Source organism: Pelophylax lessonae (genome assembly GCF_965119305.1).
Source record: "Pelophylax lessonae genome assembly, chromosome: 5".
NCBI classification, from domain to species: Eukaryota; Metazoa; Chordata; class Amphibia; order Anura; family Ranidae; genus Pelophylax; species Pelophylax lessonae.
In genome coordinates, this window is record NC_138772.1 from 517,726,690 (window position 1) to 517,870,868 (window position 144,179).

Consider the following 144,179-nt stretch of genomic DNA (forward strand, 5'->3'; position numbering starts at 1 on the left):
CGGGACTGCGACATTGCGGCGGACAGATCGCACCCTTGACTGACATTTTTGACACTTTTGGGGGTACCAGTGACATTACTACAGTAATCAGTGCTATAAATATCCGCTGTTACTGTAAAAATTACACTGGCAGGGAAGGGGTTAATTTTATTGGAGAGGAAGGGGTTAATGTATGCCTGGTGCTTACTGACATGTGTGGGGGGAGGTGACTGAGTGACACAGGGACAGATTGCAGGTTCAGCTATGTTGAACCCTGAAATCTGTCACTGTTTGTCACTTAGGAGATCCGCCCACTCTGTTTACACAAGCAGGAGGACCTGCAAACTCGATTCCCCGATGATCGGGGAAAAGCAGCGGCGATCGCCACTGCTCCTCCCCTGGCCCGACTCCCGCTGTAACTGAAAACAGCGGGAGCGAGCCTCCGGCGGTGCGCGAGCGCCGCCCACAAGGGGAGGAGTCCAGCGAAGGTCTACATCGCTTTACGGAATCGAGCCACTTTGCCGCAGTACAGTCCCAGTGACTGGTCGGCAAGTGGCTAAACGTTTGATTAATTATACACTTTTATTTTCTGCACACTGAAGTACAGAAGATTACATATGAAAACAAGAAAAACACTTTATAGCCAAAAGTGTGTGGGCTCCTGACCATGACACCTATATGGGCTTGTTAGCATTTCATTACAAAACCATGGGCACTGATATGGGGAGATGGCCACCTTTGGGGGGTTATAACAGCCTCCACACTACTTGGAAGGCTTTCCATAAGATTTTGGCGTGGGGTATGGGGGGGGGGGGGGGGGGTTATACCCATTTAGCCTAAACCAAATTGGTGGGGAAAAAGCAATAATGTAGCGTGAGAAGCCCTGGATCATACAGTGGGAATCGAAAGTTTGGGCACCCCAGGTAAAAAGTTGTATTATAGTGCATAAAGAAGCCAAGGAAAGATGGAATAATCTCCAAAAGGCATCAAATTACAGATTAGACATTCTTATAATATGTCAACAAAAGTTATATTTTTTTCCATCATTTACACTTTCAAAATAACAGAAAACAAAAAAATGGCGTCTGCAAAATTTTGGGCGCCCTGCAGTGTTAATATCTTGTACTGCCCCCTTTGGCAAGTATCACAGCTTGTAAACGCTTTTTGTAGCCAGCCCAGGAGTTTTTTTCTTAATTCTCGTTTTAGGTATCTTTGCCCATTCTTCCTTACAAAAGTCTTCCAGTTCTTTGAGAATTCTGGGCTGTCTGTCACGCACTGTTTTTTTAAGGTCTATCCATAGATTTTCAATTATGTTGAGGTCAGGAGATTGTGAAGGCCATGGCAAAACCTTCAGTTTATGCCTCTTGATGTAATCCCCCGTGGATTTCGAGGTGTGTTTAGGATCATTATCCATTTGTAGAAGCCATCCTCTCTTTAACTTCAGCTTTTTCACAGATGGCATCAAGTTACCATCCAAAATTTGCTGAAATTTTATTGAATCCATTTTTCCTTCTATTCGTGAGATGTTCCCTGTGCCACTGGCTGCAATACAACCCCAAAGCATGATTCATCCACCCCCATGCTTAACAGTTGGACAGAGGTTCTTTTCATTAAATTCTGTGCCCCTTCTTTTCCAAATGTACCTTTGCTCATTCCGGCCAAAAAGTTCAATTTTAACCTCATCGGTCCACAGAACTTGTTTCCAAAATGCATCAGGCTTGTCTATATGTTCATTTGCAAAGTTCAAACGCTGATTTTTGTGGTGAGGACGTAGAAGAGGTTTTCTTCTGATGACTCTTCCATGAAGACCATATTTGTACAAGTATCTCTTTATAGTGGAATAGTGTACCACAACTCCAGTGTCTGCCAGATCTTTCTGGAGGGATCGTGCAGTCAAACGTGGGTTTTGAATTGTTTTTCTCACAATCCTTGGTCTTCCAGATCTTGCTTTAACTTCCACTGTTCCTGATGACTGCCATTTCTTAATTACATTCCAAACAGAGGATATTGACATCTGAAAACGCTCTGCTATCTTCTTATACTGTAGCCTTCTCCAGCTTTGTGAGCGTCAACTATTTTCTGTTTCAGTCTAAAGAAGGATATACTGAAAACCAACCTCCCAGCAGGTTTTCAGAAGGGGGAAGGAAAATGGGGAAGGGGAAGGGGGGGATTAGTTGGTGGGACTTTACTGGTACGGTATGTAGTTAATAGTCAGAAATATAAAAATCTTTATTATATATCAATATTAAAATCAATTCCAGTACATAAAGGACAAGAAATACAAGCAATACAATGAACAATACATAGCAGAAGGCTATGAGCGAGCCAAAATACAATAGGTGAGCTTTTAACTTATGGCGATCCAGACAGATGGATTTCCAAAAGCACTGGAGGTATATCTACCTCAACCTCAACATGTTTCGTGGCGAACCACTTCATCAGGAGGATTTACTGTACATGGATAATACTCATTCTGATAGATGACAAAAGACATTTGATCAGTAATTCAATTACAAAAAACTGTAGAGTCTGTAGTCAATATATATACATACATGTAAGCACAGTTGTACATATCATTATGGGAGGGTTGCTTTTACCTTGTCGGATAGGCTCAAACGGGTCACCAGTAGGGGCACGCAACCATCAAATCCTCTCGCCGGCGAACACGGGCGACACTGAATTTTAAAGGTAAGACTCAGTTTGTATTGTGGTTAAGAAGGAAGAATGGTTGAGGTAGTGGTGGGGAAACCCGTGATATCAAGCACACCCGCGAGAAGAACAGTGTCTCCAAAAGTGTGGACATGGGGGAAGAAAACCCCCCAAAAGACATAGAAGCCAGAAAAAGAAATAGAGAGGAAAAGAGGGAGAAGAGGCTAGAGGCAAGAGTGGAGACCACCACATAAGGGGGAAAAGAGAGTGTATAGAATAGAGGCCCACTGTGTCATGCGTGGCCTGGGATATGTGATTGCCCAGGTCCCTGGAGGGTGGTTAGGGATTAAAGCATATATGAAAAAATACGTCTTGTATTTTGGCTCGCTCATAGCCTTCTGCTATGTATTGTTCATTGTATTGCTTGTATTTCTTGTCCTTTATGTACTGGAATTGATTTTAATATTGATATATAATAAAGATTTTTATATTTTATTTATATTTCTGACTATTAACTACATACCGTACCAGTAAAGTCCCACCAACTAATCCCCCCCTTCCCCATTTCCCTTCCCCCTTCTGAAAACCTGCTGGGAGGTTGGTTTTCAGTATATCCTTCTTTAGACTTACAATTTAGGGATGTAGGTACTTCCAAACCTTGTACTAATCCTTCCAGGCACCATTATATATTTGTTCATTGGGTGGACAACACACCCTTGCAGTTGGGGCTTTTGCCACTTAAGTACACTAGTTGTCCTGAGGTGACACATTCCCCAACGGAGATTAGCCCCCTCCCTGTAGCTCTTAGCCTGGCAAACTAGTCTTTCAATAGTAATCTACAACATTCTAAGGTGTGGGCCCATAACCTAGTGCCCCCTCCCCCTGTTTACATGGCCGGATTAAGAGCATCATGGGCTTGGTGCTGAGGATTTTGAAGGGCCTTAAGGGCCGTGCCTTGGCATGCACCCAGAGGAGGAAGGGTGCAGCCATGCATGCCTAATTCAACATGGGATGCTGTCTCTGAAGCCCATAAACACATCCATGCATCGGCAACTGTCCCTCCTTGTCCGGCCTTTGTGCTGTGTGGGTAGGTTCTGAGGGAGCTGCCTGGGGAAGCGAGCATAGAAGCCAGACTTCTGTGTTTACAAGTGACAGAAGAGCGGTAACAGTAAATATGGCCAACCCGGGGCCTATATAAAGGTAGGGGCCTGGAGCTGCAGCTCCAATAGCCCCTACGTTAATCTGGCCCTGCCTGTTTACTCCCCATTCTATATAGTATTGGGATTTTTTACTCTAGAATTCCCCCTACCTCACCTATCCCCTTCCATCCCATTTTTCCCCCCACATTTCCCTTCCCGGTCACTCTTTTTTCCTCCCCCTTGTGTTCACTTTTTTTGTCTCCCTCTTCTTTTTCCTTTCCTTTCTCCTTTCAATATCCTTTCTTTGGCGCTTAGTCTTTTGGATCATTGTAGGTGTTCATCACCCCTGCCATTTCTTGATTCTTTCATACTTGACTTTTTCCACAATGGATGTATTGGGGACAGCATGGGCTGGTTTAATGTCTAATATACAAAACACATGCCTGGCGGACCGCCAGACTGACGATGACTTAAAACGCTTTTTTGACAAAATGTATGGTCTCCTAAAAAGGAAGTCACATTTACATTGGCATCTTGAGTACTTCAAACAATATGTCATGGAAGAGGTCTGTCCCATCGGCCTTAGGGTACAGATTTTCCCCACCATTAAAGAACCTATAGCCCACTTTAAACAGAATTGGGAAAAGCGCTTAACTGAGTGCAGTTTGGACTTAATGAATCTTCTTATCGGACAGTACACTGAGGATCTAATTGCCCTAGAAAGGGACATTGATAAAATCAGCGATCAATACAAACACCTGACTGAACTCCCAGACTTTCCAGCCAAGTGGAAAGAGATGCGGGACCGTCTTGAGACACTTAACAAGGAAATTATTTCTAATAAAGAAGGCAAACTCATCAGAGACAAAATGGCGTTCTCTGATGGATTCGCCTATAAGTGGACAGGAACCTCTTTGGGAAGAAAGGGACCTGCACGCCCTAGAACCCAGGACCTACACATAGAACCTTCTGTGAATGACAACAACTCTTCTTTGTTTCCAAGTTCTTCCCAACAGGCTAATTCTGAACCTGGTGCAGTAGCTATGAGGGGGTTCGCTCCGTAAAAGATCTCGCATTGCAGGTAATACTCCACCCATTGAGAACAAGAAAGGTAAGAAGAATTTCAAACCAATCAAACCCCCACGACCCCACAAAACACCCACTTCTCACCCCACTATCCAACCTCACACATCCCTAGCCACTCCCAACACAACTTCAACTACCTTACACGATGTCATCCCTAAAGTACTCAACACCATCAACACAACACCCAACACCACTTTACCGCCAAACCAGAGAGGTTTTTTATGGTTACCCCCACCAGCAGACAAGAGACTTCAGAGCAATCTGGACACCTTTGTCTTCAAAGCTCCCAACCTACTCCCATCACTAACACCAACACCTCCTCCAAATTAAATATCATTAATCTCACTCCCTACACACTATCTACTGATGAGATTTCAATCCTACAGCTTGGTTTAGGTTTTTGCCCATCTGACACAATTGATGTCACTGACACAATAAAAGATCTATACCTTTTTGCAAGGAATTTAACCTTTAAATTTATGTTTGATAAAAGTCAAAGAGACTTGGCACTTGAAAAAGAGCTGGTGGAACGCACCAAGCACTTTTCTACTGCCGAATATAGAGCCTTAAAGGACCTGATGCTCCTATATGAAGAGGGGTCCACAGGGGATCTATCACAGCAAGAAGGCGCGGATCTATCGACACCACCACATGGTGGCTCGGAGACCCAAGCCTTGCTTAGCTCTCGACCAGCAATGGCCTTTAAACCTCGCTCTACCAATTTTCCTGATCTGATGACCTGTCCGATTATTTGGTCCTTCCTGCAAAATACAGTTAGGGACCTCAAAAAACAAATTTGGCATGAAACCCCTTCTAACCTAACCCCATCTCAAAAATCAGCTCTTAAAAGACTTCGCACCAACAAAAATGTAATAATCAAACCGTCCGACAAGGGGGGTAACACAGTTGTTATGACCTATGAACAATATCAGAGGATGTGTTACAATGTTCTGTGCAATGACGCCTGGTACCGTGCAATACCTGCCTCTACCGTACAACAATACATATGTGAATTCCATCGTTTAATTGCTGAAGCATGGTGGCAAGGCGTGATTGACAAAGACACACACGACTTCCTACACACCAAATTTCCTCGCGTCCCTACATTTTATACCCTACCCAAGACCCACAAAAACCTCTCCTCCCCCCCAGGTAGACCAATCGTTTCTGGGATCGGATCTCTTACCGACAATGCCAGTCGATTTGTTGATGCACACCTTGCTCCCCATGTCCACGCCCTACCCTCATACATTAAAGACACTACCGACCTACTGATACACATCGAGGACGTCCGTCTCCCCCCCGGTGCCCTGCTCGTGGCCATAGATGTGGAAGCCTTGTATTCCAGCATCCCCCAAGAGCTGGGCATCGGGGTGGTAAGGACCTTCTTGATGGAGCAGGATTGCTCTTCATGGTCATTAAATGTATTCATTCTAAGACTCCTACAATTTATCCTTACCAGGAATTATTTTACCTTTCTGAATGACATTTATTTGTAGGTTCAGGGCGTGGCCATGGGGACCACGTGTGCACCATCTTATGCCAACTTATACCTGGGGGGGTGGGAGAGGATGATTTTTTCTAGTGGTAATTGCACACCATATTTACAGTATGTGCCCTTTTGGCACAGATTTATAGATGATTTGTTCCTTGCCTGGACTGGCACTGAGCAACTCCTAAGTGAATTCCTGGACAAACTCAACATCAATGAGTGGAACTTGAAATTCACTTATACATACAGTGAATCCCAGATTTCTTTTCTGGACTTAATGATTAAGAAATCTCCAGAGGGTCGCCTATACACTGATCTCTATCGCAAGCCATCAGCTGGCAACACTCTCCTCCATGCCACGAGTTCACATCCTACATCCTTAGTTAGAAGCATTCCATATGCTCAATTTTTACGCCTGAGACGTAACTGTTCCTGTGAGGAAGATTTCCTTGGACAGGCAGACGACCTACGTAAACGCCTTTTGGAGAGAGGTTATATCCATACAACACTCAAAAAGGCATTTAATAAAGCCAAAGCAAGGGATCGCCGTTCTCTGTTACACCCCACCCCTAAACCTCCGGTACAAAACACTGTAAAACTGATCACAAACTTTTCTGCTCATCACCATACAGTACGAACCATCGTCTCCCGCCATTGGCATTCTTTAACCGAACATCATATTTTAAAAAAATACGTCAGAGAAGACCCAGAGTTGGTATTTCGCAGGGCTACCTCCCTACGTGACAGTCTGATACATAGCCATTATGAGATTGATGAACGCCATCACAGGGGAATTAGAGGGACTTATCCATGTGGAGGGTGCCCCAGATGCCCCTGGATTTTGGCAGGATCGACTTATTGTCTCCCTGATGGGAATTTATTCTCACCACGGACACATACCACTTGTGAAACCAAAGGAGTTATCTACTTGATGACTTGCGAATGCAAGGCCTATTACGTGGTTAAAACCAGACGTGAATTAAGACAAAGAATAGGGGAACACCTCTATTGCTCTAACACTGGCCAACTTACGGCGGTAGCCAGACACATCGGCCTACATCACAAATATAAAACTGATGTGGTGAAGTTTTTCGCCCTAGATGTGGTTCCCCCCAACCCCAGGGGTGGGAACTGGGATAGAGATCTTTTGCGGCGCGAAACTCTCTGGATTGAGAAATTAGATGCTGTCATCCCTCCAGGCATCAATGAAACAAACAGTTATAAGCCTTTCCTTTGACCCATACTTGAATGGGACGAAATGTGCCTTCATTTTCATACTCATAAGTTTTATTTCATTTTATTTTATTTTAATCCCCATTTATTCACACACCCTTTTGATTTCTTCTCTCACTAAACCCCACGAGAACTACACTATTTCTTACACACCCCTTCCCTTCTCTTATTTTATTTTATTATCTTTCATCTTTTCCTTTCCCATTTCATTTCATTTTATTCCTTATTCGTCCTCTTTTTTCCTCCCTCCTTTCCCCCCCCTTTTTCCGGTCCCCCCTCCCTTCCTTCAGTCCCCATTTTCCCTTCTCCTATACACTTATTCTAGAATATTTCCCATGAGTAGATTCTATCTGTATAATTACAGGCTAGTGCCTGTAATTACAAATACTGCGGATTAAGGTTGGAAATTGAATATATGGTGATTATATATGTTTATAAATACATGCTAACACTGTTTTTTATTTCTCATTTTTGACCTTGGGCTTTTCATGTAGTGTAAATGTCATATTGTGGTTTTATAATGTTGCTTTTTTCCTTAGAGTTTGGGCTCACATCGGTCACCCTTCGGTTAATGCGACCCGTCTTGACCGGCGGATATGTGACCTCCTTGTTTGTGGCAACGTCTGATGCCGTTGGCCACGATTGGAGTGCCTGATCTGTGCACTCCAACCACGCTCACGCGATCTCTCGCACTTGCGTGGCTCGGAGGTCTGGGCGGCGTGCGGCCGTACGCACTGCATGTGACGTCACGGCGTACCCCGCTCGGCTGACACTTAAACAGCGTTCGCTGCCGTCTATGGCGACGAACGCTGTTTGTTCCTGATCCCCCCGTCCGGGCTCTCCGTTTCAGCATCAGTGGCCGGTAAGTACCATCTGTCCCTCCACCTGTACTTGGTGCGGACCATTCGGCATTTGAAAATCTGACTACCGTCTATCTTCTATTTATCTTTTAGCCTGCGATTACACTGACTTTTATAGTCGGTGGAGCAGATTACAGCAACTCCCCTTTTCTTTGACTAGGAGCTCCGCAACAAATTGCCCCTGGTTCCAACCACCTTCTGGCCCTGGTTTATCCAACCTGTTATATAGCCCCGCGGGGTATATACTGGATCAGCCTATTATATTTTTTACCTCCATGAACAACCTATAAACATCCCTTTGGTAAGACGTATTTTTTCATATATGCTTTAATCCCTAACCACCCTCCAGGGACCTGGGCAATCACATATCCCAGGCCACGCATGACACAGTGGGCCTCTATTCTATACACTCTCTTTTCCCCCTTATGTGGTGGTCTCCACTCTTGCCTCTAGCCCCTTCTCCCTCTTTTCCTCTCTATTTCTTTTTCTGGCTTCTATGTCTTTTGGGGGGCTTTCTTCCCCCATGTCCACACTTTTGGAGACACTGTTCTTCTCGCGGGTGTGCTTGATATCACGGCTTTCCCCACCACTACCTCAACCATTCTTCTTTCTTAACCACAATACAAACTGAGTCTTACCTTTAAAATTCAGTGTCGCCCATGTTTGCCGGCGAGAGGATTTGATGGTTGCGTGCCCCTACTGGTGACCCTTTTGAGCCTATCCGACAAGGTAAAAGCAACCCTCCCATAATGATATGTACAACTGTGCTTACATGTATGTATATATATTGACTACAGACTCTACAGTTTTTTGTAATTGAATTACTGATCAAATGTCTTTTGTCATCTATCAGAATGAGTATTATCCATGTACAGTAAATCCTCCTGATGAAGTGGTTCGCCACGAAACATGTTGAGGTAGATATACCTCCAGTGCTTTTGGAAATCCATCTGTCTGGATTGCCATAAGTTAAAAGCTCACCTATCGTATTTTGGCTCGCTCATAGCCTTCTGCTATGTATTGTTCATTGTATTGCTTGTATTTCTTGTCCTTTATGTACTGGAATTGATTTTAATATTGATATATAATAAAGATTTTTATATTTTATTTATATTTCTGACTATTAACTACATACCATACCAGTAAAGTCCCACCAACTAATCCCCCCCTTCCCCTTCCCCATTTCCCTTCCCCCTTCTGAAAACCTGCTGGGAGGTTGGTTTTCAGTATATCCTTCTTTAGACTTACAATTTAGGGATGTAGGTACTTCCAAACCTTGTACTAATCCTTCCAGGCACCATTATATATTTTCTGTTTCAGTTTTCTAGACAACTGCTTAGAAGATCCCATGGTGCTGATTGTTGGGGCAAGATCAGATGAGTCTGGGCATTTAAAACCGTTGAGATTGACATCACCTGGTCTTCCCAGACGATGATTGAGAACAATCCATGACACTGGCAGGTCTCAGCCTTGCAAAGGGGGCAGTGCATGCTATAAAGGGGGCAGTGCATGCTATAAATTCTGCAGGGTGCCCAAACTTTTGCAGACGCCATTTTTTTGTTTTCTATAATTTTGAAAGTGTCAATGATGGAAATAAAATCTAACTTTTGTCGACATATTATAAGAATGTCTAATCTGTAATTTGATGCCTTTTGGAGATTTTTCCATCTTTCCTTGGCTTCTTTATGCACATTAATACAAATTTTTACCTGGGGTGCCCAAACTTTCGATCTCCACTGTAACTGGTGTTCTAATATATCCCAGAGGTGTTCAGGAAGATTGGGGGTCAGGGCTTCATACAAGCCATTCAAATTCCTCTACACCAAACTCACCAAACCATGTCTTTATGGACCTGGCTCTGTATACAGGTATGCTGGATCAGAAGGACTTTCCACAATGGTTACCACAAGGTTTGAAGTGGACAGTTATACTTTAAGGGTACATCATTCAAAGACATTTTAGATAACTAAAGGCAATGCTTTTATTTCGTTTTGGATAGAGGAGAGAAGGATTAGAATATTTGTCAGTTTTTATTTCTGCCTGTGTCCCCAATAGGAAGATTCACCGCCTCCATTTGTCCTATTTGCCATTATTGAAAATGAAAGTGAAAGAAAATCCCACATTTTGGGTTGTCCCCAGAAAAGTAAGAGGGGAAATCTTCCAATGGGGACACTAATTCTGATAACCTGGGGGTTCCAAAGAGATTCCCTTAATTTGCAGTGATTTCCTCTTACTTCCTATTTGGCTGTGGGACAGAAGGTGAAGGGAAATCTCCCCAATGGGACAAAGATGGCAAAAAACAAACCTTTCAAGGGTTATAATTCTCCTTTACTCTATCCAATATGGAAAAAAAGTTTTGCATATAGTTCTACTTTAAGCAGTTTAAACTTCTGAACTCAGTTATTTCTTCACATACTTTTGGCTATATTGTGAACGTGGCATTTGGTAAGGTAGCCATTGCTGGTCTGTTGGAGTCAGATAACATCCGTAATAATAAACACTGCAAAATAGATGTCTGCCTGTCGTCAAGGACTTTAATATAATAAGAATCTTTCCCTCAAATGAGAATGCTGGGGGGTTCCACTTGACCTCATTTGCAGTTTTTAGCAATTGTTTTCCAGATAGGTTGCGCAGACAAGGACTTACCTGCAGATGCTGGACTTGCGAGACATTGTGGTACTGGGAGAGGATGGAGGGGTCTGATAAGACCAGTTATAGTCTGAGCCCTTCAAATCATGGATCACCTGTTTAAAGAACAGAGATCATAGAGAATGTCAGGCCTAAGGAGAAACAATATCTGTAGGCAGCAGGTGGGTTAATGCAAGATTCCCGAATAATCAAAACCAGAACCTAGAACTCATGTCTGATGACACTTCTGTGGAATGTTTTCACCTCTCATAACTCTCAAGGGATTTGTAGTTCTTTCAGCCAGTCTTCAGATTACTTCTCAGCCTTACAACCATGACTTCACTTTTTACTCTTCTCCTATATTTGGATAGTGAAAGAACAATAGCACATTTTTTTTTTTCTAAAGCCCGTAGCATGTGAAACACACTCAAAAGACTCCACCCAGTGCATAAAAAAATGCACACACGCAAACGTGAGAACACAAAAAGGGCACAGGGTGTGCGAAAACGAATGGTCTTCCCTTCCGAAGAGGTAGGACCCTAACCTCGATCCCCCGAGGCGCAAGACTCCTGACAGGGATTTAAGGTACTTATGGTCAGTCGGCCGAAACCAAACTGACCCCGTTCTTCAGGGGGACTGCCGAAACAGCCCACCCCAAGTACTAAGTGGGGCTCCCCCGAAGGGAGACCCCATGAGAGAGGGCGAACTAAGCCAAAAGGCCATATCCACCCCCTCCCAAGACTCAAGGCAGGGCCCGAGGACCCACACCCTACAAGTCGTGCAAAAAAACTACAAAGAAAAAGAGACAAACAAACAAAGAAGTGGGGGAAGGGGAAGGGGAAGGGGAAGGGGAAGGGGAAGTGGGGAAAGTGCTTTGGTGCCATGTGAGGAACCAAGGCAGGCCTTCCAGCCGGAATAAAATATTCCTCTGGTGCAAGCCAAAAGGCCTGTCCCAAGAGGCAGGTGTGAAAAAGGTGTGCATAGTGCAGTGACCAAGGTGCCGAAAAAACTCAAGGCGAGCTGCCCCTCACCAGTGAGAAATGAAGGCACCCCTGGGCTGCCACCCCAGGGGCACTTACACTGAGGGCTTTTTCAATCTCAGCCCCCGGCCAGACCGAGTGTAGCCTATCCCCACCAGCAGACATTAGAACCTGGACAGCTTAGAGAGAGCTTACCTACCACTGGGGACAGGCCCACAAGCAAGCCAGATCAAAACCCAGGAGAGAAAGCTCTCCCCTCGCCATCCTGTTCCTCAGCCCATTACATCCAGGAGCAGTTCCACCGGCCCCCCTCAGACCGGCTTTCCTTTCAAACTGGTTAGGACAGTTCAACCCATTCGAATCAGAAGGCGGCGGGCCCCACATGCTTTCCCAGATGACCTACACCCCATACCTCAATACTTAGAGCGCTCCGGGTTTCGGTCATACTGGTACTAGCTGAGGCCCATACCAACTGATAAGAACAGATTTTTATTTTTTTTTTCCACTCAGACTGAATCACGAAAAACTCAGCATATACTCTGCATCACCAACCCTGAGCCGTGTTCCGTGCATCATCGTGGCTTTAAATGTACAAAAAACTCATAAAAACATAGGGCCTCAGCCCTTCACAGAAAAAGAGTTAACCTACCCCCTCCCGCCACTCCTTAAAATGCCACGCCTCATTTGCCTCCTCCACCCCCATCCTCTTTCTTTCAAGCAACAACACATAGAATAGCCTGGATATCACCCAGTTTGCACATTCTTCTTCTGACAACACCATCTTTTCCTTCCATAACGCACGTCTCGTCTCCCACACCACCTCCTTAAACACTGTGGAAAACAAAAACATTTTCCTTTGCTCCAACTTTCCTCCACCCACCAAACCAAACATGCCAGCTTTACATGTAATTTCTTTTACACCCACCACCCTTCTGATAAATCCATCCAACAACCTCCACACCTTCTTCACAAACTCGCACTCCCAAAACACATGCCTCACTGTTTCAATTCCTCCACATGTATCTCTAGGGCACCTCTCAGATCTCACCAGGTCTCTTGTTTTGAGAAATGAAAGGGTTAATAAACAATTCTGAAAAGCTAGCCACGCCACCTCCTTTTGCCTATTCGTGTTTCCTTTCAAAGCCAAATTCCTCCAACATACTTCCGTATCCTTCGAATTTAGACCACAGATGTTATTTGGCACCTCCTCCCTCCTTAGCCATTTCCACAACGATTCTTTCTTCACCGCTTCTTCCCCCAATTCTTTCAAACCTTTGTCTTCAAAAAACTTTCTCATACCCCAGTAATACACAGGGGAGACCAGGGACACCGGTTTCCTTAGGTCTTTAGTGCATCACCCCCACTTCAACATAGGCCATCCAACTAGGTATCTCATTAAGGAGGCAACTTTCCCTCCTCCCAAAAAGGCCTTATAGTGCGTTAACCACCACTGAACTTGTATGAATAGCTTTATATTTGGGAAGTTATAACCCCCCATTTGTACACTTTTCAGGACCGCTCCCCTGGCCACTCTCTCCATTTTTGAGCCCCAGAAAAACACGAACAGGCTCCTTGTAATTCTTTGCACCCATTGCTTATTGGGCGGAAAAACCACAGAAAAATAAAGTAATAACGGGAGAATCACAGCTTTTACCACCAAAGTTTTCCCAGTAAAGGTTAGCCTTCTCGTTCTCCAAAGCTGTAATTTCTTTTCCATTTTCTCTACCCCCTTTACTGTATTCACTTGGTTGCTTAAAGTCCTTTCAAAATGAATGCCCAACACCTCCATCCCTTGCACATTCTTCAGATTGCTCTCTGACACATCCATAGAGCCACTAAGTACGCATATGCTACTCTTCCCCCAATTCACTCTTAGGCCAGATGTTGCTCCGAAGATTTTTAACTGAAGTTCCGCTCTTGCGATGTCTCTCGCTGAACTACATAGAAATGTGACATCGTCCATGTAGCAGAGCCCCTTCAGATGAATGTTATCACAACCAGGTACAAATATGCCTTTGAAACCCTTGTCCTCCATCAAATGTCTCAAAAGGGGTTCCATCACACAGATAAAGGCAATGGGAGATAGGGGACAACCCTGCCTCACCCCTGATCTAACTTCCACCTCCTCTGACAATCTTCCATTGATCAAAACTTGACTAGTAATCTCTTGATAAAGGCATTCTATCGTCCCAACAAAGTCCTCCGGCATCCCCATTTTCCTTAGCACCATAAAGAGGAATTTATGCGACACTCGATCATAAGCCTTTTCAAGGTCAATGCCTGCTACCGCCATCGGCATATTCCTACTTTGTGCATAAAACACTAGATCTCTCAGGAGAATGAGGTTGTCTGAAATTCTCCTTCCAGGGACCGCACATACTTGCCACTCACCAATGATCTTGTTTAAAACACCTCCCATCCTTTCTGCCAACAATTTTGCGAGAATTTTATAATCGCAGTTGAGTAGCGTTATCGGCCGCCAATTCCTTACATCTCTAGGATCTCCTTTCTTATACAGTAGTGTGATTACGCCTCTCTTCATAGATTATGACAGTCTTTTTTCTTCCGTACAGGTTCTGATCACCTCAAGCAGCTCCTTCTTCATCACCGGCCAGAACATCTCGTAAAACTCCATAGGTAAGCCGTCCCCTCCCGGGGTCTTGTTCCTCTTCATCTTTTTAATGACTGCCTCTACCTCCAACTCTGTGACCGGGTCTACGAGATATTCCGCTTCCTCCCTGCACAAATTCCCCTCCACCACCTCGCAGTATCTAGACATCTCCTCTTCTGTTGTTCCGCCTTCTCCATTATATAACTTAGTATAAAATGTTGTTATAGATTCCACCATCTTCTCTCCCCTCACCTCCTCCTCCCCTTCCATCACCGACCGAAACGTCTTTTTAGGACCAAAGGCTTTTTTAAAGAAGAAATTTGAACACTGTTCGTCTTCCTCCATTTGCTCCACCTTGGCTCTGAATACTATCCCTTTTCCCCTTTCCTTCAAAAAGGCATTTCGGGCCTCACGTACTTCTTTAATCTCTTTTCCCACCTCTATCCCCATCCTTTTGCAGCGTAACAGGAAGTGCAATTGATCCACCAATCTTCTTTCTTCCTCTTTTTTTTTCCGTGCTTTTTCCACCCCTATTTTTTTGAAAAAAACACCAATTTTCACTTTGGCCCAGTCCCACCAAACTAAAATACTATCAAATTCTCTCTTTTTGAAGGTAAGCCATTCATAAAAGGAAACAAATTTTTCATAAACATCTTTCTCCTTTAACAGGGAACAATTCAATTTCCATAGCCCCCTGCCGGATACCACCCCCTCCTCCAACTTGACCACCCCAGACACAAGGCAATGGTCTGAGAAAGACACTGGCTCAACTTGATATCCCAAAATCCCTAGCGACTGGGACACAAAAATAAAGTCTATTCTAGATTTAACTGACCCCTTATCCGAAAAAAAAGTAAAAGAAACGTTATTTTTTTCCACCCCCACCGCCACATCCAGCAAGTTAAATTCACTTACTATATCATTCAACAAGCCAGTTGTCACATCCGTGCTGTTTTCCAAACTGACACCTTGTCTTTCCTCATTCTTCCGAACACAATTGAAATCACCAACTAACACTGTTGGGATCTTTCCTGGCATCCAAAGTTTTAGTGTGTTAAAGAAAACCACCCGTTCCTTTTTCACAGCCGGAGCGTAACAGTTGATTATCCTCACTCTTGTCCCTTCCACCTCCATTATCGCAACTTGCATCCTCCCAGGGACCACAACATCATGCTGCACACACTTGATACCTGCCCCTTTCACCAAAATACCAACCCCTTCATTTCTGGAGTCACACATGGGGGACCACAACGATATCCCATGCTTCCAATCCTCCCCCGGGGCTTTTTCCACTCCACATTCTTGTATACAAATTATGTTGGACTTCACGCTACTCAAATAATCCAAGACTGCTGCCCTCCGCCACCCAGAACACACACTCCTCACATTAACCGTACTAATTGATAATACCATCATTAAGATGATTTGAAGTATCATACCAGCCATAACACCCATTTAAAGGATCATTGCATCTTCCCAAGCTCTCCCCTCCACTCTTCCTTCACGTAACTCTGCTGTCTCCTCCTCAACAGAGGTGAACTGGCGGACTCTTCTTCTGAGCCCCCATCTATTCCTACAGGTGCAGCAACCGCACCTCCCCCTCCAGGCTCCTCCCTCCGAGCCCTCTTACTAGAAGAGGCCCCCCGGGCTGTGAGCTTCTCTGCAATGATCAATGGCTGAGCACATTCGTCACTGTCCATCTCTGCCTCCTCTGCCTCCTCATTCTCATCCTCCTCCTCGCATGATGACAGTCCACTCATCAGAGCCTCTAGTCCCACCGGGCTAGCCAGCCCGAGACTTGCACGCTCCTCCTCCACTCTCTCCTCCCCATGGCTCGGCGGGGCTCCTAGAAACCGCACGCTCCTCTCCTCTTCGGGGCGCCCAGAAACCACGCCCGATGCCTCGTGGCAGACTCCGCCCACAGACGCCGCTGAGCTCCCGGAGCCGGCACCGACACCCGTCACCGTACCACCAGTAACAAGCGCGGCACCTGCCACCCTGTTCACCGCCTCTGCGCGCTCTGCCGACACCGCCTCACTGGCTTGACAGACCGGGGACGGAACGGGCAAGTCCGCAACAGCGGGTCCCGCACCGCCCATCTCCCGCTCCGCCTTCCTTTGCCTCGGCTGTGTGCTCACTGCCCGATCCTTCTCCAGCCGACTCCGGACCTTCTCCTCCACACTCGCAGCACATTTTGCGGCAAAGTATTCCTCACATTGTTTGGCAAGGTGTCCTGGTCTTTTGCAAATGTCACACATCTTTTTTTCCCTACACTCTTTAGAGGGGTGTCCCTCTCTCCCACAGAACCTGCACCTAGGTCTTTGGTCACAATCTCCACTGGTATGCCCATACACACAGCATTTGCGGCAATAGCTGGGTTGACCTTGATAAAAGAGGAACCCTCTCTCACCCCCTATGTTGAACACAGCCGGGGGCCTCCTCACCCCCCCCCCCCCCCACACAATCTGGGTCCACCTTGAAACGGCCAAAAAACCTATATTTGCCTGTCCATGTACCAAATTTGTTCAAAACTTTATCCCCCCCTCTGAGCTCTTCACAATAGGTATTCAGGAATGCTCTCACCAAATTTGCATCTGAGAAGGGGTTGTACATATGAACAATGATCATTTTCTCTTCCTGCATGAAGAGAGGAGTCACTTCAAATTTCTGAATCAGGTCTACATGTTCCGCACTCCTCATCTTCTCGTATATGTTCCAACACACCTCGGTAGAAGAAAATGTCACGTCATATATACGCTGCTGTGGGAAGTCTTGTAGACAAACAATCTCTCTTACCCCTAGGCCAAGAAATTCCATCAGAACGTCCACCACCACGATACGAAGATCCACCTCGTCCTTATACTCCGGCTTCACCAGGAACCGGATCGAGTCCCGCAAACCTCGGAACGCCATTTTCCTGGTACCAAAAGGCACCTCACTTCCCAAATGCCTCCAGGGGGAGCCCCAAAAGGGGACCCCTGAACGCACGCTCTCTCTGGCAAAGACCAACTACGGAACGCAGATCTTCGCCAAAAGGCCGAGAAGCGAAAGAACAATAGCACATTGGTGGGATCAACCCTGTTGTGTTTTCTCCTATCAGTAAGTTCTCCTTCTTAGACTGACAGCACTGCACAATGCAGTGGAATCTAACTGGCTCATGCTTACCCTGCCTCTTCTGCAGTTGGGGGGGGGGGGGTTACAGGAGGCCGATATAAAGAAAAATCAATGACTATTTCAAATACTTTTAAGGATTACATAATCTAAACCAGCCTTTTTCAACCAGGGTGGTTTGTATGATTGAGTCACATTGTCATGCGACGCACCGCTCGGGATCTCTGCATATAAATAGGGCCGAGTTCAAGCCCTTGTATGGTGGCAGTTCCCCATCCGAGAAAGGTGGAGACACACAGACCAAACGTCCTGCTGGTAAGATTCGCCTTTACAATTCTCTTCCTTTATGACAAGTCCCATGAGCATCTTGATGAGTGGGATACCTGGAGTCCAAACTAACTTATTATCTCTATATTATGCCCCTTTATCTATCTTCATAGGCAGCAATTTAGGCTACATACACTTGCCGATCCCCTCTGCTGGGCTGATTTACCTTATATGTTCTTGTATTGAACAAATATATTGTTTGGTGAGCAATGTTACCACTCATTTTTATTTTTTCTACTTGACTATCAGACTTCTATTATGAATTTATTTCTGCTCTTTCTTGGTTTTCCTGAGCATATTTTGCTATTTTAATGCAGCCTCCTGTCTAACCCATCAGGTGTTTTGGGCTTTATATATATTGATTACTGCATATTGGTGCTCACTTTGTGGTCTCCTATGGTGGCTAGATTCTCCGCTGGCCCAACTTATATGCATGATTTTTCTTTCTACACTCCCAGGAATTGGTAATGGGAACCCCTTTTCCACGGCTTTTGTTACTTCTTACCAATTTTTGGCTACTGAATATAAACGTATTGTCCCTTAATAAATACTATAGGCGGACAATGTGTATGAACACGAATTGTGCCCTCTAATAACTACTACCTCTATGGCGTTCTTGGCTACAGCCTCCACCTTCCCCATTATCATATTATGGCTTTGCCCTTTACCATGCTGATACAACTCTGATATATTCAGGTATGTGGGGAGGGGGGATCATCTCCCTCTCACATCTTTCAAGTAATTTTTCTTTCTATATTGTTATATGTAGACCACCAGCATTTCCATTTTACTATAATTGGTACTATGAATTGATCCCCATATGTGGTTCTTGACTTGTTCCTCTCCCAGTGCCTCCCAGTACTCTGAGCCCTACCACTAGGCTTTGGCAACTATAGACGACAAATATTAATTTAATGTATCCCATGTTTATCTGTATATAATTTTTGTGTTCTCTTTATTGGCCCTTTTAGCACCACCATGCATTGGAAAATTGAACTGTATATGGTCATATATATGTATACTATACTCCAGCTAATGTTAATGTTTTAACTATGCAGAGAAATTGAACCAGTAGCTCCAGAAGAAGCTGTTTCAAGCGAAACATGTTGAGCATTCTGGCTCTATGAAATATCTGCACATCTGATAACTAGTGTTGAGCGAACACGGACTGTATTATTCGTGTTCGTACCGAATAATTGGATTTTTTTTACCCGAACACGGACACGGACACTTTACTGTATATTTGGGTAAAAATCCGTGTTCGGTCGTTTTATTTCCGGGTTTTGCATGCTTTGGCGCGCTTTTCATGGCGGGCTTTCAACAGCCAATCAACAAGCGTTTAACTGGTGTGCCTTAAGCCATCCCAGCCATGCCTGCAAATGTATCAGTAGCTGTGATTGGCCGTCTGAAGCATGTGACCAAGTCTTTATAAGTTTGAGGCAGCGCCGCAGCGGCGTCATTCTGCTGCTTAGATCAGGGAGAGAGCACACATCAACGTGCTGGCTGCTGATTAGGGAAAGACAGGCAGGAAAAAAACCATTTGTGTCAGGATAGAATTGAGGGACAGGTCGGAGTGTTTTAGGCAGGGCGAGTTGTAGGCATTTTAGGGATAGAGTCTGCTGAATTTTAGGGAAAGTGTGTTCTACAAACTACAATCGATATTGCTGTGTGGGGTGGGGTCTGCACTTAGTCCTGATCTACGATCTCTTCTCAATCCTGTTAGGGATAGAGTCTGCTGAATTTTAGGGAAAGTGTGTTCTACAAACTACAATCGATATTGCTGTGTGGGGTCTGCACTTAGTCCTGATCTACGATCTCTTCTCAATCCTGTTAGGGATAGAGTCTGCTGAATTTTAGGGAAAGTGTGTTCTACAAACTACAATCGATATTGCTGTGTGGTGTGGGATAGGAGATAGGCAGGTGTCAGTGATCCACATCCATTTTGCTGTGTGTGGGCTGCAGTGAACACAATCTTTTTGGGGTGCAGTGAACACAATCTTTTTGGGGTGCAGTGAACACAATCTTTTTGGGGTGCAGTGAACGAAATCCTTTTGGGGTGCAGTAAACACAATCTTTGTGGGGTGCAGTGAACACAATTTTTTTGGGGTGCAGTGAACAAAATCCTTTTAGGGTGCAGTGAACACAATCTTTGTGGGGTGCAGTGAACACAATCTTTTTGGGGTGCAGTGAACAAAATCCTTTTGGGATGCAGTGAACACAATCTTTGTGGGGTGCAGTGAACACAATCTTTTTGGGGTACAGTGAACACAATCTTTGTGGGGTGCAGTGAACACAATCTTTGTGGGGTGCAGTGAACAAAATCCTTTTGGGGTGCAGTGAACAAAATCCTTTTGGGGTGCAGTGAACACAATCTTTGTGGGGTGCAGTGAACACAATCTTTTTGGGGTGCAGTGAACAAAATCATTTTGGGGTGCAGTGAACACAATCTTTGTGGGGTGCAGTGAACAAAATCCTTTTGGGGTGCAGTGCACACAATCTTTGTGGGGTGCAGTGAACACAATCTTTGAGGGGTACAGTGAACACAATCTTTGTGGGGTGCAGTGAACAAAATCCTTTTGGGGTGCAGTGAACACAATCTTTGTGGGGTGCAGTGAACACAATCTTTTTGGGGTGCAGTGAACAAAATCCTTTTGGGGTGCAGTGAACACAATCTTTGTGGGGTGCAGTGAACACAATCTTTGTGGGGAACAGTGAACACAATCTTTGTGGGGTGCAGTGAACACAATCTTTGTGGGGTGCAGTGAACAAAATCCTTTGTGGGGTGCAGTGAACACAATCTTTGTGGGGTGCAGTGAACACAATCTTTGTGGGGTGCAGTGAACAAAATCCTTTTGGGGTGCAGTGAACACAATCTTTGTGGGGTACAGTGAACACAATCTTTGTGGGGTGCAGTGAACAAAATCCTTTTGGGGTGCAGTGAACACAATCTTTGTGGGGTGCAGTGAACACAATCCTTTTAGGGTGCATTGAACACAATCTTTGTGGGGTACAGTGAACACAATCTTTTTGGGGTGCAGTGAACAAAATCCTTTTGGGGTGCAGTGAACACAATCTTTGTGGGGTACAGTGAACACAATCTCATACTTCTGAAGATTTGAGGATGCTGCCTGTTCCATACTCCTCCTACTCCTCATCCATCCTTTTAGGGGTACAAACAATAGTAATTGGGGCCTAGTGTGGTTTTGTACGTGTGAGATACATACACTTTTTTTGATCATATTTCCTATTCCGCTATTCAATAAAAACCTTTGGGGATCAATTAAATTGCGGGATAGTCTGTGTCGGTACGTGTGAGATCCACCTTTCCAAGTTTTTGAGGTTCATCTTATACTTCTGAAGATTTGAGGGTGCTGCCTGTTCCATACTCCTTCTACTCCTCATCCATCCTTTTAGGGGTAGAAACAATAGTAATTGGGGCCTAGTGTGGTTGTGTACGTGTGAGATACATACACTTTTTTTGATCATATTTCCTATTCCGCTATTCAATAAAAACCTTTGGGGATCAATTAAATTGCGGGATAGTCTGTGTCGGTACGTGTGAGATCAACCTTTCCAAGTTTTTGAGGTTCATCTCATACTTCTGAAGATTTGAGGGTGCTGCCTGTTCCATACTCCTCCTACTCCTCATCCATCCTTTTAGGGGTACAAACAATAGTAATTGGGGCCTAGTGTGGTTGTGTACGTGTGAGATACATACACTTTTTTTGATCATATTTCCTATCCCGCTATTCAATAAAAACCTTTGGGGATCAATTAAATTGCGGGATAGTCTGTGTCGGTACGTGTGAGATCCACCTTTCCAAGTTTTTGGGGTTCATCTCATACTTCTGAAGATTTGAGGGTGCTGCCTGTTCCATACTCCTCCTACTCCTCATCCATCCTTTTAGGGGTACAAACAATAGTAATTGGGGGCTAGTGTGGTTGTGTACGTGTGAGATACATACACTTTTTTTAATCATATTTCCTATTCCGCTATTCAATAAAAACCTTTGGGGATCAATTAAATTGTGGGATAGTCTGTGTCGGTACGTGTGAGATCAACCTTTCCAAGTTTTTGAGGTTCATCTCATACTTCTGAAGATTTGAGGGTGCTGCCTGTTCCATACTCCTCCTACTCCTCATCCATCCTTTTAGGGGTACAAACAATAGTAATTGGGGCCTAGTGTGGTTGTGTACGTGTGAGATACATACACTTTTTTTGATCATATTTCCTATCCCGCTATTCAATAAAAACCTTTGGGGATCAATTAAATTGCGGGATAGTCTGTGTCGGTACGTGTGAGATCCACCTTTCCAAGTTTTTGGGGTTCATCTCATACTTCTGAAGATTTGAGGGTGCTGCCTGTTCCATACTCCTCCTACTCCTCATCCATCCTTTTAGGGGTAAAAACAATAGTAATTGGGGCCTAGTGTGGTTGTGTACGTGTGAGATACATACAATTTTTTTAATCATATTTCCTATTCCGCTATTCAATAAAAACCTTTGGGGATCAATTAAATTGTGGGATAGTCTGTGTCGGTACGTGTGAGATCAACCTTTCCAAGTTTTTGAGGTTCATCTCATACTTCTGAAGATTTGAGGGTGCTGCCTGTTCCATACTCCTCCTACTCCTCATCCATCCTTTTAGGGGTACAAACAATAGTAATTGGGGCCTAGTGTGGTTGTGTACGTGTGAGATACATACACTTTTTTTTTGATCATATTTTCTATTCCGCTATTTAATTAAAACCTTTGGGTATAAACAATTAAATTGCGTGATAGTCTGTGTCGGTACGTGGGAGATACACCTTTCCAATTTTTGGGGCGCATCTCATACTGCCAAGGTTTTGAGGGTGCTTCAGTCTGCCTCCTGCCTGCTCCTCCTACTCCTCTTCCTCATCCTGCCTTTAGGGTACAAAAAATTGTAATCGGCGGGGCCTAGTCTGTGTTTGTACGTGTGAGATACACCGTATTATAAAATTTTTCCTATTCCGCTATTCAATATACACCCTTTTGGAGTGTAAAAAATTAAATTACGGCATAGTCTGTATCGGTACGTGTGAGATACACCTTTTAAATTAGTTTGGCGCATCTCCTTCCCCCGCCAAGGATTGCAGGGCGCTTCAGTTTGCCTCCTGTTCCCAACTCCTCCTACTCCTCTTCCTCATCCTCCCTTTAGGGTAGAAAAAAATTTAATCTGGCCTAGTCTGTGTTTGTACGTGTGAGATACACAGTTTTTTATCCTATTCCGCTATTCAGCATACACCCTTTTGGTGTAAAAGACATTAAATTGCGGCATAGTTTGCATATTTGACTGTGAGATACACCCGTGCGATACTGTTGTTGTTTTGTTCCGCTATTCAATAAACACCTTTCTAGGGCAAGATCTTAAATTACAGAAATATGAGGAGACCGTCAAATAAGGGCCGTGGCCTGGGTCGTGGTGCTGCTGGTAGAGCTCCTGTTGCAAGGAGAGGACGTGGTCGATCTGTGCCAGCTACACGCACAAGTGAAACACCTTCCTCAAGTGTGAGTAGGCGACAGAACCTGCATCAGTATTTGGTAGGGCATCATACGCCTCTAGAAGTGATGAGGCCAGAACAAGTGGAGGCGATAGTAGATTGGTTTGCTGCTGACAGTGCCTCCAGTTCCTTCACATTGTCTCCCACCCAGTCTACTGCAGAAAGGTCAGAGTTGGCACCTGCAGCCAATGTCCAACCGTCTTTCACCTCACCCCCTTGCAAATCAGGCAAGCAGTCTGAGCCCCAAGCCATACAGCAGTCTCTTATTCTTTTTGAGGACTCTGTCAGCAGGGTTTCCCAGGGCCATCCACCTAGCCCTGCCCCAGAAGTGGAAGAGATTGAGTGCAGCGATGCCCAACCACTTATTTCTCAAGATGAGTACATGGAAGGACCATCACAGCACGTCTCTGATGATGACGAAACGCAGGTGCCAACTGCTGCGGCGTTCAGCATTGTGGAGACCAACAAGGAGGGCAGGGGTGAAGACTGGGTGGAAGATGATGTGGAGGACGATGAGTTCCTCGACCCCACATGGAATGAACGTCATGCAGGTGACCTGAATAGTTTGGAGGAAGAGGCGGTGGTCGCACAGAGCCACCAGCACAGCAGAAGAGGGAGCAGGGTGCAGAAGTGGAGCGGCCGTGCCCTAGACACTACGCCTGCTACTGTCCAACGCAGCAAGGGAACGAGCGCACCAAAGTCAGCTCAAAGGAGTTCTCTAGCGTGGAAGTTCTTTAGAAAATGTGCTGATGACAGGACACAAGTGGTTTGCACCCTGTGCAATCAGAGCCTGAAGCGAGGCATAAACCTTCTCAACCTGAGCACAACCTGCATGATCAGGCATCTAAGTGCAAAGCACGAGCTGCAGTGGAGTACACACCTTCAAAACCAAGAAACGTCTCTGGCTCATCCTGCTTCCTCTTCTGCTGCAGTCTCGGCCGCTCCAGCCACATCTGTAGTCATACCGGCACCTGCCACCCCGCAAACAGACGATCTGTCAGCAACACCACCACCTGGGTCACCAACAACCATCTCCACAATGTCCCGTGGAAGCGTTCAGCTTTCCATCTCCCAAACACTTGAGAGGAAGAGGAAGTACCCCCCTACCCACCCGCGATCCCTGGCCCTGAATGCCAGCATTTCACAATTATTGGCCTTTGAAATGCTGTCATTCCGTCTGGTGGAGACGCACAGTTTTAAAAAGCTTATGTCGGTGGCTGTCCCACAGTACATCGTGCCCAGCCGCCACTACTTTTCCAGGCAAGCCATTCCTTCCCTGCACAACCAAGTGGGGGAAAAAATCAGGTGTGCACTGCGCAACGCCATCTGTGCCAAGGTCCACCTAACTACCGATACGTGGACCAGTAAGCACGGTCAGGGGCGTTATATCTCCCTAACGGCACACTGGGTAAATGCAGTGGCGGATGGGCCTGAGGAGGATAGCAATTTGGCGCACGTCCTTCCACCACCGAGGATTGCAGGGCGCTTCAGTTTGCCTCCTGTTCCTAACTCATCCTACTCCGCTTCCTCATCCTCTACCGCCTCCTCATCCGGACAGCGTAACACCTTCACCACCAACTTCAGCACGGCCAGGGGTAAACGACAGCAGGCAGTTTTACAACTTGCCTGTTTGGGGGACAAACCACACACCGCGCAGGAGTTGTGGAGGAGCATGGAACAGCAGACAAATGAGTGGTTTCTGCCAGCGAGCCTCAAGCCCGGCTTGGTGGTGTGCGATAACGGGCGAAATCTCATAGCAGCTCTGGGCCTAGCCGGTTTGACGCACATCCCTTGCCTGGCGCATGTGCTGAATTTGGTGGTGCAGAGGTTCCTTAAAAACTACCCCGATATGTCAGAGCTGCTGCAGAAAGTGCGGGCCGTCTGTGCGCACTTTTGGCGTTCTCACCCTGCTGCTGCTCGCCTGGGAGTCGCTCTGCGGAACAGCACCACTTCACCACCAATAACTGGGCCTCCATGCGAGACCTGTGTGCCTTGTTGCGCTGTTTTGAGTACTCCACCAACATGGCCAGTGGCGATGATGCCGTTCTCAGCTTAAAGCGGAGTTCCAGCCATTTACTCACCTGTCCAACGGTCCAGCGATGCGGCCGCCCGAAGCCTCGATCCTCTCCCTCGGCACCGGCATCACTGCTGTGGGCGCCCGGCTGTCACAGTTTGTGGCTTCACAGCCGGGTACCCACTGCGCATGCGCGAGTCGCGCTGCGCGCCGTGATTGGCCGGCAATCTTCTGGGACCTCTGACGTGTCCCAGAAGATTGCAGGGAGGGAGGGGGAGAGGAGAACTTCCGTTCAGGGCGCCGCGGCGCTCCGAGCGGAAGTGGGAGCGGGTACCTCTCAAAACTCGGTACCCGCTCCCCCCCCAAAAAAATGACATGCCAAATGTGGCGTGTCAGGGGGTCAGGACTCCCTAAAGCGGAAGTTCCACTTTTGGGTGGAACTCCGCTTTAACTATCCCACTTCTATGCCTCCTTGAAAAAACAATTCGGGCGATGATGGAAGAGGATGTGGCACAGGATGAGGAGGAGGAGGAGGAGGATGAAGAGGTAACATTTCCAAGGCTTTCAGGGCAGTCATTCGCAAGGGGCTCCGAGGGTGGGTTCCTGCACACACAAACGCCAGGGACACAATTGTCCAGCAGGGGCACAGTTCTGGAGGATGAGGAGGATGAGGAGGAGGAGGAGCTGGAGGAGGAGATTGAACCATGTTCAAAGCAGGGTGGCACCCAGGCCAGCTCATGGCCATCACTGGTGCGTGGCTGGGGGGATACAGAGGACACGGACGATACACCTCCCACAGAGGACAGCCTTTCGTTGCCTCTGGGCAGCCTGGCACACATGAGCGATTACATGCTGCAGTGTCTCCACAACGACCGCCGAGTTGCCCACATTCTAACTTGTGCTGATTACTGGGTGGCCACGCTGCTGGATCCCTGTTACAAGGACAATGTACCGTCCTTAATTCACTCACTGGAGCGCGATCGCAAGATGCGTGAGTACAAGCGCACGCTGGTAGACGCCATGCTGCTGGCATTCCCATCTGACAGCGGGGCCACAGTGGAAGCACAAGGCAGAGGAGGAGGAGGTCGCCAACGCAACCAGGGCACCGCCAGCACCTCAGAAGGCAGGGTTAGCATGGCCGAAATGTGGAAAAGCTTTGTCAGCACGCCACAACAAACAGCAGCACCAGCAGCTCAGGTGGAACGTCTTAGCAGGAGGCAGCATTTTACCAACATGGTGGAGCAGTATGTGTGCACACGCCTACATGTAGTGAATGAGGGGTCTGCCCCCTTCAACTTCTGGGTCTCCAAATTGGGCACATGGCCTGAGCTTGCCCTTTACGCCTTGGAGGTGCTGGCGTGCCCTGCAGCCAGTGTATTATCTGAACGGGTATTTAGCACGGCTGGGGGCGTTATAACAGACAAGCGCAGTCGCCTGTCCAGAGACAATGTGGACAAGCTCACGTTCATTAAAATGAACCAGGCATGGATCCCACGGGACTTTTCCGTACCTTATGCAGAATAGCAATGGATACCGACCTTACCCACCCATTGTTCCATTTTTGCTCTTTCTCACTCTTTTGGGGTGTACCCTCATTTAAAATTTGTGAAAAGAAGCAGTGTTGGCTACCTCGTCCTCCTCCTCCTCCACCGCCGCTTCCACCTACACCGCCCATAGGTGTGCGCAGCCTATTGCATTAAGGTGTGCACCCCAAAGTTGAAATACACATGCATGTGTTTGCCTACATGTACATGGCCCCGATACATTACTCTCCCTGCTGGCAAAGAGAAATAGAGCAGAGCAGGTCCGAGGGAGATCTTTCCCATCTCCTCACTGGCAATGCTATGTGCCCTAGGTGATTAGGGTGTGCCCAGGCACACCCTGTGCGCACGCCTTTGACACCGCCACATCCACCACCACCTCAACCTCCCTCCTACTCCATATGGGCCTCGTCCTTCAGAGATGAAGAAGAACATGGTTTTATTTTTCTGTTTTTTTTTTGTTGTTTTAAGTTATTTCCCTATCCACATTTGTTTGCAGAGCACTTGCCATGCTCTTAATTACATTTTGCTGCCATTTGCAGCACTCTAGCCCTTTCCTTTGGTGTTTTAAAGCCATTTTAGTGCCTGAAAGTTCGGGTCCCCATTGACTTCAATGGGGTTCGGTGTCCGGGAAAAGTTTGGTAAAAGTCCGGGACACGGACCCGGACTTTTTTTAAAGTTCGGCCGAACCCGTCGAACACGGATATCTAGGTGTCCGCTCAACCCTACTGATAACACATCAACTGATCTAGATGGACGACAATACACATTTCTACTATTGTCTGTGAGATCCCTTTGATGCGACGTATGCAAATTCTATCGCAGTGATTACTGTTTGTTTGTATTCATATACCAATACCTATTGATGGTGGTTATATGGATCAACGCCTCTGTCGAGGTGAAGAATTTATGTTGTTAATGTCTTTTTAACTGTAAACCAATAAAATCATTATATTTTACTTACCTAGTGCTGTTAAAGTCCATGTCTTTTCCAACAACACAATTTCTAGTTATTTAGGATGTGGCACTTTATTACATGTACTGCGCTCAGTAAACTGCTATCTGTTAGCGCATATCAATGTAAGAACAGAAGAGAATCTCCCATCTGGGGTTCCTATTCTGGTGGCAACTATCCAAGAGAGGCATTCCCCTCCCTTTGAGGAGATCCTCTCACTTCCTATCTACAAGGCAGAAAGTAAAGAGAAATGCATCTGGTGGGACCCTTCTCTACACTAATCTAATATTTTGGCTTTGCATACACTCTAGAGAAATCCTGGATCTACCTTTGTTGACTTATCAAATTGATCCTGGCATCAAGGAAATTTGTCATGGACTGCCAATGGTGACCTTCTGAAGAGTGTTGCTTCTGGCTTCAGCACTTCCGAGTTGCATATTTCCAGGTAGGACGAGAAACACCCCATTCTGTGGATTACCCCACCATGTGTTTATCAGCTACAAGCGTCAAAAGTTACTGCATAAGGTTAAGCCCAGCAATGCATCTGAGCCTGCCAAGGACTAAAGGATCCCAGCCCCCGTGCGACACTTCCTGGGCTTGACAACTGGCCATCATAATTTCTGTGAAAGTCATCTTGCAACCTGCTATAATAATGATTCACTGACTGTCCTCTCCTCCTCTTTCCATAGTGGTCCCCCAAGGCTCTGTCCTTGGACCTCTTATGTTCTCTAGCTACACCTCTCCCTTGGTCAATTGATAGCCTCTATGGCTTCCAATAATATCTCTACACTGATGACATGCCTGCCCATCACTAATTTTCTGACATATCAATATGGGTGTCAAATCATTTCCTGAAAGGAAATCCTTCCAAAACAGAGCTCATAATATTTCCTCCTCCCTCTACCCCCTTCCCCAACATTTCCATCAAAATCATTAGCACAACTGTCAGTCTATACCCCTCATGCCTTCCCTCAATCCTTTTCAGCCTCTTATTTTATGTTTGAGAGCCTGGACTCTAGGCAAGAGATAAAGATGGTCACCAATCCATAATGGATACAATACACCGGTCTCTGGCTGGAGCAGGGGTGATTCACTCCCCCCACCCTGGGAAGACATCGGTTAGGAGTGCGTCCTCAGTTTCTGAACTTCTGTCTGGTTCCCCAGAACACTCGGTTACCAATTTATCACGGCTCCTTTTGTGGACTGCCATTCTAACCTCTGTTGACTGGACATCACCTGAGTGCTGAAGGACCTTCCCCTTCGGGTAGGTGTGGGAACTCTTCTTGCAACAGGTTGAGTGACCCGTTCCCTGTGCAGGACAGTGTTGAGCGTGTTATTTCTGACCGCACGGTCTTCTAGAGATAAGGCACTGCCTTCTGGACCCCTCAACATATGGTCTTTACATTAAAAGGTTCAGCACTTGTGTCTTCTTTCCAGCTTGCAAAGAATTGTCCATTGCTGGATGGCCTTGTACTGTCTGGAAAGTCAGCAGGCAGAACATGCTGGGAACCTGCTGCAGATCTCCCTTATGAGTGGGATGTGGGTCCAGAGGTCAATGTGGGACCTGATAATCAGGAAATCGGTCCCTCTTCTGGAGCTGAACTATGAGTAAGCTGAACTATGCCCTATGAATAAACCCTCTTAGACCTCTCTCTCTCTCTTTGCTGTCCTCAATCAGGTGATTGGTGACAATAGTGTGAATAAAATTCCTTCCCCTCAGTGGAGGATGCTGCACTGATCCTGGGGTAGGCTGGACAATTCTTAGAATCATGACATTGGGAAGTGATTAGGTAAGCTTTCAGATTTCCACCCCTGGGTGTTTGGTTGTAAGATGATCTGCTCATCCTGATTCTGCTGTTCTTGTGCACCAGTCTAGGGTTTGGTAAATGTAACCCTTGCTTACCCTTTGTGCGGGTGCTGCTAGCTCACCCAACCCTCCTTCAGGTGAACTTCAAGGTTTGGACCCTTGGTTTTTCTAACAGTCTCGGGAGTAATTTCTTTCTTATCCTTGGGGTATTATACTGTCAGGATTCTCACTACCATTGCTATGTTTTGCGAGAGAGTCTCATTAGACAACCTCTTTCCTCATCATATATCCTCCTTTCCCTGAATTACAATGGTTAGGAATGCAAGGTTTGAGCCGACTGTTGTTGACTAGCTGGTTATGGACTTGTTTTGTTTTGTTCCAAACTTCCCTCTAGGTCTAGGGATCCTTTTTTTCTGGGGTTTGGCACAGTGAATTTTCCCATTGCCTCATGTTTTGGTCTCATTTCCTTGTGTTCTTGGTGTGTCTAACCCAACCCCCCATCCCGTTTTTTGGTGGGTTGTTGGTGGATCCCCCAGCCTCTCAAGCCTGGATTTGGACATGAAGCTTTGGAACATTTCAGTTGGGTTGTATGGAACACCCTTGCAGTTCATTGACTGGATACTAACATTTATAGGTAAAGTTGATCCAGGGAATATCTGATTGCCTCTCAGGGGGTCAGGGAGGATTTTTTTTCCCCTCCTGAAGCAATTTGGATCATGTTTTTTTGGGGTTGTTTGCCTTCCTCTGGATCAACTGTGGGTATAGGTTTGTGTATATGGGATTGTAAGATTTTTTTCCCCCCTTTTATTGGTTGAACTGGATGGACTTGTGTCTTTTTTCAACCAGAATAACTATGTAACTACAAGCCGTGAGCCGCAATAGATGACAGTATGTGTGGTTCTTTCATTTACAGATCACTGGTAATGAACGACATGACTGTGGGGACAGAGTCCCACACAGCCTTACTATTTTCAGAATGTGACAGCTGGTGCAAGGAAAAGATCCCCCGTCCATTGTCATGGGGGATGGGGGGCAGGTCTGGAGCATGTTTCATGTTACACCCAAATTATAGGTGTAACTTATAACATGCTCTGAATGGTGAACTTATCCTTGAAAACCAGCACACCTTTCCCCATATCTCTTGTTCTGGTGACAATAACATTTAATTTTCCCGTCACCTTCTGTCCCAGTGGGAGAGGTCACCAGAACAAATAGAGGGGTTACTCTTCCCAAAAGACATACAGAGAGCAAATAAAACTTGAAAGGGTTTCTAACCTCCCTATCATTACTGTATTTAAAGCTTTAGAAGTTACACAAAGTACTGAAGCTTTTCGTTCGACATAATGGCCAAGCAACCAGCCTTGTTAAAATGATGCAATAAAAAGCAACAAACTCAGGTAAACACTTCTCCATACAACCCAACTGAAAGTTTCCAAAGCTGCATGCCAGTCCCTCCAATAATGCTTCACCGGTCAGCAGCAAATCCCGAACCCCAGTGTACATAAAGCTGTAACATATACCTAGCTGAACATTCCATGAGACACAAGTGAATGTCTTTATCCAGTTTTTCTTTATTCTTTTTTTTATGTAGGCTGAAGCAATCATTACAATGTAGAGGGAGGCACAATTACAGCAAAAAATGTATTGAAACAATTTGAAAACAACCCGCACAGGGAGAGAGAGTGAGAGATCAACTCTCAATTAGAGATGTATAGAACTGTTCGCCGGCGAACAGTTCCCGGCGAACTTAGCATGTTCGCGTTCGCCGCTGCCGGCGAACATATGCGATGTTCGGTCCGCCCCCCATAAGACATCATTGAGGCAAACTTTGACCCTGAACTTTACAGTCAGCAGACACATTTCCAGCCAATCAGCGTACCTCCCTCCCACACCCTCCCACCTCCTATAAATAAGCAAGGGCAGCATCCATCTTAGATCATTCTGAAGCAGTGTGTGTAGTGAGAGTAGGGAGAGTGCTGCTGCTGCTGCTGTTAAGCTAGGGACAGTTAGTCAGTGTTCCTGGTCTTGCAGTGTTCTTGGTCCACTACTGCTGTAATATCAGCACCTCAAAAAGCCCTTCTAAGGGCTGGTATTTGTGGTTTTTTTATATATATATATATATATATATATATATATACCTAGCGTCCCCAAAAGCCCTTTTAAGGGCTGGTAATTGAGTTGTTTCTTCATATATATATATATCTATATCTATCTAGTGTCCCCAAAAGCCCTTTTAAGGGCTGGTAATTGAGGATTTTTTTATTTATATATATATATATATAGTGTCCCCAAAAGCCCTTTTAAGGGCTGGTAAGGTAATAGATTTTTTTCTTTATATATATATATATATATATATATCTATTGTACACTGCAGTTGCCTGCCCGCTGTGTGTGAGAGGCCACAGACCTACCACAGACTGTACTGTGTGCACACCACACTCATTTCGGGTGGCACAGGCACAGTACCTGGCATTTTAAAAAATATTTTTTTTTCCTCTGTCATAATTGCAGTGAGTGCTGTGTCAGGTCCACAGAGTGCACTGTACCCACTGCAGTGCACTGCCCACCACTGATATATATACGGTGGCACAGCATCTTGTTGCAATAAATTGAAAAAAAAAATATTTTTTATTATTGCAGTTGCCTGGGCTGCCAGTGACTGTCAGGTCCACAGAGTGTACTGTGCCCACTGCAGTGCCACTGTGTGCCCACCCACCACTGATATATAAGGTGGCACAGCAGCTTGCAAAGTAAAAAAAATATATATATTTTTTTAAATTGCAGTTGCCTGGGTGCCAGTGACTGCTGTCAGGTCCACAGAGAGTGTACTGTGCCACTGCCCACCCACCACTGATATATAAGGTGGCACAGCAGCTTGCAAAGTAAAATAAAATATATTTTTTTAAAATTGCAGTTGCCTGGGTGCCAGTGACTGCTGTCAGGTCCACAGAGAGTGTACTGTGCCACTGCCCACCCACCACTGATATATAAGGTGGCACAGCAGCTTGCAAAGTAAAAAAAAATATATTTTTTTTTAAATTGCAGTTGCCTGGGTGCCAGTGACTGCTGTCAGGTCCACAGAGAGTGTACTGTGCCACTGCCCACCCACCACTGATATATAAAGTGGCACAGCAGCTTGCAAAGTAAAAAAATATATATATATTTTTTAAATTGCAGTTGCCTGGGTGCCAGTGACTGCTGTCAGGTCCACAGAGAGTGTACTGTGCCACTGCCCACCCACCACTGATATATAAAGTGGCACAGCAGCTTGCAAAGTAAAAAAAATATATATATATTTTTTAAATTGCAGTTGCCTGGGTGCCAGTGACTGCTGCCAGGTCCACAGAGAGTGTACTGTGCCACTGCCCACCCACCACTGATATATATGCCTGCAAGAGAAAAAGACAGCCGCAGAGAAGCCGTATTCCTGAAAATATAAGAAAAATGCTGTTTTTTAGGGGTTCTGGACATGCTACAGAGCTGAAACTTGACAGGTACACTTTTTAGACCCCCCAGACACTAAATACAAAAAATGACATGCCTGCCTAAAAAAATGCCCGATAAATGCCTGCAAGAGAAAAAGACAGCCGCAGAGAAGCCGTATTCCTGAAAATATAAGAAAAATGCTGTTTTTTAGGGGTTCTGGACATGCTACAGAGCTGAAACTTGACAGGTACACTTTTGTGACCCCCCAGACACTAAATACAAAAAATGACATGCCTGCCTAAAAAAATGCCCGATAAATGCCTGCAAGAGAAAAAGCCAGCCGCAGAGAAGCCGTATTCCTGAAAATATAAGAAAAATGCTGTTTTTTAGGGGTTCTGGACATGCTACAGAGCTGAAACTTGACAGGTACACTTTTGTGACCCCCCAGACACTAAATACAAAAAATGACATGCCTGCCTAAAAAAATGCCCGATAAATGCCTGCAAGAGAAAAAGACAGCCGCAGAGAAGCCGTATTCCTGAAAATATAAGAAAAATGCTGTTTTTTAGGGGTTCTGGACATGCTACAGAGCTGAAACTTGACAGGTACACTTTTTAGACCCCCCAGACACTAAATACAAAAAATGACATGCCTGCCTAAAAAAATGCCCGATAAATGCCTGCAAGAGAAAAAGACAGCCGCAGAGAAGCTGTATTCCTGAAAATATAAGAAAAATGCTGTTTTTTAGGGGTTCTGGACATGCTACAGAGCTGAAACTTGACAGGTACACTTTTGTGACCCCCCAGACACTAAATACAAAAAATGACATGCCTGCCTAAAAAAATGCCCGATAAATGCCTGCAAGAGAAAAAGCCAGCCGCAGAGAAGCCGTATTCCTGAAAATATAAGAAAAATGCTGTTTTTTAGGGGTTCTGGACATGCTACAGAGCTGAAACTTGACAGGTACACTTTTGTGACCCCCCAGACACTAAATACAAAAAATGACATGCCTGCCTAAAAAAATGCCCGATAAATGCCTGCAAGAGAAAAAGCCAGCCGCAGAGAAGCCGTATTCCTGAAAATATAAGAAAAATGCTGTTTTTTAGGGGTTCTGGACATGCTACAGAGCTGAAACTTGACAGGTACACTTTTGTGACCCCCCAGACACTAAATACAAAAAATGACATGCCTGCCTAAAAAAATGCCCGATAAATGCCTGCAAGAGAAAAAGACAGCCGCAGAGAAGCCGTATTCCTGAAAATATAAGAAAAATGCTGTTTTTTAGGGGTTCTGGACATGCTACAGAGCTGAAACTTGACAGGTACACTTTTTAGACCCCCCAGACACTAAATACAAAAAATGACATGCCTGCCTAAAAAAATGCCCGCTAAATGCCTGCAAGAGAAAAAGCCAGCCGCAGAGAAGCCATATTCCTGAAAATATAAGAAAAATGCTGTTTTTTAGGGGTTCTGGACATGCTACAGAGCTGAAACTTGACAGGTACACTTTTGTGACCCCCCAGACACTAAATACAAAAAATGACATGCCTGCCTAAAAAAATGCCCGCTAAATGCCTGCAAGAGAAAAAGCCAGCCGCAGAGAAGCCATATTCCTGAAAATATAAGAAAAATGCTGTTTTTTAGGGGTTCTGGACATGCTACAGAGCTGAAAATTGACAGGTACACTTTTTAGACCCCCCAGACACTAAATACAAAAAATGACATGCCTGCCTAAAAAAATGCCCGCTAAATGCCTGCAAGAGTAAAAGCCAGCCGCAGAGAAGCCATATTCCTGAAAATATAAGAAAAATGCTGTTTTTTAGGGGTTCTGGACATGCTACAGAGCTGAAACTTCACAGGTACACTTTTTAGACCCCCCAGATGCTAAATCCAAAGAAATTTTTTATTTTTATTTTTTTTTAATTTTTCCAATAATTGGCTCTCTATCAAAAAATTATAATTTTTAAGAACTTTTTTTTGCGTGATCCCTCTCCGGCATGCCACAGTCCAGGTGTTAGTCCCCTTGAAACAACTTTTCCATCACTATTGTGGCCAGAAAGAGTCCCTGTGTGTTTTAAAATTCGCCTGCCTATTGAAGTCTATGGCGGTTCGCCCGGTTCGCCGGTTCGCGAACATTTGCCGATGTTCGCGTTCGCCGTTCGCGAACCGCGAATTTTAGGTTCGCGACATCACTACTCTCAATACAAACTATCAACTAAACACACCAACATAGCAGAAGACCTCTTTATTGTCATGTACATAGCTCTTCTGCTAGGACAGTGCTATACAGGATGCAATAGAACACAAAGGAACAGTCCTATGGGAAAAGAGGGCAGAATCCTACAGTGAACGTTGACTCTATTGTGATATATGTATTGCATAAAGTGTACCGATTGCCTAGCACTGTGCAGACAGCCATATTGTAGGGGTGAGCAAAATAACCATTCAACCAGTCTGCCAGGAACTAGCAATATCACGTAGCACCAGAAACCATCATTGTCTGCACTTCCCAATGTGGCTTATGTTTGAACTGAATGGCATTGCCATTGTTAATCATTGCTAATTAATTGATACAATCCTTTCCAAAGTGGCCTTACTAGATGGCAAAGGTTGGCATCGGTTTACTCGGCCTTGTAATAAATTGATAGTGCCATTGATTACTTCTACAAAATGGCTTCTGTGCTGTCAATAGTCTCTGCTCAAATGGTGAGCAAATTTGTCGGATCATAAAAATCACTTTGTATGTTCATTATGAAATGGATCAACTATTTTCAGTTCAATGCGAAAAAGCGACCTTGGTTTTTCCCTTTTTTCCAGTGAACAGATAGGCTAATTGTAAGAGAACCAGTGGCCAAACACTAAAGGGCATATTTCTAAAGCTGTGGGGGTGACATTCACTGGTGTAGATGAACATGAAGCACCACCGTCACTTTTGAACGATGGGGAGTACAGCAGGTAAAAATGCCAACGCGTTTGGCCATAATTAAGGCCTGGTGGCCAAAAACATTGGCATTTTTATCTGCTGTACTCCCCCTCTCTCAGTAAGGGATATCCATTCGTATTGATCTATTTGTGTTCCAGCGTTTCCTTGTGGACTTCACAGTATTGGAGGCTATAAAGGCCCGTACACACGTACTGATTGTTGGCCGTAAATATTCGGCCAACGTCCGATCGGCCGATTGTCAGCATGATGCTTCCGACAACCGACTGCGACTTTTCGGCCGAACAAAATCTGGTGTGCCGGCTATAAAATTTTTGTAGGCCAACAAAGAACGGCCGATTGTTCGTCAGTCAGTACAGATTTTGGCCGACAATAAGCAGATGAGCAAAAAAAAACACACGGAAAGTTAACTATCACATGACATCACTTCTGCAGTCGGTTGTTGTTGGCCGACAAAATTCGTGTGCAGTCTTTAGCACTTTTCAACCTACACGACAGCCCTTGGACAAAAGACGGCAGAACGGGCGGCCGACAACCGGTGCGTGTGTACGAGGCTTAAGAAGCTCTTTTGTCTGAGCACCTGGTACTTGGAGCCATAGATATTGGGGATGTTGTAGCAATGTTTCACATGCTTGTGTAGATGAGCATGAGACCTTAGCTTATGACTAGTAGTCTCGATATGGCTATTGCACACTTATTGGGATAAGGCTTTAGGAGTAGCGGGTGCTGTAGCAAGAACCAGCTGGAACTGGAAACATCACAGATCAAATGTACATATTTAAAAGCTCACCACGGATGGTCAATTACGTCCAATTCTTTTTTGAAGAATGATCACATCACAGAAGACACAGTGCAACATTTTGGAGCCGCGCAGGATCCCTTCGTCAGGCATGCGGTCCCTACGCGGCTCCGAAACCTTGAACTATGTCTTCTGTGATGTGATCATTCTTCAAAAAAGAATTGAACGTAATTGAGGATCTGTGGTGTGCTGGCAAATATGTACATTTGATCCTAGCTCATGACTATTGATAAAATAGTCAAAATTTGCATATCAGTAAAAAGAGTGAGTTTGAAACATCCAAAAGAACAGATTATGCTTACTGTACATTATGTTTACGTGCTTGAAAAACAAATCGCTTCACTTTAAAGATAGGTAAAAGTTTAGTGTAGTTACATACTCCTGGTTAGCAGATGGGTTGAAACCCTATTCACACAACAAAATACTCCTGGTGTTTCCACCGGAGACAGGGAAATGAAGACTTCATTGCTATTCCCTCATTTGGTTTTGCATATGTTCAGCAAAACAAGATGGCTCTGGTGTTGCTACAAGTTCCTGGTTCACTTTAAAACATGGCTGCCCCCACTGAGTACAGGTAAGGGGTACATTTCAAAGAAAAATCTTCCAAAGGCCTAGCTTGCGGACAGTGCCAATGCCATTCTTTGTATTTAAAAAAGTTGGCTTTCCAATACCTTTTTTTCTCCCCTTGTGTGGTCACTGCCCCAACTAACAGTAGCCGAACTTACCATATTGACACCAAAAGGAGGCAAAAAAAATGACATACTTTTGAACCATGCCCTTTAATATTAATGTCATACTGTAACATAACATCTTGAAAGGAGTCACATCGGTGTACATCTTCATATATTAACACGACAACTTCACATACTACTTTACGCCATTAACAACAGCCAACAAGAAATTTGCAGACATCGTTTCTCTGAGACTAGCACCTTTACAGTATGGATATTTTGGCATCAAACAAATTCGGTGGCTGGACAACTCACTTTGCATTTCAGCTAAGCCACAAAAATCATTGTTGTCCAATGAGCGTAGACGGTGACATTAAATATATATATATACTTTAATAGGTTAAACAAATGATATTGCTCTAGAAAAAATATGTATTTGTATGAACATGCCTTCTCTATAAAAGAGCATTCTGTGTGGGAGATTTGTTTCTTTTTACAAAATGATTGTGGAGTGGTTACTGTGCACTATGGATGGAATATAAAGCATTGGCAATGCTTCCTTTATGTGACTAATAAAATGACATATGACATGGTGAACAAAGGGCGATTTAGTTATATTACAAAGCAGGAACTGGCAAAAAAAAAATGATTTTTTTCCATGTTTTTTTCCAATCAGTGTTAAACAAAAAGCAGGAAGCCATTTTGAATCAGCTAGAATAAACAGTATATCATATTACAGCTATCCACGGCCATTTTTTGTGGTGCAATATAATTGGCTATATTAGTAGCTTGGTATATTGCAAAAAATATAACTGGCTATATTTGTAGAAATAACACTGTAGTTTGTTGATCCAGACCAGGGAATATCTGATTGCCTTAGAGCAGTGGTCCTCAACTCCGGTCCTCAGGGCCCACTAACAGGCCAGATTTTAGGTATTACCTTGGGGAGATGCAGACTAGAGTACTGCAATCATTGAGCAGCAAATTATATCACCTGTAATGGATTTCAGTTATCTTGCAAACCTGGCCTGTTAGTGGGCCCTGAGGACCAGGGTTGAGGACCAGGGCCTTAGTGGATCAAGATTTGCATTAGAGTAAACTGGACCATGCTATATAAGCATTTTTGGTATTCTGAGGGTTTAGGGTTCTATTGATGGAAGTATAATTTATTAGGTTGTAATTTAATTGAACTCAAAAGGACAGATTATTGTATGATGCTAACTAGGTAACTCCTTTTCAGCCCACTGACTAGTTTCAAGAAACGCTTGATTCATCTCTGACACCCACTGGTTCCAAAATGGCAGCTTCCATTGGCATGGCCAATGAATGGCTGCCCATTCTGTCTTTCAGAAAAATAATGGTGGCTTTTGCCACTGGTTTACAAACTCTAATTATAGTATTTAAAGGCTTTGTGCATTATTTTACAAGCCAATTATCTTAACTGGTAAACTGTGGAAATTAGGAGGTTTAATAATGTACATATTTGTGTTCACAAGCTCTTCTGTTATTCCAAATGTTGGTATAAAGAGCTAATGACTGTATTCATTGGTAAAGCCTACAAAATGGCTGTAGCCATTTGGTGCATCTTTGGTGGACAATGATACATATCTATCGTCTTTCCCTAGCATTTGTACTTTTGTTTTTAGAGAAATTGATTATTTTCGGAGATAAAAAATTGTGTTTGTAATTTTACCCTCAAATTATTCTTATGGCACAGCTGCCTTGACGTTAAAGTAATGTAATTTCCCTAATTTAGTTTTCTAGACAGTTTATGTGGTATGTCCATCTAGGATTGCAACCCAAACTGAATATTCCTGTACCCTGCGTTTTCTAGACAGTTTATGTGGTATGCTTACTTGCTTATCCATCTGTAGCCTATCCCTCCTATGTTTTCTTACCTTAAATTTACAACCATTATAGCCTTTAACCTTTAGGGGTATCTGCCAGTTATCTTTAAATCTTTGTGAAGTGAAACTGCAGTATATGTCCAGCCCTAATTTATCAATTCCTGATTACTAATTGGATAAGCCCCCACCCCAGGTCTAATAGTATAAAATCAGCACATCACTTGGGGAAGGCACGTGTGCAGGGGGGGGCACGTTTGCTCTCGGGGGGCTCTCTTCTCAAAGTAGGGGCGATTTCTCTAAGTGGGACACACTTCTGAATCTGCACTTCAGAGAATGCACAAAGTGAGGGAACATAGGAAAGGCTGAGATATACACCACATATACTGCAGGTGATCTCCTCTTTTTTTTTTTTTTTTTTAAAACAAACCTTCAGCTCTATCCTGGTAAAATGCACTCTCTGGCACTTCTTCTGACTGCCCTATCCTCCATCCTTAAATTCTCTCTACTTCACCCCTCTTCTCCACCCCACATCTTTTATATATCACCCTCACTTCTGTCCTCACCTTATTACTGCACTCACCATCTCCTGCTACTTCTAAATCCACATGCACACAAATCCTCCAGGAAACTGGGGCATGTCCCCTCATATAAATCCCACTCTCATATTACCACCCTCACCTTTCTGCTTCTCCTGGCCTCTGGAGACATATCCCCAAACCCTGGGCCTTCATCTACCCATGCTCGATACACCACGTACCCTACACCCTCTGGCTGCAGTCGCAGTCAGCACAATCTAGTTCCTATCTCTCTTCTTCCCAAGACTGGACTCCCTTTCTCTTGTGCCCTTTGGAACGCCCGCTCCGTCTGTAATAAACTCACCTCTCTCCATGACCTTTTCATTGCCAACTCATTTAATCTACTCGCCATCACCGAAACCTGGCTGCACGAATCCGACACTGCGTCTTCTGCTGCCCTATCCCAAGGTGGTCTTCTATGGACTCACTCCCCTAGACCCAACGGACGCAAGGGAGGGGGTGTCGGGATCCTTCTAGCCCCACATAGCTCCTTTCAGGTACTTCAGCCGCCTCCCTCTCTGTCACTCTCCTCATTTGAGGTACACTGCATTCGTCTTTTCTCCCCTGTCTCTCTAAGGATAGCTGTGATCTACCGCCCCCCTGGACCAGTATCAACCTTTCTTGATGACTTCTCCGCCTGGCTACCCTACTTTCTCTCTTCTGAAATCCCCACAATCATTCTCGGCGACTTCAACATCCCTGTTAATACTAACACTCCTACCACTTCCAAACTTCTCAATCTAACCTCCTCCTTTGACCTAAAGCAATGGATACACGCTTCTACTCACTCTGAAGGCAATATCCTTGACCTTGTTTTCTCCCACCTATGCACCCCACACAACCTTTCCAACAATCCCTTCCCTCTCTCTGATCACTACCTTATTAGTTTCACTCTCTCCCTCTACTCCACCTCCTCTCCCTCCAGCTACCGTACAGTTACCCGCAGAAACCTACGCCATCTCAACCCTTCTCTTCTCTACTCTGCTACCGGCCACCTCTATGACAATATTGCACCCCTGTCCTGCACCAACCTAGCCACTTCTGTCTACAACACTTCACTCTTAGCCTCCCTGGACACATTGGCCCCCCTCACCACACACCGAATCAGGCCCCGACCCCTTCAACCTTGGCAAACCGATAACACTAGAAGTCTGAAAAAGCATAGCCGTGCTCTTGAGCGCCTATGGCGTAAGACTCGGTCTCAGAAGGATTTCAACCAATATAAATCCGCCCTCCAAAAATACAATTCCAGTCTCCACACTGCCAAACAGACCTATTTTATCACTCTCATTAACAGCCTGTCATCACGCCCCCGGCAACTCTTCGCTACCTTTAACTCTCTACTCCGTCCTCCACTACCCCCTCCCACTGACTCACTCACTGCCCAGGAGATTGCCAACCACTTCAAACAGAAGATTGACACAATTCGTAAGGAGATTGTTGCTGTTCAGATACCTTCCTCCATGCCTTATGCTTCACGCCCACAAGTGCGATCATTACTTCCCTCATTCAACCCCACCACTACAGCCGAGGTTGCTAAACTACTTGCTAACGTCCACTTAACAATCTGCCCTCTGGATCCTGTTCCCTCGCAAATGCTACGTTCACCTTCTGGCTCTATTCTACACTCTCTAACTCACATCTTCAATCTCTCCCTCTCTTCTGGCATCTTCCCCAACTCTCTAAAACATGCACTAGTCAGCCCCATACTTAAAAAGCCCTCACTGGACCCAACCGATCTGAACAAACTACGCCCTATTTCCTTGCTCCCCTTTTCATCCAAACTCCTCGAACGTCTAGTCTACAACCGACTGTGCGACCACCTTGCCGAGAATAGCCTCCTTGATCCTCTTCAGTCTGGATTTCGGCCTCAACACTCCACTGAAACTGCACTCCTAAAGCTGACAAACGATCTGCTAACAGCCAAAACCAATGGACACTATTCTGTACTCCTACTTCTGGATCTTTCTGCTGCCTTTGATACGGTTGACCATCCCCTCCTCCTCAAAAAACTCCATGCCTTTGGTCTCCGTGACTGTACTCTTCACTGGTTATCTTCTTACTTATCCAACCGCACCTTTAGCGTTTCTTACAATTCTACTTCCTCCTCTCCTCTTCCCTTCTCTGTTGGAGTCCCCCAAGGCTCTGTTCTTGGACCCCTCCTATTTTCAATCTACACCTCCTCTCTAGGTCAGTTGATAGCCTCCCACGGCTTCCAATACCACCTCTACGCTGATGATACCCAAATCTACCTATCCACTCCTCAGCTCTCTCCCTCAGTCTCCTCACGCATCACTAATTTACTATCAGATATATCGGTCTGGATGTCTCACCACTTCCTCAAAATAAATCCATCCAAAACCGAACTTATAATTTTTTCTCCACCGCGAGCCCCTTCCCCTGATTTCTCCGTCAATATCAATGGCATTACCATCAGCCCATCCCCACATGCCAAGGTCTTAGGTGTTGTCCTGGACTCTGAACTCTCCTTCAAACCCCACATCCAATCGCTGTCCAAATCTTGCCGCCTCAGCCTCCGCAACATCTCCAAAATACGCGCCTTTCTAACCAAAGACACAACAAAACTCCTAGTTCACTCCCTGGTCATCTCGCGCCTCGACTACTGCAATTCCCTTCTCATTGGCTTACCTCTACACAGGCTATCCCCCCTTCAATCCATCATGAATGCTGCCGCCAGACTCGTCCACCTCACCAATCGCTCAGTGTCCGCCGCTCCTCTCTGTCAAGCCCTCCACTGGCTTCCGCTCACCCAACGAATTAAATTCAAAATACTTACAACATCTTACAAAGCAATCCACAGCCTAGCCCCCAGCTACATCACCAGCCTCATCTCAAAATACCAACCTAATCGCTCTCTTCGTTCTTCTCAAAACCTCCTGCTCTCTAGCTCACTCATCACCTCCTCCCATGCTCGCCTCCAGGACTTTTCCAGAGCCTCTCCAATCCTATGGAACTCCTTACCCCTATCTGTCCGATTATCCCCCACTCTATTAGCTTTTAGGCGATCTCTGAAAACCCTCCTCTTCAGAGAAGCCTACCCTACCAACCCTTAACAAATGTACCTCCTTTTCTCCATCAACCCATCCCCCACAGTTATTGCCTTTTGTTTCACTTGACCCTCCCTTCTAGATTGTAAGCTCTAACGAGCAGGGCCCTCTAGTTCCTCCTGTTTTGAACTGTATTGTAACTGTATTGTCTTCCTTCACATTGTAAAGCGCTGCGCAAACTGTTGGCGCTATATAAATCCTGTATAATAATAATAATAATAATAATAATAATAATTTATAACATAACCCAGCATTGTTCTAGCTTTTTCCACAGAGGAACCCTTAAAATATTTTTTATGTCTTGAGGATTCCCTTCAAAGCCCCATATATTCGAGTCAGTGGGAAAAATTCCCTTTACAGTGGTGTTCGGTAAGAACAAGGTCTCTTACAGTGATGACGTCAGCACGGCCTGACGAAATGTGCGTCGGGAGCGTGAGACCATAGATTTCCGGGTTGGCGGAACGCAGGCGTGGAGCGGCGTTCCATATACCAAACCTGTCGGTATTGTGACTGCTATAGAAGGCGGACTGTATAGTGATATGGAGTAAGTGCAATTTTATTATTAAATTGTTGATTCACTGGCATACTGCACTATTGGTCACATCCATTTGTTGGTGAGAAGATATTGATAAGGATGACCTGTAGTTATTGTGAATACTAATGCTGATTGCGACCCCCTATAATCAAGGGGTCATATCCTTCTGGTAAGGCGTATTTAATAAAGAGCACTGGGTGAAGGTGTGGAGGTGAAGGTTTCACATCACTTCTATCAAGTCCACGCTTCTAAACATTGCTGCGATTAACTATTTAATCACCTTGATTTTAAGCACTTTAAGGACTTTAATTATTCATTAAGGACTTTATTTATATAAGCTGGTATTGTGCTTTTACCTATTTTTGTGGTTTCTGCTACTAATGGTTTTAAGCATTGTGGAATTTTTATACCAGTCTTTATTCATTTTACTACATATTTATGCACAAGCACTTTTTGTGAATATTATTGTTGAGCGCAATATTTATCTTTGTTTCACTCTTACAGTGATGGTCAGAATGCCACTTATATAGACAGTTAAAAAAGGCCATTGGCGTCATGCTGATGGCTCTGCCAAGTGGCACTGCCCTGGAGCTAGGCAGGTACAATCTGATAAAAGTATAAACAAAAACAGGACCCAAGCTCTACTGCTTTGTTAACCTTGTGATGCTGAAAACCAGTGCACTGGGCTGGGATATTCACTCCAAAAACACAAGTCCATGATGAGTACAAGCCAGCTACTTGGTACGTTCTGAATTCTCAATCTTTATTTGCTACATGATACATTTACAGTGGATACAGCTATCAATTATATGATTAAGGCCATCATGGCCAAAACATGTTGGCTGTATCCACTCTAATTGTATCAAATAAAGATTTGGGTTTTCGGAACGTACCGAGTAGCCGATTTGTACTCATCACCTACTGATAGGTTAATTCAAAATCAGCCACAACTCAAGGAATACCTAGTAACCTCTGGAGGAACCCTAAGGTTCCATTGAAATCTTGGTTGAGAATGTCTGGCCCTATTCCTCAGGCCCGTGTTGGCCTAATATTCCATATCTGCCCTTGGTCCCACGAACCAGCCCTGCTTACCGTACATGCCAAGTGCACAATAGACAAAAAATTCCTTTACTATAAAAAAAAAAAATGATTGAAATATTTTCTTCTGCTTATTTTTTTAATAAAATCAGAAATATTCTTGTAAAAATATACCATTTATGCTTGGCACTTCTTCCGCAAATATTCAAGTACAAGAATGCCATCTTGAGTCACCTCACACCTTTGATGCTGGGTACTACCTCTGTAGATAGCTTTAAGTACACCCGGATTTATAATACTTATTTTCCCTTACAGTATTAATTTTATATTTTTATTTTTCTATACAGCTTTTTTTAATTGTTATGCCTAACCGAATTACGAATACAAAAGCACTCAGTTTAACCACATAAATGTAGGCCTCAGTGTGTGAATGAGATTCTCCCTTTCAGTCTCCACAGAGAAATTAAGATGTTGCTTCCTTCAGACACTTGAGCATGCAATTTCTATAATACCAATACTTATGTGATAATAAATCTGACCTGGGAAATAAGAGTTTGAATTTCCAAATAGCCATTTCTGAAGATTTCCTATGACCTCTAAAAGTGGGTATCACAGCAAAAGACAGTGTTAATTATTCACGTCTATTTTAAAAGAAACGAAAAACAAAATCTATACAGTTTTCTTTTCCATCTATGAACAATCCTAAAATACATAGAATACAAAAAAAAAAGGTCATTCGTGAGAACAGACTTCATAAAATTTAATTTTGTCCCTTAAAAACTAGACTGGGATGAAGTTGTGCAGTCCTACCACCCAATCGGGTTTCATCTTGGCCTGCTTGATCCGTTTTCTTCACTCTAGTTTTTAAAAGCCAGCATGGACGTTCCTTCTATCAGCATATGCAAAAAATTCTGTACTACATGTTTCTAACTTGCCAAAAAATAAACAAAGGGTGGTTTTAAAATGACTTACCTCTATGTTAATTTTAACAGTGCAGCGAACGTCTACATTAACGTGTTTAGGGGGGTTCAAATGAGACCCAGCCAGCTAGGTCCTGTGGTGCATATGTAAATTTTTTTAATATACTCCCTGCTACCATAAATATAATTATATAATTGCCTTAGCCTTTTAATGAATTATAATTACCTTTGTTATAACTATCCCTTTATTTAATTAGTGAAGTAATGTGAGCACACAGAAGAGAGAAGCACAAACACAAGAGTGGTTTGAGGATTTAGCATTGAAATAAAAATCAATCCCTTTTAATAGGGGCAGAGACCTAAAGTGCGCTATCGATGTGAGCAGTGGTGTAGCTATTTTGTTGGGTCAAAAATATTGAGAATATGGAATTTCAGCCTATTAAATTGGAGCTGAACTGAAAAAGCTAAGATCCGAGTTGTTATAGAGGACATCTAGAAACGTTTAGAGCTGGTCCACACTAGCGCGACTTGTCAGCCTGACAAGTCGCGCTCCCTCGCGGTCCATTGACCCCTACAGGACCCGTTCTAATAGGAGCGACACAAGTCGCTCCGACTTAGAAAAGGGGTCCTGTACTACTTCGGGGCGACCTCGGAGCGACTTGCATAGACTTCCATTATGTGAAGTCCCTGCAAGTCGCTCCGAAGTCGTGGTGCATGGTAATGCACAAGTCGCCCCCGAAGTAGTAAGGAGTCGTGTCGCCTTAGTGTGAACCGACTCTTATTGTACCTAAGCAGTACCCTGATAAATGTCTCTCTGGTCTTGCATTCCTCCTAAAAAATAGCAGTGCACTTCCTGTGAGTGTGCCTAGGCACTCCTATAGCTGCATATCTGCAGTGTGAGATCTAAGGCACTGCTGCCTCGAACTGCTAGTCTCAGGAGATCTGGGGTGAGGTTTGGTGATCTCAATGAGGAAGAAAAGCCCTGCCTTTGCCAAGGTAGCCACGTCCACACAAAACACAGTGCAGAACAAGGAATACTAAGTCAATAATAGGGAAACATTCCGATGCAGGGAGACCAAAGGAAATACTGGTCATTTGTCCTCTACTTGCCTTTTTTTTTGGGCACAGCTTCCAAAGTTCAGTTCCTCTTTAAGTACTATGATAGAAGTTAGATGTGATGTCACTGGTTTTGTCTACAGAGGACAGTCTACAGCAGCCTTTTTCAACCTTTTCAACACAGGAACCCTTGAAATAACTTTTTAGGCTCCGGGAACCCATGCACAAAATGACCATATCTCATGATACATTAGTGTGATGGTCAGTGGGAAGAACGCTCCTTACACTTGTGGTCATTGAGAAGAATTACCCACCTCAAGATACATAAAAAGTCAATGGTGTCATTGGGAACTTATCAGAGAGGCAGATATTGCTCATTGCTCAAGGAGCCCCTAGCAACCTCTGGAGGAACCCTAGGGTTCCATGGAATTCTGGTTGAGAAAGCCTCGTCTATAGACTATACAGAGGTAAGACTGCAAAAACTGATTAAAAATTGTATTTGTTCCGAGACAAAATGGTCCCCACACAAAATTGCTGTCTTCACTGTTGGTAGACCATGTTACACTTTAACCCTGGCTACACTGCAATACACTAAGTAATTAAAGTGGCATGCTGGGATTGACAAACTACTCCTGAAAGAATGAGATTTAATAGCATTTAAAAAAAATCTGGAACACTGTATTACTGTATGGCTTATTTGGACTGTATCACCATGGTAGATGCAAGCGGTAATGTCTAGATTACAGTGTGAGTGACAGCATGGTGAACAATGGTAGTCTTCATCACTAAATCCCCCATTACATGCTAAAACTTTTTTTTTTCAATTTTTATATTGCTCATAATTGTTAATAATTTATAATATCAGCATTAAAAAAACAAAAAAAACAACAAAGAATTTAAAATAATAATAAAAAAAAAAATATTAGCCATAGTGTTTGTATAGGAAAAGTTAGGTTGCTCTGACGCGAAGGTGGTCTACACCTCATATTAAGTAGCCCCATGGCTGTTCCATTGAACTGCACCCGCCCCTTGCCAAGCAAACGGGTTATCCGCTGTCCATCTGTACAAGTCCAAAACAGAATGCAAGAGGAGGGGCAATACAACCCCCAGTCCTTCATCCTTTGTAGGAACACTTTCTTATTCTTGCTTTTTTTTTTTTTTGTCCGGTCCAAAGCTTTTAAAATTTACAAGGGTTTCTTTGAAACTAAAATATGGGTTTTGGCACTTTATGGAAATAAAAATGAATCTGTGAAATGAAAAGCAAGAAAAAAAAAACATAAAAGGGATTAACTATGTGCAGAAGTAAAATCACTATTTACAATTGGAACATCAACAGATTCTAAGGTTGTCTTTTCTATGCTGCTGTTTTTGGAACTATTGTAGTATTTGTTTTTTGAAGAGTTTGTCAACCCTCTGTATGCTCCTACAAAATCCTCCGATCATAGATTGGAATGGATTAAAGACAAGTGTCAGGGTGCAGTTCCTTGTACCCGGCTCGGAAGACACTCCCTATTTTTTTTTTTATTTTTCTCTAGGAAATTCGAGGAGCCGAGCGATCATTTGTGGTGGTGTTCTTCAGTTTGACCCCACGGCGAATTGCGTTGAGCATATCTTCTCCCTGCGGTGCATCTATCAGAGCAGTATCTGCTGTCTCGGGGTCTGGTTGGCCTGTGGGTTCAGGAATGACAGGACCATCCTGTTCATCTTCTTCCTCTTCATTTTCTGACCGACCTGACCTTTGCTCTTCAGCAATAACACCAGGGGTTCCTGGGACAGGGGGGTTTACAGAAGCTTGTCCACTCCATAAGGATGCAGATATGTCCCCGCCCAGCACGGCTCCTTCTGTGATGGATGGTGAGTCAGGGCTCTGTTCAGGTGACTCTTCACTAGTGTTGCTGGGAAGACCACCTGGAATGTCTGGGACAGTTGGGGTTTTGACCGGGATAACTGGTGTCTTTATTGGAATGGGACCTCCTCCGATGGTTCCGCGTCTCACTGATGGCTTGGTAGACGGTGTCCTCCGGATAGTGGCCACTCCAGGAGTGACTATAACAGGCGCAAAGTTGGCTGGCAATCCTGCCGTGGACGCAGGGCGCTTGGATTGAAACATCCTGCGATATGACTGACTGATGTCGCTGTTTCTCGGGATGGTGGAGGACTTGTCGAAATCCTGTTGCTCTTGCTCCTGATCTCCACTCACCGAGAAGTAATCATAATCTGAAACTAGAAACAAGAGGGAGGTATGAGTGTTAAGTGAATTTCCTGTAGAAGACTTTGGGGTTTTATTAATGGGGCCGGGATAAATCCTGTATTGCAGAGTTATTTTTCACCATAACATGCAAGTAGGGTTTCCCTTTCATTCTTCCACACAGGCATAAAAAAAGAAAAGACTGTTATTAACAAAAGAAACTAAGATAGTTCTTCCTTAAAACTGATAAACCATACATATGGACACATTATCTGCTTGCCGACCACATAACTTAGTTATATGGTGGCAGAGCGGCTCTCCTGCGCTGGATCAACCGGCACTTTCAGGTAGGGGGCACTTGCTGTGGCAGTGCTGTGATTTAGCACATGGCATGCCAGCCAATAGATGTCTGCTGACACCCACTGATCGGCGAGGAGCGACACAGAACGGAGCTCTGCCTATGTAAACAAGGCAGAGCTCCGTTCTGAAAGGGGAAAAGTGATGGAGTTTGTGTCCCTGCAAAGCAGGAAATAAAATCCATCACTTCCCCAAGTAAAAAGCAGCACACATAGTACACAAAGACTGATTAGGCACAAATTAAAGCCTTTAGATGTTTAACCTGGTGTCATTAGTACAGTGACCATGCATATTTTTAGCACTGATCAATGTGGGAGGGAAGATTCTGGGAGGATGTCCATGGATGCCCTCCCAGAACTGGAAGCCTGGAGCTTGGATGGAGGAGGGGGGGGGTCCCTTCATGGTTTCTTGCTCCAGCCACCTGAAGGTTCTAGTTACGCCTCTGGTAAGTGGTGTCTGTAGATAAAAAAACAAACTGTGCCGCTCTGACTAAAGTTGAATAAGGCACTTGCAATAGGTGTTGGCTATTTACATACCCTATGAAGCCTGACTGAAATACTCCCAGGTTATTGCTAGGACATTGCTTAATGAGGCCCAGTCATCACTGCTCTCCTCCACCATCATTAAGCCTTCAAAATTCTACCAATGTAACACTGAATATTCAGATTTTTGCATAAGTCTGGTTATGACTGGCTCTCTTTAATATAACAACTCACAGTACCTTTGATGCTAATTCGAGGCTGTGTGTAACAGTTTTCATCTGTGATGTTTTAGAATAAGGCCTATTGTGTTCCTCACCTTGTGATGGGATGGTGTCTTCTGAACAGCATGGGGTGGTGGTTTGTGTGCTGTATCCACTGGAGCACTGCAGGGAATCTCGACTGCTCCTCTGTGTATCAAGCTGCAGTCCTCTGCTCAGGGCAAGAGCCAGATCGTCACAGTTTTCTGCTTCTTCCACTTGCTGGTGGGGGGACACAAAAAAAAAAAATGAATAAATGAAAAATTCCTGTGATCGAGTCTATTGTGGTAAACAGATATGGACAACCCGCAGACCTCCAACTCTTAAAGTCCTGGAATGTCTGCTCAATCAGGCTTCAACTCAACCTCTTTAGACCCTGAGCAATGCTGACACATCAAACTCTTTGCTAGAGGCCTGCAGGTTGTCTCCAGGCCAGAGGTGCCAGATCTGTAGATTATGATCCAATCCGATATATCATTTTTTCTGCTAAAACAAAACTCCTTGGAGTCCTTGCAGGGCAATTGGAAATTTGGAAATACTGAAAGAATAATGTCTGTGCCTCCATGCATTTGCAACTGAACCCAGAGCTGCATTTGCAATTGGGGGATCCACAGTCAAGCCAAAATGACAGATCTATCCCATTTATGGTCAGAGCCATATGATGGAGGGTGGTTGTCCCAAAGTATTTTGCTAGTTTGCAAAACTGCAGTCTGGGGTCATAACTGGGATAGGCCCATCTTTTGCCAATTTACTGTGCCAAAAGTGTAGGCTTATCAGCCTACAATTTTGGCAATCGTTGCCTTGCTGTTAAAAAAATAAATAAATGGGCGGGGCACCTCTGCTCAGACAATAGTAAACCAAATATCCATTCTGGCAAACTCAAAGTTGACAGTCAAAAAGCATAAAGAGAAGATCACCAGGATGTTAAAAGAGCCCTGTCATGGTCATTTCTATGGTTAGGCGTACTATAGTGCAGAAAGAGTTTCTAATTAAGCTGTAAAATAAAGCATGGTTTCCTGAAGATTGGTGTTAGCAGCTAGAGAAAGAAGAGAATCTGAGAACAAAGGGTTAGAGACATGCTTTTTGGTAAAATTAAACTTTACCCTTGATGCCATGGGCATTCTTGCACTGCGGGGTGAATGAGCCTCATTAATTAGTCCGGGATGCATGAACTGGGCTCCTGAAGAAAGGTCGACTTCACGTTTGCGTCTCTGAAGAGTGTTCATCACAGGCTGGTCGTATGGACCTGGCTTAGCCCAGTCCTGAATGAAAGGTTAGAGGCGGTATATGGATGTCACCAACATGACTCTTTTTAAGGAAAGATTACTGTCCCCCAAAGCAAGTACACAGAGAAATGAGAACAATGACATATATCAGGGCTGGATTTTTCATTATGTCAGGCTCTTATTTAGCCAGCAGAGATAAATCCTCTGCTTTAATACATGGCACTTGACTTAGTGAGATAATAAATAATACTGCTTCCAGCTAACAAAATCTGTTCTTTCTCCTTCCCGAAAAAAAAAAAAATCTCTACCTGGCATTGGTAAACCACATGCAGCTGGGCTCTTAACTGCTAGCAGACAAATTTCTACAAGTCTATAAAAAGGTCCTTATAAAACTCGCTTTCTTGCTGGTAACTGGATGTAAAGGTGTAAAAGTGCGCTAGAAGTAAAATAGTGAAGATTTCCCATCTGCACATGTTATTTGTTCTCTACTAGTACCCTAAATCAGCCTTTTTCAACCAGGGTGCCTTGGTTAAAAATGCCTAAAATTGCCCAAAAATTGTATGTACACAAACCAGCAGGTGGATGAAGCCTGCCTTTTAGTTACACAAAGCTACAGGTTTTTATTGTGCACCATTTCAACCTTCCAGCCACTGGCATCCCAACAAACAGCGAGGTCATCAGTGTTGAGAAGGGTGTTGATCACCTGCACAGTATCCTTGTTTGACCCTCGCCTGCCCCTCTCCATCAACACTGGGGTCACATTAGCTGAGTGCGAGAGAGAAACTGAGGGAGAGGAGAAACACTGGAATACTAGTCGGTACTAGTGTGCAAAAATGTATTTGGTTTGAAAGAATAAATCACCTCTAACGTTGGGTGTCCTACGTGTGTCGATGCTGCAGCATTATGAAAAAGTTTTTTACATTTTAGAACTGGGTGCCTTGAGACTTGTCCATAATTTTAAAGGGTGCCTTGACTGAAAACAGGTTGAGAAACACTGCCGTAAATAATATACATTTCTTCTTGAATGCTTCCTGAAAATAGCAGTGCACTTCCTGTGCCTAGGCACTCCTGTGCTCTGAACTTAAAAGCTGTAGATCTAAAGTAAAAGGATTCAGATTACAAAGGGAAATTTCTAAAGAGAGAAAATCTTAGGCACTGCTGCTTCTGACTGCTAGACTTAACAGATTTGGACTTAGATGTGGGCATGTCACTACTATACTGCCCACAATTCCCCTTGCAGGAGTGGAAGCTGTATCTGGGGGTCTACAGTGCAAGGAGTCATTTCTTTCTGCTTCATTCATTCTGTGGATCTGTGTTTGTGGATCTGGATTTGCACAGCCCTGCCCCTAAGCCTCCATCCCTCCATAGAGATATAATGTGAGGCAAGGCAGGTCGGTAATAGGGAAAAGCTGTACTAGCTCTAGTTTTTTGACCTTTGTGTGCCTCTTTTGGGCACAGCCTCTGTAGTACAGAGCATCTTTAACTTGTAGCATCCCTACACCTAAGAGGCCTCTGGCACAATAGACTCGATTGGCTCTATTGAAGTCTCTGTATAGTATTGCAGCCAATTCCTCTCCTAGTATTAGAATAGTAAAACTCCTAATGTAGTAAGAAGCATCCAAAACAAAAAGATATGCACAGAGCCCTGGTCTCAACCCCACTGAATGCCTTTGGGGTTAGAATGCCAATTATGAGCTTGGTGTTCTCATCCAATATCAGTAACCTCACAAATGCTCTTTTAGTTAAATGGGCAAATTCCCACAGAAAACTCCCAAAATACTGTAAAAAGCTATCTCATAAGAGCTGATGTGGTTAAAGCTGCAAGTTGGGAAGGGAGGGGAGGTTGGCAATAGTGATCGACCGATATCGTTTGGTCATCACATATCGGTATCGGCCAATATTGGCCGATATTTTTGTACATTAAAAAAATCGGATTTTTGTAAGATCTTACCGTAAAATCCTTTTCTCTTAGCTCATTGACAGACGTAGTCTTCTTGATTCACAAGAACTGGGTTATGTTGTCTCCGCAGGAGTAGGATTAGGCAGAAAGAAAAAACGTTCTGGCTCCACCCTAGGGGCAGTCCCAGAGGGTATATCCTCTTCCTGTCTGCTACAGAGAATCAGTTCTGTCACAAAGCAGCAACAGAGAATTTAACCCAACCCAACTCAATGATAGAGGGGCGGGTACTACGTCTGTCAATGAGCTAAGAGAAAAGGATTTTACGGTAAGATCTTACAAAAATCCGATTTTCTCTGTCGCTCATTGACAGACGTAGTCTTCTTGATTCACAAGAACTGGGACAGCCAGAAGCAGTGCCACAAATGAGGGGTGGGATTGACAGAAATCAAAATCCAATCAAGAAGGCCCAACCGGAGCTAACCAGAAGTATCAAAGGACTCATCGAGTAAACAGATGAGACCTACCCCACAAATCCTCGAGGTAGACCAACAGTCTCCTCAAACAGTGGCCTGCAGGAACCTTGCGGCCAGAAGAGGCATCTGACGATGCCTTCACATAAACCTTATACAATCTTGTAAAGGTATGAACCGACGACTAAACAGTCGCCTTGAAAACCTGAACCACTGACGCCTGATGGCGGAAGTTCCAGGAAACTCTAAGCGCCCGAGTAGAATGCGCCTTAACAGGGAACGGGGGATCCCGACCCTTAGATAAAATAAGCCTATACCACCGTCTGTCTGATCCATCTAAAGATGGTCGCAGCAGAACAGGCAACCCCTTCTTAGGGCCATCCGTGATCACAAACAGTGAATCCGTCTTACAAATTGAATCCGTAGTATTCAAATATATCCTGATCGCCCGAACTACATCCAAGGAATGCCATGCAAATTCTCGAGGATGATTGGGCTAAGGACATAGGAAGGACAATACACTGTCCTCATTCAATGAAACTTTGAAACCACCTTAGGAAGGAAGGATGGATTCGGATGAAGAACAACCTTATCCCTATGAACCACCAGATCTGGGGAACAACAGGATAATGCAGCCAGTTCTGACACCCTGCGTGCAGAAGTGATAGCCACCAAGAAGGCCACCTTCTGGGATAAAGTAAGCAAGGGAATCTCCCTGATATTTTCAAAGGGAGGTGTCTGAAGAACCGACAGCACCAAATTAAGATCCCAGGATGGTAACGGCGCGTGCACTGGCGGAGCCAGGTGTCGCACCCCCTGGATGAAATTCCGCACCAAGGAATGAGTAGCCAAAGGCTTCTGAAAGAAGATAGCAAATGCTGAAACCAGACCCTTGATAACACTCAAGGCCAGCTTCTGCTCAACTCCCTGTTGCAGAAAAGCCAATATTCGGGCTACCGAATAAAGATGTAGATGGAACCCAAGGGATTCACACCACACAATATAAGACTTCCATGTACAATGATAATCTTTCTGGAAGTCGCTTTCCTTGTTTTAACTAGAGTAGGAATAACTGAAGCTGACAATCCCTTGTCCTTCAGCACCTGGGTCTCAATAACCAGGCCGTTTAAAACCAGCGATCGTAAAGCAGGATGGAAGATCGGTCCCTGAGACAGTAGATCCTCCCTGAGAGGAAGTCTCCACGGGACGTCCGCCACCAGTCTGACCAAGTCGGCGTATCAAGCTCGACGAGGCCAGTCCGGAGCTACCAGAATTACTGGAATTCCTTCCTCCTCTATCCTGCGAAGAAGTCTTGGCAGTAACCCAAGAGGAGGGAAGGCATACATTAGCTGGTATTGCCCCCACGGGGTGACCAGTGCGTCTGCGGTCTCTGCTAGAGGATCGCGGGAGCGAGCCACGAATCTCTGTACTTTTCTGTTGAATCGTGATGCCAACAGATCCACATCCGGGGTGCCCCAACGTAGGCACAACTGGTGGAAAACTTCTGGATGGAGGGACCATTCCCCCTGATCCGGAGTCTGACGGCTGAGATAATCTGCCTGCCAATTTTCCACCCCCGGAATGAACACCGCAGAGATAGCTGGAACAAATTGTTCCGCCCAGCGAAGAATGCAAGCCACTTCTTTGGCCGCTTGGACACAATTGGTGCCCCCCTGGTGATTGACATAAGCCACGGCCGTGGCGTTGTCCAACTGGATCCGAACCGGGCTGCCCTGGAGCTGCTCGGTCCAGTGAATCAGACAAAGTCTGATCGCTCTCAGTTCCAACACATTTATCGGTAACCTGGATTCTTCCGGGGACCAAAGTCCCTGAACGGATAACAGACCGAGAATTCCTCCCCATCCGGATAGGCTGGCATCCGTGGTCACTATCGTCCAATATATTGACAGAAATGACTTTCCCTGGCTGAGTATCGGAGACTGAAGCCACCAGACCAGAGACTCTCTGGTCTGTTTGCTCAATCGGATCCGATAGTCCAGAGATTCCGGATTCCGATTCCGTCTGAGAAGAATCTCTTGCTGAAGAATTCGGGTATGGGACTGGGCAAATGGGACTGCTTCGAAGGAAGCCACCATCAACCCCAGAACCCTCATGCAAGTCCGAAGGGAAGACCAGCTGTTGGATAGTAACAACTGGACTGCTGATTGAATCTTCCGGAGTTTCCCTACCGGAAGGAAAACTCTTGTCCTGAACGTGTCTAGAATTAGACCCAGATATTCGAGCCTCTGGGTGGGAACCAGAAATGACTTTTGCTGGTTCACCAGCCACCCGAATTCCTGTAAAGAAATTATAGTGATTTCTAGGTTTTGTAGCAGGGTCTGAGGAGACTCTGCATGAAGCAGGAGATCGTCTAGGTAACCTAGAATCGATATGCCTCTTTGGCGCAGTAGTGCCAACATTGGGGCCAACACTTTCGTGAAGACCCGAGGAGCCGTGGCGAGACCGAAAGGTAACGCCACAAACTGATAGTGGTTCTCTTCTACGGAAAAACGTAGAAATCGCTGATGTCCTGCGAAAATGGGAATGTGCAGATAGGCGTCCTTGATGTCTATGGACGCTAGGTCATCCCCTGAATGCAGGAAGGCTGCTACTGTGCGAATGGATTCCATCTTGAATTTTCTTATGTTGAGAAAAGGAATTGAGTGCCCTTAAGTCCAGAATTGGACGCACTTTGCCCTCTTTCCTGGGTATTGTAAATAGGTTTGAATAAAACCCCTGTAAACGTTCTGTCCAAGGAACGTGGACTACCACTCCTTGTTGTAGTAAATCCATGACTGCTCTCCGTAGATCTTCTAGACGATCCGGGGATAGTCGGATATTGGAAGGGAAGAATCGCGCCGGTGGGAGAGATCGAAACTCAATCTTGTACCCTGACCTTATGACTTCGCAAACCCACTTGTCCGGGATTCTGGAAAGCCATGGATCCGGGAACCGGCGAAGACGTCCCCCCACCCCAATTATGGGTGGGGGCGCACCTTCAGGCTTTGGACGACTTATCTTCAGGTCTGGAGGGGGCGGGCTTTTGCTTGCCCGACCAACGTCCCCTGAAGCCTCCTGAAGGAGCTTTGGAGGACTTAATTTTTTCACCCGCGGGACGAAAAAACTTTTTGTGAGCAGAGAAAGAAGGCCCTCGTTTTTGACGAGTTCCTTTACCTTTAACATTTTGCGGTAAAAAGGTGCTCTTTCCACCCGTGAGATCCTTAATGATCTCATCTAAGTTGGCTCCAAATAAACGCTCTCCTAAAAAGGGGATATTAGCCAATGCTTTTTTTTTTTTGGAACCTTGGTCGGCTAACCAACCCTTTAGCCACAGTGTATGCCTGAGAACCACTGCTGAAACTGATGCTCGCGCCAATAATGGAGTGGCGTCTAACGCTGCATCACACACAAACTGTAACCCCTGTATCATCTGTTCCAACAAATCCGATACCGCCTGGGGGACCTCTTCTAAGTCCCGGCGTAACCATTTGGTCCATTCGGTTACAGTCTGCGAAACCAGCCCAATAGCAATTATTGGTCTGAAAGCTGATCCAATCAAGGAAAACATGGTGCGAGACATAGCTTCTATCTTGCGATCCACCGGATCTTTAAAAGACGGAGCGTCTTCTAATGGAATAACCGTGGCTTTATTCAATCTAGCAATTGGTGAATCCACCACAGGTGGTTCTGTCCATTTCTTAATGAGGGTTTCCTCAAACGGATAACGCCTGTTAATGTGTTTAGAAATAGCAGAAGTGCGTTTTGGCAGACTCCATTCTTCTTTGATTGGATTGCCAAAACATTTGGGCAATGGAAAAACCTTCGCCACTTTGATGCGTTTTTTAGTCCCAAAAGGAATTTCAGTTTCAGCTATTTCCGATGGAGTACCCTGTAATCTTAAGGTTTCTTGAACAGATACAATGAGTGCGTTTACCAACGCTTCCTCTCGGGCTATGGCTGATGCCGAAACATCCTCCTCACTGTCTTTAGAGACAGTACCCGAGACACCAATCCCAGATGAGGTACCTGCAACTGCAGAAATAGGCTCAGATTCTGAATCCGAAGTTTCAGATTTTAATATGGGGTTAGGCGGGGGCTTGCGCCCTGTCCCTGACAAGCCACTTCCACCCGGGACACAAAAGTTTCCATAATAGCTGACAATGATTCAATTGTCAGTGGGGTGCTGGAGGATCCTGCAGACTCCTCGAAGGGATCTGGTGGAGATACATGAGTGGCAGGGTCCATGTTAATCCAGGACACTTTGCCAGTAAAAAAGAAAAAACATCTTTTTTTTTTTTTTTTAAATAAAAAAAATACCTCTTTTTTTTTTTTTTTTTTTATGTGTATCCCCCTAGCGCAATAGCGCCCCTCAGAGTACCTGCTTCTTGATCCCCACAGAGAGAGAGAGAGAGAGGGACCCTCAAGGCTCACCACCCGAAGTTTCCAACCAACTGCAGTCAGCGTTTGTCTTTACAGACTGGAAAGAGCTGTGTTCGTTTTCCCGGGTAGAAAGGAAGTGGCTCCGCCCCCTGTGTACGCCTTCCGGCGTTCCCAGCTCTCCACGAGGTTAGCTGGGCTATTCAAACATGGCCGCCCCCATACAGGAGACAATAGACTCCAAAAACATGGCGGCCGGCGTGACCTGAGGACATTCATGCACCTGGTCTACAGCAAAATGGCGGCGGATTGCCGAAATATCGTTTTTCCCAGCACATCCACCTGCATATCTGCTAAATGGCGGTTTATCGATCTGCAGGAGGTCCACTACAATTAAGGTAGGATTATACCTCCTATGTCTGCTGCAATACTGCAGTCTGCTGGGTAGAGTGTTAGCTCTCAAACCAAGTCCACTTCCCACCAAACACATGCTGTATTTACAAGGGGGGACTTTTAGTGTCAGACAGATACTGACCATGTATGGAGGGGCCCATTTCCAAAACTGCCTCATAACGAGGGAAAAAAGGAAACATTTACTCACCATACCGAACCGACAGGCACCCTCTCTTCACAATACCCTCTCCACCGGGGTGGGGGGTTGTGGACCACTCCGGACGCCTCGACTCTCTGGTTCCTGGCGTCCAAGCGAGACTTTTAACTCGCAAGGTCAGTCCCTCCAATGGGACTCCGTCGCGGCCGACCCAGCGCGGAGCTCTGGTCTGCACGCGCTCATAGGCAGAAACCGGGGTGACCACTGGATCTCAACATCCAGCCCGTCGCCCGGCCCCGCATACTTACTTGAATGTGTCGCGGCCGACCAAGCGCGATGCAATGGTCTGCGCGCGCTCGTAGGCCGGCTGGGGTGACCACTAGTGTCGCCCAGTCCGGCATATTTGCTTGAAGATCTCACAGGAAAAAACACTGGAGAAAACTACCTAAAAAATATTTTTTCTAAAAAAAAATCTTGCCAGGACCAGAGATCCCAGCAAGGAACTTAGGTCCTTACTCCTGACTAGACAGAAAAAAACTGATTCTCTGTAGCAGACAGGAAGAGGATATACCCTCTGGGACTGCCCCTAGGGTGGAGCCAGAACGTTTTTTCTTTCTGCCTAGTCCTACTCCTGCGGAGACAATATAACCCAGTTCTTGTGAATCAAGAAGACTACGTCTGTCAATGAGCGACAGAGAAAACCTTTTTTTTTTTTTCTTAAAAGGTACTCTGGTGGAGGGATCGGGGGGTCTAAAAGACCCCAAACCCCTCCTCTGCACTTGAAAGCATTCAAAACGCCAAGTTTGGCTGTTTTGAATGCTGTAATTTTTTTTAATTTAGCGCAGAGTACCCGGAAGTGATGTCATGACATCACTTCCGGGTCTTTACATGGAGACCCGATTAGAGCTGAATGTGGCTTTGATTGGGTCTTCAGTGCCGTGCAGGCAGGGTGCCCCGGGTCTCCCGGTGGGATGGGAGACCCGGGCGTGCCGCAGAAGGCGGCGGGAGGGGTGGGGGAGCGTCCCATCCCGCTCCTTGTAATGACAGTCGAGTGGCTTCTCAGCTACATCGGTTGTTATTACAAGACAGCCGACCATCGGCTATGGACGCCGGTACCGGGGTGATGCCTCTAGCTGCAGGCATTACTCCGGTACAAGAACTTTCCGGAAATATCGGTAACCTCCGGGGCCGATTCCGATATATCGGGGAAAGTGCATATCGGCCCCCGATATATCGGCTTTGCCGATAATCGGTCGATCCCTAGTTGGCAACTCCATATTAATGCTCATGGTTTTAGAGTGGGATGTCTAACAAGCTGATATAGATATAATAGTCAGGAGTCAATAAACTTTAAGGCCATAAAGCATAATATCCAGTTATAACCACTGGTTTAAATGCTAGTCCTTGAATTAAATATACAAGTACAACTACAACATCACCAGAATGAAATAATTACACCTAAAACATCAAACTAGGAAACTGTATACGTTTTCTGTCCCTACCAGATGGTAGGACTTGAAGGAACACTACTGTCGGAAATATTTTATTTTGATAATTGGAGGCAGTTAAAACTTGTAATGAGAGTACCGAGAACATCCACTGCTTATTTATTTAACATTATTTTATTTGTGTGAATGAAGCCCAAGGTGACCAGCAAATCCTGGAGTCTTGGTAACCAATTATGTAAATCCAGCCCTGCTATAAGTACAAAGGAAAAGTAATAATTGAAGGGGCCGTCAAAAGTCAGCATGATCTTGAAGACAACATGGACCCATGAAAGGACTACTGTGGAGTTAGAAGTCAGACACATATTGAGCAGTGCTACAGAATGAGAACAACAGAAGTTTAAAGTTGGAAACTTTAGATTTAAAATGATTACTTAGTTGAAGAGTCTCTTCAGTTAAAGGACCTTTGATCATGTAACTGTTTACTTAGAAGTTTGACCAAGATCTAGGCTGTGAGATGTGTACGTAGTTCATGGTTTGAGTTGAGGGTCACGTCACGTTGCACTTTAAATGACAATTGTGTGGTCATGCAACACTGTACCCAGACTACATTTTTATAATTTTGTTCACACAAATAGACCTTTCTTTTTTTAACCACTTAAGCCCCGGAGGATTTGGCTGCTAAAAGACCAGGGGGTATTTTGCGATTCGGCACTGCGTGACTTTAAGGGACAATTGCGCGGTCGTGCGACGCTGTACCTAAACTAATTTGACGTCCTTTTTTCCCCACAAACAGAGCTTTCTTTTGGTGGTATTTGATCACCTGTGCGATTTTTTGATCATGCGCTATAAACAAAAAAAGAGCGTCAATTTTGCAAAAATAACAATATTTTTCACATTTTTTTATATGAAATTACCCCCCAAAAAAAAGTAAAAATCTAAATTTTTTAACATTTTCAGCCAATTTGTTTTATGCTACCTATGTTTGGTAAAAAAAAAATTGCAAAAAGCGTATTTTGATTGGTTTGCGCAAAAGTTATCGCGTTTACTAACAAAGGGAAAGAGTTTTGTCATTTTTGTTGTTGTTTTTTTTAACGCGTAATGGCGGCGATCTGCGATTTTTTTTGCGGTACTGCGACATTGGGGCGGACAGATCGGACCCTTGACTGACATTTTTGACACTTTTGGGGTTACCAGTGACATTTCTACAGTAATCAGTGCTATATATATGCACTGTTACTGTAAAATTACACTGGCAGTGAAGGGGTTAACTTTATTTGAGAGGGAGGGGCTGTGTGTGTCCCTAGGGGTGTGATTCTAACTGTGATTGGCTGTGGCTTGAGCTGTAGGAACACTGATCAACAGTCCTACATAGTAGAACCGTATGATCAGTGTTTCTACACAAGCTGCCTGCCTTTCTCCCTCTCCCCCGACGATCGCAGAGTGAGTGGCGGACATCGGGTCCGCCGGTCACACGCGCAGGGGGGTCCGTGACCGCGTGGGAGCACGCCACCGGCGGCGCGCGCTCGCTCCCCAGAGCCTCACAGGCTAGTGACGTATATATACGTCACTTTGCCTGTGAGGGGCTGACCGCCGCAGTATATCTACTTGCGGCGGTCCGCAAGCGGTTAATAACCAATGTGTTTTTTTTTTTTTTTGCTAAATAGACGAAAAAAAAAAAAAACACGTTTGTTTTTGCTGTTATAATATTTTGCAAATAAATAATCTTTCTTCATGAATTTAGGCCAAAATGTATTCTGCTACATTACTTTGGTAAGAATAACCCAAATCAGTGTATATTATTTAGTCTGTAGGAAAGTATCCACAAGCTATGGTATATCTGAAAATTGATCAATCCTGATGTACGGATGGCCTATGTCATCATATAAAATGGGTGTGACAGTGATTAGAGACACTGGCTGGTGAAAGTACAGAAAAAAAAAATATTTTTTTTCCATGTTTTTTTTTTTTATTATATATATATATATATATATATATATATATATATATATATATATATATATTTTTAACACACTTTGACCAGAGCAAATATAATGGTACCATAGTGACATTGTGCCACCCTAGGGAAGTGATCAGTCATTTATTTTTACACATTTGCTTATGGCATTGAGTAAAATCGGTTATTTCAGTTTTTGTTGTGATTAGCTGCAATTGGCCACAATTGATCACATGGCGCAGATGGGCTGTGATTGGCCCAGTCTATACAATCTGATCCCTGTGACCAATCACAGTTAGCAAAACTAAGGATGGCTTGAAAGGAAGTCAACCATTGTTTACAACTGTAATGTGACCTGCTGTGATTGGTTACAGCAGACACATGGTACAGTAACAGGAGAAAATCCAGAGGAAAATGATAGGCCAAATACAGAAAACAGCACAATCAAATATAATTATTTTAATTTTATAACTAGGACCTATAGATGTAAAAACAGTTATATGACCAAAAGTTCCCATCAAAATAAAACATAGGGCAGTGATGGCAAACCTTGGCACCATAGATGTTTTAGAACTACATTTCCCATGATGCTCATGCACTCTGCATTGTAGTTGAGCATCATGGGAGGTGTAGCTCCAAAAAATCTGGGGTGCCAAGGTTCGCCATCACTGACATAGGGTGTCAAAATCCAATCCAAGGCAAATAACTGCCAATTTACAATAAAGGAAGAAACATTACAGAACTGAATTTTAGGCAAGAAAATACAATTGGCCTTCAGTGAAAGGTATGGGACTCCACAATGCCTACTAACCTCACCATAACTGAATAATTAGTTTACAGCCCATTTATGTTTCCACTTTGTGTGTGTTTACTATATGTGTGCCCCGTGAACGGTCATGTGTTTCTTTCATGCATTTTCCATCCTTTTCTGCACTGTCTGTAAATCCCCCCAAAACAAGTATCATTAAAACTCTAAACCTTCTGCATTAATCAATGGTTAATGTAGTATAATATTCTACTAGAGTTTTCAGGTTGAGATACACATATGTATAGTGTACCGTTTGCCTTTTATTGCCTTTAAGTGTTATCTATCCCTATGGAGAATGTTCTTGATGGTATCCACGCATTAGCTTAAATGCGGCTTGTTATGGGGTCACTCAGCAGGGGGGAGGAGCCCAGAGTGCCAGGCAGGGGACCCAATAACAGGAGGATCTGGGCTGCTCTGTGCAAAACCAGCTGCACAGAGCAGGTAAGTAACTGCGGCAGGCTGGCCCTCCTGCACAAACCGCTGTAGGTATATGTCGGTCGCGAGCCTGCAGCTAGGGGGCGAGCACGCACCGCCGGCGGCACGCTCCCACCCCCATTCAGCAGCGGGGACTCCGATGAATGGGCAGGCGTCTCCGATTGCCGCCTGACACCCGTGATTGTTCCCCGCTGAGAGAGAAGAACGGTCGGCTGTTGTAAACACAGCAGACCGTTCTTCTCTCCTGTGATCCTTCTATGTAGGATCACATGTCTCTATGATCATTTCACAAGCCCAACCCCCACACAGTTAGAATCACTCCCCTAGGTACAAATTTAACCCTTTGATCGCCCCTGGGTTAACCCTTCCCTGCCAATGGCATTATTACAGTAACAGTGCATATTTTTAGCATTGATTACTGTAGTAACGTCACTGGTCCCCCCAAAAGTGTCAAAAATGTAAGTAAGGGGTCCGATCTGTCCACAGCAATGTCGCAGTCCCGTTAAAATCGCAGATTGCCGCCATTACTAGTAAAAAAATAAAAAAATAAATAAAAATTATATAAATTTTTCCCATAGTTAGTAAACGCGACAACTTTAGCACAAACCAATCAAAATAAGCTTATAGCGATTTCTTTTACCAAAAATATGTAGCAGAAAACAAATTGGCCTAAAATGTTAAAAAACATTTTTTAAATTTTTTTTGGGAATGTTATATAGCAGAATGTGAAAAATTGTTTTTTTTTTTTTCAGAATTGTCGCTCTATTTTTGTTTATAGCGCAAAAAAAAATGGATTTTTGTAAAATCTTACCGTAAAATCCTTTTCTCTTAGCTCATTGACAGACGTAGTCCTCGGTGATTCAGCACCTTCGGGTTATGTTGCCTCCACAGGAGCAGGACTAGACAGGAAATAAAAAAGCTCTGGCCACACCCCAGGGGCAGTCCCAGAGGGTATATCCTCTCTCTCTCTGCCTCAGCAAATCAGTTATGTCAAAAAGCAGTCTTTAGAGATTTTAACCCAACCCAACTCAAAAACAGAGGGGCGGGTACTACGTCTGTCAATGAGCTAAGAGAAAAGGATTTTACGGTAAGATTTTACAAAAATCCATTTTTCTCTCTCGCTCATTGACAGACGTAGTCCTCGGTGATTCAGCACCTTCGGGAAGTCCCAGAGCAGTATCACCAATGAGGGGTGGGAAAATGGAAATCAAATCCAAATCTAGAAGGCCCAACCGGTGCCAACTAGAAGTTTACAATGCTCATCCTTAATGATGAGACTCAACAAAAAAGAAAATTTTTTTTTTTTTTTTTTCAAACAGAAAAAAAAAAACCCTCGAGGTAGACCACCGGTCTCCTCAAATTGCGGCCTGCAAAACCTTGCGGCCAAATGAGGCATCCGCCGATGCCGTCACATCAATTTTATAGAATTTTGTAAAGGTATGTACCGACGACCAGGTGGCCGCCTTACATACCTGGACCACTGACGCCTGATGGCGAAAGGCCCAGGAAGTACTGAGCGCTCGAGTGGAGTGCGCCCTAACAGGGAACGGAGGACTCTGACCCTTAATAGAATAAGCCTGTACCACCGTCTGTCTAATCCATTTGGCAATGGTCGCGGCAGATGCAGGCAAACCCTTTCTGGGGCCATCCGTGATCACAAAAAGTGAATCCGTCTTACGGGATGATTCCGTAGCTTTCAGGTATACCCTGATTGCCCGAACCACATCTAAGGAATGCAACGCATGTTCCCGATGATGCTTGGGCTGAGGACACAAGGAAGGTAGTACAATATCTTCATTCAAATGAAAATCTGAAACCACCTTAGGAAGAAAGGATGGCTTAGGATGAAGTACTACCTTATCCCTATGAATCACTAGGTATGGGGACTGGCATGATAATGCAGCCAGTTCTGACACCCTGCGAGCAGAAGTGATAGCCACCAAGAAGGCCACCTTCTGGGATAAAGTAAGCAAGGGAATCTCCCTGATGTTTTCAAAGGGAGGTTTCTGTAGAACCGACAAAACTAAATTAAGATCCCAGGGCGGTAAGGGCGCGCGGACTGGTGGAGCCAGGTGCCGCACCCCCTGGATGAAATTCCGCACCAAGGACTAGGTAGCTAAAGGTTTCTGAAAGAAGATTGCTAATGCTGAAACTTGACCCTTGATGGTGCTCAAGGCTAGCTTCTGCTCAACCCCTTTTTGCAAAAAGGCCAATATTCGAGTCACCGAATAGGTACGTGGAGGAAATCCTAAAGATTCGCACCACGCAATATAAGTCTTCCATGTGTGATAATAGATCTTGCTGGAAGTCGCTTTCCTTGCTTTAATAAGGGTAGGAATGACTGAAGCAGACAAACCTCTGTCCTTCAGTACTTGGGTCTCAATGGCCAGGCCATTAAAACCAGCGACTGTAAAGCACGATGGTAAATTGGTCCTTGAGACCACAGACACTCCCTGAGACGAAGTTCCCACGGAACAACTGCGACTAGCATGTCCAAGTCGGCCAGGCCGGCTTGACGAGGCCAGCCTAGAATTTCTAGGACCACTGGCGCTGATTGGATCTGAACCAGGCGTCCCTAGAGGTATCTGGCCCCGACCATCCAAGAAAGTCTGGTCGTTTTCTGTTCCCACACATTTATCAGATACCTGATTCCTATCAGGAAGGGTGATCTTTTCTGGTTGAACCTCAGGGACCGAAGTCACCCGACTAGAGGCTTCTTGGCCTGTCTGGTCAACCAGATCCGATTCCTGTGGGGAATTGGGACTAATCTTAGGAAAAGGTAAAGGAAAAGATCTATTCAGGGAACGGTAACTACCGCTCCCTGTAGTACTTAAATGTTGGAAGGGAAGAATCGCACCGGTAGTAGTAGTTGATGCTCGATCTAATGTCCTGAATACCGGTGAAAACGTCCCCCCACCCTGAAACCGGGTGGGGGCGCACCTTCAGGCTGTGTACTCCTTTGCTTCGGGTTTGGCTGAGTTGGTCCTCTGTTTGTCCGACCAGCCCTTCTTGAACCCTCCTTGAGGAGTCTTGCCTTTCCCGCTTGTTCCAGCCGGGCGCCCTTTATGGGCGGTAAAGAAAGGTCCTCTTAGCTTTAGCAGCCTGTGGCAAAAAAAGTGCTCTTGCCCCCAGTGGCATCCTTAATGATTTCATCTAGGGTGGCCCCAAATAGACGATTCCCCTGAAAGGGGAGATTTGTCAAGGTCTTTTTGGAACCTAGGTCAGCTGACCAGAATTTTAACCACAGCACACGTCTGAGGATAACCGCTGACATAGATGCATGCCCTAATAGGGGAGTGGTGTCCAAGGCTGCGTCACAGATAAACTGTAGCCCTTGTATAATCTGTTCCATCAAATCAGATGTCTCCTGGGGAATATCTTTTCCCCTAAGGTCTTGGCGTACCATTCTCGCCCATTCCGTAAGTGTCTGGGAAACTAGACCAATAACAATTACTGGTCTAAATGCTGACCCTATCAGAGAGAAGATAGTGCGGGACTCTGCTTCCATCTTTCGATCCACCGGATCCTTAAAGGACGAAGTGTCCTCCACTGGGATAACCGTGGCTTTATTCAGCCTGGAAATAGGTGGATCCACCACTGGTGGTACCGTCCATTTCTTAATGATGGATTCCTCAAACGGATAGCGTCTAGCAATACGCTTGGAAATAGTAAAGGTACGTTTAGAATGCTCCCATTCTCCTTTAATCTTATTACCAAAACACTTAGGTACAGGAAAAACCTTCACCGTTTTGATGGGCTTGTTAGTACCAAAAGGAATCTCTGTTTCAGTTGCTTCTGCTGGTAAAACCTCAATTTTTAAGGTTTCCTGCACTGCCACAACTAGTGCGTCCACCAATGCTTCTTCCTGAATTATAGCGGGAGAAGAAACGTCCTCCTCACTGTCTGAGGGAGCTTTACCTGAGGTAACAGCCCTTGCAGAGGGACCTGCAACTGCAGTGACCATCTCTGAATCTGAGTCAGAGGTGTCAGATAGTATAGGGGTAGGCGGGGGTCGCTTCCTTGACCCCCGTCCCTGACAGGCCGCCTCCACCCGAGCCACCATAGACTCCAAAATTGCTGTAAATGCCTCTACACTCTGTGCACCTGCGGGTCCCGTGGCCCCCTCGAGGGAAACAGGTGGGGGAATATGTGTGGCAGGGTCCATGATAATTCCAGTCACTTCCTGGATAATATAATTCAAAAATAAAAAACTTTTTTTTTTTTTTTTTTTCAGACCCCCAGCGCCACAAAAGCCCCTTAGTGTTACCTGCTAGGGATCCCTATCGATCGACAGAGAGAGAGAGATAGACCCCCAGGCTCACCACTTGATGCTCAGAGTTTAACTGCAACAGGTTACAGCGCTGTCTTGACAAACAGGAAGTCTTTTGGCTGGCTGCCCAGGAAGAAAGGAGGCGGCTCCGCCCCTCTGCACGCCTTCCGGCGCCTCACCTAGCTCCACGAGGTGTTTGGATCACCTCAAACATGGCCGCCCCCATGCTGGAGACACGAGGCTACGCCAAAATGGCGGCTCGTGCAATCCAGCAAAAAAAATGGCGGCGGCCTGTACTGAATAGCGGTGTGCTGCAGGGCACACAACACTCTCTGCATGGGGATTTGGCGTGGTTGGCGGTACCGGTCCTGGCGGACCGCATGGCCGTTCGGAAGGCCTGCTTATAGCTGGAGATCTGATTTAGGAAGACAGTCTACATGTCCGTGGCTTCTGACTGGTAGGTACCTTATTCTTATCACAGTAAGATTCCCAGAATGCCACTGATTACAATCTTTTAAACATGTATACAAATAGATTGTTAGCTCCCAAACCAAGCCTCCTGGCTCTTTGCACATAAATCACACTCAAAGTAGGGGGATCTGTGTCATGTTATAGGATAGAGGGGGACTCTATCTTACCATACAGAGAGGGGCCCGCGTTCACCACAAGACCCGTCAGGGGAGAAGGGGGAACATACTACTCACCATACCGGAACCAGGCGGGCACCAACTCCTGACAGTACCCCTCTCCACCGGGGCGGGAGGGCTGTCGACCGATACGGACGCCGTGACTCATGGTCTTTGGCGTTTCAGCGAGACGTTTAACTCGCGGGGTCAGTCCCTTAATGGGACTTTGTCGCGGCAGACCCAGCGCGGAGCTATGGCCTGCACGCGCTCGTAGGCTGAACTGGGGTGACCACCGGATCTCAACATCCAGCCCGTCGCCCAGTTCAGCTTTCTTGCTTGAAGATCTCACAGGAACACTGGAGAAAAAAAGCTGTCTAAAAAATCTTTTAAGAAAAAAATCTTGCCAGGACCGAAGATCCCAGCAAGGTATCTAGGTCCTTACTCCTAACTAGACAGAAAATAACTGATTTGCTGAGGCAGAGAGAGAGAGGATATACCCTCTGGGACTGCCCCTGGGGTGTGGCCAGAGCTTTTTAATTTCCTGTCTAGTCCTGCTCCTGTGGAGGCAACATAACCCGAAGGTGCTGAATCACCGAGGACTACGTCTGTCAATGAGCGAGAGAGAAATAAAAATCGCAGAGGTGATCAATTACCACCAAAAGTACGCTTTATTTTTGGGAAAAAAAGGACATCTATTTTATTTGGGTACAGCGTCGCACGACCGTGCAATTTTCCGTAAAAATAACGCAGTGCCGAATGGCAAAAAATGGCCTGGTCATTAAGAGGGCAAATCCTTCCGGTCCAGAAGTGGTTAAAAAAAAAATCAAAAATTGTAGGTTTAATTTTACTTTAAGCATTCTGTGCTCCAGAGGACAAAGTACATGTAGTACTTAGTTCCATGTTCCTACGTGCTTTGTAAGCCTAGCTAGGAGAGTAGACTTCCCAAAGGCCATCCAACACACCCACCCAATTGCCACCACTGGTCTAAGGCAAGTTCTTGGAGTGGAGACGAGCGTCGGTTAACAAGAAGCTTGCTATCTACGTTGTTGAGCATCTCGTCCAACCTTTTAGCTAGGCCTACAAAGCATGAAGGAACAATGGACTATGTATTCCATGTACTTTGAACTAGGGATCGACCGATATATCGGGAGCCGATATGCACTTTCCCCGATATATATCGGAATCGGCCTTTGGATTTACCGATATTGCCGATATTTAGGGAAAGTGCATGTACCGGGGTGATGCCTGCAGCTAGAGGCATCATCACTCCGGTACCGGCATCCATAGCCGACGGTCGGCTGACTTGTAATGACAACCGATGCGGCTGAGAAGCCGCTTGGCTGTCATTATAAGGAGCGGGAGGGGACGCCCCCCTCCTGCCGCCTTCCACAGCTCGCCCCGGGTCTCACGTCTCACCAGGAGACTCGGGCATCCTTCCTGCACCACCGCCGTCTGACTGGGTCTCCATTTTTTTTAATTCTGCGCAGAGTACCCGGAAGTGAGGTCATGACATGACATCACTTCCAAGTACTGGCGGCACGGAATTAAAAAACCTTACAGCATTCAAAACAGCCAAACTTGGCGTTTTGAATGCTTTTAAGTGCAGAGGAGGGGTTTGGGGTCTTTTAGACCCCCAGATTCCTCCACCACAGTACCTGTAGGCAATAAAAAAGAAAAGAAATTTTAATGTCCGAAAATATCGGCCAATATCGGCCGATACCAATATTCTATGACCAAAATATCGGTGTCGGTCGATCATTACTTTGAACCCTGGGGGACAGAACAATGAAAAAATTAAGTGAGAATTCTTCTTGAAATCTGTACCAAAAAATAGCATTACATGGAACTACACTAGAAGATAAATAAAGCTGAGAGAGACAACACAGTGTAAGTAGTATTTTTTAAAATACTTATAATTTTATAATTCTACAGTTTTCCTTTTATTCTGATCAAAATGATTTTAATGCATAATCATTTTTGGACAATCTAGAGAGATGGTGAGTTCAGTACGGTTGTGTAGTCTTTACAAAAAAATCAAAACTTTACAGAAATTAGGAAACCCCGGACAATGGTTTGATTAGATGACAGGAAAGAGGAGATGGGACATCAAAGCCAAAAGCCGCACCACACAAACACAAACCTTCCAGGAAGGGATCTTGGATGATGGCAACATGCCTGGACCAATGGTGTAATAGTGATAGTCTGGATAAGCGGAATTAGATCGGGTCCAGGGGCGGGACACTGGGAGCGGGAAATGGGTGAAATGGCCTGCCATAGGCATTTCGCCATAGTGATGATACCCATTAGACAGCTGGAGACAGACAACATGGAGGAGGAAAAAAACGAAAAAAACAAAACAGGGAACAAAATGCAAAATCAATACAATGATAAAGGTGATTAAAATCAAGCTGAAATTTATCCACCTCTAAACCCAGGGGTAGCAGCCATTTTGTAGACAGCACCACAACAACAAAAAAAATAGAGGTGTTTCTAGAACACATTCGGTATTAAATTTTCTACCGTAGCTTAGGGTATGAAAGTGGACACCTATCTGTGGACAACACACTCCTTCCTTCCACAACTCTATTCTTGTAATACTGTACATGAGGCCTATTGAGGGATGATCATAACAATCTGCCGACAGTGACATAACTTAGGCCCATTTCTATAAACGCCTGTGAAGGTTCTTCTTTACCCAGGTCATGGTATAGTTAGTCGTGGTTAGTCACATTTAACTGGGCTTGAGGTGGTCAGCAGACTGGCTTAGTGGTTAGTACTTCTGCCTTGAGTCCTTGGTTTGAATTCTAACCAGGACACTACCAGCATGTAGTTTGGATGTCCTCTCCGTGCTTGCATGATATTTCCTCTGGGTAAATTCCCTCCCACACTCCAAAGACATGTTGGAAGGGTATTTTGCCCCTGTCTACAGTATATTGGCACTATAATGTGTATGCATGAAAGGTAGGGAGCTTAGTTAGATTGTAGTCTTCTTGAGGGGAGAGACTGATGTGAAGCACTGTGTAAATTGTGGGCGCTATATGAATACCCAATAAAAAATAAATAAAAAAACATTCTAATGCAGGGTTACTCAACCAAGGTTCCATGGAACCAGGGCCGTCTTTTCCATTGGGCATGCCCGGCGGTTGCCCGGGGACCCCACTTGCCAAGGGGCCCCACACACAGGGTGGCATTTACACTGTCCCCCCCCCTAGGCCAGTCTCCAGATTAGTTTACCTGGTGGTCTAGGCCCCCCCCCCCCCGTTGTGCGCCGGTGGCTCTGAGTCTCCCTGCACACTGGTTGCTAGGAAGGCCAGCCGATTGGCATCTAGCAACCAGTGACGTTCTGAGAGGACCCATCATGCACAGCGGAGGAGGATCCTCCTCGTCGGCTCGTCCTCCTCTCTCCGCGCCTAGAAGATGGGCTCCACCCACCTCCTCCCTTCATGTGCTGTGCAGCCGTTATGGAAGGTAAGCAGACTGCTGCAGCTGCTTGATTTCTTTTTTCTCACTCTCTCTCCATCGACTGTGCCATCCTTTTCCTGCCCTATATATCCTCCTCTGTGTGTGCCATTCTCTCTCTCTCTCTCTCTCGGGGCCCCAGTGCACTGCATTGCCCGGGGGCCTATAAGGCGCTTAAGATGGCACTGCATGGAACCATAGGGTTCCTCCAGAGGTTGCTAGGGGTTCCTTGAGCATTGAGCAATTTCTGCCTCTCAGATAAGTTCCCTCTGACACCAATGAATTTTTAGCTATCTGTAGGGTGGTAATGCTTCCCATTGACCACAAGTGTAAGGAGCATTCTTCCCACTGACCATCACACTAAAAAGTCATTTTTAATAGGGGTTCCCTGAGACCTGAAAGTTATTTCAAGAGCTCCTCCATGCTGAAAATGTTGAGAAAGGCTATTCTAATGTAATTAGAACTGGAGACATGCCTTGGATAAGCTCAAATATCTTCAACATTACAGAACAAGTCCAGTTGAATGTAACCAACTACAACTAGATATCTCTTTATCTGAAATGTACTATGGGGGCCTAGGCTAAATTTTCACAATTAGCTCACAAAATGGCTGCCTTCACCCAAGGTAATGATGGCTCTGTGCAAAATAAAAATAAAAAAATATGATAAATGGACATGAAATGACAGTAGGGTAAATTGATGTGTGATAAAAAAAATACCATTAAACTCAATAACAATTTAAATGTGAAAGTATATGGAACCAACAGCATCCACATCCAAAATATCTTCACAACAAATATATACATAAAGCCCAGCTCATGATAATGGAAAATAAAAGAAAAAACTGCTGCAAAACCCCACATTACCAGAAAATAAACAAATTTTTATTATAAGGATTACAAAAATAAAATGTTGGCGCATAAACAGATAGTATTAGATGGCAAATATATAGAAAGTTTAAAGTGGTTGCAAATCCATACATATACCCCCTGAAGTGACTAGCCTCGGGTGATACAAGAGACCTCATTTCCACATTAGGTTAGATTCACACTCTTGTGGGTGGTACGGCTTGCGCTTGTGCCGGCACAGCAGCCCGTTGATTTGAACGGGATTTGAATGGGATGCTGTACTTGTGGGAAACAAACAATAAGGTCCTGGCGCTGATCCGCTGAGCAACCTTCTTTTTCCTCATGAATTTCAGCAGTCACAGTGCCCTTCATTCACAGGGTAATGGTGCTTTCCGCAACATCGTGGACTGCCCAGCGAAAGAGACGAGATGAAGAGGATTCTGCTGAACCCTAGACTGGCCTGAAGACTTACTATCTGACTCATATATTCCAATGAGTCAGATACGCTGTTATACCCAAGGGTGTCAAATATAATGGGATAAACTTCTCCTCCTTCCTCCTTTATAAATAAATTTTTAGCAGTGGGGGCTATCACAGGCTCGTCTGTCCGTTAACTATGGGAATCAACCTGGATGCGGCTTCCGTGCACAGGCTCCGCTCCCGTACGTGTTGCGTCACTCAAACGACTTCGTCAGCAGTAACACTTTTTAAGCTCTCTCAGGGGTGATGGCGAGAGATTGAGAAAAACATGTCTTGCTGCCCTGCTGTATCTTCTCAAAATGGTGGCTGAGTCACTTCCTGTACAGATTCTTGTGGGAAATGCAGGGAAAGAGTCCCTGGTCCTTTTAAAAAAAAACACGGCCACATGGAAATGCACCGTATTTTTGCACCTGAAAAGCTCTGCTTTTTCCGATTCTTGGGGGTGTCACTAGGAATCAATGGAACCCTTGTGCATCTGCAAGGTCGGGAACAAGAGCGGTTTGCACATGTTCCCTGACCCTTAATATTGTAAACTTAGGCTTACTTGGGATGGATGGCTCTCAGAAAAAAACCTCATGCTTAAAATGGTTGTAAAGGCTCAAGGTTTTTTAGCTTCATGCATTCTATGCATGAAGGTAAAAAACCTTCTGTGTGCAGCGGCCCCCGTAATACTTACCTGAGCTCCATCGTGATCCAGCGATGTGCACGACAGTCTCGGCTCTCTTGGGACTCTCACCGCTCATTAGCTGAGACAGATTGGCTCCCACTGCTATCAATCACAGCCAGTGAATCAATGAGCAGAGACAGGGGGTTGGGCTGAGCTGCGGCTGTGTGTGTGAATGGACACCCAGAGCTGCGGCTCGGGAGTGTGCCCGCTTGGGTGCCCCTACAGCAAGCTGCTTGCTCTGGGGGCACTTGGCAGGAGAGAGGTGTCCTCCCCCTCCCCCCCTTCCCCCCTCCCTCCCTGTCAGCTCCGACTGCTGCTATAATTTCTGAGTGTTCTTTCTACAATCCCCTGTGTTACATTAAATAAGGTGTCCCAGTGTATGTGGTTTTGTAAAAATAAGCCAATGTATATCTTTTTCATAGCGCCGCTCACGTGACCAGCTGCCTCTCTCCTCCTAGCTAATGTCAGTGAGGGTTTCTCGGCCCCTCCCACTGTAGCTGTCAGACTGGGAGAAGAAAGAGGAGGCCGGTCAGGTGAGCGCCAAGCGGTGCTATAAAATAAGGTATAGAACGGCCTATCTTTACAAAAACACATGCACTGGATACATCAGTTAATGTAACACAGGAGATTGTAGAAATGACACTCTGTGGCTTAAAGTGAATGTAAACACCATTCATAAAATCTGACCTGGGCACATATATCTATAGTGTTTACTGATCTCCCTCCAATGCCCTAAGTCCTGTGTCTTTATGCTGCTCTGTTTCTTCAGCATGATAACTTCTGGCAAGTTCTCCGACACAGGAGATAAAAGCAGCTGGAAATTTGTGTTGGGGTGGGTGCATAGAGATAGATTAGCAGAGAGCTGGTCTATTCACAGCACAGCTCTGCATGTTTATACCTTCATCTGCCTATGTGGAAGGAGGTGTGCCTTTCCTCCAATCTGGTGTCCCACAGTGTATGCCCAGACTCCCCACCCAGTGCTGGAATAGGAAGAGAAAATTCTAACACGATGTTCACTTTCTAGACAGTGTAGAAAGCTGGAGAGAGCAGATATACATGTAAAACATGTAGGGAGATTTCTTTCATCTCTGTGTATCATCTGAGGCTGTTCACTTCACTGTGTATATGTAGGGGATTAGGTCCGCTTTAATTCAGATAATGCAGAGCATGCTCTTAATGGCACCTATGCGAAGTGTGAACTCATCCTGTAAACGTCTCCTCCTGGATATCACTGGAGTATGTCTACTTCAGTGATTTCCAGCTTGTAGGGGCATCAGTCAGGTATGGCATATACTGTACATATGGCCAATGTAACTGTATAAAATATCTACACCTGGAAGCCATCTTTAGCATATTCTTTCATTTTTTTCTCCATCAATCAGTGATCTGCTTATCATGCATGATTCATATTAATATTGTCATTTTCTTTTCATTCCAACAAGTAACAGTTTTGTTTTACTTATACCACTATTGTATCTACTTTTACTATATTCTATATACTATATTCCACATACTTCAATGTCATTTTTCTCAGCAAGCTAGTGACCGATCTCCTCTCTTTCCTATGTAACACATTATACCTATAAAAACTTCAATAAAGGAAAGCAAACCAAAATATCCTGAATTCTGCACAGAACCCGCCTGTGTATATTAGTATCTTTTACACAGGGTCATTTATTATTCTGATTTGTTGGTTCTTAGATCAGTTGACCTGTAAAATTACTCCAATTTAAATTTTATCTCGATTACAGATTATCGGAGATTGAAACAGTGCAAGAAACAATATGAAAAGGTATTCGTTTGGATGCTACAAAATAATTGTTAGTTCCCAGGTCATCATCAGCTGTACATATTGTAATACAGGAACACTTCAATGGCTGAAAAAACATATTCACCTTGTCAGTGGAGGCCCACGCTCCCATGGTGGACCCGGAGCTCACAGATGTGGGAGAACTACACTCGCTGACCGACTGGCAGGTTTCAGACGCTTCAGAGGAGGCAGAGCTGGATGAATTCTGGAAACAAGGGAGACGTATGAACGGAATATTGGGAGCAATCAATAAGCACAAGCAAACAAAGCAAAGGAAAGAAGAAGCTGAAACATCACTGTTATCAGACTGTACAGGAATCCAAATTGCTTTAATTATTCAAAATATGATCACGTAAAACAGCCAACATGTTTCAGAGGCCAAAAACACTTCCCCCCTTCATCAGAGGAGGCAGAGCTGGATGAATTCTGGGAGACGTATGAACGGAATATTGTGAGCAATCAATAAGCACAGAAAAGCAAAGGAAAGAAGAAGCTGAAACATCACCGTTATCAGACTGTATCAACATCCAAATTGCTTTAATTATTCAAAATATGATCACATAAAACAGCCAACATGTTTCAGAGGCCAAAAACACTTCCCCCTTCATCAGGGCTCAGTGAACTTTAACAAGGCCTAGATTGACTCCGTAAAATGAACTACAAGATAGATCTGTAGTGCTAATAAAGAGATCAAGAAGGATGCATTCAGATGGGTGATCAGACCCGTCCCTCATATCTGAGCCGCTGTCTGCAGGGGTGCACTAGAAGCTTCTGGCTTTTCCTGCTCCGTACTTTGACAGGTAGGGGAGTTGTACTGATGCTACCCCTGGTCGGTTTTTGTGTCTTTTAGCCACTCATAACCTCTAGCACAGAACTGAGGGGGTTTTAGAGCACTTCCTGAGCTCCGTGGAACAAGTCTGATAGGCGGGTGGGCGGGGACAGAAGAGTGGGAGAGAGAACACAGCACTCACAACACTCTAGCTCCCTCCTTCCCAGGCTGACAGGAGAAGTGATACTGCTATCACTACTCCTGTCAGAAGCGGCACCCCCCTCAATGTAGTGCACGGTGCAGATGCCCCCCTGCCCCATCCCCCCTCTAGTTTCGGCCCTGCTTGTAACCCGTGCACAGCAAATCTTTCAGGATACACATTTAGAAGCTGGCATTGACAACCTATTTTTGAATCGTAAGGACTTGGGGCAATCATAGAAATTCTTACTTAATCTGCTTAACTGGCCATATACTAGTAGAATTTTACTGTCATTTTTTTTTTGTTTTAATACCATTTGATTTTCTAGTCATCAATGGGGTCAAACTGATGTTTGAATTCAACATCAGTTCATTCAACATTCAATTCAACCAAAGTGGGGAGAATATTTCAAAGAACCAGGACGACATTTTTTTTAAGAACAAACAAATTTCTAACCATGTATTTGGTTTTCGTTCAGAAATAAAATGTTATTGCTGTCTGTATCTCCATATTTTCCTTTAAAAAGGAAGTAAACCCTCCTCTGCAACTTTTACCTATAGGTAAGCCTATGATAAGGCTTACCTATAGGTACTGTAAATATCTCCTAAACATGTACCGTTTAGGAGATATTTACCTTACATGCAGCCATTGACATCACTGGCGCATGCGATCTGAAGGAACGGCCGCTGGTGCTGTTCCTTCAGAGCCCCGTGCACAGGAGTGACGTCACTGCGGCTCCGGCCAATCAGATGGGCGGATGCCGCAATCCCGGAAGATGGGCGACTGAACATGTCGCCCGTCATAAAGCTAAGCGGTCGACACGGCAGGGGCTCGTTCTAAGGTAAGTATTTCATAATGAGCTCGTATGTGATGCATACTAGCACATTATGTGTTTATCTTTCAGGTCGGAAAAAAAAAAAAAATTATGGGTTTACAACCTCTTTGCCGTGCCGTGATCGTCGGCTCCCGCACGTGTGCGTGGGAGTGACGTCACCGCGGCTCCGGCCAATCAGATGGCCGGACCCCGCGATCCCGGAAGACGGGCGACTGAACATGTCGCCCGTTATACAGCTAAGCGGGCGGCACGGCGGGGGCTCGTTCTAAGGTAAGTATTTCATAATGAGCTAGTATGCGATACATGCTAGCTCATTTTGTGATTCTCTTTCAGGTTGAAAAATTTTTTTTTTTTATGGTTTACAACCTCTTTAAGCAGAACTAAATCCATCAATTTAATGGTTTCAAGACAGTTACATTGCTGGAATGCCAGGATTGCTAACTGTCACATTTACTTGTGCTTTCAACCAAACTGTTAAACCATCAAATGGCTGATGTCCTAACTGATCGCATCAAACTGAGGCTAAGATGGCAGCTTCCTTGGCTGAAAACAATAGGAGGGTTCAGTTCTGCTTTAATTTGCCGTCTGATACAAGTTGTCACTGGGACAGGAAGTAAGGAAAAATCTCCCCAACAAGGCCTCAGACTGAAATAAAATCCCAATGGGAGTTCTGACAATGCCCAACTCTATTAAGAAAAAGTTTCAGTTTGAGAACCAAGTTTGTGGAGCATACAGTCCAATAAAGGTGTTGGTGAGCACCATGACCAATGACACTTAACAGACTCCAAATCACACAGACTTCTGGCTTACCTGGTTGACAGCTTCCGGTGGCATAGGCGATGGAGACTTTGACTGAAAAGCATCTTGGGAAATGAAGCCAGAATCATGGGAGGAGACGCTGGACAGCCTCATCGGCGCCTGCTGGGGCAGATTGGAGCTGCGATAGCGATAGTGTGAAGTAGGTGAGTGTGAGTGCGAGCCGCTCAACCTCGAGTCATTACTGTTAACGCTGTTCAGACTGCTGTGTGAGACAAGGGGAAGGTGGGAGAGGAGAATACGAGGGGGGTAGTAAAATGTGGGGGCAGAAGGGTGAGGGGAATGAAAAGAAAAAAAAGGGAAAGGGAAAAAGGGAAGGGGAAAAAAATCAAGCACCAAATTATAACTCCACAAATTTCCAGCAAGCAGGCAGCAAGACCGACAAATGACACACAGACACACTTAGTACAATGACTGCAGTATCCCACGTTTCAGGCTGTTGGAGATGCTTCTTCAGGGTGCCTGCTACAAGCTAGTGCTGCTGTATTGTGGTCAGAGGAAAAAAAAATTAAAGAAAGCTGCACCTCTGCCATGTTTCTTTTCTTCAACTTCAAAAAAATGTTATTGCCACTTGGATAAATTTGCAGCAAACTAGAGCACATTGCTCTGCAAACCCTATTCCAACTCCTCTGATTTGTTTCACCCCAAATATTATAGTATAGACCAGTGGTTGTCTGATGAGCTATAGGGGGGCCTCAAATGTGGCCCCTGACATCACAAAAGGCCCACATAATGTTCTTTATATGCAGTGCTTGGGAGGTCTGTCAGCGACTGCAGACCTAATAGAGGAAATGATGGTGAGAGTGTGGACAGGATAAATTTTTGGTTGGAGATATGCAGAAGACAATATGAAACTGGGTACATGTTACATGAGGATAGGGAGCAGTGCTATTACCCTAATCAATGTTCCCAATACAGACTGCTGAGATCCGAGGCCTGACATTATATACCAAAGGGCCACATGGGGCCCTCTGACCATAGGTTGGGCACCAGGGGTCTAGACCAAATATTCACTAGCCAAGAAAAAAAAAACTGTTTGATAAATGGGTGAATCAAATTAAAACAAATTCATTCATTTTTCTTGTTTTCTTGGGAGTTTTATTTGAATCAGCAAGATATGATTTGGAACCGAAAAAGAAAAAAAAAATCAGTAAAACCAAGCAAAGAACTTTAAAATAATCTTCAGTCCATCACAGTCCCCATCAGAGCCTCTTTATATTAAAGTCCCTATCAACTACCCCTTTTACATCTGAGTTCCCCTATATCAGACTCCCCATCAAAGTCCCCCCTTACATCAGAGTTCCCATCAGAGCTACCTTATATAAAGGACCTCATCAAAGTCCCCCCCTTACATCAGAGTTCCCATCAGAGCTACCTTATATCAAGGACCTCCTCAAAGTCCCCCCTTACTTTAGAGTTCCCATCAGAGCTACCTTATATCATGGACCTCCTCAAAGTCCCCCCTTACATCAGAGTTCCCATCAGAGCTACCTTATATCAAGGACCTCCTCAAAGTCCCGCCTTACATCAGAGTTCCCATCAGAGCTACCTTATATCATGGACCTCCTCAAAGTCCCCCCTTACATCAGAGTTCTCATCAGAGCTACCTTATATCAAGGACCTCCTCAAAGTCCCCCCTTACATCAGAGTTCCCATCAGAGCTACCTTATATCATGGACATCAAAGTCCATTCTTTCATCAGAGTTCCCATCAGAGCTACCTTATATCAAGGACCTCCTCAAAGTCCCGCCTTACATCAGAGTTCCCATCAGAGCTACCTTATATCATGGACCTCCTCAAAGTCCCCCCTTACATCAGAGTTCTCATCAGAGCTACCTTATATCAAGGACCTCCTCAAAGTCCCCCCTTACATCAGAGTTCCCATCAGAGCTACCTTATATCATGGACATCAAAGTCCATTCTTTCATCAGAGTTCCCATCAGAGCTACCTTATATCATGGACCTCCTCAAAGTCCATTCTTTCATCAGAGTTCCCATCAGAGCTACCTTATATCATGGACCTCCTCAAAGTCCATTCTTTCATCAGAGTTCCCATCAGAGCTACCTTATATCATGGACCTCATCAAAGTCCCCCCTTACATCAGAGTTCCCATCAGAGCTACCTTATATCAAGGACCTCCTCAAAGTCCATCCTTTCATCAGAGTTCCCATCAGAGCTACCTTATATCATGGACCTCCTCAAAGTCCCCCCTTACATCAGAGTTCTCATCAGAGCTACCTTATATCAAGGACCTCCTCAAAGTCCCCCCTTACATCAGAGTTCCCATCAGAGCTACCTTATATCATGGACATCAAAGTCCATTCTTTCATCAGAGTTCCCATCAGAGCTACCTTATATCAAGGACCTCCTCAAAGTCCCGCCTTACATCAGAGTTCCCATCAGAGCTACCTTATATCATGGACCTCCTCAAAGTCCCCCCTTACATCAGAGTTCTCATCAGAGCTACCTTATATCAAGGACCTCCTCAAAGTCCCCCCTTACATCAGAGTTCCCATCAGAGCTACCTTATATCATGGACATCAAAGTCCATTCTTTCATCAGAGTTCCCATCAGAGCTACCTTATATCATGGACCTCCTCAAAGTCCATTCTTTCATCAGAGTTCCCATCAGAGCTACCTTATATCATGGACCTCATCAAAGTCCCCCCTTACATCGGAGTTCCCATCAGAGCTACCTTATATCGAGGACCTCCTCAAAGTCCATCCTTTCATCAGAGTTCCCATCAGAGCCCCTGGTTTATCAGAGTCCCCATTAACATTCCCCCTTATATCAGAGACCTCATCAAAGTCCCCCCCCCCCCCCTATATCAGAGTTCCTCTTCCATCAGAGTCCCCATCCGAGTCCCCCCTAACATCAGAGGGTGAATATAATGTTGCCAAAGACCGGTTGTGGCCCAGGGGTCAGAGACAGCTGGTCTCAACTATGCCAAATTTGGGGTAAATCGCAACAGAGGAGTGGGAGCAGGGTCTGGTGGACAGTAACCTGCTCTAGTTTTTTGTAAATTCATTCAAGTGACAGTAAAGTTTTTAAAGCTGAAGAAAAAAACATGGCGGTGATGCAGCTTTCTTTGATTGATTTTAGTGCATTAGGAATAGACAGGCCTTGTTGAGCCGGCACCCTAGATCGGCGGGTAAGTCATAAGAACACCTGGAGCAGTATCCTTTTGTGAATTTTCATCAGAGACTCCAGTTTATGGAACTTTGGAGGTGTAAATTATTTATTGTATCCCACAGCAACCAACCCGCCTGCAAATATAATTTTTCACAGTCCAGGCTTAAAACAAAGCAGCCGATTGGCTGCCATGCACATTAATAAAGAAATGAGCAAAATCTATCCAATGAGAGGACATTTGTTTTTTTTTTTGTTTTTTTAGAGTGAAGTGGAGAAGGGTGAGAACCTCTATCAGGTGTTACTGCTGTCTCTGTCCCTGTAGATGAGATCTCCTCTCTTCCTATGTGGTCAGGAAGTAGAGTGAAATCACTGAAGCAAGGACACGAAAGGCAATAAAAGAATTGACAGATGATATAATTCTTATCTATGGCAACAAAATCTAAAAAATATGTTTTGCCTGGAGCTGGATTTTTTGCACATTTCTATGCATATATTGGGCATGTTTTCCTCTTTATACTGTATCTGTACAACCCATAATCCAAATTTTGCAGAATCGGCATGTGTCAGCTAACTTAACAAAAGCTTTATGACTAATCTTCCCACCTAAATCATTATATATATATATATATATATATATATATTTAAGGACATATGACTCAGCAATAGTGGGGATTGACAGAAAGTATCTGCACAAAGCATTGGCTGGTGGCACTCAAAGAGAGGAAGTTTATAAGTGTATTCCCAACAATAGACACAGTGACTGTAAGTGGGAAGGTGTTTTAAGATTTTAAAAAATTAGACAGGGTGTTAAATACACAAAACACTTGCTGCTACAAACACGTCATCCCATATGTTAAAATTTAATGGAACAAGTGCAAGGTTTCAAGAACCCAAGTGTGAATGGACCCTACAAATTTAATTTTAACCACAAGGTGGCACTGTAGTAATAGAAAATGCAACCCCGCAGGCTGCAGAGCATATCCAATGAAACTGACATGAGCAACAGTTTAAAGGATTTAGTATATATTATTGCTACATAAGCCATTCTGTATCAAAATTCAAGTTGTCACTTTCATTAAATATGGAAGTGTGGTGTACATGCCCCAGAAATCTAATTTGGGTCGGTGTGACTGGCTCACTGCTGAGATACAAATCAAATTCCAGGCATCCCCTGCCACAGGAGATTCATTTTTGTTGAAGTTTCTCCACTGTAAAAGGATGCAGACACTGCAACTTTTCACATTACAGCACTCAGATTGCACCAGGTGGTTCTCATGAAGGCAGGTTCTCCCCAGGGGAGGACTGGGCCAGGGGGCAATTGCCCCCCGGGCCACTCTGATGCGCCGTAAAAATGCTGCACCGCTTCCACCACAGACATGCCTAAAGGATTCCTGGTGAAGAGAAGTAAAACGTCCCCACTGCTGACCTACTGAGTGTGGGATGAAGACAAGGACAGAGCGCAGACCTCTTCCCCAGCATGGATGGTGTAAACTGTGTCTGAGCAGAGGCCGGTTCCATGCCCCATTGGAGACTCTCCTCCCCCAGGCCGCCCTGACCGAGCTGAGCTAGCTTCCCCAACCGTCCCCTGCTGACCAGGTCGGGAAGCCGGATTCAGCCAGTGAGTAGAGAGTACCTGGAGCAAAGCTTCAGCCTGGAATGGGGGTCAGGAGGAGGCCGGGGAGAGGGAGAGTGGGAGAGGGCCGAGTCGCTGCACCATGGGCCTCTGGTTTGTACTTGCCCCCTGGGCTGAAAGTTGCCAGTCTGCCCCTGGTTCTCCCATAAATCAATTTGAGAAATTATATACAAACATTTAACACACACACGTACGTGCATATCATAAATTAGATCATCAAAAAGTTAATTTATTTCAGTCATTAAATTCCTATTTTATATAGATGCGTTACACACAGAGTGATATATTTCAACCATTTCTTTTTTAATTTCAATGATTATGGCTTACAGCTAGTGGAAAAATCTAAATTCAGTATCTCAGAAAATCAGATTACTAAATGAGACCATTAACAAAAAAAAACAAAAAAAAGGATTTTTAATACAGAAATGTTGGTTTACTGAAAAGTAGGTCCATGTACATTATAGTATATCATACTTAGTCAGGACTCCTTTTTCATGAATTACTGCATCAATGCGGCGTGGCATAGAGGTGATTAGCCTGTGGCATTGCTGAGGTGTTCTAGAAGCCCAGGTTCTTCCTCTTGACAATACCCCACAGATTCTCTATTGGGTTTAGGTCAGGTGAGTTTGCTGGCCAATCAAGCACAGTGATACCATGATCATTAAACCAGGTATTGGTACTTTTGGCAGTGAGGGCAGGTGCTAAATCCTACTGGAAAAGGAAATTTGCATCTCCATAAAGCTGGTCAGCAGGGAGAAGCATGAAGTGCTCTAGAATTTCCTGGTAGAGGGCTGCGCTGACTTTGGACTTAATAAAACACAGTGGACCAACATCACCCGATCCCATGGCTCGCCAAATCATTAGGGACTGTGGAAAATGTTGCATTTCATTTGGAAACCAAGGTCCCTGAGTCTGGAGGAAGAGGCACAGAATCCAAGTTGCATGAGGTCCAGTGTGAAGTTTCCACAGTCAGTGATGATTTGAGGATCGGGGCTGCTCTGTGCAGTACCATTGCATAGAGCACGTAAGTATATCATGTCGCCCTAACGTTGTATAGTGCTGCGCAAACTGTTGGCACTAAATCCTGTATAATCATAATAATAATGTATATTATTTTTAAAAAATTTTTCCTTTAAAACCACCTTAACCACTTAAGCCCTGGAAGATTTTACCCCCTTCCTGACCAGGGCCTATTTTGCGATTCGGCACTGCGTGACTTTAACGGACAATTGCGTGGTCGTGCGACGCTGTACCTAAACGAATTTGACGTCCTTTTTTTCCCACAAACAGAGCTTTCTTTTGGTGGTATTGGATCACCTGTGCGATTTTTACTTTTTGCGCTTTAAACAAAAAAAGAGCGTCAATTTTGCTAAAAATAACAATATTTTTCACATTTTTTTATATGAAATTCCCCAAAAAAAAAATGTAAACATCAAAATTTTTTAACATTTTTGGCCAATTTGTTTTATGCTACATATGTTTGGTAAAAAAGAAAAAAAAAATCGCAAAAAGCGTATTTTGATTGGTTTGCGCAAAAGTTATCGCGTTTACTAAGGGAAAGATTTTTGTCTTTTTTGTTGTTTGTTTTTTTTCGCGTAATGGCGGCGATCTGCGTTTTTTTTTGCGGTACTGCGACATTGGGGCAGACAGATCGGACCCTTGACTGACATTTTTGACACTTTTGGGGTTACCAGTGACATTACTATAGTAATCAGTGCTATACATATGCACTGTTACTGTAAAATTACACTGGTAGTGAAGGGGTTAACTTTTTTGGAGAGGGAGGGGCTGTGTGTGTCCCTAGGGGTGTGGTTCTAACTGTGATCGGCTGTGGCTAGAGGTGTAGGAACAGTGATCAACGGTCCTACATAGCAGAACCGTATGATCACCATTCTTACATCGGGGAGAATGACAGGCGGCTTGTTTACATTAGCCGCCTGCCTTTCTCCCGCTGTACCGGACGATCGCGAGTGCCCGGCGGGCATCGGGTCCGCCGGGCACACACGCGGGGGGGTCCGAGACCACGCGGGAGCGTCCGGTGGCGCGCGCTCACTCCCTAGACCCTCACAGGCTAGCGACGTAGCCCTACGTCGCTCTGCCTGTGAGGGGCTGACCACCGCAGTAAATAGTCGTGCTTCGGTCGGCAAGTGGTTAATTCATGTGAATGTGTTTGTATTTTCTAGATGCAAATGTTGAGCTCTTCTGTAACAACAAAAATAACTCCTTTATAGATTGTTTTAATGAGAATTTAGGTGATAATAAAATCAAGATTTTTAGAAATAAATAATTGGATTTATATGTTGCACTAAATCCTGTATCATAATAATAATATAATAATGTTTATTATTTTATCAAGCATTTCCATACCAGGTGAATTCTGGCATTCCTCTCCTACATGTAAAAATCAGCATTTTTTTTGCTAGCAAATTACTCAGAACTGCCAAACATAATATTATATATTAGCAGAGACCCTATGGAATAAAATGGTGGTCATTGCTATTTTTTATGTCACACGGTATTTGCACAGCAAGGTTTCAAACACAATGTTTTTGGAAAAAAAACACTTTCATGAATTAAAAAAAAAAAACAGTAAAAAAAAAAACATAAAGTTGGCCCAATTTTTCTGTATAATATGAAAGATGATGTTACGTCGAGTAAATAGATTCCTAACATGTTACGCTTTAAAATTGCCCGAACTCGCTGAATGGCGCCAAACTTCAGTACCTAAAAATCTCCATAGGCTACACTTTAAAATTTTTTACAGGTTACCAGTTTAGAGTTACAGAGGAGGTCCAGTGCTAGAATTATTGCTCTCACTCTAACATTCGCTAGGATAACCCGCATGTGTGGTTTGAACCTCGTTTACATATGTGGATGCGACCTACGTATGCGTTCGCTTCTGTGTGGGAGCGCGATGGGACAGGGGCGTTTTAACTTTTTGTTGTTTATTTTATTTTAATTTTTTTTATTTTTACACTGGGGGAGGGGCCAGGAGAGCCGAAGAGGGACCCAAGAAGAAGAGGATCTGGGCTGCTCGGTGAAAAACCAACTGCAAAGAGGAGGTAAGTATTACATGCTGGTTATTTTTAACTAAAAAAAAAAAAAAACTGAGACTTTTACTTTAACCCCCTCCTTCCCAAACCTATTCTGACACTTCGCTCCTACACGGAAAAATTATTCAGAACCCCCAAACATTATATATATTTTTTCAGCAGAGACCCTAGAGAATAAAATGGCGTGTGTTGAAATTTTTTATGTCACACGGTAATTGCACAGCGGTTTTTCAAACGCAATTTTTTTGGGAAAAGAAATATTCATAAACTAAAAAAAAAAACCAGTAAAGTTAGCCCAATTTTCTCTTTTATTTATTGATGGACACAGTTCCATATCTTCTTTGACCCTTGGGTTATGCTTCTCTCCATAGGAGTAGGACTAGGCGGAAACAAATTTGACTACGCCCCTAGGGCAGTCCTAGGGGGTGTACTTCCCACCTACTGCTATAGGACCTCAGTTTTTTCTGCCTAGTCAGGAATAAGGATCCGGTTCCCTGCTGGGATCTCTGGTCCTGGCATTTTTTTCCCTTTTTAAATGGATTTTTTTTAAATTATTTTATTATTTTCTGTTCCTGTGAGAATTACAATCAACTGGGCCAGGCACTGGATATCTTAGATCCTTACGGCCTCCCAAGTCTGGCCAGCGAGCGCAACCTAACTTTAGCTCTGCGCTAGGTTGGCTGCGTCCAGGACATTTTTTTCTCCGAGAATAGGTGCAGGTACTCCCCTCTTCTGAGTCACCTCTCGTCTCCACCCCCTACCCACCTCCGAGAGCTGTCCTTTGGTTCCACCCTCTGCCCACCTCCCAGTACCCCCCTCCCCCCCTTTTTAGAGAATACAGAACCAAGTATCAAGTTGTGGTTCTAGGTAATTTGTATGGAATTTGTTAATGATAACTAGAAAAGCAGTAAAATAGATCCCCTGGAATCAGCAACAATAGAACCCCAACAACAATAGCCCCAAGCAAAAATAAATCCTCCCCTGCAACAATCCCCCCCCCCCAATAAATCCTCCCCTGCCACATTAGACCCCCCCCCCCAAAAAAAAATCCTCCCATGCAACAATAGATCCCCCCCAACAACAATAGTTCGCCCAAGCAACAATAAATCCTCCCCTGCAACAATCCCCCCCCCCAATAAATCCTCCCCTGCAACAATCCCCCCCCAATAAATCCTCCCCTGCAACAATAGACCCCCCAACAACAATAGCCCCCAAGCAATAATAAATATTCCCCTGCAACAATCCCCCCCATAAATCCTCCCCTGCAACAATAGCCCCCCCCCCCCCACAACAATAGTTCGTCCAAGCAACAATAAATCCTCCACTGCAACAATAGCGCCCCCCCCCCAACAACAATAGTTCACCCAAGCAACAATAAATCCTACACTGCAACAATAGCCCCACCCACAACAAAATGTCCTCCAGCAACAATAGATCCCCCCCATACAACAGTAGTCCCCCCCCAGCAACTATTCCCCCAAGCAATAATAAATCCTCCACTGAAACAATAGCCCCACCCACAACAAATGCCCGCCAGCAACAATAGATCCCCCAGCAGCCAGCATCAATATGCCCTTCAGCTCACCCCACTGACCCCAGCACCCCTTTGCCATTGCATACATTCAGACTGGAGGTGCCGGAACTGCGTTCCCCCACGTTCCCGCTGAAAAAAAGCCCTGGTTTTATGAAATATTCCAATTTTCTGAGATACTGAATTCTGAGTTGTCACTAGCTGTAAGCCTTATTCATCAAAATAAAAAGAAAGAAATGTTTGAAATCTATCACTCTGTGTGTGTAATGCATCTATAGGAGTTTCACTTTTGAATTGGATTACTGAAATAAATTATCTTTTTGATGATATACAAATTGACTCTTCTGAGTCACCTCTCGTCTCCACCCCCTACCCACCTCCGAGAGCTGTCCTTTGGTTCCACCCTCTGCCCACCTCCCAGTACCCCCCTCCCCCCCTTTTTAGAGAATACAGAACCAAGTATCATGTTGTGGTTCTAGGTAATTTGTATGGAATTTGTTAATGATAACTAGAAAAGCAGTAAAATAGATCCCCTGGAATCAGCAACAATAGAACCCCAACAACAATAGCCCCAAGCAAAAATAAATCCTCCCCTGCAACAATCCCCCCCCCCCAATAAATCCTCCCATGCAACAATAGACCCCCCCCCCCCAACAACAATAAATCCTCCACTGCAACAATAGCCCCACCCATTTAAAAAAAAACAAGGAAAAGGCTTTTGTGGTTTTAAAAACTTGGGCAGGAGGTGAGGCTACATCCGGGTGGAGACTTTGTTTGGGGCCCCTCTTTCTGTGCTATTTAGTGCGCTAGGTTGCTGCGAAGGGTCCAGCAACTGATGGGCTCACAGATGGTGTTATAATTCCACCATGCCTTTGCTCACAGATGGTGTTAATTCCACCATGCCTTACTGGTGCGCTGAGTTTCTAGGGGCTGTGCTGCAATTTGTGTGCTTGCACATTTGTATTACTTCCGCCATGTTATCTCTGGTGCGCTGTCACAGAGGGTTGTTGCTCCAACTTATACATGGTGCTTACACATGGTACTTATGTGCTTACACATGGTATCATCCAACCACGGCCCTTGCTCTCCAACTGCTCTACATACTAAGGAATCCAATATTGTATATAAAACCCTCCAATTACAAAGCTTTCCAACTTATGGAGACTCTAATTTGAAACCATTAAAATCTTTCTTATTGGCTTGTATATCACTTCCCAATCCTTCCAGCTCTATAAACCGTCCAGAAACCCAAATTATTCACTTTCTACCAACCCTGAGCTGACAAAACCCATTACCCAGAATCCTTTGCGAAGATATGCAAATGAGCAGGTGCATCCAGCTAACTGATAACTGTCACCAGTGTGATGACAGCACTCAGCCCAACCTGCATGTTTTCAAACGGCTGCTGCTGTAACTGATCACGTGCAGCACCATGGCAACAGCAGGTCTGATGAGAGAACTCGATGGTGGCCCCTTCCTCAGCTGGGAATGATTGGAGGGTCTGCATTCCTTCTATCAATTCACAGATATTATCAGATTTTTTTTTCTCAAAAATCCTGCCCCCTCCTGGCTGTCATTTACATTGCGCTTCTATGGGATGTACATGGAGGAGAGCTGTTTGGGGATGGTGATTAACCCTTTTACTGCCGCTGACATACACCATACATCAGCAGCAGTAGGGGGGTTACACACACTGCAGGAGCCGGGAAAGTGTGCAAATCTGACAAACCGACTATTGGCTGTCAGATGGAAACGATCGGGTGGCTGTGCACTTTCACACACCTTGGCAGCACTGGAGAGCACCAGCAGGGGGCACAGGAGGAGGATCGGGGCTGCTCTGTGCAGTACCATTGCATAGAGCAGGTAAGTATAACATGTCGCCCTAACGTTGTATAGTGCTGTGCAAACTGCTGGCACTAAATCCTGTATAATCATAATAATAATGTATATTATTTTATTTAAAAAAAAAAAACATTTTTCCCTTTAAAACCACCTTAATTCATGTGAATGTGTTTGTAATTTCTTGATGCAAATGAGCTCTTCTGTAACAACAAAAATAACTCCTTTATAGATTGTTTTAATTAGAATTTAGGTGATAATAAAATCAAGATTTTTAGAAATAAATAATTGGATTTATATGTTGCACTAAATCCTGTATCATAATAATAATATAATAATGTTTATTATTTTATCAACCATTTCCATACCAGGTGAATTCTGGCCATCCTCTCCTACATGTAAAAATCATCATTTTTTTTGCTAGCAAATTACTCAGAACTGCCAAACATTATATTATATATATATATATATATGTATGTATATGTATGTGTGTGTGTATATATATATATATATATATATATATATATATATATATATATATATATACACATACATACATACATATGCACATAAGCAGAGACCCTATGGAATAAAATGGTGGTCAATGCTATTTTTTTTTGTCACACGGTATTTGCACAGCAATTTTTCAAACCCAATTTTTTTGGGAAAAAAAAACACTTTCATGAAAAAAAAAAAAAAAAAACGTAAAGTTGGCCCGATTTTTCTGTATAATATGAAAGATGATGTTACGTCGAGTAAATAGATTCCTTACATGTTACGCTTTAAAATTGCCCGCACTCGCGGAATGGCACCGAACTCCAGTACCTAAAAATCTCCATAGGCTACGCTTTAAAATTTTTTACAGGGTACCAGTTTAGAGTTACAGAGGAGGTCCAGTGCTAGAATTATTGCTCTCACTCTAACATTCGCTAGGATAACCCGCATGTGTGGTTTGAACGTCGTTTACATATGTGGATGCGACCTACGTATGCGTTCGCTTCTGTGTGGGAGCGCGATGGGACAGGGGCGTTTTAACTTTTTGTTGTTTATTTTATTTTAATTTTTTTTATTTTTACACTGGGGGAGGGGCCAGGAGAGCCGAAGAGGGACCCAAGAAGAAGAGGATCTGGGCTGCTCGGTGAAAAACCAACTGCAAAGAGGAGGTAAGTATTACATGCTGGTTATTTTTAACTAAAAAAAAAAAAAAACAGAGACTTTTACTTTAACCCCCTCCTTCCCAAACCTATTCTGACACTTCGCTCCTACATGGAAAAATTATTCAGAACCCCCAAACATTATATATATTTTTTCAGCAGAGACCCTAGAGAATAAAATGGTGTGTGTTGAAATTTTTTATGTCACACGGTAATTGCACAGCGGTTTTTTTTAAAACGCAATTTTTTTGGGAAAAGAAATATTCATAAACTAAAAAAAAAAAAACGAAACAGTAAAGTTAGCCCAATTTTCTCTTTCGTTTATTGACGGACACCGCTCCATATCTTCTTTGACCCTTGGGTTAAGCTTCTTTCCATAGGAGTAGGACTAGACGGAAACACATTTGACTACGCCCCTAGGGCAGTCCTAGGGGGTATACTTCCCACCTACTGCTATAGGACCTCAGTTTTTTTCTGCCTAGTCAGGAATAAGGATCCGGTTCCCTGCTGGGATCTCTGGTCCTGGCATTTTTTTCCCTTTTTAAATGGAATTTTTTAAAATTATTATTATTTTCTGTTCCTGTGAGAAATGAGAATTACAATCAACTGGGCCAGGCACTGGATATCTTAGATCCTTGCGGCCTGGCCTCCCAAGTCTGGCCAGCGAGAGCAATCTAACTTTAGCTCCGCGCTAGGTTGGCCACGACCAGGACATTTTTTTCTCCGAGAATAGGTGCAGGTACTCCCCTCTTCTGAGTCACCCCTCGTCTCCACCCCCTACCCACCTAAAAGCGCTGTCCTTTGGTTCCACCCTCTGCCCACCTCCCAGTACCCCCTCCCCCCTTTTTAGAGAATACAGAACCAAGTATCAAGTTGTGGTTCTAGGTAATTTGTATGGAATTTGTTAATGATAACTAGAAAAGCAGTAAAATAGGTCCCCTGGAATCAGTAACAATAGACCCCCCCCCCCCCCCCACAAAAAAAAAAAAAATCTTCCCCTGCAACAATAGAAAAAACAGTAAAATAGATCCCCTGTTATCAGCAACAATAGACCCCCAACAACAATAGCCCCCGGACAACAATAAATCCTACCCTGCAACAATCGCCCCCCCCCCCCCAACAACAATAGTTCACCCAAGCAACAATAAATCCTACACTGCAACAATAGCCCCACCCACAACAAAATGTCCTCCAGCAACAATAGATCCCCCCCATACAACAGTAGTCCCCCCCAGCAACTATTCCCCCAAGCAATAATAAATCCTCCACTGAAACAATAGCCCCACCCACAACAAATGCCCTTCAGCAACAATAGATCCCCCAGCAGCCAGCATCAATAGGCCCTTCAGCTCACCCCACTGACCCCAGCACCCCTTTGCCATTGCATACATTCAGACTGGAGGTTCCGGAACTGCGTTCCCCCACGTTCCCGCTGAAAAAAAGCCCTGGTTTTATGAAATATTCCAATTTTCTGAGATACTGAATTTTGTGTTGTCACTAGCTGTAAGCCATATTCATCAAAATAAAAAGAAAGAAATGTTTGAAATCTATCACTCTGTGTGTGTGTAATGCATCTATAGGAGTTTCACTTTTTGAAATGAATTACTGAAATAAATTATCTTTTGGGTGATATAAAAATGTTATGGGATGAACCTGTGTACACATACATATACACACACACACATGCATTCACACGCTTGCGCACACACAGTATCTTGCAAAAGTGAGTACACCCCTCACATTTTTGTAAATATTTTATTCTATCTTTTCATGTGACAACACTGAAGAAATGACACTTTGCTACAATGTAAAGTGGTGAGTGTACAGCTTGTATAAGTGTACATTTGTTGTCCCCTCAAATAGCTCAACACACAGCCATTAATGTCTAAACCGCTGGCAACAAAAGTGAGTACACCCCTAAGTGAAAAAAGTCAAATTTGGACCCAATTAGCCACCCTCCCCCCGGTGTCATGTGACTTGTTAGTGTTACAAGGTCTCAGGTGTGAATGGGGAGCAGGTATGTTAAATTTGCTGTTATCGCTCTCACGCTGTCATGCTGGTCACTGGAAGTTCAACATGGCATCTCATGGCAAAGATCTCTATGAGGATCTGCAAAAAAGAATTGTTGCCCTACATAAAGATGGCCTAGGCTATAAGAAGATTGTCAAGACCCTGAAACTGAGCTGCAGCATGGTGGCCAAGAACATACAGCGGTTTAACAGGAAAGGTTCCACTCAGAACAGGCCTCGCCATGGTCAACCAAAGAAGTTGAGGTCACGTGCTCAGCGTCATATCCAGAGGTTGTCTTTGGCAAAGAGACGTATGATTGCTGCAGAGGTTGAAGGGGTGGGGGGTCAGCCTGTCAGTGCTAAGACCATATGCCGCACACTGCATCAAATTGGTCTGCATGGCTGTCATCACCAGAAGGAAGCCTCTTCTAAAGTTGATGCACAAGAAAGCCCGCAAACAGTTTGCTAAAGACAAGCAGGCTAAGGACATGGATTACTGGAACCATCTCCTGTGGTCTGATGAGACCAAGATAAGCGTATCTGGTTCAGATGGTGTCAAGCGTGTGTGGTGGCAACCAGGTGAGGAGTACAAAGACAAGTGTGTCTTGCCTACAGTCAAGCATGGTGGTGGGAGTGTCATGGTCTGGGGCTGCATGAGTGTTGCCAGCACTGGGGAGCTACAGTTCATTGAGGGAACCGCGAATGCCAACATGTACTGTGACATACTGAAGTAGAGCATGATCCCCCTCCCTTCGGAGACTGGGCCGCAGGGTAGTATTCCAATATGATAACGACCCCAAACACACCTCCAAGACGACCACTGCCTTGCTAAAGAAGCTGAGGGTAAAAGTGATGGACTGGCCAAGCATGTCCCCAGACTTAAACCCTATTGAGCATCTATGGGCATCCTCAAACGGAACGTGGAGGAGCGCAAGGTCTCCAACATCCACCAGCTCTGTGATGTCATGGACGAGTGGAAGAGGACTTCAGTGGCAACCTGTGAAGCTCTGGTAAACTCCACGCCCAAGAGGGTTAAAGGCAGTGCTGGAAAATAATGGTGGCCGCCAGGGGTCAAGTCCTGGGAAAAAAAGTGTGGGAACTCACCCAGGATCCCCCCTCGACATTGCAAAAAAAGTGCCTAAAATGCCCGTATTCTGTGGTAAACAGTGCAAATATCAATATTTTAAATTATAAACATGTAGATAGCACTATTAGCAATGTGTGTTTAAGTTAAACAAAAGTCAAAAGCCATATTTCTCCATTTACAAGAAGGTCAGGTTAATATAACCTAGCCAACAAAGAACATCAGAGTCTGCAGGATTCCCCATTACAATGCAAGGGAACTCTGATATAATGATATAAAGAAGAATTTTGCTCTAAAAGGGAACTCTGATATAAGGTGACCAGAGACCACTTTATATCAGAGTCCACTGCATTCCCCTTTACATCAGAGTTCCCACTTACATCAGGGTCTGCAGCATTGCCCTTTACATCAGAGCTCCCCTTCACATCAGCGTCCACAGAGTTCCCCCTTGCACTGTAAGGGGGAATCCTGCAGATTGATGTAAAGGGGAATGCCGGGAACTCTGATGTAGGGGGGACTCTGGTGACCAGAGACCACCTTCCGCAGAGCGAATACACTAAGGAAGGGGGTGGGTCCTGATATAAGGAGGAACCTTTGCAGGTGGTGCAGGTTTTTAAGAATTACATTAGATGGTGAGGAGGCATCATAATGTTTCCTTGCCACCTAGCAAACACCCTCTGAAAAGTGATCCATTGTGGTTCACTCTTCAGAGGGCAACACTAGTGTACCCTAATTTACAGCCCCTCAGATGTGTCACTTTAAATGTGCTTGGTATTAGTCCCAGTTCACATATATGCGATGCGGGAACCCTGCAAATCTACTGCGGGGTCCCGCATTGCATTCAACTCGCAGGCAGTTCACACTGCCATATACAAATTGCTGGGGCTGCCAATACAAAGTTAACCACATCCCCAGATCAGTTTGCATATCACAGTGCGAGATGTCAGTTCCAACATGAATCGGATCGCATGGGTGCGGACCCAAAAAAGGGCCCTGTGCGAGTTGTGTCCCAATGCGATGCGAATTCAGCCATACAATCTGTATGGCTGAATTTGCATCGCACACACATCACATGTGATTTGCACAGCAGTGTGCTGCACATCACATGTGAGGTCTGTCATTGCATATATGTGATATGTCAGAGACTGAGGACGTGATACAAAAGATGGTCAGAGACTGCAGACATGATAGAAGATAGAGGAGCACAAGGGGGGGCCAGGGAAAGCAGAGAGCACTGAAGGGCACGGGGGGGGGGGACTGGAGAGAATTAAGGGGGGTTTGGAAAGCATTGCAGGGGGGTTGGAAGGTGCAGGGAGTGGAGAGCACTGGGGGGGGGGAGGGAAAACCAGGGGGATGGAGAACACAGGGGGAGGGGGCGAACTGGAGAGCACTGGGGGGGGGACTGGAGGAGCCAGAGAGCATGGGGGGAGATGAAAAGCACTGGGTGGGGGGGGGCTAAAGAGCATGGGGGGATTAAAGAGCGGGGGGGGTTAAAGAGCACTGAGGGGGCGCTAAAGAGCAGGGGGGGGCTAAGACACTGGGGGGTTAAAGAGCGCACTGGGAGGAGGGGCTAGAGAGCACTGGGGGGGCAGCAAAATAAGTTGTATAGGAGGGGGATGGGGCAGCTGCATAAAGAGGAATTGATCTTTCCATATTCCTCCTGCAGCCACCGAATATGGAAAGATCAATTCCATAAAGATCAATTCCTCTTTATGCAGCTGCCCCATCCCCCTCCTATCCAGCACACAGGAGGCTGCACAGCATGACAGCAGGCACTTACCTTCTTTCCCCGCGAACTGAAGGAGCTGTCACAGTGGCACTGCAGCTTCCTTCACATAGAGAGGCGGCCCAGCAGCGCCGTACAGGACACCGACCTGACACCCGGCCCCCCGTCGCCGCCACGCCACTGCCCTGGACTGCCCACAGCACCGGCCCGGCTCCCCTGTGTTCCATGGGAGATGGTAAAGTCAGTGGACTATTTTTTCAGTTTCGGGTAGGCGGATTAATCCGCCACAGTGTTCCCAGCCTGTCACCATCTATTCACATTGAAGGCAGGTGACCAGGCTGGAATTGAATAGCGCGCTGCGGCGGATTAATCCGCCTACCCAAAACTGATAAAATAGTCCACTGACTTTACCCGCTCCCGTGGAACGCAGGGGGGCCCGGAGACATTTTTTTTCTGCACAGCGGGGGATTGTGGTTCCCCCTTGACAACGGCCCTGCCTGCAGGACGCGGCTGGCAATGGGAACGGCGTTCCTGCTGTGAAAAAAGTGCGGGGACGCCGTTCCCATGCGTTCCTGCAGGACTCGAGCCCTGGTGGCCACACAAAATATTGGCACTTTGGGCCCAATTTGGACATTTTCACTTAGGGGTGTACTCACTTTTGTTGCCAGCAGTTTAGACATTAACCACTTGCCGACTGCCTTCAGTATATTTACTGCGGCAGTCAGCCCCTCACAGGCAAAGCTACGTAGGTCTACGTCGCTCGCCCGTGAGGCTCTAGGGTGCGAGCCTCCGCCCCCGCTCGTTCACAGACCCCCCCGCACATGTGCCCGGCGGACCCGATGTCCGCCGGGCACTTGCGATTGTCCGTTACAGCGGGAGAAAGGCAGGCGGCTAATGTAAACAAAGCCGCCTGCCATTCTCCCCTGTGTAAGAATAGAGATCATACGGTCCTGCTATGCAGAATCGTATATCTCTGTTCTTACACCACAAGCCACATCCCTTCACAGTTAGAAGCACGCCCCTAGGGACACACTTAACCCCTCCTTCCCCAATAAAGTTAACCCCTTCCCTGCCAGTGTCATTTTTACAGTAACAGTACATATGTATAGCACTGATTACTGTAGTAATGTCACTGGTAACCCCAAAAGTGTCAAAAATGTCAGTCAAGTGTCCGATCTGTCCGCTACAATGTCGCAGTCCCGCAAAAAAAAGATCGCAGATCGCCGCCATTACTCGTTAAAGAAAAAAAAAACAACAAAAATCTTTCCCTTAGTTAGTAAACGCAATAACTTTTGTGCAAACCAATCAAAATACGCTTTTTGCGATTTTTTTTTTTTTTTACCAAACATATGTAGCAGAAAACAAATTGGCCTAAAATGTTAAAAAAATTTTGATTTCTATATTTTTTGGGGGGAATTTCATATAAAAAAAATGTGAAAAATATTTTTATTTTTGCAAAATTGACGCTCTTTTGTTTATAGCGCATGATCAAAAAAAATCGCACAGGTGATCAAATACCACCAAAAGAAAGCTCTGTTTGTGGGGAAAAAAAGGACGTCAAATTAGTTTAGGTACAGCGTCGCACGATCGCGCAATTGTCCGTTAAACTCACGCAGTGCCGAATCGCAAAATAGGGCCTGGTCAGGAAGGGGTAAAATCTTCCGGGGCTTAAGTGGTTAAGGAGGCCATAGAGAGATTAAAATTTGGCTGGATCAGCAGGAACCAGCCAAATTTCCATCAGCGTCTTCCTGTCCGCACTAAACAGAAGTCGACTGTTTGACTGACTTCTGTCAAAAGGACATGCTGGAAAACTTGTCGATCAGCGGCTGCAGCCAATCCTGAGTCCTGCTGTCAGAACACAATGTCGCCTGTAAGGGGGATTCCTCCATCCACCTCGCTTGTGTGGATGAAGGAACCGGTCAGTTTTTTTTCATTCAGCCTGCTGGCTCAAGGAAAAAAAAAAAAAAAGAAAACACCTGACTATGGCCAGCTTTACCTTATTCTTTGCTCCAGCAGGATCCCACCACTCTGTTTGACTGATCCCTGAACCTCTTCTTTTTGCCTCTCCATGCGGCAGTCATACTCTGATGTCATCACATACAGCGCAGGGCCAATAGTCTTGCATTGTACATGATGATGGGGAGAGCTCCCCACAAGTTAAGAGATTCCGAGAGCAAGGAAAAAGGTAAGTATTATAGCTTATCCCTCTAACCCCCGACCTAAGGGGGAAGGGGGGACTGCATGGGTAGGTTTTACAAAATTCCCAGAGATGAGCTTTAAAAAGTAACTCCACTCACACTAGACAATTTTTTCCTCTGTTGGGTCTTCTATGCATGTCAGATCCATAGCAGGTGAAACACCTCTCACCAGTGCAACAGAACAGGCTAAGCAGAATATTTTAGTCTAAATTTTCCATATATTTTAATGCAAAATATGCAGGGAATTTGTGTGTCTTGTACAATCCACTGGATTCTGCATAAAGAGATCTCAGGTTGATCCCAGTAGCCTTATTTTGCTGTGTGGTTAATCATCATATGGGGGAGAAGATGGGCATGTGTAATATTTTTTCAGGGCACCAAGCCTTGCACTGCAAATCAGCTGCGAAAAAGATGACTGGTTATATAAAAGGTTATTTCAATAAAGCATTATTTTTCCATTAGACCCGAGTTGGTCTTTAACCACTTTACCACCGGAGGATTTTGCTGTCTTACGTCCAGGCCACTTTTTGCGATTCGGCACTGTGCGACTAACTGACAATTGCGCGGTCGTGCGACGCCGTACCCAAACAAAATTTACGTCCTTTTTTTCACACAAACAGAGCTTTCTTTTGGTGGTATTTCATCACCTGTGCGATTTTTTCTTTTTGCGCTATAAACAAAAAAAGAGCGTAAATTTTGAAAAAATAACAATATTTTTCACATTTTTTTATATGAAATTCCCCCCCAAAAAAATGTAAAAATCAAAATTTTTTAAAATTTTTGGCCAATTTGTTTTCTGCTACCTATGTTTGGTAAAAAAAAAATCCCAATAAGCGTATTTTGATTGGTTTGCACAAAAGTTATTGCGTTTACTAACTAAGGGAAAGATTTCTGTCATTTTTGTTAATGAGTAATGGCGGCGATCTGCGATTTTTTTTGCGGGACTGCGACATTGCGGCGGACAGATCGGACCCTTGACTGACATTTTTGACACTTTTGGGGGTACCAGTGACATTACTACAGTAACCAGTGCTATAAATATCCACTGTTACTGTAAAAATTACACTGGCAGGGAAGGGGTTAATTTTATTGGAGAGGAAGGGGTTAATGTATGCCTGGTGCTTATTGACGTGTGTGGGGGGAGGTGACTGAGTGACACAGGGACAGATCGCAGGTTCAGCTATGTTGAACCCTGCAATCTGTCACTGTTTGTCACTTGGGAGATCCGCCCGCTCTGTTTACACAAGCAGGCGGACCTGCAAACTCGATTTCCCGGCGATCGGGGAAAAGCAGCGGCGATCGCCGCTGCTCCTCCCCTGGCCCGACTCCCGCTGTAACTGAAAACAGCGGGAGCGAGCCTCCGGCAGTGCGCGAGCGCCGCCCACAAGGGGAGGAGTCCAGCGAAGGTCTACATCGCTGGACGGAATCGAGCCACTTTGCCGCAGTACAGTCCCAGTGACTGGTCGGCAAGTGGCTAAACGTTTGATTAATTATACACTTTTATTTTCTGCACACTGAAGTACAGAAGATTACATATGAAAACAAGAAAAACACTTTATAGCCAATAGTGTGTGGGCTCCTGACCATGACACCTATATGGGCTTGTTAGCATTTCATTACAAAACCATGGGCACTGATATGGGGAGATGGCCACCTTTGGGGGGTTATAACAGCCTCCACACTACTTGGAAGGCTTTCCATAAGATTTTGGCGTGGGGTATGGGGGGGGGGGTTATACCCATTTAGCCAAAACCAAATTGGTGGGGAAAACGCAATGATGTAGAGTGAGAAGCCCTGGATCATACAGTGGGAATCGAAAGTTTGGGCACCCCAGGTAAAAAGTTGTATTATAGTGCATAAAGAAGCCAGGGAAAGATGGAAAAATCTCCAAAAGGCATCAAATTACAGATTAGACATTCTATTTTATTAAATAATGCAAGTGAGTAACAACGTTTGACATACAGAATAATGCAAGGTAATGTAATCAAAGCTCGGTAACAGAGCATGACCAATAACTGTAACTACAGCAAATCGTGAGGGTTAGTAGACAAGGGGTGGTAAATGGGTTGTCACGAGAGAGTAGTGATTGGCATTACCAACCCACCGGCACCCCATATAGGGATCACACTGTGCCTAGGTGGGGAGGCAAAACCAACCAATTGTTAAACTAAAAGGGAACAGTACCCAAGTCTACCGTATCGTGTGGGAAAAGGCAGGGGGATGAGAGGATCCTCACGGGTATCTACCAAACAGGGAAAACATAGGCTACAGTAAGCCAGAATGAGGGAACAAGTCGAACGGGTAACCTGTAAACTGTAGTTAAAATGACAAGGTAGAACAAACTCAGACGTTGTAGGAGCTACAACATATGTATGCAGAAGGAAGGAAGCAGGGCGTGGGGGGGACAGGGAGAAGGGGGTAACAAGAGGGGACAAGGAGAAAAGGGGAAGGGGTAGAATGAGGGGGAAGAAAAAAGGATCGCCGGGGGGGGCCAGTACATAAGGAGTGGGGGTTTTGGGTCCCCAGGTTTGGTTCAGGGCAGCAGTAGGGAGCTATCAAAATTGGGGGGAAGAAAATTGTCAACCCAAGGTTGCCAGATTCTATCATATTTCTCGACTGTATCCGTCAAAACAGCATCGATTTTGGCGTGGATCATAGCGTTGGTGATTCGGTGTTGCACTTCAGTCAACGGCAGGTGTGGGGATTTCCACGCTTTGGCAATGGTTTGTTTAGCCGCTGTTGTGACCTGTAGGAACAGCTTGTGGAGAAATTTGGACACATTATCCGGTTTTACATTCAAGAGAGCCAGTAGAGGGTCAGACGAGATCGGAACGTCCATCAGGGTGGAGAGAATATGGAAGATGGCCTGCCAAAACTTTTGCACCAATGGGCAAGTCCACCAAATGTGCAAGTGTGTGCCTGGCTCCAGGCAACCTCGAAAGCATGTTGCGGAGTAGGAGGGTGAAAATTTTGCAATGCGTGCGGGTACTAAATACCACCGCATCAGCACTTTGTAGTTTGTTTCCGAGGCTACAATATTTTGTGAGGCCGTCTTCGTTGATTGCCAGATTTTGGACCAATCTTCAACATCTATGGCGGACCCAAGATCCTGTTCCCACTTAGTAGTATACGCGGGAGGAGTACGGTCGGGGGAGTCAGTGAGTCTGGTGTATAACGAGGATATGAGGCCCCGGGCATGTGGGTCATGGAGGCAAGTGTGTTCAAAAGAAGTCTTGTTGGGTAAGGAAGAGTCAGTGTGGATACATTTGGCCAGGAAGTGCTTAATTTGTAGGTAGCGAAAGATTTCCGAGTTCGGTATATTGTGAGATTCACAAAGCATTGGAAAAGGCTTAAAGGAGTTGAACGTGATCATGGAATGTGCTCTGAGAAGGCCAGCGGTCACCCAATTACGGAATGCCGATGGGGCTTCCCAGGCTGGGGGGAAGGATGGGTTGTGTAGAAATGAAAGCAGGGGGTTATGGGGGGATTGGAGCTGATACTTAAATTTAAGGGTATCCCAAAGACGCAGGGAATGACACAGGATAGGATTCGAAACAGACCGACGGTCCGACGGTGTCAGCCATAATAAATTAGCAACAGAGAGGGGATCGCATTCGACCGCTTCGAGGGACACCCATAGGGGGATTTCATGAGCAGCATGCCATTTAGTCAGCTGAGCTAATTGGGCCGCCTGATAGTACTTGGCGTATTGTGGGAGACCCAAACCGCCTTGTAGTTTGTGAAGATGGAGGATTCGGCGTGAAACTCTAGGTCTGGTCTTACCCCAGACATAGGAGAAAGTTCGTCGTTGGATTTGACGGAGGTAGTAAGAGGGGACACCAATAGGTAGCACTCGAAAGAGATACAAGATTTTAGGCAGGATAGCCATTTTGGTAACGGTGATGCGTCCCAGCCAGGCAAGAGGCAGGGAAGACCAGGAGTTCATCAATTTCGTAAGGTGAAGTAGCATGGGTGGATAGTTGGCTGTAAAAAGCTCCCGGGGGTCTGCTGTCAACTTAATTCCTAGATAGGGCAGGTAGCCGGTCGCCCAGGAAAAGGGGAGTACCGTTTGTAGGTGGGAGAGGAGAGGGGGGGGTAAGGAGACATTGAGCGCTTTTGATTTATTGGGGTTAACAACTAGGCCCGAGATTTTCGCGAACTGTGTCAGGGTGCGAAGAAGATTAGGGGCAGAGGTGAGAGGGGACGTGAGGAACAAGAGGATATCGTCTGCGAACAGACATAGTTTGTGGTGATGACCACCCAGTTCAAGGCCTTTGATATCAGGATTGGCGCGGATTTTGAGGGCTAGTGGTTCAATTGCAAGTGCAAAGAGGAGAGGGGATAGGGGGCAGCCTTGTCTGGTACCGGATTTGATAGGGAAAGTAGAAGATTGAAAACCAGCATAACGGACAAACGCTGACGGGGAAGAATATAGCGAGGAGATCCAGGAAAGAAAGTGAGGACCAAAACCCCATCTGTGCAGTACAGTTTGTAAGTAAGACCAAGACAGAGTGTCAAATGCCTTTCTGATATCGAGGGAGACAAAGCATGCAGGGATGTTACGACGACGGGCAAGATAGGTAAGATGTAGGGCCCTGCGCACATTGTCTCCAGCTTGCCGGCAAGGGATGAAGCCTGTTTGGTCTTTATGGATCAGCGATCCTATGATCGGGTTAAGGCGTGTAGACAGTATCTTGGTCATCACTTTTATGTCAATGTTAAGAAGAGAGATTGGGCGGTAATTGGACCAGGAGGAGTCATCAGCTTGTGGTTTAGGTATCATGGAGATGGCTGCTTTGAGGGAATCCAGGCCAAAGGAGTGGCCTTTAAGTATAGAGTTGTAAGCCTTAGAGAGCATGGGGGTTAGGAGGTCAGAAAAATGTTTGTAGTAGGATGCGGTGAAACCATCAGGGCCAGGCCGTTTGTTAAGCCTAAGGCCTTTGATCGCATTACTAATTTCCAGATCTGTGATAGGCTGTTCCAGGGCTTCGCGTTGAGAATCAGATAGAGTGGGCAGGGTAATGTCAGAGAAAAACTCGGAGACTTGGGAGTCAGTTGGGGGCTGAGACTGGGAGTATAGTTTGGTGAGTTGTTGGCGAAAGGTTTCAAGAATTTTGACGGGGTTGCTAGTGTGGGTTGTGGGGGAAGTTTTCAATCGGATCGGTTTTCGGGTGACAGTGGCATTGCGAAGAGAAAGGGCAAGGAAGGTGTCAGGTTTATTCGCTTTAGTATAAAACTTATGTTGGGAGCGTCGGATCTGTTTTTCGGCTGAATCAGTCAGGAAGAGGTCTAGTTCCAGAGTGGCCTTGTCAAGAATTTTCTTATTTTCAGGGGTGGGGTGAGCTTGGAAGCAGTCATGGGCCTGGGTAAAAGCGGAGTCTAGGACTTGATAGGTTCGGCGGCGTTCCTTCTTACGTCGGGAAGCTAAGCTGATGAGGGTGCCTCTGAGTACAGATTTGTGGGCTTCCCAAATCGTGAGTGGAGTAACGTCAGTGGTGTCATTGTGAGTGATATAGTCTTTTAGTGCAGCTGCTACTTCAAGTCGATGGGCAGGGTGAGTAAGAAGGGTATTGTTCAAAGACCAGGAGAAAGTATGTTGTTTAGGGATGAGGGAATCGAAAGAAGAAACGACTGCCTGGTGGTCAGACCAGGGAATTGGTAAAATAGAAGATGCCAAGAGAGAGGGAGAAGTCGCCACGGAAGTGAGGATATGGTCTATACGCGAGGAGGTTTTGTGAGGATTAGAATAAAAAGTGTATTGTCTCCTGGATGGGTTGTGTTCACGCCAAGTATCGACTAAGGAATGAGTTTGGAGTAGATGCTGAAAGGTGAGTCGATGCGGGGAGTGAGAGGGTGCCAGAGGAGATCGGTCCAAAAAAGGATAGAGGACCTGGTTAGAGTCCCCACAAAGAATAGTCGTACCTTTCTTATGATGGTCAACAATTTGAAGAAAATGAGAAAGAAAGGAGTTTGGTTTGGAGTTGGGTGCATAGTACGATGCCAGGGTCACGTCTGTGTCCAGTAAAGTGCCAACAAGTATAAGGTACCTACCCTCAGGGTCCGCAATAGATGTATGAAGCGTGAATGGAGCAGTCCGATGAAACGCTATCAATACCCCCCTCTTCTTGACAGTGGCAGAGGCTGTAAAAAACTGAGGAAAAGAAGCAGTTAGGTAGTTAGGGGTATGTGAGGCAGAAAAGTGAGTTTCCTGCAAACAGGCAACATGCACATCCAGCGAGGCTAGCGAACGGAAGGCCTTGCGGCGCTTCTGTGGGGAATTAAGACCCTGTACATTAAGGGTCAAAATGTTCAGGGCGGCCATGGGTCAGTAGGGAGAGAATAGCCACACTCAGAAAACGTGGATAAGGGAGTCGGAACCCCCCGGCGAGCAAAGGGAGGGGAAGGGAAAGACAGAGGAAAGAGGATCGCAGAGAAGCACCGGGAGGGAAGGGAAGGGGACAAACAAGACTTTGGAGTAGACAGGGAGAGGAGTGAGGTCAGGGGGAGGGAAGACAAAAAAAAAAAAAAACACAAAACCTTTCCGTCAGTGCAGAGATTAACTGACCGCACTGAGGGAGACGAGCCACCTCTGGAAGTCTCCAAAAGGGAGGGTTCCGGAGGTGAAAAGGAGGCAGCAGTGGCAACCGACAGGTGACACAACCGCCATTAAATATTGCTAGTAGACAAGATGATGTGAGCACGCATCCATCAGCTGTCACGAAGAAGTCGGCGTTCCGTGTGTCTGGCTCCCGCTGATGATCGGAGGTAGCGGTGAGTCACCGATACACTACAGACTTCCAGTTTATATTCTACATGCTACTAGCAATTTGATTTTGTGTGAGTGCAATACATGGGGAATGGGGTTTTTGGAATAAAGTGTTGTCTTATGGAATTACACGATTGGTCCCCCCCCTCTTCTTTCCTCACATGCCTTCATGACACTTGCTATATTTATGCTGCATTGAGGCTCAGGTGTAAACGTGCATTTGGCATTGGAGCATTTTACCGGGTATTCGCACACCACGCCAAGGAATTGAATCCTTCATAAGGCTGATTTTCACCCAGGGTCTGGTGAGTTTCCATTACCTAGGGGGACACGTTTGGAGGTGTGGTGACGGTGGTCCGGATACGATTGAAACCAATCCAGGAGATCTATGGATTTATGATCCAGTTATCCAGTGCATTTCTATGAACTCTGGGCTTACATGTAATTTTTGTTCACATTTATCACACTGTTGGGACTTTGTGTTATTACTATTACAAGGTGCTATTTATTATACATACTTTAAAGGGCACATCAGTATTTGTAGCGCTGCTAGTGTATGTGAGCCTCTATTTTTGATTCTTACTATACACCCTTTTGTATCAGATGTTTTATTGATAGCGGCTGCTTTTAGTGTATTTGGTATTTTAAATTTTTTTAGCGCTGGGTGAGTAGGTTATTTATTACTTACTCCTTTTTTTCACGTTGATTTTATCTTTTAAACCTAGCTGCTATGGATGTCATATCCTTTTTAAAAAATAGACAACTAAATATGGAGAGTATCTTCACTGATACTATCAGTGATGATGCATCCCATGACCTACAATCTGATCTTTCCACCTTGGGCAACCTCTTGGAAAAACAGGTCCGCACCTGGTGGGATATCTGCACTTTTGAGCAGTATATCAAGGAGCGGATCATAATGAGGAGCCTACGGTGAGAGGTTACACCTCAAGATGCCCTTGATGACGAGGCATCTAGGTCAGAATGGTTGGAGTTTTTCAATGGAGTTGGAGTTAAACTCCAAGAGTTAGTCTTAAAGAGGAAAAAACAAAAAATGACGATTTTAGAGAAAAAAATAGCTGACTTACAACTTAGTTTGGAGCCTGACAAGGATTCACAACAAGTTGTTAAGTTTAATGCTGAGGTAAAGAAAAAATTGGAAAAGATAGATAAGGAAGTCCATAAGAAAAAAGTAAAAAAATATAAAAGAGATTCTGAGGATTTTAAACAAAATCGGGTTTACACATGGCAGATGCCAGTTGAGGCAGTTCAGCAACCTTCTGCATCATCAGTAAGACCACCGATATATAATTTGGCAGGCACCCCTAGGTCCACACCAGTTAGACCGAAGGGTCCGTCAAAAAAGAATAAATTGCACCCTAGTGCACCTCCCATTAACAACAATCCTCCTAATCAGTCCGTGATCGGTAGTAATCAACCAACTCAATGGCAACAGATTCCTACCAATAATAGAGGTGGATATGCTAAGCAAGGAAATAGACCGGGGAATCAATACCCAGTGTCAATTCCAGTACAAAATAGATATGAAAACTTAGCATCAAGAGGATTCTTGGTCTCCAGTTCCGCCCCCCCCCACCACGTCCTTTTTTATGGAGGGGCGGCAGGGGCAGGGGAGGGCGAAGAGGTGGGAGACCATGGAGGGGACGCCCTATGAATCGGGGTCCCCCGGAGAACGACAGGGGTCCACAGACAGACCAATGGAGACCTACTCCACAGATGAGGACAGACCCCCAGTCCGACCGCGGATCAGAGGTTGTCGAGCAGGAAGAAGACAACAACAGAAAAAGAAGGAGAGTAGTAGATTAAAAGGCATTTATAACTTAGCCCAAATCCCTCTGAACAACAAGGAGATTAATATTCTCAATGCAGGTTTAAAGTGTGCAAAACACAAACCAGTGAACAACTTCAATGTATATGTAGATGTACATAAATACATCAGAAAAATTAATCTCAAGAGGAATTTTCTCAGCTCCAACCGCACTGTCAACACGGTCTCTGCTAATGCGAATTTGCAGAGAACGTCAGTTGACAGTGGCTTAAAAAACAAATCCTTATTTAATCCCCCACAACCTTCTAATCAATATGTGGAGGTATTTAAAAATCTGTTGATTAGGGATTTGAATAAAATCAAACCTGAAAAGGGAGTCAACCCACGACACATACAGGAAGGTCTAGAGTCTCTAGAAAAACGGAAGGATGTGGTCATCAGACCTGCTGATAAGGGCGGAGGGGTGGTGATCCTCACAAAAGAATTTTACCATAAACAGCTTGTAGAACTTTTGTCAGATACCCAGACATATGACGTATTGAGAGGCGATCCAACCTCTCAATATAGACGAGAGTTAAACCTCTTGGTAGAGTTTGGGTTTGACAAAAATATACTTTCTAAGAAAGAAAAGAGGTACTTGATGCCCAGTTTCAGCAGGGTGCCAACAATTTATACCCTTCCAAAAGTCCATAAAGACCAGAACAATCCCCCAGCCCGGCCAATTGTCAATGGCATTAATTCTGTGTCTTCGAGGTTGGGTGAATATCTGGACTTTTTTCTTCAGACTAGTGTTATCCAACTGAGGTCATATCTGAAGGATACGAAAGACTTCTTGGTGTCCTTAAAGGGAGTGGCTTTGCCATCCAATTCGGAGATATTTTTGGTTACTGCGGATGTAGCATCCCTCTATACAATAATACAACATGAGGATGCTTTATTAGCCCTTAATTGGGCTTTTAGCAAGAGATCCGATATCCCTGATCCCCAGAAGAGGTTCTTACTAGGGATGATCGAACGGTTCGGGTCGACCATCGGTTCGACCCGAACATTGGATGTTCGATATTCGGCCGAATACCGAACTTTTTGCGGCAAAAGTTCGGTATTCGGCCACCAGAACCGCCCAAAATGCACTGGGACAGGAACTGGGCTTTAAAAGCCCGTGATTGGCCCAGAAACGTCTGCAAAAGCCAATGAGGGGGCAGGAGTCTCCTAGGAACGTGATTGGAGTGACTACGGGGACCAGAGGCCAATCAGGAGTGAATACGCCCCACACTATATAAGATGGCCCCGCCTAACCCCTAGCACAGTTATCCAGAGCCTGTTGAAGAGAGTTGAAGCAGTTCTGTCTGACTCCTGCTTGCTACACTACATTTCCTACATATCGAGTGGTTCTAAAGCTCCATATAGCAGAATTGTATTTAGCTTACAGCCAGTGTAGTTAGATACAGCCATTGTGCTGGTTCTTAGAGTTAAAAAAAAAAAAAAAATAAAAAACTTAAGGGACAGTGTCAGTCTTCTGCTGTATGGAGCTTTCTATTTAGTGGAAAGGGATATCTAGTGTAGTTAGGGAACTTTGTACTACATTAGTTAGATTTGAAAATTTAGTTTCTGTAGGGAAAGTGTGAGGGTTCTGTTTAGTGAGCACGTGGCACAGTGCTGCTCTATCACAGCAGGTATACGTGCTTGCTAGGCAGCAAACTACAGTGACAACTTAACGCCTGTTGTTCAAAGCGTTAGGTGCACTGTACAAAAGCCTTTGCAACTGTGCGTGACACGCAACTGCTGTGCTGTATCCAGCGACAACTGTGGGTCGCATAGCAGTGTGCGTTTTTCACCGCACACAGTTGCCAACGCATCAGTGACAACCTAACGCCTGTTGTTCAAAGCGTTAGGTCCACTGTGCAAAAGGCTTTGCTACTGTGCGTGAACCGCAACTGCTGTGCTGTATCCAGCGACAACTGTGGGTCGCATAGCAGTGTGCGTTTTTCACCGCACACAGTTGCCAACGCATCAGTGACAACTTAACGCCTGTTGTTCAAAGCGTTAGGTGCACTGTACAAAAGCCTTTGCAACTGTGCGTGACACGCAACTGCTGTGCTGTATCCAGCGACAACTGTGGGTCGCATAGCAGTGTGCGTTTTTCACCGCACACAGTTGCCAACGCATCAGTGACAACCTAACGCCTGTTGTTCAAAGCGTTAGGTCCACTGTGCAAAAGGCTTTGCTACTGTGCGTGAACCGCAACTGCTGTGCTGTATCCAGCGACAACTGTGGGTCGCATAGCAGTGTGCGTTTTTCACCGCACACAGTTGCCAACGCATCATTGAGAAATATGCCTGGTAGACCAAGAAAAGGCATACGTGGCCCTGCTGCGGAAAGGGGCACAGCTTCTAGGGTGTCTAGAGGCAGGGGTGGACGTGGTGGTCAGTCCTCAGCCAGGCCACCATTTGGATTGTTCTCCGGCAGTGGCCAAGCTATACGTCCACAGTATGTACAGGAGGTGGTGGACTATATGAACAAACCCTCATCATCGGCATCACCTGCAACTACAGTGACCCAGGCAGAGAAAAGTGGTCAGTCTTCTGCAGTTGTCAGAACAAATACAGATGAGTCCATGTCCACCTCATGTCCTCCCTTAGACCCAATTTCAGACATGGCAGAGGAGTCAGCTGAGCTGTTTGACCACAGTGTCGGCCATCTACTCCAGCCTGATGCTCAGTCCTTTATGGAGTCTGATGTTGGGTCTGAGTTTGAGGAGGAGGCAGAGCAAACAAGAGGGGAGAGCAGACGGCCCGCTCCATCTAAGGCCGCACCTGTTGTCTCCCAGGCCAGGCCTGATGCTCAGTCTTTGATAGAATCAGATGTTAGGTCTGAGGTTGAGGAGGAGGCAGAGCAAACAAGAGGGGAGAGCAGACGGCCCGCTCCATCTAAGGCCGCACCTGTTGTCTCCCAGGCCAGGCCTGATGCTCAGTCTTTGATGGAGTCAGATGTTGGGTCTGAGGTTGAGGAGGAGGCAGAGCAAGCAAGAGGGGAGAGCAGACGGCCTACTCCATCTAAGGCCGCACCTGTTGTCTCCCGGGCCACTATACACACCTCATCTTGCTGGGCCTTTTTTGAGACATCCCATGCAGATAAAACAGTTGCGATCTGCAAGATTTGTAAGAAGGGTATAAAACGTGGCAAAAATGTCAACCACCTGGGTACAAGCTGCCTAAACAGGCATTTGACAACCCACCACTCGGCCCGTTGGCAGGAGCATTTAAAGAACCCACAAAAGGGCCAAAGATTGGTCAGTCGGCCTCCTAGTTCTCCTCGCGCTCCTCCTCATGCTCCATCTGCTCCACCTGCTCCACCTGCACATCAGTCTGTTCCTGGCCCTGCTATAGTCACTCGTCACCTGTTGGCAGCCTCCACTGGCAGGGATGATGATATAGCAGGCAGTGTCGCATCTACCTCCAGCACACCACCAGCTGTATCATCTAGACGCCAAATTTCGATTCCACACATGCTGGAACGAAAAAAAATGTATACTCCCCGCCACCCACATGCCCAGCGTCTAAACAGTAGTTTGGCTAAACTACTGGCTCTGCAACTATTACCATTTAACCTGGTAGAGTCTGCTCCCTTCCGTGACTTCGCAAAATGTGCAGTTCCACAGTGGCAGGTGCCAAGTCGGCATTACTTTTCCCGTAAGGCCCTGCCATCCCTATACCAACATGTGGAAGGCAATGTAGTGTCGTCCCTGGCCAAGTCAGTCAGCCGTAAGATACACTTGACGGCTGACACTTGGTCAAGCAAACATGGGCAGGGACGGTACATTTCTGTCACTGCTCACTGGGTGACACTGCTTGCCAGTGGAAGGGATTGTAGCCAGGGCTCGGTGCTGCAGCCAGTGTTGCCCCCACGTCTGCAAACAGCTGGTGGTGTCGCTGATCCGGGTAGATCGATCACTTCTACCCCCTCCTGCTCCTCCTCCTCTACCTCCTCCATGCCCTCCTCTGCAGAATGGTCCTTTGAATATGATGAGATACCACGTAAACGTTCAAAGGGCTATTCTATGTCTCAGGCCAAAAGGTGTCACGCAGTGCTGCAGCTTGTGTGTCTAGGGGACAGGCAGCACACTGCCCCTCAGATTCTTGGGGCTCTGCAGGCACAGGCCCAGAGGTGGTTGACACCACGCCAGCTGCAGCCAGGGATGGTGGTTACTGATAATGGGTCAAACCTCCTGGCCGCCCTTCGTCAGGGAAAGTTAACCCATGTGCCATGCCTGGCGCATGTCCTGAATCTCGTGGTACAGCGGTTTTTGAACTCGTACCCGGGAATGCAGGATGTGCTAAGGATGGCAAGAAGGGTGTGCAGTCACTTCAGGCGGTCGTACAGTGCCACTGCACGTTTGGCCAAAGTGCAGCGCGAGTTTCACCTGCCGGTACACCGCCTCATCTGTGACATGCCCACCCGCTGGAACTCCACCTTGGCTATGCTGCAGCGCCTGTACACGCAGCAGAGGGCCCTCAATGAATACCTATGCGAGTACGGCACCAGCACTGGCTCTGCGCGCCTGGGCTTCTTTTCACCACGGCAGTGGCTTTTGATTAAGGATGCATGCGCTGTCCTCTCGCCATTTGAGGAGGCCACAAGGATGGTCAGCCGGGACAGCGCATGCATCAGTGACACCCTACCGGTACTGTTTTTGTTGGAGCACACTCTGCGTGGCATTATGGACAGGGCACTGGAGGCAGAGCAGCAGGAGGAAGAGGAGGACTTCCTTGCCTCTCAAGGCCCCCTTTATCCTGAGAATCCTGACCCCATTATGCCTAGCTCCCAGAGGCCCGAGCAGGATCCAGGGGTGGAAGAGGAGGAGGAGGACGATTCTGCGGGAACTTTTGCAGGGTTTGAGGAGGAGGAGGAGGAAGACATGCGGCAATCTGCAAGGCCTAGTTTGACTCCCTCGGGACACTTTGGAGTAGTACGTGGCTGGGAGGAGGAGGAGCCCGTTGAAGATAATGTCGTTATGAGTGACCCCGAGGAGTCAGCTTCTCAGGCCTTCGCTAATTTGCGACGCATGGGAAACATCATGCTCCAGAGCCTGCGAAAGGACCCCAGAATCAAGGCCATTAAAGAGACTAACCACTATTGGTTGGCCACCCTACTTGACCCCCGGTACAAGTGTAAAGTCTCGGAGCTTTTCCCATCCACCCATAGAGTCCACAGGATCAAATCCCTTGAGGACAGTCTCAAGAGGAATCTGGTGAACATGTTCCCCGACTCCCGTAGGGTGCAGGGGCGGGGACAACCTACCATGGATTCTACTGGTGGTCACGAGAGGAGCGTTGGAGAAGGCGTGCGGTTGACGGATGCCTTTCGGTCTTTTTTTAGTCCTCACCGCCCAGGCCTCTCAGCTGCCACATCGCATCGACACCGTCTGCATCACATGGTGGACGATTACGTGAGGGCACAAAGTGACACAGAGGGCTTTTCATGTGACGAATCCGATCCACTGGCATACTGGGTCTTAAGATTAGACCACTGGCCAGAACTGGCCCAGTATGCCATGGAGTTGTTGGCCTGCCCTGCTTCCAGTGTCCTATCGGAACGGGCATTCAGCGCAGCAGGAGGATTCGTCACAGACCATCGAACTAGACTCTCCACCGACTCAGTCGACCGTTTGACATTCATTAAGATGAATCAGTCGTGGATATCAAGCTTTGATGCACCTGATGCAGACCTTGTAGACTAGGCTATCGTTGTGATGTGGCAGTTGAGCCTCAGTTTAAGCCTGGACCATGGTGCCACCCTCAAACCCTCCTCTCATTCTCTTTACGTTCACAGAACCTCATTTTGGTTATGACAAAAACGACAATGTTTGCGCACCTGTTCCACAGGTGCACACCTTTACAATTTTTGGGCCTCCTTCAACACCAGCTCTTTGGGGTTAAGGTGGGGAGGCTATGCTAAAACAAAAACGACAATGTTTGCGCACCTGTTCCACAGGTGCACACCTTTACAATTTTTGGGCCTCCTTCAACACCAGCTCTTTGGGGTTAAGGTGGGGAGGCTATGCTAAAACAAAAACGACAATGTTTGCGCACCTGTTCCACAGGTGCACACCTTTACAATTTTTGGGCCTCCTTCAACACCAGCTCTTTGGGGTTAAGGTGGGGAGGCTATGCTAAAACAAAAACGACAATGTTTGCGCACCTGTTCCACAGGTGCACACCTTTACAATTTTTGGGCCTCCTTCAACACCAGCTCTTTGGGGTTAAGGTGGGGAGGCTATGCTAAAACAAAAACGACAATGTTTGCGCACCTGTTCCACAGGTGCACACCTTTACAATTTTTGGGCCTCCTTCAACACCAGCTCTTTGGGGTTAAGGTGGGGAGGCTATGCTAAAACAAAAACGACAATGTTTGCGCACCTGTTCCACAGGTGCACACCTTTACAATTTTTGGGCCTCCTTCAACACCAGCTCTTTGGGGTTAAGGTGGGGAGGCTATGCTAAAACAAAAACGACAATGTTTGCGCACCTGTTCCACAGGTGCACACCTTTACAATTTTTGGGCCTCCTTCAACACCAGCTCTTTGGGGTTAAGGTGGGGAGGCTATGCTAAAACAAAAACTACAATGTTTGCGCACCTGTTCCACAGGTGCACACCTTTACAATTTTTGGGCCTCCTTCAACGCCAGCTCTTTGGGGTTAAGGTGGGGAGGCTATGCTAAAACAAAAACTACAATGTTTGCGCACCTGTTCCACAGGTGCACACCTTTACAATTTTCGGGCCTCCTTCAAAGCCAGCTCTTTGGGGTTATGGTGGGGAGGCTCCGCCAACACCAAAACTACCATGTTTGCGCACCTGTGGAACAGGTGCACACCTTCATAATTTTTACGCCTTCTTCAACACCAGCTCTTTGGGCTTACAGTGGTATGGCTCCGCCAACACCCAAACAACAATTTTTGCGCACCTGTCACACAGATGCATATCATTGTAATTTTTTTCCTTACAAAGGCAATTATTGCTTTCATTACCAGCACTTTCATAGGGATATGGTGTCAAGGCATCGTCCGCACCACCAAATGCCCAATTTTTAAGCATCCTTTACTTCTATTCAAAGTCAAGAGACAACAGTATTCATCCAAAACATCTCTAATCTTGTTCACTCTGCACTACATTGTGGCCCCTACCCCTAACCCTCAATGTATCCGTGCATATATGTCTGTTTCTTGTGAGATTTCAAGTTAAAGTGCACCAAACACCATTTTACATGAAATAAAGTGCAATTACATACATCTTTGGACTTCTTGAAACATTTGGTAATAAAAGCCCCATTGTGGAAATACACCCGTTAATTATATGCACATTTAAAGAGACAGCACCTTTTTCCAAAAAAACCTCTAATCTTGTTCCCAGTGCACTGCATTATGTCCCCATCATACACATTGGCTGAGCCGTTGATTAGGAGCAAAAGAAAGGTGCGGTTAAGCAAAAAAGTCATTTTTGAAGGTTTGGTATGCTGTAATTCTGGTTCTGGACATGCTACAGAGCTGAAACTTCACAGGTACACCTTTTAGACCCCCCAGACACTAAATCCAAAGAAATCTCTTTTTTTTTTTTTTTTTTTAATTTTTTCAATAATTGGCTATCTATCAAAAACGACAATTTTTAAGAACTTTTTTTTGTGTGATTAATAGTCCCTGGGGCATGACCCAGAACCCTAGGCACTTTTTAGGGGCATTTATTGGGTTTTAGGGCTTAAAAATGGTGTTTTTTGATTACAGAAGTTCGGGTCCCATTGATTTCAATGGGGTTCTGAAATCCGAACCGAACTTTCGTGAAGTTCGGGTGTTCTGGTCGAACCGAACTTTTCAAAAGTTCGATCATCCCTAGTTCTTACAACATGCGCTTGAGTTTTGCCTCTCGCACAACTATTTTTGGTATAACGGGAATGTTTTATAACCAAAAGAGAGGAGTAGCGATGGGCGCTAAATTCGCGCCGAGCCTTGCGAACCTCTTCATGGGGGAATGGGAGGATCACTTCATTTATGGGGCCCAAAGGACGGAGCTAATCATGTATCGCAGATATATTGATGACCTATTTTTTATATGGTCAGGACCTGAGAGCTCGTTGGAAAGGTTTTCAGCTGAGCTTAATTCGAACCATAACAACATCCGTTTGGAGTTTAATTGGAGTCGTTGTTCGATTCATTACCTGGATGTAGAAGTTATGTTGAACAACAATAGATTGGATACTAGGGTATACTTCAAACCCACAGATAGAAACGGGTATTTGCCTATTCAAAGTGGCCATCACAGAAGTTGGTTGAATAACATCCCTAAAGGCCAATTATTGAGGGTCAGGAGGAACTGCTCTAGAGACAGTGACTTCCTGGCTCAAGCTGTGGTCATCAAACAGAGGTTTGTTGATAAAGGATATATCCCTGCACATTTGGACAGGGATATTACAGAAGTAGCTGTTTTGTCCCAGGATCAATGTCTTGTACCCAGCAATAGAGGCTCCAGGGATAGTCATGAGTGGAGCTTCATTACACAGTACAACACACAGCACAAACAAATAGAAAATGTAGTAAAGAAACATTGGAATGTGCTGTGTATGGACCGAATCCTGGGAAAGGTCTTACCAACTTCACCTTCATTCATCTATAGGAGAGGTCCAACCTTTGGGGACCAGATAGTCCAAAAGGTTTTGGATCCTCCAGTCAAACCAAAAATGTTTTGGGAGGATAGAAGAGGCTTTTACGCGTGCCGACATTGTAGATCTTGCAGGCAAGTACGGACACATCTGCGTAACTTCACCTCCTTTCATTCCTCTGCCAACAATCAAAGTTTTGAGATCAAAGATCTCATCACATGTCACACTACACATGTGGTGTATGGCATCGAATGTCCCTGCGGCTATATTTATATAGGTCGCACTAAGAGGAAATTGGGCATTCGTATAGCAGAACACTTGGCCAATATAAGAAAGGGATTCAAGCACCACAGTGTATCATTACACTTCAAACGTTATCACAACAAGGACCCATCAAATCTTAAATTCTGGGGCATCGAGAGAGTGGATCCGGTGTGGAGGGGCTCAAATAGAGTGCGTGAGCTTTCAAAAAGAGAGACTCATTGGATCTTCCTTACGAATGCCTTGCACCCCAACGGGTTAAACATAGATTTGGACATAAACTGCTTCATTAGTGACTATTGAAGCAGTTTGGAGCAGCTATGGTGTTCTTTTCTCCATTTATAAGCAATTTAATTTATTACCTTTTGGTCCAGGTCTTTCCTTTAAACTGATATTTGTGAGATGCATTTTATAATATATATAATGTGTTTACAGTTCTATCTTTTCCAGTATTTTAGTACTCTTTGCCTTTTAATATTTTAAATGTTTTAATAATTTTAGCTTAATGATGATTACATGTAAAGTGGCATGTATAATATGTCAGCATGGGTTTTAGATTATTTATATAACCTGCTTTTTTGTAAAAAAACACTATCTTAGAGGAATGCCGTAATAGGTTTCCCATAGTAGTGTTTCGCATTTGGACAATATGATATATATGAATGATTCTCCAAAGATCAGGTGGTCTGAGTCCCCGCTGACAGTTCGGATCTATTGCGGTGGTTAACAGCACTGGTGAGGAGATGACGTATTGAGAAGCAAGCAGGTCAGCCTATCAGAAGTGATATGGCGTGTTTATTTTCCGGGTCGGAGGTTGAGTGGGCGGACTTATTACCTAGAGCGCAAGCCTGGGATTGGTCCTTATGTCCGTGGCATATCGCTGCGAGAGGCTGGCCGTGGATTGGTGGACGCTCCGGTCTCCTTCCGACCTGGGATTGTACATTAAGGGAGCGAGGTGATGCGTGCTCGCGCCCTCCGTAGAAGTCCGTGTGACGAAACATGTAAGGGCACGAGCACGCATCCATCAGCTGTCACGAAGAAGTCGGCGTTCCGTGTGTCTGGCTCCCGCTGATGATCGGAGGTAGCGGTGAGTCACCGATACACTACAGACTTCCAGTTTATATTCTACATGCTACTAGCAATTTGATTTTGTGTGAGTGCAATACATGGGGAATGGGGTTTTTGGAATAAAGTGTTGTCTTATGGAATTACACGATTGGTCCCCCCCTCTTCTTTCCTCACATGCCTTCATGGCACTTGCTATATTTATGCTGCATTGAGGCTCAGGTGTAAACGTGCATTTGGCATTGGAGCATTTTACCGGGTATTCGCACACCACGCCAAGGAATTGAATCCTTCATAAGGCTGATTTTCACCCAGGGTCTGGTGAGTTTCCATTACCTAGGGGGACACGTTTGGAGGTGTGGTGACGGTGGTCCGGATACGATTGAAACCAATCCAGGAGATCTATGGATTTATGATCCAGTTATCCAGTGCATTTCTATGAACTCTGGGCTTACATGCAATTTTTGTTCACATTTATCACACTGTTGGGACTTTGTGTTATTACTATTACAAGGTGCTATTTATTATACATACTTTAAAGGGCACATCAGTATTTGTAGCGCTGCTAGTGTATGTGAGCCTCTATTTTTGATTCTTACTATACACCCTTTTGTATCACATCCAAGGAATGCAACGCATGTTCCCGATGATGATTGGGCTGAGGACACAAGGAAGGTAGTACAATATCTTCATTCAGATGAAAATCTGAAACCACCTTAGGAAGAAAGGATGGCTTAGGATGAAGCACTACCTTATCCCTATGAATCACTAAGTATGGGGACTGGCATGATAATGCAGCCAGTTCTGACACCCTGCGAGCAGAAGTGATAGCCACCAAGAAGGCCACCTTCTGGGATAAAGTAAGCAAGGGAATCTCCCTGATGTTTTCAAAGGGAGGTTTCTGTAGAACCGACAAAACCAAATTAAGATCCCAGGGCGGTAAGGGCGCGCGGACTGGTGGAGCCAGGTGCCGCACCCCCTGGATGAAATTCCGCACCAAGGACTTGGTAGCTAAAGGTTTCTGAAAGAAGATTGCTAATGCTGAAACTTGACCCTTGATGGTGCTCAAGGCTAGTTTCTGCTCAACCCCTTTTTGCAAAAAGGCCAATATTCGAGTCACCGAATAAGTACGTGGAGGAAATCCTAAAGATTCGCACCACGCAATATAAGTCTTCCATGTGTGATAATAGACCTTGCTGGAAGTCGCTTTCCTTGCTTTAATAAGGGTAGGAATGACTGAAGCTGACAACCCTCTGTCCTTCAGTACTTGGGTCTCAATGGCCAGGCCATTAAAACCAGCGATTGTAAAGCACGATGGTAGATTGGTCCTTGAGACCGCAGACACTCCCTGAGACGAAGTTCCCACGGAACGTCTGCGACTAGCATGTCCAAGTCGGCCAGGCCGGCTTGACGAGGCCAGCCTAGAATTTCTAGGACCACTGGCGCTAACTGGATCTGAACCAGGCGTCCCTAGAGATATCTGGCCCCGACCATCCGAGAAAGTCTGGTCGTTTTCTGTTCCCACACATTTATCAGACACCTGATTCCTATCTGGAACGGTGATCTTTCCTGGTTGAACCTCAGGGACCGAAGTCACCTGGCTAGAGGCTTCTTGGTCTGTCTGGTCAACCGGATCAGATTCCTGTGGGGAATGGAGACTAATCTTTGGAAAAGGTAAAGGAAAAGATCTGTTCAGGGAACGGTGACTACCGCTCCCTGTAGTACTTAAAAGTTGGAAGGGAAGAATCGCACCGGTAGCAGTAGTCGATGCTCGATCTAATGTCCTGGATACCGGTGAAAACGTCCCCCCACCCTCAAACCGGGTGGGGGCGCACCTTCAGGCTGTGTAATCCTTGGCTTCGGGTTTGGCTGAGTCGGTCCTCTGTTTGTCCGACCAGCCCTTCTTGAACCCCCCTGGAGGAGCCTTGCCTTTCCCGCTAGTTCCAGCCGGGCGTACGAACCCTTTATGGGCAGTAAAGAAAGGTCCTCGCTTGTTACGAGGTCCCTTAGTTTTAGCCGCCTGTGGCAAGAAAGTGCTCTTGCCTCCAGTGGCATCCTTAATGATCTCATCTAGGGTGACCCCAAATAAGCGATTCCCCTGAAAGGGGAGATTCGTTAAGGTCTTTTTGGAACCTAGGTCCGCTGACCAGCACTTCAACCACAGCACACGTCTGAGGATTACCGCTGACATAGATGCATGCCCCAATAGAGGGGTAGCATCCAAGGCTGCATCACAGATAAACTGTAGTCCTTGTATGATCTGTTCCATTAAATCAGATGTTCCCTGGGGGATATCTTTCCCCTTCAGGTCATGGCGCACCAATCTCGCCCATTCCGTAAGTGTCTGGGAAACTAGACCAATGACAATTACTGGTCTAAATGCTGACCCTATCAGGGAAAAAATAGTGCGGGACTCCGCTTCCACCTTCCGATCCACCGGATCCTTAAAGGACGAAGTGTCCTCTACTGGAATAACCGTGGCTTTATTCAGCCTGGAAATAGGTGGGTCCACCACTGGTGGTACCGTCCATTTCTTAATGAGGGATTCCTCAAACGGATAGCGTCTAGCAATGCGTTTGGAAATAGTAAAGGTACGCTTAGAATGCTCCCATTCTTCTTTAATTTTATTACCAAAACACTTGGGTACAGGAAAAACCTTCACCGTCTTGGTGGGTTTGTTAGTACCAAAGGGAATCTCTGTTTCAGTTGCCTCTGCCGGTGAAACCTCAAGTCTTAATGTTTCCTGAACCGCCACAACTAGCGCGTCCACCAAAGCTTCTTCCCGAATTATGGCGGAAGTATTAACGTCCTCCTCACTGTCTGAGGGAACTTTACCTGAGACAACAGCCCTTGCAGAGGGACCTGCAGCTGCAATGACCATCTCAGACTCTGAGTCTGAAGTGTCCGATAATATAGGGGTAGGCGGGGGTCGCTTTCTTGACCCCCGTCCCTGACAGGCCGTCTCCACCCGAGCCACCAAAGACTCCAAAACTGCTGTAAATGCATCCATACTCTGTGCACTGGCGGGTCCCGTGGCCCCCTCGAGGGAAGCAGGTGGGGGTACTTGTGTGGCAGGGTCCATGATGATTCCAGTAACTACCCGGAAAATTCAATCCAAAATAAAAATAATTTTTTTTTTTTTTTTTCAGACCCCCAGTGCCACAAAAGCCCCTCAGTGTTACCTGCTAGGGATCCCTATCGAGCGAGAGAGAGAGAGAGATAGACCCCCAGGCTCACCACTTGATGCTCAGAGTTCACTGCAACAGGTTACAGCGCTGTCTCCACAAACAGGAAGTCTTTTGGCTGGCTGCCCGGGAAGAAAGGAGGCGGCTCCGCCCCTCTGCACGCCTTCCGGCGCCTCCCCTAGCTCCACAAGGTGTTTGAGTCACCTCAAACATGGCTGCCCCCATGCTGCAGACACGAGGCTACGCCAAAATGGCGGCCTCGCGCGATCTACGGCGGTCTGTTCCAGCATAGCGGCGTCCTGCAGAGTAACTAGGCATCGCAATTTCTTTCTCTCATGGAGATCAGCTTGACCGGCGGTACCGAACCCTGGCGGAACCGCGTGGCCGTCGAGAGACATGCTTCAGCTGGAGGAATGACCTGGCAAGCCGCATACATGTCCTGTGGCTTCTGACAGGTAAGATAATTCTATTCTCACCGTAAGATTTCATTGCTGCCACATATTACAATCATTTAAACATACTTTGTAATTAGATTGTCAGCTCCCAAACCAAGCCTACTGGTTTTTTGTCCACACAAATCACATTCAATATAGGGGGATCTGTGCTATGTTATAGGATGGAGGGGAACCCATCCTTACCATTACAGAGAGGGGCCCGCGTTCACCACAAGACCCGTCAGGGGGAAAGGGGGAACATACTACTCACCATACCGGAACCAGGCGGGCGCCAACTCCTGACAGTACCCCTCTCCACCGAGGTAGGAGGGCTGTCGACCAATACGGACGCCGTGACTCATGGTCTTTGGCGTTTCAGCGAGACGTTTAACTCGCAGGGTCAGTCCCTTCAGTGGGACTATGTCGCGGCCGACCCAGCGCGGAGCTATGGCCTGCACGCGCTCGTAGGCTGAACTGGGGTGACCACCGGATCTCAACATCCAGCCCGTCGCCCAGTTCAGCTTTCTTGCTTGAAGATCTCACAGGAACACTGGAGAAAAAAAGTTGTCTAAAAAAAATTTTTTAAGAAAAAAATCCTGCCAGGACCGAAGATCCCAGCAAGGTATCTAGGTCCTTACTCCTGACTAGACAGAAAAAAACTGATTTGCTGTGGCAGAGAGAGAGAGGATATACCCTCGGGGACTGCCCCTAGGGTGTGGCCAGAGCATTTTATTTCCTGTCTAGTCCTACTCCTGTGGAGGGCAGCATAACCCGAAGGTGCTGAATCACCGAGGACTACGTCTGTCAATGAGCGATAGAGAAAAAAAGTTTTGCATATAGTTCTACTTTAAGCAGTTTAAGCTTCTGAACTCGGTTATTTCTTCACATACTTTTGGCTATATAGTGTACGTGGCATTTGGTAAGGTAGCCATTGCTGGTCTTTTGGGGTCAGATAACATCCGTAATAATAAACACTGCAAAATAGATGTCTGCCTGTCTTCAAGGACTTTTATACAATAAGAATCTTTCCCTCAAATGAGAATGCTGGGGGTTTCCGCTTGACCTCATTTGCAGTTTTTAGCAAATGTTTTCCAGATAGGTTGCGCAGACAAGGACTTACCTGCAGACGCTGGACTTGCGAGACATGGTGGTACTGGGAGAGGATGGAGGGGTCTGATAAGACCAGTTATAGTCTGAGCCCTTCAAATCATGGATCACCTGTTTAAAGAACAGAGATCAAAGAGAATGTCAGGCCTAAGGAGAAACAATATCTGTAGGCAGCAGGTGGGTTAATGCAAGATTCCCGAATAATCAAAACCAGAACCTAGAACTCATGTCTGATGACACTTCTGTGGAACGTTTTCACCTCTCATAACTCTCACAGGATTTGTAGTTCTTTCAGCCAGTCTTCAGATTACTTCTCAGCCTTACAACCATGACTTCACTTTTTACTCTTCTCCTATATTTGGATAGTGAAAGAACAATAGCACATTTTTTTGGTTGAAAATGTAATCTTTATTTGCATAAAAGATATACAAAAAACAATACTTTTGTCGGGGTACATTCTCCCCTGTACTGCGACGCAGCGCATAAATACACTACATTACAATACATTTCCGGTCATACTAATAAATACATTCAATCACATACATTCATTCTGCGGTATGATGCCTGATGTGTTGTGCGGAGTAGGGATACCCCGAGCCATCACATCATGCATGACGCCGCAATACCCCTAAAGCATGAAACTGAAAAATACGTTATCTATACGTTGCATTGCTTAAACGATATCAAAACATTTAAAAAAAGCAACAGGTGTGATGGGGGTGGGAGAGTGGGGGTAGGGGGAGGGGGAATGAAATCACAGGCCAGAAGCTTTATTGAATGGACAAAGACACACAAGGGAGAGTGGGGGAAGGGGAAATCTTCAGACCTCCTCTTCCTCCATGAGATCCATCAGGTTATAGTCTCTGAGCAGACTGTGAACCAGTCTGCGACAGTCCTCAATGGACATCCTCTCCCGCTGGTGGATAAGGCGCTTTCTGGCGCACCATAAAGCGTCCTTAAAGCAGCACAACACCCGCCAGGCGTTGTCAATGTCCTCCTGGGAAAATGTTCCGTGAAAAAGTCCATTCAGCACAGCAAAATGTGTGATGGCAGTCTGTGGAACAAAGTCTCTAAGTTCAGGTTCCAAGGCCCTCAACAGGTTCTGTGCAAATGAGCACTCCCAGAAAACGTGGAAAGACGTTTCCTCATGGATGATACAAAAGGGGCAGTGCCTGTATCTGCACAAGTTTCTGGCATGCATAAATGTCCTCCTGAGTGGCAATCCCCCCTGGACAGCCATCCACGCCAGATCTTTATGCCTGTTGGTGAGTCTCTTTGAAGAAACATTCCTCCAGACCACTTTGCAAGTGGCTGAAGGGAGGCCTGGAACAGTCTCAGCTATGTCCGATGCTCTGATCAACTTGTAGATAGTTTTTGGCTTCCACAAGTCGGGCTTAACTCCATGCAGCCCCAGCTCCTTGATGAACTTGAAAGTGTCCAAGTAGTACCAAGGAGTGTCCCAGTTGTAGGGGATGGAGCTGTCCCATTTGTCCCATCCAAGGGACCTCCAGAGAGGCAGGAGGAAAAAACGGGACATGGAGTTGCCTCCAGAGTCCGAAGTTCTGTCAATCAAAGTTCTGCGGATGCAGTTACAGACAAAGAACACCCCCAGTAACGTTGCGATGTCGGGCCACGCCCTTACCGCCCTTGAGGGGTTCCTTGAACATGACTGCTCACTTCACTCTGTCCATCTTGGAGCCCCAGATGAAGTGGAGCACCGCCCTGGTGATGGCCTTGCAGGTGTTGACCCGGGGGGGCCAGGCCTGGGCGAGGTACTGCAACACAGGGAGGATCTCGCTGCGGAGTACCAGTGTTTTCCCTTCGATGGTGAGTTCTCTGAGGCTCCATAGTCCAAACTTTTGTCTCATCTTGGACAGTCTCTCCTCCCAAGACTTCAGGGCTGCGCCCTCAGCTCCAAACCAAACTCCAAGAATTTTGATGAAGTCCGCCTTGATGCCGAAAGGGATTGATGCAGAAGAAGGCAGGAACCACTTTCCGAAGAGCATGATCTCTGACTTCCCGCAGTTGACTTTTGCCCCTGAAGCTTTGCCGAAGTCCTCACAGGTCTGGACGAGCGAGTCGATGGAGCGCTGATCAGCACAGAACACCGTTACGTCGTCCATGTAGAGTGAGCACTTGACAACCCTTCTGTCCGGTCCCGGTGCGGTGATCCCTCTGATCTCTGGGTTCTGTCGGATGCATTCGGCAAAGAGCTCTATACAGCAAACAAAAAGCAGAGGTGAGAGAGGGCAGCCTTGTCTGACCCCAGAGAGAACAGGGAAAGGGTCAGTTTTCCAGCCATTCACCAACACCGTACTACAAATGTCATTATACATCACATTCACATACGAACAAAACATGTCCCCAAGACCAAACCTGCGCAGAGCTCTGCACATAAACTCATGGGAGAAACGGTCAAAGGCCTTTTCCTGGTCAAGGCTGACCAGGGCCGCGTGCACACGGCGGCCTCGAATGTACTGGACCGTGTCCCGGACAAGCGCAAGGCTGTCCGCAATCCTGCGACCAGGAATGCCGCAAGTCTGATCCGGGTGGATGATCTGTCCGATGACAGATTTCAGCCTGTTGGCCAGAACCTTGGCGAGGATTTTGTAGTCCACGTTCAAGAGAGAGATGGGACGCCAATTTTTCAGATCCCCTCTCTCCCCCTTACGCTTATACAAAATCGTGATCATCCCCTCCCTCAGCGACGGAGGCATTGTGCCCTCCACCACCATCTCCTCGTACAGCTCGAGCAGGTCCGGGCCAACGAGATCCCACAGCGCTACATAGAGCTCCGCTGGGAGACCGTCGCAGCCCGGGGTCCTGCCTTGCCTAAAGGATCTGACGGCAGAGTGCAGCTCCTCCAGCGCCCCCATATAAACCAGAGAATCATACCTTTGAAACTGCTGTTAAAACTAAGTTTTTTCCATTTATTCTTTTATTCCATTATTTGCTTACATATGACCTATTATATGATATAAAATGTTTGATTTCCTTTGACTATATGATCATTCTGTGTTATTACTTGAGCCTCATGCCAGCCTGGACAAAATCGCACCCGGCACGGTAAGCCCCTGGACAACCAGGGGTTAAGATGGAACATCGGGACATACCATCTCCCCCATCAAGATCCCCCTCCCAGGGATCTTGGTTCCTCCTCTCCGTGTCGGCGGCCAATACGCAATGACGGACCACGGGATGCGCGCGCACCTTCGGGCGCATGCGCAGCAACCCGGATCGCGCCAATTGCGTAACTAGCCGAGTACGTGCGGGACCCACGGCGCCTGCGCAACAGGCTTTATAAGGCCGGGGAACCAACGTCTCTCCACGATTCCCTCACACTGAAGGGACTGGAGAGACTGAATGGCAGCATGAGGAAGCAACCACTAAACAGTAAGTCCTTTAAGGATGACCCATCATCCACTGGAAATACCACAAGTCACTTAAATAATAAAACCAGCACTTTTTAGCTCACTGGACTCCATGTGTATATATATTTTTTTCACTAACAGAAAGTCTACCTAAATAAGACTGAATAACTGCGATCACTACACACCATCAATGATTGTGCGGGAGGAAAAAGGTTTCCCTTACTACACACCTACCATATAAGAGTAAGTGTATACATCCAACGTTCACACCGGTGTATGCGTGCATATATGTGCATGCATGCATGTATGCACATATATGCACATATGAATATACATGTGTAGAGACTGTACAAACATTCTAACAAAAAACCTGGAATATCTTTCAGAAAAACCTAATACTATACTCATAAGAAAAAACTTTCAAAAAAAACACCAACTAAAAGGGGAACAGGTCACTTCCATTGTAAGTACCCCACCCAAGAAACCAACAAAAAACCTATTCCGCTACCCTGCACAATCATTAAATATTAATATTACATATATGTATTCCCAGATCTATTCATCATAAGAATAGGATACCACCTCCTACACTCTAACATCAAAAATTGGAAGACAACGATACAGTAAGTCATTAGATACTTACCTCCAAACCTATACAATATATATCAAACAATATATAACGCATATATATATATATACTCCTCAGACTGCACCATAGTGGTTCCTGTTGCGAATCCGTCCAAGCAAAAGGAGGCTCACAGAAATAGACAGAGAAAGTATGTATATACTAATTAACAAATACTAAGCAAAAATACTTTATCAAAATACAAAAAAGACCTAAACAACATTTATCACTATCTTTACAGAATTAGTGATAACCCAAAGCCCTTGAAAAAGGCTACCCAGTAGCCGAAACGCGTCGGAAAAATGCACTTTGGACTTACAGTTGGATCTCTGTGAAACTTTTCCAAGCAACACGCCTGGAAAAAACAGAGAGCAACGTCCAAAAATAAAAGTCACTTTTTCACCTATGTCACGGATATTCTCCAAAACCTTCCTTTCTTTCAAACACCACTTGGGTCTATAACCCAAACACATATGCACTGGATATATGTATTATTGTAACTAATATTGTATCAATAAATCTTGACTACTTTTTTACAATTGTGTATAAGTTCACTTGCCCGTAAAAGTCCCACCCCCACTTCTTTGACTTGAGGCATCAAACAAAATCCCCCTTCTAAAAAATCTTTACCTGGCATTGGTAGACCACATGCAGCTGGGCTCTTAACTGCTAGCAGAAAATTTCTACAAGTCTATAAAAAGGCCCCTAAAACTCGCTTACTTGCTGGTAACTGGATGTAAAGGTGTAAAAGTGTGCTAAAAGTAAAATAGTGAAGATTTCCCACCTTGACATGTTATTTGTGCTCTACTAGTACCCTAAATCAGCCTTTTTCAACCAGAGTGCCTTGGTAAAATGCCTAAAATTGCCCAAAAATTGTACACAAACCAGCGGGTGGATCAAGCCTGCCTTTTAGTTACACAAAGCCACAGGTTTTAATTGTGCACCATTTCAACCTTCCAGCCACCGGCATCCCAACAACCAGAGGGTGTTTTTTTTAGTGTGAAACACACTCAAAAGACTTACACCCGGTGCATAAAAAAGTGCACACACGCAAACGTGAGAACACAAAAAGTGCACAGGGTGTGCGAAAATGGTCTTCCCTGCGAAGAGATAGGACCCTAACCTCGATCCCCCGGGGCGCAAGACTCCTGACAGGGATTTAAGGTACTTACTATGGTCTGTCTGGCCGAAACCAGACAGACCCCGTTCTCCAGGGGGACTGCCGAAACAGCCCACCCCAAGTACTAGGTGGGGCTCCCCCGAAGGGAGACCCCATGAGAGAGGGCGAACTAAGCCAAAAGGCCATATCCACCCCCTCCCAAGACTCAAGGCTGGGCCAGAGGACCCACACCCTACAAGTCGTGCAAGAAAAAAGGTGAGGGTGTTGATCGCCTTCACAGCATCCTTGTTTGACCCCCCCCCTGCCCCTCTCCATCAACACTGGGGTCACATTAGCTGAGTGCGAGAGAGAAACGGAGGGAGAGGAGAAACACTGGAATACTAGTCGGTACTAGTGTGCAAAAATGTATTTGGTTTGAAAGAATAAATCACCTCTAACGTTGGGTGTCCTACGTGTGTCGATGCTGCAGCATTATGAAAAAGTTTTTTACATTTTAGAACTGGGTGCCTTGAGACTTGTCCATAATTTTAAAGGGTGCCTTGACTGAAAGCACTGCCCTAAATAATGTACATTTCTTCTTGAATGCTTCCTGAAAATAGCAGTGCACTTCCTGTGCCTAGGCAATCCTGTACCCTGAACATCAAAGCTGTAGATCTAAAGTAAAAGGATTCAGATTACAAAGGGAAATTTCTAAAGAGAGAACATCTAAGGCACTGCGGCTTCTGACTGCTAGACTTAACAGATTTGGACTTAGATGTGGGCATGTCACTACTGTACTGCCCACAATTCCCCTTGCAGGAGTGGAAGCTGCATCTGGGGGTCTACAGTGCAAGGAGTCTTTTGCTTCTGCTTCATTCATTCTGTGGATCTGGATTTGCACAGCCCTGCCCCTAAGCCTCCATAGAGATACAATGTGAGGCAAGGCAGGTCGGTAATAGGGAAAAGCTGTACTAGCTCTAGTTTTTTTACCTTTGTGTGCCTCTTTTGGGGACAGCCTCTGTAGTACAGAGCATCTTTAACTTGTAGCATCCCTACACCTAAGAGGCCACTGGCACAATAGACTTTATTGGCTCTGTTTAAGTCTCTGTATAGTATTGCAGCCAATTACTCTCCTTACTACATTGGGAGTTTTACTATTCTAATACTAGAAGGATCAAAAACAAAAGGATATGCACAGAGCCCTGGTCTCAACCACACTGAATGCCTTTGGGGTTAGAATGCCAATTATGAGCTTGGTGTTCTCATCCAATATCAGTAACCTTACAAAAGCTCTTTTAGTTATGTAGGGGGTCAGCCCCTTGAATGACTAACTCCATTACACTGTAGTTCTATTGAGAAATTCCCACAGACTGTCAAGCATCTTCCAGCCACAAGAGGTCACTGTTGTTGCTTTAGGTGAAGGGAGGAAGAAGGAAGTTCCAGGAAGTGTGTGGTGTTCGGGTCTCTATGGCTGTGCTGAGCTGAGGAAAGGTACTGCATGCTGTGGCCTTGAGAGGGATATAGACTGTATAATCCTGGGACAGAACAACAGGATCTTGCCAGAGGAGACAGAACTGAACTGTGATACAACGGACAGTAGCTGAGAACCAGAGAAGGAGAAGAGAGAACATCCCAGAGCACCTCAAGCAAATTACAGAGCAAGGGGCCAGACTGCAGTGACCTCCAAGTGACAGAACAAGATAAACTACTTGCAAAGAAACCCAGACCAGTGCATAAGAGACTGCAGCTACAGGCAGCAAGGGACAGATCCAGAGACCTGACTGCATCCACCATCACAGAGACTGAGATAAAGCAGCTGTACCTACAGAACTGTGAGTTGCACCGGTGCTAATCTGTGGTAGGGCATAGAGCAGGTTTCTGTAGACAGAGCGTTGCAGCAACGTGTCCCGGTTAGCGGGAATCAGATAGGATCATATAACAGAGTAGCCTGTATCTCTGTGTGTGCGTTGGCGGGAGCGCCATTTTAAGTATCACGTTGCAGTTAACTTTGCTGTAAACCTATGTAATCTGTTTTTACTGTTAACATCATTCTCTGGCCATTATACTCTGTTGGTTAATAAAGCCGGTATCTGCTTCAGCCTCTCTGTCTGCTGTACCGTACTTGAATTCTGCATTGCGGTCCCCTACTCCTCTGACCGCTACAAGTGGCGCTGCGAGCAGGGTACGGTTACAGAGATGGAGGCGGCTGAAGGAAATGTGCATGATGCTAATGTGAGTACCTCAGGCAATGGTGGAACCCCTGCAAGGGCCCTCCCTATGGGCATGCTGTTTAACTTGCTGCCAAAATTTGATGGCAAGAACATGTCACTGTCAGACTGGGTGACAAGATTACAGAGCGCTGCAAGAATTTACAATGTCAGCCCAGAGTTACAGGTAGAAATCGCTTTGGCTGCCCTGGAGGGTGAGGCCCGAAAGAATGTGTTTCTACAATCAGAAGCCACATGCAGCACCTTGCAAGAGATTGTGCGATTTCTGGAAGAAATATACGGTGAAACAGCTAGTACGGGCCACCTCCGGGCGAAATTCTTCTACCGGGTTCAGCAAGAAAATGAAGGGGTCTCACAATATGCGATGGCTCTACAAGAAGTATTGGCTGAGGTACAGAAAAAGGAGGCAGACGGAGTATCTGGCATGGGATCTGCCGACCGAATATTGCGGGAACAGTTTATTCTGGGACTCTTCAGCTCTCCCCTGAGACAGGTTCTGCGGGAGCGAGTCAGGGTGGACCCTACTCTGAACTTTCGGCAAATATTGGCGGAGGCTGTGGCACGCAGTAAAGAAGAAAGTTATGCCTCCGGAGTGATACGGACCCAGACCGCCACACCCTTTGGGGTTGTGGGGAAGGAAGAGGTCCTAGTTAAAGTGGTACAAGACCTGCAAAGCTCCCTGAGTGCTATGCACGAAAAATTGACACAAATGGAAAGGCGAATGGAGTCGAGCTATTCCCCTGGGGCTGCCTATCCGGCCCAACAACCGCCCTATCAGATTGCCCCACTGGTTCCTACACCACAGCATCCTTACCCGAGTTCACCGTCACACCAAGTTCCTCAATATCTTCCAACAAGGCCAGCCAGGGCGCCTCCCGCGTGCAGGCGGAGAGACTATCGTCCAGGGACACAGTGCTGGCGGTGCGGAGAAGGAGGACACTTTGCCAGAGAGTGTCAGAGTGATCTATCTAGATGCTCAGAGCCGGCGTTAAACTACCGGCCCCCGCAGTAGTGGGGCGTACTGCGGGGAAGGTGGAGAGTCAAGACACCCAGCACAGCTCTGAACACCTGGTCGCAGGGTGCCCCGTCATACAAGCTGAATTTGAAGGAATTCCAGTCAACTGCTTAGTAGATACCGGATCACAGGTGACGACCATGCCTGAGTCATACTTCAATCGTTACTTCCAAGCACTGGCTAAGCCAGAACGAGAGACATTGGTCCGAGTTACAGCTGCGAACCATCAGCAAATTCTGGTCACGGGAGTCGTGTGGATGAACGTACGGCTGTGTGAACAGGAAGTGGGAAGAAAAGGCATTCTGCTGGTCCCCGAGATGTTCAAGGAGGATGTACCGGTGATAATGGGCATGAATATTCTACGAGAATTGGATCAGATCATGTTCACTAAACGGGGACCTGGCTATTGGAAGCAAGCCACCCCACACAAACCCACGCAAAAAGCTTTCCAACGGTTGATCCGGTTCTGTGGGACACAGAAGAGTGTCCCAGTACACCAGTCCGTGGGAACTATCCGAGTGCTGGGAAAGGCGACCCTCAGTCTTCCTCCTGGTCGGGAGACTATACTGACACTGCCTGTGGGAACCTTCCGCAACCTTGAAGGTATGGAGGTGATCATCGAACCAGGGGGTCTAGGAGAACTAGGTCAGGATGCCCTAGTGGCCCGGACACTGGCAGTGGTCCAGAATGGACGAGTACCCATAAGAGCTGTGAATGTGGGACATCTGGAAGTCGCTTTGGCACCTGGAGTAGAACTGGCCCGTGTGTACTTACATCGGGGAGAAGTGCTAAGTCGGGAAGAAGTGACTCTAGCTCCAACAGGCAATGCTGCATGGACACTGGCAGTTACTGCCAGACCCCAAGAGGCTCCGACCCCAGAATGGAATGGGAGAACCATTGTGGACCAAATGGAGATAGATGTGAAGAATCTCGGTCCAGACCGTTTGCGGGCGGTTGAAGCCATGCTGTGGGAGAATCAGGCTGCGTTTGCCCGCCATGCCGATGACTTTGGCTGCACAGATGCTATCACACATGAGATACCGACCAGGGACGCTGCCCCAATCCGGGAGAGATATCGACAGATCCCGCCCAAGTTGTACCAGGAAGTGAAGACATTGTTGAAACAGATGATAGATTCAGGAGTGGTACGAGGTAGTCAAAGTCCTTGGGCAGCCCCAGTGGTGCTTGTCAAGAAGAAGGACGGCACTATTCGATTTTGTGTGGATTATCGGCGGTTGAATGCATGCACCACACGAGACTCATACCCTCTGCCACGCATCGAGGAGTCCCTAACAGCCCTAGGGCGGGCTAAATACTTCTCCACCCTGGATCTAGCAAGCGGGTACTGGCAAGTACCGGTGGCCGAGAAGGACCGGGCCAAGACTGCATTCATACTCCCCATGGGACTATTCGAATTTAACAGAATGCCATTCGGGCTATCCAATGCCCCGAGCACCTTCCAGCGGCTGATGGAGAAGTGTCTGGGAGACCTGAATTTTGAAGCAACCTTGATATACTTGGATGAGATCATTGTATACTCCGCTACTTTTCAAGAACACCTAGACCGACTAGGACAGGTACTCAAGCGGTTGCGATCCCATGGCCTGAAGATAAAGCCAAAGAAGTGTCATCTCTTCAAGAGGAAGATAGAGTACCTAGGCCATACGGTGTCCCAAGATGGGGTGCTGCCATCTCAAGACAAAATGGCTGCGATACAACAATGGCCAGCGCCCAGAACACTGCGGGAGTTGAAGGCTTTCCTCGGTCTGACCGGATATTACCGGCGATTCATCAAAGACTACGCAAAGATAGCGGGCCCTCTGAATGAGCTGCAGAGAGGAACAGCTGGGAGGCCCAAGGGTCAAAGTGTCCCCTGGGGACAGAAGCAGGAAGAGGCATTCCAGGCCCTGAAAGAAACCCTGACATCGGCCCCCATCTTGGCTTATGCTGACTTTGACAAACCATTCCTCTTATCGACTGATGGCAGCCTCTATGGACTTGGGGCGGTACTGTCACAGGTACAAGAAGGACGTGAAAGAGTTATCGCTTATGCCAGTCGGTCGTTGCGGGATACAGAGCGAAACCCTCATAACTATAGTTCCTTCCGGCTGGAGCTCCTTGCCCTGGTGTGGGCCACGACAGAAAAATTTGCGGGCTACCTGACAGGGGCTAAGATCTTTGTACAGACCGATAACAACCCCCTGGCCCATCTGGATACTGCCAAGCTGGGAGCCCTGGAGCAGCGTTGGGCAGCTCGCCTTGCCAAGTATGACTTCTCGATCCGCTACCGCTCTGCTACAGAGAACACTAATGCCGATGGTCTGTCGAGGGTTACTTTTGAGACTCCAGTAGGGGATCTGGATGAACAAAAAGAAGAGGATGAAACTCCAGACTTCCGCAGGTTCACACCTCCAGCAGTTGCAGCACAGACAAGTGGGGAGGCCCGAGTGCTACCCAAGGCATTAGGAAGAACCAATGAAGAATGGGGCCGAATACAGGATGAAGATGTCGGACTGCGGCAGATGAAAGGTTGGGTGTCCCAGCAAAGAAAACCTGACAGAGATGAAAGGACTGAGCTTAATGCCGAGATGAAGTCCATTCTACACCAATGGGATAGACTGGAAATTCATGGAGCTGTTTTGTACCGCAAATGGCAGCAGCCTGCTGATATAGAGGCAAGGTGGCAGGTAGTAATACCCAGAAGCATGGCACGAGAAGTAGCCAAGGAGGCTCATGAATTTGGAGCTCACTTCGGGCCAGTTAAAACCTTCCAGTGGCTGCAACGCTATGTATATTGTCCACGACTGGAGGCCACGGTTGAGGAAGTCTGCCGGCAGTGTCGAATGTGTGAACTCACCAAAAGCACCGAACAGAGGGCACCCATGCAGCCCATACAGACCAAAGAACCGCTGGAAGTATTGATGATAGATTATCTTCTCGTGGGACAATCCGCCAGAGGTCCACAATACTGCCTGGTCATGATTGACCACTTCTCTAAATTTGCAGTGGTCACCCCAACTCGAGACCAGACGGCTGAGTCTGCAGCTCGGGCCATCTGTCAAGATTTCATCCGAGTCTACGGGTGTCCGAAGCGGATCCATTCAGATCAAGGAGCGTGCTTTCAAGGGAAAGTGATGGAGGAGCTACATCGACTGTATGGCATTGAAAAATCCAGGACAACTCCATATCATCCCCAAGGGAATGGGGCCTGTGAGCGCTTCAACCGGACCCTGCTTCAGATGTTGAGGACATTAGAGGAAGACAAAAGGATGCACTGGCCAGACTACCTCCATGAATTAGTCTGGGCTTACAATAATCGGGTTCACAACACAACCGGGTATACTCCGTACATGCTATTGTTCGGCAGAGCTGGCCGGGAAATTGTTGAACTGAATTTAGAACAACCACAGGACTTAATAGAACGATCGACCACCTCATGGGTGAAAGAACACCGTCAGCGGTTCCAGACCATCCGCCGGTTAGCAGGCCAGGGTTTGCAAGAGAGAACTCATACTGACCGTCCTCCCCTCCAGGAGGTTCCGCTGCAACCTGGAGACCGGGTATTGGTGCGGGAGAAACGTCCCAAAGGCAAGTTGAGTGAGCGTTGGGAGGTACAACCTTACAAAGTGATCAGGAGAGTGTACCCCAATGGCCCGGTCTACGAAGTACGGTTGGAAAATGAGGAGTTTGCCTCAAGGATCCTACATAGGAATAGGTTACGGCCATGTCGGTCTGAAGATCCCAAACCTGCTGAAGAGACAACACTTTCTGTCCCATCCTCAGAACTCATTATCTCCAATGAAAACAATGATGAAGACTGGTGGATTGTTCCTGACACTACGGAAGGTCCCCAGGCCACAGGGGATGAAGCTTATGCTACAGAACCACCACCGGCTCGCAATGAGGAGGAACCCAGGTTGGCAGCTCCCAATGAGGAAAGTCAGTCCCTCACAGATAGTCAAGACCTCCGGAGATCCAATAGGTCTACTGCAGGGGTTCCACCAAACAGGTACAATGCTGATCAGTTCGTTTGGTCCACCTGTATGTGTTGTGGACAATGTTGTGCTGCTGTTAGAGATTGTAATAATCACTTTCTTCCCCATGGACTATATAGGATGGCCGAGGACGACCATCGTTAAGTGGGGAGGCATGTAGGGGGTCAGCCCCTTGAATGACTAACTCCATTACACTGTAGTTCTATTGAGAAATTCCCACAGACTGTCAAGCATCTTCCAGCCACAAGAGGTCACTGTTGTTGCTTTAGGTGAAGGGAGGAAGAAGGAAGTTCCAGGAAGTGTGTGGTGTTCGGGTCTCTATGGCTGTGCTGAGCTGAGGAAAGGTACTGCATGCTGTGGCCTTGAGAGGGATATAGACTGTATAATCCTGGGACAGAACAACAGGATCTTGCCAGAGGAGACAGAACTGAACTGTGATACAACGGACAGTAGCTGAGAACCAGAGAAGGAGAAGAGAGAACATCCCAGAGCACCTCAAGCAAATTACAGAGCAAGGGGCCAGACTGCAGTGACCTCCAAGTGACAGAACAAGATAAACTACTTGCAAAGAAACCCAGACCAGTGCATAAGAGACTGCAGCTACAGGCAGCAAGGGACAGATCCAGAGACCTGACTGCATCCACCATCACAGAGACTGAGATAAAGCAGCTGTACCTACAGAACTGTGAGTTGCACCGGTGCTAATCTGTGGTAGGGCATAGAGCAGGTTTCTGTAGACAGAGCGTTGCAGCAACGTGTCCCGGTTAGCGGGAATCAGATAGGATCATATAACAGAGTAGCCTGTATCTCTGTGTGTGCGTTGGCGGGAGCGCCATTTTAAGTATCACGTTGCAGTTAACTTTGCTGTAAACCTATGTAATCTGTTTTTACTGTTAACATCATTCTCCGGCCATTATACTCTGTTGGTTAATAAAGCCGGTATCTGCTTCAGCCTCTCTGTCTGCTGTACCGTACTTGAATTCTGCATTGCGGTCCCCTACTCCTCTGACCGCTACAGTTAAATGGGCAAATTCCCACAGAAAACTCCCAAAATACTGTAAAAAGCTATCTCATAAGAGCTGATGTGGTTAAAGCTGCAAGTGGGGATGGGAGGGCTAGTTGGCAATAGTGATCGACCGATATCGTTTGGTCATCACATATCGGTATCAGCCAATATTGGCCGATATTTTCGTACATTAAAAAAACATTTTTTTTTTCTTAAAAGGTACTCTGGTGGAGGGATCTGGGGGGTCCAAAAGACCCCAAACCCCTCCTCTGCACTTGAAAGCATTCAAAATGCCAAGTTTGGCTGTTTTGAACGCTGTAATTTTTAAAAATTTGGTGCAGAGTACCCGGAAGTGATGTCATGGCATCACTTCTAGGTTTTTACATGGAGACCCAATCAGAGCCGAATGTGGCTTTGATCGGGTCTTTGGTGCCATGCAGGCTGGTTGCCCGGGTCTCCCGATGGGACGGGAGACCCGGGCAAGCCGTGGAAGGCGGCGGGAGGGTGGGGAACGTCCCCTCCCGCTCCTTGTAATGACAGCCGAGTGGCTTCTCAGCCACATCGGTTGACATTACAAGACAGCCGACCATCGGCTATGGACACCGGTACTGGGGTGATGTCTCTAGCTGCAGGCATTACTCCGGTACAAGCACTTTCCCGAAATATTGGCAATATCGGTAACCTCCGGGGCCGATTCCGATATATTTTGTAAAGTGCAGATTGGCCCCTGATATATTGGCTTTGCTGATAATCGGTCGATCCCTAGTTCGGCAACTCCATATTAACCACTTTACCTCCGATCACATGGAGGCTACTGCGTCAAAGTGCCGCGATCCCGTCCAGCGACGTAGACCTACGTCGCTGGACTCCGCCCCTTGTGGGCGGCGCTCGCGCGCCGCCAGAGGCTCGCTCCCGCTGTGTTCATTCACAGCGGGAGTCGGGCCAGCGGAGGAGCAGCGGCGATTGCCGCTGCTCTGCCCCGATCGTCGGGGATCGAGTCTGGAGATCCGCCCGCTGTGTGTAAACACAGCGGGCGGATCTCCATAGTGACAGGGACTGACAGATCGGAGTGTTCAGCATAGCTGGACATCCGATCTGTCCTTCTGTCACACAGTCACCTCCCCCCCACACGTCAGTAAGCACCAGGCATACATTAACCCCTCCCTCTCCAATAAAATTAACCCCTTCCCTGCCAGTGTCATTTTTACAGTAACAGTGCATATATATAGCACTGATTACTGTAGAAATGTCACTGGTACCCCCAAAAGTGTCAAAAATGTCAGTCAAGGGTCCGATCTGTCCGCCGCAATGTCGCAGTCCCGCAAAAAAAAATCGCAGATCACCGCCATTACGCGTTAAAAAAAAAACACCAAAAATGACATAAATCTTTCCCTTAGTTAGTAAACGCAATAACTTTTGCGCAAACCAATCAAAATACGCTTATTGCGATTTTTTTTACTAAACATAGGTAGCAGAAAACAAATTGGCCAAAAATTTTAAAAAAATTTGATTTTTAAATTTTTTTGGGGGGGAATTTCATAAAAAAAAATGTGAAAAATATTGTTATTTTTTCAAAATAAACGCTCTTTTTTTGTTTATAGCGCAAAAAGTAAAAATCGCACAGGTGATCAAATACCACCAAAAGAAAGCTCTGTTTGTGGGAAAAAAAGGACGTAAATTTCGTTTGGGTACGGCGTCGCACGACCGCGCAATTGTCAGTTAAAGTCACACAGCGCCGAATCGCAAAAAGTGGCCTGGACGGAAGACAGCAAAATCCTCCGGTGGTAAAGTGGTTAATGCTCATGGTTTTGGAGTGGGATGTCTAACAAGCTGATCTAGATATAATGGTCAGGAGTCAATAAACTTTAAGGCCATAAAGCATAATATCCAGTTATAAACACTGGTTTAAATGCTAGTCCTTGAATTAAATATACAAGTACAACATCACCAGAATGAAATAATTACACCTAAAACATCAAACTAGGAAACTGTATACGTTTTCTGTCCCTACCTGATGGTAGGACTTGAAGGAACACTACTGCCGGAAATATTTTATTTTGATAATTGGAGGCAGTTAAAACATGTAATGAGAGTACCGAGAACATCAACTCTTATTTAACATTATTTTATTTGTGTGAATGAAGCCCAAGGTGACCAGCAAATACTGGAGTCTTGGTAACCAATTGTGTAAATCCAGCCCTGCTATAAGTACATAGGAAAAGTAATAATTGAAGGGGCCGTCAAAAGTCAGCATGATCTTGAAGACAACATGGACCCATGAAAGGACTACTGTGGAGTTAGAAGTCAGACACATATTGAGCAGTGCTACAGAATGAGAACAACAGAAGTTTAAAGTTGGAAACTTTAGATTTGAAAAGATTACTTAGTTGAAGAGTCTCTTCAGTTAAAAGGACCTTTGATCATGTAACTGTTTACTTAGAAGTTTGACCAAGATCTAGGCTGTGATGTGTACATAGTTCATGGTTTGAGTTGAGGGTCATGTGACTGATAAATAAATCTGTTGCACTTTAAATGACAATTGCGTGGTCATGCAACACTGTACCCAGACTAAATTTTTATCATTTTGTTCATACAAATAGAGCTTTCTTTTGGTGGTATTTAATCACCAATGGGTTTTTTATTTTTTGCTAAATAGACGAAAAAAATAAAAAAAAATAAAAAACCGACGTTGTTTGTTTTTGCTGTTGTAATATTTTGCAAATGAATAGTCTTTCTTCATGAATTTAGGCCAAAATGTATTTTGCTACATTACTTTGGTAAAAATAACCCAAATCCGTGTAGATTATTTAGTCTGTAATAAAGTATTATAGAGTCCACAAACTATGATATATGTCTGAAAATTGATCATTCCTGATTTACTGTCATTTCTTGAGGCCCAAAAATGTCAGGACAGTACAAATATCCCCCAAATGACCCCTTTTTGGAATGTAGACAGTCCAAGGTATTTAGTAAAAGGCATGGCAAGTTCTTTGAAGTTTTTATTTTTTGTCATATTTCGAAAAGTTTATTTATTTTTTTTACATACTGTCACCAGTGCAGTACAGCGTCATCATATAAAAACGGGTGTGACAGTGATTAGAGACACTGACTGGTGAAAGTACAAAAAAAAAAAAAAAAATCCAATTTTTTTTTATTATATTTTTGTTTTTATTATATTTTTGTTTCTATTATATTTTTTTTTTTAAGTTTTTTTACCAGTGCAATATAATGGTACCATAGTGAAGTGATCAGTCATTTATTTTTACACGTTTGCTTATGGCATTGATTAAAATCGGTTCTTTCAGTTTTTGTTGTGATTAGCTGCAATTGGCCACAATTGATCACATGGCGCAGATGGGCTGTGATTGGCCCAGTCTATACAATCTGATCCCTGTGACCAATCACAGTTAGCAACACTAAGGCTCCGTGTACACGGGACGTTGGAAATGGCCGTTTAGGAGCAGTTGGGCGTTTTTTTCAGAAGCCCCTGAACGCAGCTCCATGTTATCTTATCTGTCCATGTACACATGGTCGTTTACAGTCATTTGCGTTCAGGGACTTTTTTTAGAACGCAATTATTTGCGTTCGAACGTGTGTTTCCCGGCGTTTCAAGCGCACAAACGCGACCGAATGCGTCCGAACGCGATGACCCGCGTTTAGCGTTCGCGTTTTTCCATTTTAAAGCGGAATCATTTTTTTGACCTCTATGAACGGTTCTAAACGCAAATGCCGGCAAACGCCCGCTAAACGCGGGTGCAAACGCAACCTAACGGACGTTTCAAACGTCCTAAAAATTCCAGCATTCAAAGGGACTTTTAACGTCCCGTGTACATGGAGCCTAAGAATGGCTTGAAAGGAAGTCAACCATTGTTTACAACTGTAATGTGACCTGCTGTGATTGGTTACAGCAGACACATGGTACAGTAACAGGAGAAAATCCAGAGGAAAATGATAGGCCAAATACAGAAAACAGTACAATCAAATATAATTATTTTAATTTTATAACTAGGACCTATAGATGTAAAAACAGTTATATGACCAAAAGTTCCCATCAAAATAAAACATAGGGCAGTGACGGCAAACCTTGGCACCATAGATTTTTTAGAACTACATTTCCCATGATGCTCATGCACTCTGCATTGTAGTTGAGCATCATGGGAGGTGTAGCTCCAAAAAACCTGGGGTGCCAAGGTTCGCCATCACTGACATAGGGTGTCAAAATCCAATCCAAGGCAAATAACTGCCAATTTACAATAACGGAAGAAACAGATTACAGAACTGAATTTTAGGCAAGAAAATACAATTGGCAGACAGTGAAAGGTATGGGACTCCACAATGCCTACTAACCTCACCATAACTGAATAATTAGTTTACAGCCCATTCATGTTTCCACTTTGTGTGTGTTTACTATATGCGTGCCTCGTGAACGGTCATGTGTTTCTTTTATGCTTTTCTGCACTGTGTGTAAATCCCCCCAAAACAAGTATCATTAAAACTCTAAACCTTCTGCATTAATCAATGGTTAAATGTAGTATAATACTCTACTAGAGTTTTCAGGTTGAGATACACATATGTATCCTACGTGCGTTGTAAGCCTAGCTAGGAGAGTAGACTTCCCAAAGGCCATCCAACACACCCACCCAATTGCCACCACTGGTCTAAGGCAAGTCCTTGGAGTGGAGACAAGCGTCGGTTAACAAGAAGCTTGCTATCTACGTTGTTGAGCATCTCGTCCAACCTTTTAGCTAGGCCTACAAAGCATGAAGGAACAATGGACTGTGTATTCCATGTACTTTGAACTAGGGATCGACCGATATATCGGGAGCCAATATGCACTTTCCCCGATATACAGTGGGTACGGAAAGTATTCAGACCCCCCTTACATTTTTCACTCTTTGTTATATTGCAGCCATTTGCTAAAATCATTTAAGTTCATTCTTCTTCCTCATGAATGTACACATAGCACCCCATACTGACAGAAAAACACAGAATGAATGCGACTGGTGAGTATCCTTGCGACTGGTGAGTATCCTTGCGACTGGTGAGTATCTTTGCGACTGGTGAGTATCCTTGCGACTGGTGAGTATCTTTGCGACTGGTGAGTATCTTGCGACTGGTGAGTATCTTGCGACTGGTGAGTATCTTTGCGACTGGTGAGTATCTTTGCGACTGGTGAGTATCCTTGCGACTGGTGAGTATCCTTGCGACTGGTGAGTATCTAGTGACTGGTGAGGGCATTAGCGACTGGTGGGTACCCCAGGTTTTGTACCAGGGAAGTTAGAGGTAGTGTAGGTAAGGAAGAGCAGGCCGTTAACATTATCCCCATAGAGTAGTGGGTAATAATGTCCAACAGGATTGGGGATGCCACTCAGTGCACTTCTTGCGGCATGTATGCGTTCCTTGATGAAACAATCGAGGACGAATACTGCTGTGCAAGATGTGAGCGACTTGTTGCTCTGGAAGCCCACATCGTGGATCTAGAGAGCACAGTGACAAGACTGCGTGGCATCTACAACCTGGAAAGGAGCTTGGACTTTACCCATCAGGCGCTGGCAGGGGTCAGCATAGAGGAGGGAGGAATGGAGGAGACGCAAGCAGCAGAGGTACGCAGCTGGGTGACTGTTAGGAATGTTAGGGGGAGGAGAGTCAGGGAGGCCAGTCCTGAGTTGGTACACCCTAACATGTTTGCCGAGTTGCAGGTTGAGGGGGATATCAACTCAGGGGTGGCAGAGCTGGAGCATGCACCCTCCCCCAGCTGCCAGGGGAGGGACGGCTCCAGGAAGAAGGGGGGCCGTAACTCAGGAAAGGTTAGAAAGGTTGTGGTAGTTGGGGACTCAATTATCAAGAGGACAGAGAGGGCAATCTGTAAAAAAGATCTCGTGAACCGAACAGTTTGTTGTTTACCGGGCGCCCGAGTTCGGCACATCGCAGATCTGGCAGACAGATTGTTGGGCGGGGCTGGGGATGACCCAGCGGTCATGGTGCATGTGGGCACTAATGACAAAGTTAAAGGTAGGTGGAGGATCCTTAAGAACGATTTCAGGGACTTAGGTAATAGATTGAGGAAAAGGACCTCCAAGGTGGTTTTCTCTGAAATACTGCCTGTACCTCGAGCCACACAGGAGAGGCAGAAGGAGATTAGGGAACTTAACAAGTGGCTGAGGAATTGGTGTAGGAAGGAGGGGTTTGGGTTCCTGGAGAACTGGGCTGACTTCTCAGTCGGCTACCGGCTCTTTAGTAAGGATGGGCTGCACCTTAATGGGGACGGTACAGCTCTTTTGGGGAGAAAGATGGCCACCGAGTTGGAGGGGCTTTTAAACTAGGAGACGGGGGGGAGGGCTCAGAAGTAGAATCAGTCAGGAGGGAGCAGAGGACTGAAGGCAGTTGTAGGGTCAGCAGCGACATTAGGTCAACAACATCAATTGGCGGGTCTGTGCGGGAAAACAGCAGACCAAACAAAAATAAACATAACCGCCAATCACGTTTAACTTCCGTAAAACTAAGAGGGGTATATGCTAATGCCAGGAGCCTAGCTAATAAGATGGATGAGTTGGAAATGTTAGTACATGAGGAGGACATAGACCTTGTGGGAATAACAGAAACTTGGTTCGACCCCTCACATGACTGGCTGGCAAATATCCAAGGGTATTCTGTGTACCGGAAGGACAGGGTAGGAAAAAGAGGGGGAGGGGTATGTCTCTATGTCAAGAACAATATAAAGGTGCTAGAAAGGAGTGACATTACGGATGGGATGAGCATGGATTTAGAATCTGTGTGGGTTGAACTCGATAGGGAAGATGATAAGGGAAAAGTAGTTGTGGGGGTTTGCTATAGGCCACCTAACCAAGGGGAGGAGGTAGAGCTGGAATTTTTAGCACTAATAGGTAAAGCGGCAAAACTGGGATCAGTCATCATATTGGGGGACTTCAATTATCCCGACATTGACTGGGAAGAGGGGACTGCACACTCGCATAAGGCCCGTCTATTCACGGAAACCTTACAGGATAACTACGTCACAGTTGGTGGATTCCCCTACTAGAGAGAATGCAATCCTGGATCTATTGATCACTAATGACCCAGACATAATCTCGGAGGTAGGAGTCCAGGACAATCTGGGCTCTAGCGATCACAGGATGATCACATTTAGTATAAATAACAATATAAAAAGGCAAGTGGGGAACATAAGAACCCTAAACTTCAGAAGGGCAGACTTTCCAAAATTGTACTCAATGATGGAAAGGGTAAACTGGGACCAAACCCTGGGATCCCTGACCACTGAGGAAAAATGGGAATGCTTTAGGAACATATTAAGCAAAGGCATCTTGCAGTGCATTCCTATGGGGAATAAATTTAGAAGAGACAAAGCCAAACCTGGCTGGCTAAACCGTAGCGTTAAAAAACTTATTAGGGGAAAAAAATTGGCCTTCAAGAAATATAAATCAGAGGGCACAGTATCGGCCTTCCAGCAATACAAGGAGGAAAATAAGAAGTGTAAACACGAAATCAAGATGGCTAAAATCAACTTTGAGAGACAAATAGCGGAGGATAGTAAAAAAAACCCAAAGAAATTCTTTAAATATATCAACAGCAAAAAAACTAGGGCAGAGCATATTGCACACATAATTAACGATGATGGGAGGATGGTTACAGAGGACACTGAAAAAGCAACCGTGCTGAATGCTTTTTTCTCGTCAGTCTTTACGCAGGAAAAGGAGGGGTACACTGACCATGACTGTATGGTTAGTAGTAATACACAGGACTTGCCACTATGGCTAACAGAGGGGGAAATCAGGGAAAGACTGGATAAACTTAACACAAACAAATCACCAGGCCCGGATGGCGTACATCCGAGAGTGCTCAAGGAACTCAGTATGGTTATATCTAGACCACTGTTCCTAATCTTTGCTGACAGTATTAGGACAGGAGATGTACCAGGGGATTGGAGGAAGGCTAACGTGATTCCGATATTCAAAAAGGGCCAGAGACATATCCCGGGAAATTATAGGCCTGTCAGTTTGACATCAATAGTATGTAAACTTCTGGAGGGGATGATAAGGGACTATATCGTAGAGTATGCTAAAGACAACAACATCATCAGTAGTAACCAACACGGGTTTACAAATGGGCGTTCTTGTCAAACCAATCTCTTAGCATTCTACGAGGAAGTGAGCTGTGAGCTAGATAGGGGCAGACCAGTGGATGTGGTGTACTTGGATTTCGCTAAGGCGTTTGATACAGTTTCCCACAAGCGCTTAATTTATAAAATAAGGTCTGCAGGTATCGACAGCAGGGTTTGCTCTTGGATACGGAACTGGCTAAAAGGCCGTGTCCAAAGGGTGGTAATAAACAGCGCATACTCAGACTGGGCTGAGGTAGTAAGCGGGGTGCCCCAGGGCTCAGTCCTGGGACCAACCTTGTTCAATTTATTCATAAACAGCATTGAGGACGGGATCAGTAGTTCGTTATCAATTTTTGCAGATGACACAAAATTGGCCAGGGCAATAACTGCACAGCATGAAGCAGATATCCTACAGAATGACCTGGACAAAATTACGGAGTGGGCAACGACATGGCAAATGAGGTTTAATGTGGAGAAATGTAAGGTTTTGCACTTGGGGACCAAAAACATAAAAACACAATACATGTTAGGAGGGGAACCCTTGGGGGACTCAAAAATGGAGAAAGATCTGGGAGTCTTGGTTGATGATAGATTAGGCAACAGCATGCAATGCCAAGCGGCAGCTTCCAAAGCCAACAGAATATTAGCATGCATAAAGAAAGGGATGTATTCCAGAGATAAGACTATAATCCTTCCACTTTATAAAACTCTGGTCCGACCGCATCTGGAGTATTCTGTCCAGTTCTGGTCGCCAGTCCTCAGGAGGGATGTGTTGGAGCTGGAGAGAGTCCAGAGAAGGGCAACTAAACTAATTAGGGGATTGGAGGACCTTACCTATGAAGAGCGGCTGCAATCGCTCGATTTATTTTCCCTGGAGAAGAGACGTCTGAGAGGGGACATGATAGCAATTTATAAATATCTTAATGGGGATCTCAGCTTAGAAAAAAAGCTGTTCATTCGAAGGAATTGCATGAGGACTCGAGGACATACAATGCGATTAGAGGAGAAGCGTTTTAACCTCAGGCAACGTGGGGGGTTCTTTACTGTTAGGGCTACAAGATTGTGGAATTGTCTACCACAAGAGGTGGTTTCTGCGGGTAGTATGGTGACTTTCAAAAGACTCTTAGACTTACATCTCAAGGATCAGGAGATAAAGGGCTATGTTAGATGATTACAGTCACACACACCTACACAGGTTGAACTGGATGGACTATTGTCTTTATTCAACCTCACCTACTATGTAACTATGTAACTATGTAAGAATTGTTGACATTGTTGCAGATTTAATAAAAAAGAAAAACTGAAATATCACATGGTCCTAAGTATTCAGACCCTTTGCTCAGTATTTAGTAGAAGCCCCCTTTTGATCTAATACAGCCAGGAGTCTTTTTGGGAAAGATGTAACAAGTCTTTCACACCTGGATTTGGGGATCCTCTGCCATTCCTCCTTGCAGATCCTCTCCAGTTCTTTCAGGTTGGATGGTAAACGTTGGTGGACAGCCATTTTTAGGTCTCTCCAGAGATGCTCAATTGGGTTTAAGTCAGGGCTCTGGCTGGGCCATTCAAGAACAGTCACGGAGTTGTTGTGAAGCCACTCCTTCGTTATTTTAGCTGTGTGCTTAGGGTCATTGTCTTGTTGGAAGGTAAACCTTCGGCCCAGTCTGAGGTCCAGAGCACTCTGGAGAAGGTTTTTGTCCAGGATATCCCTGTACTTGGCCGCATTCATCTTTCCCTCGATTGCAACCAGTCGTCCTGTCCCTGCAGCTGAAAAACACCCCCACAGCATGATGCTGCCACCACCATGCTTCACTGTTGGGACTGTATTGGACAGGTGATGAGCAGTGCCTGGTTTTCTCCACACATACCGCTTAGAATTAAGGCCAAAAAGTTCTATTTTGGTCTCATCAGACCAGAAAATCTTATTTCTCACCATCTTGGAGTCCTTCAGGTGTTTTTTAGCAAACTCCATGCGGGCTTTCATGTGTCTTACACTGAGGAGAGGCTTCCGTCGGGCCATTCTGCCATAAAGCCCCGACTGGTGGAGGGCTGCAGTGATGGTTGACTT

General features: G+C 45.5%; 2 protein-coding genes across 2 annotated transcripts in view; both read right to left on the bottom strand.

The window, feature by feature from the left end:
- Nucleotides 1-14,339, bottom strand: part of LOC309556571 (protein MTSS 1-like) — a gene marked incomplete at its 5' end in the record, with an annotated part of 53,375 nt that extends 39,036 nt beyond the window's left edge. The window contains 3 exons of the mRNA XM_082259015.1: nt 7,378-7,399; nt 11,085-11,182; nt 13,782-14,339. Of these exons, the coding sequence (XP_082115141.1) occupies nt 7,378-7,399; nt 11,085-11,182; nt 13,782-14,339 (678 nt within the window). The remainder of the gene's footprint in view (nt 1-7,377; nt 7,400-11,084; nt 11,183-13,781) is intronic.
- Nucleotides 14,340-48,341: 34,002 nt separating this feature from the next.
- On the bottom strand, nt 48,342-120,769 carry LOC309555383 (protein MTSS 1-like; the record flags this gene model as incomplete). The annotated part of the gene is made up of 7 exons (XM_082257373.1): nt 120,670-120,769; nt 78,036-78,246; nt 75,508-75,627; nt 70,299-70,469; nt 51,198-51,356; nt 50,154-50,316; nt 48,342-49,033 (listed from the first exon to the last, which is right to left on the bottom strand). Exons 1-7 carry the CDS (start codon nt 120,693-120,695, stop codon nt 48,342-48,344), a joined length of 1,542 nt encoding a protein of 513 aa, XP_082113499.1. The 5' UTR covers nt 120,696-120,769.
- Nucleotides 120,770-144,179: the final 23,410 nt, after the last annotated feature.